This window comes from Magnolia sinica, chromosome 5, assembly GCF_029962835.1.
Source record: "Magnolia sinica isolate HGM2019 chromosome 5, MsV1, whole genome shotgun sequence".
Lineage (NCBI taxonomy): Eukaryota > Viridiplantae > Streptophyta > Magnoliopsida > Magnoliales > Magnoliaceae > Magnolia > Magnolia sinica.
Genome location: NC_080577.1, coordinates 81,828,176 through 81,972,354, shown reverse-complemented (window position 1 = coordinate 81,972,354; position 144,179 = coordinate 81,828,176). Strand labels below are relative to the sequence as shown.

The window sequence follows — 144,179 nt, the reverse complement described above, 5'->3', positions numbered from 1 at the left end:
TGAATGCACCCGAGCCTGCTGAAAGCGATTGGGCTGAGGTGCCATAGGCCGTTGAGGCAGCCTAAATCGAGATGCAGGGGGCCTAAAAGAAGGATGTGCAGGTGCTGTCTATAGGGGTGGAGCTGATAGAGCCTGAGGGCGAGGACGGTCGATTCTCTGTGGCATCGAGAACCCACTATCTCTCATGCGTGCAAAACAGCTCTCTGCAGCATGACCTGGTCTGCCACAATACGTACACGCCACTCCAGGTCACCTCATCGCAACTAGTGGTGCTGTGACCCTAGGAGGAGAGTCGGTACGAGATCTCTTACCAAGGAATGATCTGCTCAGAAAATTTGGTCGTGGCCTAGGGACCATAGTCCCACGAGATCGTGACAATCAATCCCCATCCTGCTCTACCTGCATAGACATGTGTACTAGTTCAGCATAGGAGGGTATGCTAGTATAACACATCTTCAAGCGAATATCAGGTCGTAAGCCCTCTGAAAAATGTCACATCCGCAAGCGCTGGAATCGCTCGAGAAGGCCACTCATACCCAAATTCCCCGTAGGGTATATAGCAGGTGCAGGTGAGGGCACACCCTCATCCTGAGCAGAAGGCCCTACAGCCTCAGCGGGGCGTACAGATGGTGAAGGTGGAGTCGCACTTCTACCCTGAGCTAGGACTCCTGCAATCGTGGTCAAGAGTTGCTGGTGCTGCTGGTGCATCATCATCATCAACTGCTCCAACCTATCAGTAGGTGGGGCCGATTGAGGCTCATGCTGCGTCGAAGAAGATGCACGGTTTTGATCACGAATCGGTGGTGTGTAAGGTGGCGGCCCAACTGTAGGACCAGTAGAAGGCCGAGGCTCAAGAATAGCCTCACGAACTGGGCCCAAACCAGGGTCCGTATGACCATCACTCTGGGGAGGGGCCTGGTCCATCGAATCGATAAGTGTAAGGCGTACCATGCTCCGTGTGACCTTAGGTGGCATTCCCTATATAAAAATAGGGTTCACTTACGTAAGAGGTAGCATAGCAATACACAATCCTTTAAGCATTCCACATAACTTCTTAGCAAAAGATACTGCATGCATTTCATTTTCCAAAATTGTCACAATACATGAAAGACACATTACATGAATCATGACAAAAAATGCATGAAAGCTATTACAAAGCTACTAACATAAAGCAACAGCCTAACACAAACACACTATCTACCCATGATGCTACTAAGCTCCTAATCATAAAAACACAAACATTCTACGACAGTAACGAAGCAACTACGGGGCAACGACTTGGATGACTAGGCATCCGAGTCTGGCGACGGAGGAGGTGCACCCTTATCCTGTAGGCAGCACATGATTGACTTCAGAGTGTTAGTCACCTTCTTGAACTTATGTTTCACGAGGCCTCGAAGGTCCATTATATCCTTCGTAGGATAGCTTGACCTTCTTCAAGTTGAGCTAAGTGAGCCTGAACAGTGCCATGCTCCGGTTCCATAGGAGGGGAGTCCTCATCCGTATCCTGGGCTTCCTCTTCTTCCTCGCTCTGCTCTTCTTCTATTTCAGCTCCCTCTTCTTCCTCACTCTCTTCCTCTTCACTCTCTGTCTCAGCCTCACTCTCTTCAAGTAGGGCTTGTTATTACCCTGGCCCGATTCCCATCTGATTGAGAGTCGCTTCGTTGATATAGTGGATCGGCACCGGCTTTTTCTCCCTAAGTCTGTAGCCAAACTCATGTGCAATCTTGCATATGAGTCGGCTGAATGGGAGCAAATCCATCCTTCTGTTAGAGCATGCGGTGAGAACTATCTGTCGTAGAACATAAGTGGACACACATAGCTTCTCTCCCTGCCCCCTTTGGTATAAGAAATCTATCATCAGGCGCGTGCACTCGTTGCGGTTGCTCCACCTGGGGTAGAAGTTGAACGTAAAGATATGGTGAAGCAGATGGAAGTCACCAGACATATGGGTCGCTAGAAGGCTATTGTTGGATTGCCACTGAACCAGTTGGCCACAAAGGGCCCGTGTACGGTGATCTCTTTCACGTACACTCCTCAGATTCTTCTCAGTTGCATGTACCTCGCCAAGAGGCACATTCATAAGCCGAGATACTAATCCAACGTCAATGGTGGCTTCCCGGTCCCTTCCACAAGGGATCTTGAACTGCAAGGGATCCAGCGTAGGCTCTCGAATGTGGGCATAGAAAGCTCGGACAGTGCTCACATTAGCGCGGTACGCGCCCTCAAATAGCGGACCCCAACCGGCCTCTTCCAGGTGCTCGAATAGGAGGTATTCTCCAAATAGCCTTACATCCACATGAGCTTCAAAAAGGACCCTACGGCCCTCATAAACTCCATGCGACAGCTCCGCCAAAAGCATCCTTCCAATGGGAGCGTGGGGATCAAGATCCCGTTTCATCTGAAACTCCCGAGTGACGCTCGTACTCGCGGCGGCACCTCTCGGTTTCCTCGAACGAGTAGGGCGACTAGGCCCAGCTTCTTCCACATGAGCTCTTTTCTTTCCCATGAGAGAAAGAAGAGCGAAAAGTGAGAAAACGGTTGCCACAAGCTCAAAAAGAGCCATTGAACTAGAAGGAAAAGTGGGTACAAGATGGATTATAGGCTCACAAGAGTGTTGAAGCACACAATGGTATTTGTGTGTTTCAACAAAGAGAAGGAATGAAGAAAGTTGGAGGAATAGGGAAGATGAGAAGAGGGATTGTTGGGTTTTGGAGTCTTGCTCTACAAAAGGGGGATGTGTAGGCTCAAATGAAAGGGAATTAAAGAGGGAAAATAATGGAATCAAGGAGGTTAGTGAGCTCACACAAATTTGAGACTCAAATGGAAGGTTTAAGAGCTCAAATGAGACAATGGAAAGGGGTAGGCAGCGGTGGTAGAGGGTTGTTGAGAGGATGGTGTAAGGGTTGCACGAAAATGAGAAAGGGAGTGTTTGAAGGAGGGATTTGAGTGAAAAATATGTAATTTTTGGAAGAAAAGAAAGCTTGGAGTGGTGTTTTGTGAAGGAGAGGTGGTGTAGGAGGGTTTATAATGGGCCCCCCTGCGTACGTGGGTCCCACAGCGCCCAAAACTGATCGGCCCAGGCCGGCCCGCCAGGCCGGGCCCATTTGGCGGCGCCAGGCGAGGCCCTCGCCGACCACTGGAAATTTTGGCGAGGGCTCGCCCTTTGGGTGAGGTCCTCCTGCCCCCTGGGTCCCAAAAAGATGTGGGTCCCACCCTAGGTCCCCCTGGAAGTGTGTCGTTTGGCCCCTCTCTCTGTTTCAACTCGTTTCGGGTCATTTTATGTAAGTTCTGGTGTAACTACGCATTTTTTACCTGTTGAAGGCTGGGATTAGGTAAATCATGGTCTAAACTCATCGATTGACGGTCTAGGGATGATATGGGGTCGACTCATGCGATCACGGATGTGTACATACCCAATCTCGGCGATCATTTTCAATGAACTTTGCCAATTGGCGAAATCGGGGAAACCTAAGCTTGTTTCTACATTTCTCTCACACCCAAATATGTCTAAATGAGTCAGCGTAAGTCATGTGATCATAACCCAGGTCCGGTTTAATCCAAATCATGCTTTGATACCAACTTGTAACACCCTAAAAATTGGGGGTCGAGCATAAGTCCAACTCCCGAGTTCCAACGCATCACTTATGCAACATAAATAATGATGATTAAATGTTGTCAGTGTTAGTGCATTAATCATGAGTGGGATTATACCAAAATAGTAATTCATACTCCAGATCAATTCATATATCACAAGCGGAAGACTGGAAAATGTATATAAACGTAAATGAACCAAACGATTACGATCGGTCTCCATAGTATAAATACATCACTAAGTCATCATATACATGTAATAGTTCAAAAGAGTTCAACTACAAAAATAAACCCTGTGTCCCCGTCAATCCGGATGGCCTAAGCGAAACCCCCGGAGAACTACATATAAGAGAACTCGTCCTGATCATCATAGAAATCAGGCTCCGCCTCCTGAGTCGCATCATCATCTGCAACTAAGACAGAGTCTGGTGGGTGTTCAGAACACCGTCCCAGAACGTGGGAGTGAGTGATCAACTCAGTGGAACAATAAAGCAAAGGTTAACATGTTATCAATTCAGTCAAGTAGTAATGATAACGCAATACAAACAAACATCCCTAAGTACTGTGATTAATGCAAGAATGATATGAATAATGATGCATGCCCTCGCCTACGCTCCCTCAGCGACTTCATCTTACGTTCGCGCATGCAACACTGCCACAGTGCTTGACCTGCTACGCCAAACGCACACATAATATGGTGCATGAGAATGATTACCAAGTTCTTATTAGTCCTTTTCATATAGTAGGATTGGGAAGCTAAGGTACCTCCTTTGTATCAATTCCCAAACAATGATCCATTCTAAGGTCGTCAATCCTAGTAAATCTCATACGATGATACGGTTCTAGGTCACTGCAAAGGGCTCGTCACCTTATCAGTACATGCCTAGTGTACTCTTGTTGCTACGTAAGTGCTCGTCGCCTCTACGCAGTCTTAGTGTACACTCGAGGTCACTACAAAGGGCTCGTCACCTTATCAGTGTAGGCCGACAGCTCGAATATAGTGTCCCATACCACCGTATTCGGCTTACGAGTCTGGGTTGCTCACTGGTCACTACGGGGAGGCTCATCACCCCAGCGTAGGCCGACAGCTCGACCACGGTGTCCCATACCACCATGCCCGGCTCATGAGTCTTAGCGGATCGAGGTACCAAGGTTCAGAAGGGTTTCACTAGTGAGTTTGGTACCTTAGATTCAAGCAGTAGCATCCATACATGGTGAACATATATCAGGTCAATCGGGTTACTTGACGAGCTCGATTAGTACAAGCGCACGTTGAGTTAATCGACATGAAATGCGTAAGCACTCCGTGTGGCCTAACCCTTGCCGACATCCCAAGTACGGCTCGGATTCATCGATCACGTCCTATGTGGCGAGACAACCTCAGCCACCAATCCAAACCTGTTACCGATTGCCTGGACTATTTCATAGTCGCAAACACATTCAATGATAACAGATAATCATACCAGTAAATCAGAACAGTAATGGATCAACAATTCCAATCATTCAAGCATGTGAGCATTGATGGATTTCAACTTAAGCATGAATTCACACTTAAGCAGTGTCTAAGTAAAACAGATAAAGAATGTAAGTTGCATGGAGGAAATCATACACATTGTTAAGGTAGTTGAGAATCTCTTCTCAACGTCCATAAAAAGTACAATATATTACACACTTGTTCATTCAGACATTTCTACAAACACTTAGACTACATATTCCAACATACATGACGTATGTTGGTGATAGCACATATTAGGACAGATCCTTTCGCCAAGGAGTTGTTATACATACAACTAGCACACACACTACAATTAATCATGGCAAACACATGTTCATATTTCATACATATACGATACTTTCTACTTATACATGGAGTACACAAATTTCAATATAGTTCATATATATCAGAAATGCAATACAAACATCGCATTTTGCATGTGAAATTGCACCCACATCAGTACTAAACCATTAACCGACATTGAAAGCCTTGAAAATCATAACCTATACGTTTATAGTCCGCACCTTTCGCTGGTAGACTTGTAACGAACTTAGTTTTAAAGCTAAGTCTTTGTCTACGATAGATTTGGCAACCTATAGGATAAATTAGGTTAGCTATTTGATAACCTACACTATCAGAAATCCTAAAATGGATTAGGGTTAGGTTTCCTTACCCAATAATGGAATGAAATTCGCTAGAATAGAGATGTAGATGCGCTAGCTAGGGCCGAGGAGCAATGGGATCGAATCCCAGGAAGATCTTCCAACTCTCACTCTTACTTTCTCTCTTTTCCTTTCTCTTTTCTCTTCTCTCTCTCTTAGGGTTTCTCAAATTCGTATGGGATATGAGAGAGGGGGTTTAAGGTCCTTATATAGGCCCAGGTTTGATGGAAATGGCCCCAGGGCCAAGGTATACTTAGGTTATATCCAAATATGGGCCATTCCGGTCCAACGGAGCACTTCTGGTGGCCCCGTTTCCACGTGCGATCGGACTTAAGCTCCTCGACTATGGATCTAGGTCAGGCTGAGTTTTCGTACTGATCGGATTAACAGATCAGCCGTGGCGGACCAGTTTCAGTTCAGCGGTCACGGTCACTTAATCAAGGCCACAAGTACATCGACACATGTGGGACATTTCTCCTAATCCGAGGGTGTACTTGGGTCAGCTTCTGACGGTCTAAATCCTTATATTTGACCTGCAAGTGACACGACTCAGATTACTTAAATTCAGATTTTATTTCTAAATATTTTCACATTTCTCACACTCTTCGCTCCGGGCTCAAGTTGTGCATTTCTAAACATAGTTAGGACTTGATTTCTGAGGAGATTGTCAAGTCCAGTAATGCGGTCATAAATGTATAGTTCGGGATAATCGGACTTTTGACGTGCGGTCCAGGTCCGATACGGAGTTTCAGTGTGCTCCCGAATGCAACCGGGTTTAAGGATGGATTTTAGATTTCAGGGTAATGTAGCGTCAATGATTTCGCACGTTTTGGGTCTTGCAGATCATATTTAAAGTGATTAGTGCTAATTTCATAAGCACTCTAGTTTAGCACTTGCTAATACTAACCTAATCTCTAAAGGATTTGGTTCTGTGTGATTTCTGCCTGAGGTGGTACTCGGGTCCTTGTACGGATTTTTTCGAGATGTTACTGGGACTAATCTCGTGTGTATTCTGAGAGCAACTAGAAGTAGAACTAGAAGTTGTAAATCTAAATTTGAAAGTAAAGAGAGTAATTGTGATGTATGGAATTAGAAACTTAAGAAATTAAAGGTGGGAATTAGGGTTTTTAAGAATCCACTTGTAAATTCTCAGGTTGCTACCTCACTTTATTCAAGGACACAACTGGAATCAGAGTCCTATCTTATCCAATTGGTAAAAAGAGATTTGTCAGGTCTCTGAACTTTTCACAGATCTAATCATCAATGGATGAGAGTTGTGAGCATTTGGAAGTGATTTCATCACCTAACCATGCTTAGAAGACAAGGAAAACAATAGGATTAACCAATCCCACAAACAATCATAAGAGAATAGTGAAGGTTAGGAAGGATTCCATCATCCTACCATGCCCAAGAGATGATGGTAAACAACGGAACTTGCTAATTCACAATCTCGATTTAAGAAAAGAAGATATTCAAGGCAATTGTAGATCTATTGTAATTTGTCACAATAAACCATTAACAACTAAAAATATTCCTTATAATCAAACTAAAATCCAAGAGAGTTCAACAAAACATGAATTAAAACAAAGCTAACATCCCGATCACGCTACAAGCTTCACCTCTTAGCCCTAGCTAAGAGGTTTAGCCAACCATAGACATGATTGGATCTAAAACCCTAGAAGAAAACATGAAAAACTAAGGAAGAAAGAAGAAAAAAATGCTTGGCGACAACTCTCTGCCCTTGTGCTTCACTCCTCCCAAACCCTAGATAGATGCCCAGGAATGCCATGGGGACTCCTATTTATAGTTGTGTAACACCTCCTTTCGCACATCTTTGGAAAAATTCAGAAACTGCCTCAAATTTACGCACTTTGCGTTACTTTGCATAACTTCACGCAATTCGTTCAATGACATCGAACAGGCTTCGATGTCATCGAAGGTATCTTTTATACATGCTTTTTCTATGCTTTTGTAGCTTCGTCCGAACTCTGCGACCTTCTATGTCATCGAACCTACCTTCGATATCATCGAGCATTGTTCGAGGAATCGCTAATGTGTCTAAAACAGTCCAAAGAGTTATTCTAATTTCTTCAATAAATTCAATGTCATCGAAGAGAACTTTGATGTCATTAAGCAGATCTTCGATGTCATCGAGGAGTGCTTCGAGTAATCGAAAATGGTGCCCAATATGTCCAGCGAGTTTTGTCAAAATTTCAAAGAAAATTCGATGTCATCGAGTAACGCTTCGAGTCATCGAACAAGTTCTCGAGTCATCGAAAAATGTCTTCAATTTGTCGAATGTGTCCTCGATATTATCGAATGGTGTTCAATGACATAGTCAATGTGTATTCCATGCTTGTTCTTTCCGCTTCATTCCTTATCCACTTGGTTTTCTTGAATCTTAGGAACTGAAAATCTTCAATGTTTGTCTCCTAAGATCCGTTCTTTTCCTTAGTGATCTTTGAGCGTCAAATTCATGCTTTTAGCACCTTTTCCAATTTAAGCTCTTAAATTCACCTTGCAACGTAAACATGAGTAAAATGGGACATTAAGCAGTATCATATTCGTAAAACCAAGATATAAATGGGGTGCAATATACAATATTTGATCCTCAACACAATTCCCGACTAGCATTGTGCTAGTCCTGAGCAAAGTATGGGTAAAATAAATCTCAATGCTTAATGTTAGAAATCCTTTTCAGAAAAACAATCTTTTGCGCACTCAAGTATGAATGGGTAGAAATAAGATATGAAAGTAAGATTTTGAAAACCTAGAATCAAATCACATAAGCAACCAATCAATAAGTTCTTTGTCCATTAAATCGAAGCATAATTTGTGTATCAAGTTTTTCATTATGCTTAGTGAAAATCAATTTACTTCCCATACGAATACTATCAATTCATCATGTTAGCCATGCTCATCACTTCAAGATTAGTTTGAAACTCAAGTACTGATTCTGAAATTATCCCCTTTTCCTTCTTTTTCCAATTTTTTATTTTTTATCAACGGTCATTCATTCTTTTTATTTTTGCATTCTTTTCCACATTTTTCATTCTTTTCATTTTTATTCATGACCACTTTGTCGTTCTCCTATTTTTTAACTCGTTCTTTTCTTCTTTCAAGGTGGATAGACTTCTCCAGACTTGATTCTCACCATCTATCGATGATTCACATACTAACAATTAGAAATTCTAGTATGTCTTATAGAAGACAAATTGAATGTGTTTTGTGATTTAGATTAACATGATATTCAAACTACCCCTTAATCAATTAAGCACAAGAATTTAGGTGATAAATTACTTAGATGATTAGACTCCAGCAATTCAAAATCCAATCTCTATCTTATCATACCCAAAGCACTCTTAAGTACACTATTCATTGCTTCCCAAACAGATTTCAACTTAAAACATTGATTATTTTTTTTTTAAAAAAAGTTTACTCAAAACTGAGAAAATACTGATTAGGTTACCCAATCCCTCATCCCCAACCAAAAAATCTACATTGTCTTCAATGTAAAAGAATTAAGCATATAATGTAAAAGTGGTAATGAAAAGAAAAGGGAAGTGATGAAAAGGTAATACCTGAAGAAGGAATTCTTAGGCTTTTCCAATAATCTTAGTGTGAAGATAGGTTAGCATAAAACAAAACTCAACAGAGTATAAGAAAACTATCCTAAACACCGGAAGCAAACTACCCTTGTCCTATAAAAGTGATAAACCTACCTATACCTCCATCTGACTAGGAGATCAATCTTGGTAAACAGGATTACTCAGAGGTATGGACATGTCCTCTGAATCAAATTTTTCAACAAATGGCTTTAAGTGATGTCCATTTACTTTGAATTCATTGCCCTTGTTTGGATTTCAAATCTCGACAGCCCCATGAGGATAGACATTAGTAATAGTGAAAGGGCCGGTCAAACGAGATCAGAGTTTGCCCAAAAAGAGATGTAACCGAGAATTGTACAAGATGACCTTTTAACCTCGTGTGAATGATTTCTAAAGAATGTATTAGTCATGAAACACCTTCATCCTATCCTTGTAAATTCTCAAGTTCTTATACACATCATTTCGAATTTTTTCAAGTTCATTTAACTGAAGTTTGCGTACGGAGCCAGCGTTGTTCAGTTGAAATTCAGATTTTTAATAGCCCAGTACGCCCTATGTTCCAACTCCACATGTAAGTGGCAAGCCTTCCCATAGACAAGTCTAAAGGGAGACATTCCAATAGGGGTCTTAAATGCGATACAATAAGCCCATAAGGCATTGGTCAATCAGATTGACCAATCCTTACGGTCAGGGCTAACCATATTTTCAAGATGTGTTTAATTTTTCTATTATAAATCTCAGCTTGCCCACTTGTTTGTGGGTGGTATAGAGTGCTCACTTTGTGGGAGATGCCATATTTTTTCATTAAGTTCTCAAATGGCTTATTACAAAAATGTAATCCTCCATCACTAATGATGGCTCGAGGCATTCCAAATTAGGAAATGATGTTCTCTTTTAAGAATTTAATAACCATTTGATGATCATTGTTCCGACATGGAATTGCTTCGACCCATTTAGTGACATAATCTACGACAAGCAAAATATATAAATTCCCAAAAGATTGGGGGAATGGTACCATGAAATCGATACCCTAGTAATTAAATGCTTCAATGATCAAAATGGGGCTCAAGGCATTATGTTTAGACAGGACAATACTCATAATTTCTGACAATGCTCACAAGCTTTGTAAAACTCATGAGTGTCCTTGAACATAGTGGGCCAGTAAAAGCCGCACTATAAAATTTTGGCTGTGGTCTTTTTAGCAGAAAAGTGATCACCACAAGCTTAAGAATGATAGAAGGAGATGACCCTCTAGTGCTCATTGTCTAGCACACATCTCCTTAAGATTTGGTCTAGGGCAATACTTAAACATATATGGATCATCTCAGAAGAATTTGCATACCTCGGTGAAGAATTTTTTCTTATCTTGCACAGTCCAATGTGTTGGCATGAAACCTGTAGTAAGATAATTAGTAATATCCGCAAACTAAGGTAAGTGGGAGACTTTAAAAATTGTTCGTTAGGTAACATGTCATTTATATGTGTCGTCTTAAGGGAATCAGAGAGATCAAGGTAGGAAAGATGGTCAGCCACTACGTTCTTTACTCCCTTTTCATCTTTTATTTTTAAATCAAATTTTTAGAGTAAGAGGATCCATCTTATTAGACGGGGCTTAGCATCATTCTTAAAAAGAAGATACTCGAGCGCCGCATGATCCGTGTAAATGACGATCTTGGATCCGATCAAGTATAAATTTGTCCAAAGCGAACACCATGACTAAGAGTTCCTTTTCCATAGTAGAGTAGTTCACTTGAGCATGATTTAGAGTTCTACTTGCGTAATGAATAACATAGGGCCTCTTTTCTTTTCGCTAGACCAAAACTGCCCCAAGAGCATAGTGAAATGCATCGCACATAAGTTCACATGCCCTTGAGCTTAGTAAAAGCTTCATGACATTGCCCAGTCCACTCATATGGCACATCCTTTTGAAGTAAATTACATAAAGGACGAGAGACGTGACTAAAGTCCTTTATGAATCTTCTGTAAAATCCAGCGTGTCCTAAAAAGGATTGCACGTCTCGTATGTTCTTGGGTGGAGGTAAGTTAGAGATAAGATCAATCTTATCCTTATCTGCCTCAATTCCCTTGGACAAGATGATATGTCCAAGGACAATTCCCTTACGAACCATGAAATGACACTTCTCCCAATTCAGTACTAAATTCTTTTCCTCACATCACTTCAGCACATATTTAAGATTCTCCAAACAATCGCTGAAGGATGGACCAAAGACAGAGAAATCGTCCATGAAGACCTTTAAAATTTACCCCACCATGTCAGAAAAAATACTCATCATGCATCGTTGAAACGTGGCAAGGGCATTACACACTCTGAATGACACCCTTTGGTAAGTAAAGGTGTCAAAAGGACATGTGAATGTGGTCTTTTCTAGGTCTTCAAGGGCTATCTCGATCTGATTGTAGCCCGAATATCCGTCAAGAAAATAATAATAGGAATGACCAGCTAGCCTTTCCAAAATTTGATCGATGAAGGGCAAGGTAGTTAATACATATTCTCCAACTTCCTGTAGTCAATACATATTCTCCAACTAGTAGTAACTCTAATTGGCACGAATTCATTGTTAGCATTGGCTACAATGGTGATTCCGGACTTCTTAGGAACTACCTGAGTTGGACTCACCCATTAACTATCGAATATAGGGTATATGATACCCACATCCAATAGCTTAAGAACCTCGGCCTTAACCACTTCCTTCATGTTTAGATTTAATATACGTTGTGGTTGCCGAGAGGTCTTCGCATTATCCTCTAGATAAATGTGGTGAGTACAAATCAATGAATCAATTTCCTTGAGATTTGCAATCGACCATCCAAGGGCTTCTTTGTGCTTAATGAGAGTAGAGATAAGCATACTCTCCTGTTCTTGCTCAAGGTGGGAAGAATTCACCACCGGGTATGTCTCATGTTGACCTAAATAAACATATTTCAAATCAGAGGGAAAAAGGTTTTAGGTCAAGCTTCAGTGCCTTGAGGTTAGACAGTAGAGGCACTACATCAATTTGGGGTAATTCTTCAAATTATGGCTTCCACCGGTTAACTTCAAGTACCGGCACAGTATCCAGCATGGTCCCCATCTCCCTAATCATATCATCATCAAAATTATGGGAGTGGGCCAGTCATGTCTCTAGAGGGTTAGAGGATAAGGTCAAAAGTGTTCTATCTTCCACGAAAGAGTCAATCATATTAATGTCATGGGAATCGTCATCATCCTCTAACTGTTTGCCCATATCAAAAAAGATATTCAATTCCAATGTCATATTTTCAAAAGACAAACTCATGACTCTATTCCTGCAATTAATGATTGCATTTAATGTTGCAAGGAATGAGTGACCAAGAATGACAAGAATTTGAGTGCTCATGTCCATAATGGGTTGAGTATCCAGGACGATAAAATCTACCGATTAATAGAATTTGTTAACCTGGACCAACACATCCTCAATTATCCTCCTTAGTACTCAAACTGAGTAATTAACAAGTTATAATGTAGTCTGGGTGGGTTTTAGTTTACCTAGACCTAGTTGTTCGTAGACCGAGTATGGGATCAGACTTACGCTTGCTCCTAAATCAAGAACTGCGTGCTCAATGCGGTAATTCCCAATTACGTAAGCAATGGTTGGGATACCAGGATCTTTGAATTTCTGTGGCACATATTTCTTTAGGATGACACTCACTTTTTCAGTTAAAAAGATTTTCTTTTGAATATTTTTCCGTCTTTTGGTCGTACACAAGTCTTTCAAAAATTTGGTGTATGAAGGTATTTATTTAACTGCATCCAATAAAGGAATATTGACCTTCACTTGTTTCAACACCTCTAGAATGTCCTGAGAGTTAGAGAGAGGTTTTGGTGTAATTAACCGTTGGGGGAATGGTGTAATCAGCTTACTTTGGAGTTTCGGTTCTAACTCCTGTGGAGTGTTGGTAGGTCTATCAGTTTCATCTACTTCCGGGTCTTTAGACTTTTCAACCCTTACCGGAATAGATTTGTCAATTATCTTCCCACTTCTAAGAGTGGTAATAGATTTAGCTTGCTCTATTTGATTTGAAGAGCTTAGATCACTTGTTTTGTATTGCGGTTTAGGATTGGGGAAAGGTTGGACTGGAAGAATCCCTTTTTTCCCAATTGAATTTTTAGTCTCACGCCCTTGTATGGTCTTTGAAAGGACTTAAAGGGTTTGCAATATACTCTAACTGATAAGCTCTCGGTTTGGAATATGTTTCCAGACTAGATCCTCTTGAGGTTTCCCTTGATTCAAGAATTGGTTAGGGATTCCTTGAGGAGTAGCGGTTTGTCCATTCCTCCAGCTAAAGTTCAAATAATTTCTCCAACTAGAATTGTATGTGTTAAAGATGGGTCCATTGAAAGGTCTTTAGTAGTTGTTCATGGCATTCGATTACTCATTCAGTGCCTCATGAAAAGTAGGTATCATTGGGCAATTTTCAGTTGTATGTATGTTGCGAGCACAATACTGCAAACAACTTCCTTAAATTTATCCTTCTTAAGTTCCATTACCTCAACATTCCCTGTGAGACTGGCCACTTTAGCATTTATATCATCATCCTTTTTTAGCAAGTATATCCCACCCCTCTCCCTTGCTTGAGTAAGCTTAGATGTGGTGCTAGATTTTGGAAAGATGTCCCATTATTGTGCGGTTTCAGCGAGTTTGTTAATGTAATCCCACACCTCATCGACATTTTTGTTCACGAACTCCCCATTGCACAATGTCTCAACGAATTAGTGCATGAAAGATGTTAGTCCATCATGGAAGAAAGTTGTTATGTGCCACATTTCAAAACCGTGTTGTGGGCATGAGCAGACGAGATCCTTGAAGCACTCTCAACATTGGAAGAATGTTTCATCTTCCTTTTGGGCGAAGTTCATGATCGACTTCCTGATGATGTTCATCTTATGCTATCGAAAGAATTTTTTTTATGAACTCCATCATGTCATTCCATGTGCCAATAGATCGCAGATGTAGTGAGTACGACCATGTCTTAGCTTTTTCTTTCAAGGAGAAAGGAAAGAGTTTCAGCCTGACCATGTCCTCAGACATGTTAGGAAAGTATAAAGTGACTATAACCTTGTCAAACTCTTGCAAGTGCAGGTATGGATTTTAGATTTAAGTCCAAGGAACTTTGGAAGAAGTTGGATCACTCCAGGCTTGATATCCATGTTTCTTGTGTTTCCTAGAAAAATCATATAAGAAGGGGTGCTCAACCCCGCTGATTGTAAGTAATCTCATAAAGTACGAGACGGGGGGTGCATGGTACACCTCATTCTCATCCTAGACTTACGCAACTCGAGGTTACGGTTGATTCACAGGTTAATTTACAGGTTGATTTGTACCTATAATCTCAATTAACTCTGAGGATCTCAACTAGTGTCTAACACTGTGATGGATAGATAACCCCTAAACCAATCCTCTTTCACTCAAAAGACGTTGAATGTTGTCACGGACCCACTTGGGCATGAAACACTCTCAACACTCAATTTTAGAATCTAACCTAAACCTAAAAGTAAGAAGGGAAATAGAAATTTAGAAATAGAAAGAGAGGGAATTAAAAAGAAGTTACCAAATTAGAAGGTTCTATGTTAGGATCCTGCAAAAGAAAAAGGAAAGTGAATTAGTTTTTAAAAAAGAAATAAGAAAACAACCTAGTTTTTAAAATCGAAAAAGGAAAGTTTCTAAAAATAGAAAATAGAAAGTTTCTAAAAATTAAAAAGTTAGTTTCTAAAAACAAATTAAGAAAGTTTCTATTATAGAATTAGAAAGTAGAAAAAGGAAAGTTTCTAAAAACAGAAAAGGAAAGTTTCTAAACCTAGAATTAGAAGCAGAGTTAGTTTATAAAATAATTCAGAAAAACCCAAATCCGAAAAGTAGAAAATAGGAAAAACCTAATCTTAACCTAATTTCAAAACTAGTAAATCTCAGAAAAACGCAATCGTTAGTCCCTGGCAACGGTGTTAAAAACTTGTTCACAACCCCAAGTGTAGGGTCGTGATGCAGTAATAGTCTCGGTGAGACTAATGTCGAATCCACAAGGACTAATCTCGTGTGTATTCTAAGAGAAATTAGAAGTAGAACTAGAAGAAGATGTAAATCTAAATCTGAAAGTAAAGAGAGTAATTGTGATGTATAGAATTAGAAACTCAAGAAATTAAAGGTGGGAATTAGGGTTTCCGAGGATCCACTTGTAGATTCTCAAAATGCTACCTCAATTGATTCAAGGACACAACTGAAATCAAAGTCCTGTCTTATCCAATTAGTAAAAAGAGATTTGTCAGGTCTCTGAACTTCTCATAGATCTAATCATCACTGGATGAGAGTTGTGAGGATTTGGAAGTGATTCCATCACCTAACCATGCCCAGTTGACAAGGAAAACAACAGGATTTACGAATCCCACAAGTAATCATAAGAGAATTGTGAAGGTTAGGAAGGATTCCATCATCCTACCATGCCCAAGGGACGATGGTGAACAACGAAACTTGCTAATTTCACCATCTCAATTCAGGAAAAGAAGATATTTAAAGTAATTGCAGATTTATTGTAATTTGTCACAATAAACCATTAACAACAAAAAATATTCCTTATAATCAAACTAGAATCCGAGAGAGTTCAATAAAACATGAATCAAAAGCTAACATCCCAATCACGCTACAAGCTTCACCTCTTAACCCTAGATAAGAGGTTTAGCCAACCATAGACATGATTGGATTTAAAACCCTAGAAGAAAACATGAAAAACTAAGGAAGAAAGAAGAAAAAAAGTGCTTGGCGACGGCTCTCCGCCCTTGTGCTTCGCTCCTCCCAAACCCTGGTTCGATTAGATAAATGCCCATGGATGCCTTGGGGACTCCTATTTATAGTTGTGCAACACCTCATTTTACACCTCTTTGGAAAAATCTAAAAACTGACTCAAATTTACGCACTTTGCATAACTCTGCATAACTTCACGCAATTCATTCGATGACATCAAACAAGCTTCGATGTCGTCGAAGGTGTCTTTTATATGTGATTTTTTAGCACTTTTGTAGCTTCATCCGGACTCTGCGACCTTCTATGTCATCAAACCGACCTTTGATATCATCGAAGAGGCCTTCGATGTCATCGAGCATTGTTCGAGGAATCGATAATGTGTCCAAAATAGTCCAGATAGTTATTCCAATTTCTTTAATAAATTCGATGCCATTGAAGAGACCTATAATGTCATCGAGTAGTGCTTCGAGTAATAGAAAATGATGCCCAATATGTCCAGCGAGTTTTGCCAAAATTCCATAGAAAATTCGATGTCATCGAGCAGGTCTTCGATGTCATCGAGCAAAGCTTCGAGTCATTGAACAAGTTCTTGAGTCATCGAAATTCGTCTTCAATTTGTCCAGCGACCAACTCAATTTTCGTTCATAAATTCAATGTCATTGACCTGTGTTCAATGTCATCAAATGCGTCCTCGATGTCATCGAATGGTGCTCGATGACACAGTCAATGTGTATTCCGCGCTTGTTCTTTCGGCTTCGTTCCTTCTCCACTTAGTTTTCTTGAATCTTGAGAACTTGAAATCTTCAATCTTTGTCTCCTAAGATCCATTCTTTATGTTGGTGATCCTTGAGTATCAAATTCATGCTTTTAGCACCTTTTCCAATTCAAGCTCTTAAATTCACATTGCAACACAAACATGAGTAAAATAGGACATTAAGCAGTATCATGTTCATAAAACCAAGTTGTAAATCGGGTTCAATATGCAATATTTGACCCTCAACACTGATTGATACAGATTTATTCTCATCCAACCTTGAAGGCAATGTGGTCACAACTAATTTGAGAAATCAGGCATTGTTAAGGGTTGATCTCAGCCTAAACAATCAAGGAGATGTATCTTGACGACCAGTAGGGGGGCTGTCATGCCCCAAACTCGAAAACCGGGCTCACAGAATTCTCGATCGCCGAATTCAATGCCGACAGCCTCCGTAGTACCCCATTTTCGGCTCACAACACCCATACGCTAGATTCCGGTCCTGGGATCCCACAAGGCGGATTTTCCAACGTACATTTATCTCATAAGAAGCATAACCACAAGTGTACTCAAATCACAAAGGCAATATCATCATCACATATCCACTAATTTAAACAACTGAATATAGTACTAAAAGGGAAAATACATATATATCAAAAATCAAAGCTCCAAAAGACAGCTACATGCACCAAGCTCAACACTACTGCAACCTAACGCCACCTGCATGCATCTATCGTGCTTAAGCTTATAGAAAGCTTAAAGGGTGGTGTAAGTGTGTGCACAAGATAAGTGCTAAGTATACAATATCAGAGTAATGTGGAAACATACTGGTAAGTCTAGAAATACCATCAGCCTTATCTAGATTATGCGATATAAAAACCTAATAAGCCAATATCATATACTGAGTAAGCAATGTAAATCAGCTATGTAATCAGGAGACATAGTAAGCCAAATATCATATATTGAGGATGCAATATAATATGCAAATCTTGACGAGTCCACGAATACCGTCAACCTCATCTAAGCCATATAAATGCAGAAACATAGCAACCCAAAATGTCATATGCTATAAATATAATGTAATATATAGTGCGAATGAAATGACCGAGCTGGAGTGTGAAGTCGAGATGATAATACGTAGTATCACAGGCTATGGGGTCCATCACAAGGGACTTCTATCCAAACTAGTCTCATACCTAAATTTGGATAGCCAGACTCAATGTGGTGAACTACACATCTCATGTTAGTCGCGCGCCCCAACCAAAATCCTTACCATTGCGATAGTACACATAAACATTAGTTATGCACCACCAGCCCGAGTGGATAGTGAATGAATGAGTAAAATGATGAGTATACAACTCTTACTCAATAAGTCCACATATCAGTACCATACATCTCTGGAATCATCATCGAAGTCTAGTACACTCTACGCCAACTTACCGTCCCTATCTAAGCACACAACTGGGTAAGTGGAAGAGACCTCAATATCTGCCTGCCAATATTGAACCTGGCTCATCGATAGAAGGACCCATTCCTCAAACTAGTCAAACTCAACCTAGATATTGCCCCCTCACTCAGGTGGGTAAGGTCACCCCCCCTTCTAACTGACCACGACACAGCGGGAGACGCGACCTAATAGTATACAGCCCTTATGCGCTCATGATATCCACTCGGTCTAGACATTGGAGCATCCTCTGGTACCAAGAGGGTTTAGGGACTTTCACCCAGGGACATCTATGGCATCCCATGTAGAAAAAGATTTTCGGTGTCCCGTCTGGCCATCCACGATATGCCTATAGAGGCTATGAACCTAATATTGTTAAGGCGTACAGTGGTCATATCACAAAATACGAGATGCATGTGTCATACCATCCAGTTATACATCAAACCTGTGCATACCGTGCGCTTATGTGGGGCAACTCCATCTCTCAGGGAGTCCCATAAATAAATTGCTAGAGGGCATATGCAATGATCAACCTCATCTCATCACAAGCATGCAGATGATGTGTATGAGCATGTATCATAATGCTGAAAGTGCTGGTTTGTCAATTAGCATGAGCATTAAGTCAGTTAGACAGATGAGCCCCATAGGAAGATTGATCAAGCATCTGCCTTAACTGGATGTGTGCTCGAACTCACCACAGGTAAATCTTAGCCTCACCTCCCATGTCCCAAAACACTAGGAATTAAAACCACTAAAATTGAATAGAACACCCTAAGGTTTTTGGCTAGAAAACTTTTTTCAAAAAATAAAAAAATCTTTAAGTTGTCTACCTTTATCAATTTATCGACAAATGGTTCGATGAAATCGAACCCTATTGTTGATGTCCTTAAAGTTCACTCAATATTATCGAAATGAGGACACAAGATGTCTAGCAACCACAAAGATCTCTAGACGGAATTATCGATGTATCGATAGACGGTTCGATATCATCGAAATTTTAATCTCGAGTCCATCGAAGTAGACTCGATAAAATTAACATCAGGCCTGTTGTGTCTAAAGTTTTGCTAAGGCAAATCATGTAATCCTCGATATATCGAAGAGCTCCTCGATATCCTTAGAATTCAAATCTCGATGATATCAGAAACCCTTCGATGATATCAGTCTGGGACGCAAATCTATCCAGCAAGTTTTTCAGATTGTTTTTCTCGAATTGAGGGTCACTCGATAAAATTGATATTCAAATATTAATCATATCGAGGCATGGTCGATGTCATCGAATGTGGATAAAAACTGTCCGGCAAGCTTATAGGAAAATTCCTCAGAATTATCAATGAATCGACACTTCCCTCGATATCATCTATTTTCAAATTCTGATGATATCGAGTGGTGCTCGATCATATCATATACCTGAAATATTTCAAAGACAAGTGCTCTCACAGTTTCAAATGTCGAGGAATCGAACCTCATGTCGATGAAATTAGAGTTTGAAATTCGATGACATCGACGCCTATTCGATTTTCTCAACCAGTTGGCAAAAGTTTTTTAAAAGCGTTTGACAGTTGAGTTCGTGTCATCGAGTGGCCAGTTGATGCTATCGAGAGTATATGCTCGATGATATCGACCCTACTCGATGATATCAAACTCTGTAAAAAATGTGACCGTTTTATATCTGCTGGAACCTTTTGCCTATTTAATGAGAGCTTGCCCTTGGTTGTTGGTAGAGAAAATAGAGAGTATTTTTGTGTGTTTAACCCTAGATCATATACCCTAAACCTTTTCTCTCATGAGATTCATCCTCCAATCCACCCTCATCATTGACATTCAATAGAGTGGATTGGGGAATGAACTTCTGCATTCAAGGATCCTGTAGCTACCACCTTAATGGCAGATCATTAAGATGGGATGCCTTGAATGCATATGATTGGAATCGTTCTATCTCTCTTATAGAAAAATATTTAATAGAGTAGGATTCCATCATAACCTTGACCCATCCCGTCACCATGTATTGGAACATCTTCTGAGTTACGGTTCAAGGGAGCTGAAGATTCTTCGTCATCAAAGGAGGACATCTTCATCAATGCATTAAATGGGGCTCATCTACTTATATGTAAGTCATTAGAGTCCAAAGGACCCTTGTGATCATTCCTTGTGTAGGATTGGGTCTAAGGTGTTTCTTACCCCTTGCAAGTCCTCATAGGATGCCTCTAGCGGGAGTGTACATGGGGGTACTTTGTGTTAACCCTTGCGCTGTGGAGAGCATAAACTCTTAGGTCCTTGTGTAGGTCCTTGACCTGTGTAGTCTAAAACTTAGATGCTTTGTGTTGACCCTTGCTGATGGGAGCATAAACTGGTGAGCTTCTTTAAGTAGATCCTTAGCCTGTGTGGCCTAAAAGTCAGGTGCTATGTGTTGACCCTTGCTCATAGGAGCATAAAGTGTGTCGTGTAGACATGTTGTGTCAGCCTAAGAGTAGGTTGTACTAGTTAGAGGTGAACCTGATTTAAAATCTCTGTTTCAAGGTGAACCTGTTGTGAAACCTCCTTTAGTGAGATACGGTACACTCAAGGGTTGAGTGCGTCCACCGGAAGTGAAGTAGACAAGTAGTCGAACCACTATAAAAATGACTATGTTCGAGATTGCTATTGTCTTCTATTGTTTGTGTGATTTCCTTAAATGCTTTCATACTTGATTATCTGAGATCACACCTCACACACACAGTCACATCCATAATAAAGTAATTTGCATCTTGTTTTTCTCTCAAATAGTTTTATGATTGGATCCTCTATTAGGCTTGGAAGCCATTAGAGTTACTCTGAAAACATCCTGATGCATGCATATTTTCTTAGGATAAGAATGATAAGATTTTAAATTATTATAAAATATTAAAAAGTCCTACTCACCCCCCTCTAGGACATATTGGCATATTCCTACTTCAACTAAAGCGATCATTACTGCAATTTCAAATGTTATGTTGAGCATGTTATATGATGATGATGCAATCTTTCCATATCAAGGATGGGCCTAAACGGTTTACTCATATCAAGAATGGGCCTAACGAAGCCTAAGGGAAGGTCACAATATGGACATTTAACCATCATTGCCCATTAATGTGGACATTCAACCAACATTGCTCCCAAGGAGTGGCCCTCATAGGGCCAAACATATAGTGGGCCCATGGCCTCACACAAGGGCCTCATACACAATATAATGGGCCACATACAATCTCAATGGGCCTCATACAATCATAATGGGCCTTATACAATCACGATGGACCTTACACAAGGGTCTTATACATCACAATAGGCCTCATCACATGGGCCTCACATACATCACACCAGGCCTCATCATATGGGCCTCACATATCACAATGGGCCACATCACATGGGCCTCATACACATTATAATGGGCCGCATCACATGGGCCTTACACATCGCAATGGGCTACATCTCATGGGCCTAATATACATCACATGGGCCTATATACAACACAATAGGCCGCATCATGGTGGGCCACATACATCATAATGGGTCGCATCACGGTGGGCCATATACAATCTCAATGGGCCACATCCCATGGGCCTCAAATATATCACAATGGACTGCATTACATGGGCTTCAAATACATCATAATGGGTCACACATATGGGCCACACAAACTTCATATTGGGCCTCACCAAATGGGCTATATATACATCGCAATGGGCCTCATTCAAAGGCCATATATACATCACATTAGGCCTCACTCATGGGCCTAATGGGGCAGCCCATGGTTCAAGAAAAATGGATAGGCAGCCTAGACATGCAACACATTCATCAGGGTGGGCCACTACCCTGGACATCGTGGGTTAGAACACATACATCAGGACCCCATGGATGCACGATGTGGATATACATCAAGATAGGGTCCACATCCAGCTGGACTAGACAGGACAGAGGAAATAAGTACGGCATGGTGGGCCCATGTCTAGCCCATCAGGATGGTGTGGATGAAACACTACATCATCTGGGCTCGGCACTGTCCCACGCTGGACGGTGTGGACCGTACACACATCACAGCAGGCCCCACCATCTAATGGCCAGCATGGATGGGACACATACATCTGGTCAGCCCCACACAGCACCGTTCAGAGATGGACAGTGCAAATACAGAGTACATACATCAAGGTGGGTCCCACCCACTGCCAAACAGATGAACGACATGTATAAAGACACATACATCATGGTAATGGGTCCATGTCCCTAAATGGACAGACAATTTGGATACAACCTCAGATTAGGCCCACCGTCCTGGACAGATGGATGATCGGGATAGAATAAATACATTAAGGTGGGTCCCACATAGATGGACGGTGTGGATATCACCCATACCTCGTGTGGGACCTAGAACTTTCTAATGTCATATGCAGCAGCTATGTGAGGTACTCCAGCCACTCAGCTTACAACAGGTGGGTCCCATGTGGGGCCCACCATAATATAATATAATATAATTATTTATATTTTATTTTATTATTATCATTATTATTATTTATTATTTTTTTTTTTAAATGATCCAGCATCCATATGTGCTGGGCAGACGGCCTAGATGTACAATACATCATGGTGCGCTCCCACCAATCACCGTTTAGGAATGGACGATGTGATATACAATGCATACATCTATAGGTCCCACCTCCACACATGTAACACATGTGGGGTGGGCCCCACAACGAATGGTGTGTATAAAACACATACATCATAGCAGCCCACAGAGCTTGCTGACGCAATACAGCAGCTATATAGCTGGTTAAGGTATACTAGCCAATCTGCTTCCATCCCACCGTCCATCTGATAAAATACAAATATCACCACGTCGCGTGGCCCACCAAAGTTCTGAATTAAGGTGGTATTTATGGTCTCCTTCATACAGGCCCATCTAGGATGGACGACCAGGATCAAACACACACACATATCAAGGTGGATCCCCACTATCCATTGTTGGACGGTGGAGTCCACACAATCATCAGGTGGGGTCCACATCAGCATGGCCCACCAGCCTTAAAGCAGGCTAATATTTATGTTTTTCCTTCAATCAGGTCCATCCAAACAAACATGTTAGGTGGGCCCACTCGATGGACGTCATGGATAAAATACATTCATCATAGTAGACCATAAAATATGAGAGACAGTGAGAGAGAGAGAACGTGAGATGGGGGAGCTCCACCACTATGAACTCCCCTAGGTGGGCCATATACAACACATACAACAAGATGGGTCCTAAATGGGATCCATACCATCATTCGGTAGGCCCCACTTGGTTCATCACAAAAATTACAATCTAACCCTATAAAATACCCACCGATTTCCACTTCTTTTAGGCTTCATGGACTCCTTAGCTCCTAGGTTTTCCCTTTGATGGTGGAAGATGGAGATTGAAGGGTGGAGATGGGAGATAGGGTGGTAGGGAGTGGGCCACACTTGGCTCTTCTCATGGAAAGCTTGGATGTTCGCTCTCTCTTGGTGCTTGGGAGAATGGGTGGAGAATGAGAGAGAGAGAGAGAGAGAGAGAGGATGTAAGGAGAGAGGGATGGGTGTGATGGGTGAGTGATGGGTGTGAGTGGTGGCTGTACTTGAGAGGTATGGTTGTGTTGACTTTTAGCTGAGAGAGATATGGGTGTTGTACTTGATTTATTGATGGGATTGATTTGATAGATTGTAGAGATTCTCTTCTCAGGATTTGTGAATGTGCGGCATTTTTTTGAGATAAACGTAGGCTCACAACTCCTATCCTGGGTATCGCATTGGTGCGCGAGACATGGCATTGGAACCACGGTGACGACGTGGTCACAAGGGTACAAGTCTCGGATCGAGCCAACTCAGATCTATGGGATACGACTGGGGGTCGCGCGCAAACTCCTATTACAGGTCACGGGTTATCAAAATTCGACGGGGAGGGTCGTGAGAGTATATAGAATGGTACAGACTAGGATACAGGCCTGACAGGGGCAACATTGGTCCTTTCGTTTAAATGACAATCGGTCGAATACCGTTCAATGAATTAGTTAAGGCTCACAACTATGTGACTAATGTGCTCAAAGAACTGTTCCTGGATGAGGGATCCTCCTGAATTGAGGTGGCAGGGTCGTTACATGGCCTTAGGCCAATCAAAAGGAACGACCATCATCGACCACAACGGATGGCTCTTGACTGCCATAAGCGACTTGAACTACCAAGCCAAAGAATGGTTAAATCGCCAGCAACCCGAGAAGGAATATAAAGTGGGTTATGCATCCAAAATTTCTAGTGGCACCCGAGGCATTGACCCAAACTCAAAAGCGTTGATGGCAAAGGCATCAAGTCGCAATAAGAAGAGACTTAAAAGAAGTCACAAGACCGTCTCGGCCAAAGGTAACTCAACCTAAACCCTTCTAGAGGATTCCTGTGTTTGAAGGATAGGTGGCTGTAAACATAGTAGGAGCAGTGCTATCTCCTGTGTTATAAAAACTAGGATTTTGATGTTCTCAACTGACCTTATCAGTCAACAAATCCTAAGGAGGAGGACGGTTGCAGTAACTTATCAAACTACCTTAGCGATGAGTGCTTCCCAACGAATGAATGGTTGGCTAATGAACTGACGTCAACTGTTGAAGCACTGAAATTTGTCTCACTGGCAGACGCCTCGATTGGCCTTGTGACAGATGAAAGCGTTGGTCAAATGAAAGATCGTGGAACGAAAGCAGACCAAGAGATACTAGGTGGGCAATGTCCATATGAGGGAATTGTGTTTGGGACATTGCCACCATTCATGTTTCATTGCAACATGGTTTTCGCGTTGCCTTCGAATTTTCAGGCCAGGCCAACCCAACCAAATAGAATGACAGACAATGTAGAAGAATGTACCCCCCCCCCCCCCCCCCAAATAATAGTGCAGCATGCTTATTTTCTGTTTGAAGAAGATGCTGGAAATGAACCCAAGGCAGATGAAGCATCTCATGTCAACACCATCACAATAGATGCGGGGGTTGCATCTGAAAGGGTGGTCATAGAGAGACCTACCCACAGCATGATGTAACATTTTAAGCCATTATACATATCGGGTCACCTCAAAGGATGCCCAGTCACCAGAATCTTGGTTGATAATGGGGTTGTCATCAACCTTCTGCCATTAAGGATGATGTCTAAATTGGGAAAGATAGTGGTTGACTTGATTCCATCAATAAATTTGTCGATCATGTTACAAATACTTATGGCGTCATACCGGTCGATCTGACTGTTGGGATGAAGACAGTATTGGCGCTATTTTTCATTGTTGATACTTCATCAAGCTATAATGCTTTGCTGGGTAGGAACTCGAGTCATTCATTTATGTGTATCTCGTCCTCCCTACATCAATTCATGATTTTTTGGAACCAAGATAAGGTTGAACTGGTCCTGGCCGTAAGAAACCTTTTGTGTCCACCTCGAATGCCAATGAGGCTTATTATTATGGGGAAAAAGTACGACTAATTCGGTTCACTAGGAGAAATAAGTTTGGCCGACCAACTAGAATATCGGTAAAGAAGAATCCAGAAAGTATTATGTAGGTTATCACCGAAGTAATGCGATCAAGTGACACCCTGTCAAGAACATCTTTCCTTATCGGTCAGTCTCGCGTTGTATTATCAAAGAAATTTCATGATAATTACACCAAGAAATAGGCAATACCAAGATGATTTCACAGCCATAATAAGAAGGCTCGAAGACAACCTAAAAGAGCTGGATAATGGTTGCCTTATAAACTTGGCCGAAGTGGATGTATTGACTGAAGACGAGGGCATTGAGCTTGAAGAGGCTCTCGATAAGATGGAAGATGCTAGGCCCCAAGTTCAAGATCCTTTAGTCAAAGTTAACTTAGGGACCGAGTAAGATCCAAAGCCTACATTCATTAGGGACTTATTAAAGCCTCATGAGAAGAGGTAATTGATGAGTTTGCTAAATGAATTTGATGATTGTTTTACATGAGACTATCGTGATATACCGGGGCTCGATCGGGGTTTAGTTGAGAACTAGTTGCTTATAAAAGAAGGATATTGGCTATACAAGCAACCGTGTAGGTGAATGACAGCAGAAGTAACTCATAAGATAAATGAAGAAATTGAATGGCTTTTGAAGGTTGGTTTCATTAGGCCTATCAAATACGTCGAATAAATGTCAAATGTTATTCCAGTAATAGAAAAGAATGGCAATTTGGGGATTTACATTGATGTAAGAAATTTAAATTTAACTATACCAAAAGATGAATACCCGATGCCGATGGATGAACAGCTAAATGATCAGGCTGCCGGGTATGGAATTGTGTCCTTCATGGATGGACATTGCAGCTACAATCAGATTTACATCGCAACGAATGACGTGTTGGAAACAACATTTAGATGTCTGGGTCCGTTAGGAACTTATTGTTGGGTAGTTATGCCTTTTGGACTTAAAAATGTAGGAGCCACATATAAGAGGTCAATGAATGCAATATTTCATGATATGATCAGTTGATTTATGGAAGTCTATGTGGACGATGTATTCATTAAGTTGGTCGACATAGAAAGCCATATGACCCAACTGGGAAAATCATTTGAGTAGATGAGGCTCCATAAGCTAAAAATGAACCCTTGAAGTGTGCTTTTGAAGTCTCGGCTGATAATTTCCTTGGATTTCTAATGTATCAGCGAGGGATTGAGGTCAATCAAAATAAGGCTCGAGCAATCATCAACAATCATCCACAAAGAAATAAATCAAAGCTGCGAAAGTTCTTGGTGCAAGTCAATTTCACACGAAGATTCATATTTAATTACGCATGGAAGACTAATATTTTCACTCCATTAATAAAGCTAAAGAAGGGGTCCAAGTTCGTCTGGGAGGCAGAGTGAAAAGGCCGAGCTCTAAGTCCTAAGGCGGGGGGGAGGTGAATAGGACTATGCCAAATAAAAAATAAATGTGGAATACAAAGATAAATAGCACAATTAAATAATAAGATAGCACAAGTAAATAGCAACCTCAAATGTACTAGTCTTGAGAGGTTGATACAAACTGAGTTTTAAGGACAACTTAACACCAAAAACCAAAGGCTTATGCGAAGACAACCTTACTAGAACGTTTATAAGTGTCAAAAACCCAAAATAATAAAAAGGCAAAGAAAATAAACTAAGTTATTACAACATTCACCACAAGTGTATAAAGTAAATTACACCATTCACCACAAGTGCATAAAGTAAATTACACCATTCACCACAAGTGAATAAAGTAAATTACAATATTCACACACCTAAACAAATACAATCATCCACCATAACTCCAGGAATTATAGTGGTTCGTGAGTGTACATCAACTGTTCGCAAACAGCCACATAACTACTCCACTCTCAATATCCACACCCACGGGATATTGGCTTTGTTATGCCCCAAACTTGAAAGTCGGGCTCACAAAATTTTTGATCGCCGAATCTAGCGCCGACAGCCTCCGTAGTACCCCATTCTCGGCTCCTGGCACCCATACACTAGGTTCCGATCCTGGAATTCTACAAGGAGGATTTCAAACATGATTTTGTTTCAGTATAAGCATAACCATAAGCATAACCCACAAACAATAACCACAAGAACACCATCACAAAATCCACTATGATAAAAAACTCTGAGTACAATGCATATGAAGGGAAATACAAGGTAATGATAATAACAGAAACTCCTGAAGCTCAACTGCACACTCCTACTGCGGTAAAGCTACAGCTGCGTCTGGGCGTCACCGGCACACATCAATCATGCATAAGCTTATAGAAAGCTTAGAGGGTGGTGTAAGTGTGTGCGTAGTATGAATGTGCTCAGAATGCAATGACAGGGTAATGCAGAATCATGTTGATGGGTACATGAATGCAAATCAGCCATACCAAGGCTATGCGGTATAAGATATGAATACTATCGACCATATCAAGACCATGCGATGCGAGATGCAACTCAAGCATGCCAATCCTCATCTAAATCCACATATCAATACAGCTCATCAAATATCAGCACAGTTCTCATTCTGGATAATCACCGGGGTTTAGTGCACTCCAAATGGTACTGCCCCTTTCCCAGGCGCACAATCCAAGTGAGTGTAAGAAACCTCACTATCTGCCTGGCCAATAGTCTGTCAATATCTATCTGGCACATCGATAATAGACCCATTCACGAGCTGGTCAAACTCAGCCTAGTAATGGCCCCTACCCTCGGGCGAGAAAGGCCACACCCCTTTCTAACAGACCACAACACAATGAGAGATGCGGCTTCCTAGTATTCGGCCCTCGTGCACTCATATATCCACTCAGTCTCAACGTTGGAGTCATCCTCTAATACCATCGGGTTTAGGGATTTTCACCCATGGACATCTATGGCGCCCCGATGCTTAGTAATAATATTTTTGGTATTCGATCCTGGCATCCACGATGTGTCTGTGGAGGTCATAGCCCTAATGTCACTAGGGCGTATAGAAATCATGTCATACAAATGTGAAGTACATGAATCACACTACCAGTCATGTAACAATCTTGTGCGTACCGCGCGCTCATGAAGGGTAACTTCACCTATTAGGGAGCCCGTAAACAATCTGCTCGAAGGCATATCCTATGATCAATCACTCCTCATATCAAGCATACTTATGATGCGTATGAGCATGAATCATGAAATTATAATAAACATGTTATGTGGTGATGGATTCTGTTCATAACGAAGAGAGGCTTAGACGGCCTACATAGTATAAGTATGGGCTTATCAATGAGCCTAGGGAGAGTTACAATGTGGACATTTAACCATCATTACTCCTACAATGTGGACGCCAAACCATCATTGCTCCTAAGGCATGGCTGCCAAAACATCATTACATACATTGTGGGGGAATCTCACATCGCAATGGGCCTCACATACATCACAATCTGCCCACACAAAGGCCTCACATAAGTCTCATATACCTTAAGTGGGCCGCATCATGTGGGATGCTCCAATGGGTCAATCATGCATCAAATGGGCTACATCAAATGGGCTGAATCAAAGGGGCCGATTCAGGTCGAATCAAAGGGGCCCAATTAAATAGGCCGATCGAATGGACCAAGTTGAATAAGTTGAGTTGAGTCGAATGGCCGAGTCGGATGGGCCGAGTCCAATACACCATTCATCCATTGTTAGAGATCATTATAGAGCAAACAAAAATGAATCATATCCAAAGGATCATCGCGACTATACTACAAATGACAGTGGTGGTAATGATTTCCACAGATAAATTTCTAGTGGGCCCACCATAGTATTTATTTTCCATCCATACTATTCATAAGGTCACAAGGACCTGAACAAGGAAGGAAAACAAATATTATATTGAATCAAAACTTCTGTAACCTAAAGGGGTTTCAAGGGTGGGCATTCAACACCACTGTTTTTATGTAGGGTGGTCCACTTGATATTAGATCTGCCTTATTTTTAGTCTCAACTCGTGAGACGAAGTGGCCCAAATAGGTGGATGGTTTGGATGGATCACATCCATCAAAGTGGGGCCATGAAACTGGTCAGATGGATGGACGGTATAGATAAGGAACATACCTCATGGTGGGCTCCACGCTGATGAAAAGTGTGAAATGCAATACATACATCAGTGGGTCCCATGTGAGGCCCACCATAACGTTCCATCCAATCTGTTGGTAAGGTCACACTGACCAAAATAACTAACTAAATAAATATAATATTTATCTAAAACTCCTAGACTCCAAGGGAGTTCAATGGCAGACATTAATTCTCACTATTTCCTATGACGTGGGCCACTTGAGTTCCACTTACGACTGATTTTCTTGGGGTGGCCCACAACTGGAAGGGCCCTAACAATGCACGATGTTGATGTTCTACACACACTACGGTGGGGCCTATGGTTGTGGGTCCCAGCCCACCTCTAACGCATACAGGACACTGCTACAGCGTCCTTTGGATGCCAGCAGCAGCAGTGTTGTTGCTTATATATATATATATATATATATATATATATATATATATATATATATATATATATATATATATATATATTGTTTTCTTGGGGTTTTTCATAGGTGGGGCTCGCATCCAAAAGATCTAACCCACTGGTTGGGTTCTATGGCTCATGACAGACCAAACGAGCCTAATATATAGTATATTTTGGTGTATAGAAACATCAATGTGGGTCCTAATAGCCTTTAACAGTCAAATCATAGTTTTCTATGGCATGGCCCGCTTTATTATCGGATTAACTTCATTTTTTAGCCCAACACCTAAAATGGGCTGAGAAATAGGATGAACGGTGTGGATTAAATCTATACATCAAGGTGGAGCCTACATAAGCAGTCCACCAAAGCTTGTTGAATCAAGCTAATATTTATTATATATATATATATATTTATTATTGTTGCCCGACAGCACACAACACTGTCAGTTCACACATTACTGTGGGGCCACGTCCAGCTTCCTTTGACGTTGGACGGTGTGGAAACAACATGAGCATCATGGTGGGTCCCACATGGACATGGTCCACCATGCATGTATATATATATATTAATATAATATAAATGTATTATATATATTTCAGTCCAGCGGGTGAGACTTCCCTCCATCCCAACAGTGGATGACAGATCTCCCTGAAATGTGTTGGGCCACACCGTCTGATGGATGGAGTAGATTTAACACAATTTGGTGGGGCCCACTTCATTTTAGGGGGAGGAATAAGAGAGAGAGAGAGAGAGAGAGAGAGAGAGAGAGAGAGAGAGAAGATGACACGTGAAGGGGAGGGACCCCGCCACTATTGGGCCCTCCCAAATACAATGCATATATAAGTGGGTCCCACAATAAGTGGGCCCTTAGGAATCGAAATTGATGATGGATCACCCACCTGTCGGCCTCTTTCTTTAGCTCCTTGGACTTGTATGCTCCTTGCCTTCAACTTTGATGGAGGTTAATGGTGATTGGAAGGTTGAGATGGGAGATGAGAAGGTGGGAAAGTAGGTCACACTTGTTGTTTTAGAAGAGAGCTTGGGGAGGCTTATACGTTGGATATTTTGTTGCTTGGGAGTGAAGAGAGGAATGAGAGAGAGAGGGAAGTGATGGGTGAAAAGGGATGGGATGATGTGTGATGGGTGATGGGTGGAGTGATAGGGTTATAAGAAAGGGATGGGTGGAGAGAGAGAGAGTTGACTTTAGGAATGGGAAGGGATAGGTTGCTTGTACTTATAGTATGGTATGTACTTGACTTAATTGATTGATTGATTGATGGGATGGGTCATAGAGATTCTTTCAGAATTCACACACGCGGCGTTTCTTTGGAATGAATATGGGCCCACATTTCTTAGCCCGAGTATCGGATTGGTACGCGAGTCACGGCGTTGGAATCACAGCGACGGCACGGTCGCAGGGGTATAAGTTTCGAGTTGAGTCGACTCTAATATGCGGGACTCAACTTAGGATCCCACGCAAACGTCGGATACGGGTCGAAGGTTGCCGAAATTCGACCGAAAGGACCGTGAAAACCAACGGAATAATACGGCCTATGATACGCGCCTTACAACTGTCCCCTCCAAATATAAATTTTATCCTCAAATTTTATATAATCATCGCAACTAAACATAACTTGTAATAGAAGAGAAAACAAAGCATCATCATATAAAATCGGAGATAGTATATAAGATACAACATATCATCAATCATCGAGGAGATGGGGATAACACTCTCGAATCTCAGCCTCGCTCTCCTAAGACGCCTCATCAACAGAATAGTGACCCCATTCAACCTTCACCAAGGGAATGACCATGGTTCGGAGGACCTGCTCCTTCCGATCAAGGATACGAACTGGCTACTCAATGTAAGAAGCGTCCTCACGAACCTCTAACGACTGCCAATTAATAATAGGAACAATGTTTAACCCACACCTCCTCAATATAGAGACATGAAAAATGTTGTGGACGTCAGATAACTGAGATGGTAAGGCAAGCCTATAGGCCACGGCGCCAATGTGCTCAGTGATCTTGAAAGGTCCAATAAATCTCGAGGCAATCTTGCCCTTCGCTCCAAATCGAATTATGCCCTTCATGGGCGAAACCTTGAGATTCACATGGTCCCCTACATCAAACTCCAAGGGGTGATGCCGACGATCAGTAAAACTCTTCTTCTGGCTCTGAGCTGTGCACATCCTCTGCCTGATGATATCGATAGCCTTTGACGTCTGTTGCACAAGCTCGAGACTTAGGAGTACCATTCTCCGACCTCGGTCCAACAACTCAGAGATCTGCACGGTCTGCCATATAATGCCTCAAAAGGAGACATGCCAATGGTCGCCTAATATCTGTTGTTGTATACGAACTCAACCAATCACAAATGCTCATCCCAACTACCCCCGAAATCAATCGCGCAGGCCCGAAGCATATCCTCGAGGATCTGGTTAACCCTCTTGGTTTGGCCATCGGTCTGTGGATGGTACGCGGTGCTGAGCTACAAAACAGACCCCATCACTCTCTGAAAGCTCTTCCAGAACTAAGAGGTGAACCTCGGGTCTCGGTCAGAAACAATGGAGACTGGAATGCCATGCAGCCTCATAATCTCCTCGACGAATAACCTCGCAAGCCGGTCCAAAGGCCAAGTCAAAGGAATCATAAGAAAATGAGCCGACTTCGTCAGACGATCCACAACAACCTGACATCGTGACTGTGCTGAGTCCTCGGTAAGCCCATGATAACATTTATCGGCACATACTCCCACTTCCATGTCGGGACGCTCAACGGCTGCAATGGACCAGGGGGTCTTTGATGGTTGGCCTTGACACGCTGGCATGTGTCACACTCGGCCACAAAACTGGTGATTTGGCGCATCATCCCCATCCAAAAATACTGTCTCCTCATATCACGATACATTTTTATCGAAGCAGGATGGATAGAAAACCGCGATCGGTGTGCCTAAGTCATAAGATCTCTGCGCAACTCAGGAATATCCGGGACACACAATCGGCCTCTAAAGCAAAGTCCACCATCAGAACCGATCTGCCAATCTGTCTGACTCTCAGAAGTTGCCTCTACTCGGTAATCCTATAATGACTCGTCTGTCTGCTAAGCCTGATCACCCTTGCGATAAGAGAGGGTTGAATTGACAAGCTCGATAGCTGAACGATAGAAGACTGCAGACCAAAATTGATGCCATACTCTACTATATCCTCGAGCATCCTCCACTCCTGAATCATCATGGGTGCCACCAAGCCTCATGGCTGATGGCTGAGGGCATCCGCCACCACATTCACCTTGCCTAGGTGGTACTGGAGATTAAAATCATAGTCCTTCAGGAGCTCCATCCAACGTCTCTGCCTCATATTCATCTCGGACTGAGAGAATAGATACTTCAAGTTCTTGTGGTCGGAGAAGAGCTCGAACCTGACCCCATAAAGATAGTGCCTCCACACCTTCAATACAAAGACCACTGCTGCCCGCTCCAAATCATGTGTGGGGTAGTTCAGCTCATGGACCTTGAGCTGGCAAGATGCATAAGCCACTGGTCTCCCATGCTGCATTAGGGCAGCACCCAAGCCAATACGCGAAGCATCGATAAATACAACAAATCCATCACTCCCAGAGGGAAGAGTGAGGACTGCAGTAGACGTCAGATGATCCTTCAGCTCCACGAATGCCTACTCACAAGTGTCAGTCCAAATAAAATCTGCGCCCTTCCGAGTCAACCTGGTCAACGAGGCTACAATATGGGAGAAGCCCTCAATGAAACGCTGATAGTATCCCGCTAAACTAAGGAAACTGCAGATCTTGGACGCAGTTGTGGGCTGGCTCCATTAATGCACTGCCTCGACCTTCAAGAGGTCCACTATGACAACCTCCCTCATCACCACGTAACCGAGGAACTTCACCTCCTCCTGCCAAAACTCACACTTCTCCAGTTTCGCATACAGCTGGTGGGTACGGAGGGTCTGCAAGGCAATCTCCAAATGCTGCATATGATCCTCACGAGTCCTTAAATATATCAGAATGTCGTCGATGAAGACCACAACAAACCGATTAAGATATGGACGGAAGACCTCATTCATTAACTGCATGAAGACCACGAGTGCATTGGTCAGTCCGAAGGACATGACCTGAAACTCAAAATGACCATACGTGTCCTGAAAGCCGTCTTCGGGATGTCCTCCTCTCGGACCTGAATCTGATGAAAATCGGAACGCAGGTCAATCTTTGAAAAGAACTGTGCACCCTGCAGCTGATCAAACAATCATCTATCCTCGAGAGCAGGTACTTATTCTTTATCGTGACCCGGTTGAGCTCACGATAATCCACGCAGAGCCTCAACGAGCCATCCTTCTTCCTGACCAAAAATACGGGTACTCCCCACGGAGAACTGCTCGAACGAATGAATCCCAACTCACACAACTCGTCCAACTATCGCTGCACCTCACACAACTCCATCGGTGTCATACGGTATGGGGCCTTCGAGATAGACACGATACAGGGCACAAGATCGATCTGGAACTCAATATGACGATGCGACGGCAATCCCAAAATCTCTTGAAACACGTCGGGAAAATCACAGATAATCGGTAACTAGTCAATATAAGCGGCAACAGGCTCCTTAATGGCACAGGACATCAAGCATGATAATGGCTCTCCTCTGGGCTCAACAACGAACTAAAACTGCAGAACGTGACTGTCCTCGCAGAATAGTCCAAGATGGCGTGGTACTCGACAAGCCAATCCATGCCCAAGATAATGTCGAAATCTGTCATCGGCAGCATGTATAAGTCAGTAGGTAAGAAAATCTCTCCCACTAACACAGGGCAAGATAAACAGAAGCAGCCTAATACTGTAGTCTTCCCCAAGGGCGTCGATACGGTCAACCCCTCTCGAGCAGACTCTGTCGACAATCCAGTCAAACGGCAGAATCCCTCAAACATAAATGAGTGCGAAGCACCGGAATCAAATAAAACTTGAACGATGTATGCAGAGACTAGAAGTTTACCCTCAACGACTCCTCCGGAGGTCTGCAGGTCCTACTGAGCCGTGTAGAACCTAGCCTGAGCTGGCTAGGGAGGTGCTTAACCCCTTTGAGGTCCCTGGTGCTGCTTCTGCCTATGCGGCGGCCTGAACTGTTATCTCTGCTACTGCTGGGGCCTCGGTTGCTGAGGTGGCTGTGGTCGCGCTATGCTGAAGACTATTATGTCCCTCTCGATTGCTGAAGATGAGGGCGGGGGCACTCATACACGCGATGCCCTGTCCCACCACATCCATAACAGGTCCATGTAAACAGCTGCTGGGGTGGTACTGGAGGTACCTCTGGTATTGCTGGTGCTCTAGCAGATGGGTGGATCATGTACCTTTGTGGCAATCGATGCTTCTGAGAGCTACTGGAGGAGGCCTACCTCTTCCAACCTCTCCTCTGATCTCGATCGCTTTACCTGCCAGCCCACTTAGTCTCATAAATCTGAGCCCTCCATACTACCGCCTGAAAAGTCGGGAGCTCATGCCCAATAACATGGCCTCTAAGACCGTAACGCAAGCCATTCTCAAAACGGCGGGCCTTTCGCCCCTCATCATCAACCAAATATGGCGCGAACCTCGATAGCGCCACAAAATGGGCCGCATACTGCACCACAGACATGTCCCCCTGCACCAGAGTCTCGAACTCTAAAGCTCTCTTACGATGAATGTGGTCAGGGAAGTACTACTAGTCGAATCGGTCCACAAAATCCTCCCATGTCCAGACGAAATCTGGTCCTACAACACAAATAACTAAGGTACACCAGTGCTCGGTCTCACCCTAGAGAAGAAATACGACCAACCGGACTCACTGTTGGGTCGTACATGCCATAGTATAAAAAATATTCTCCACATCGGAGCGCCACCTCTCGACTGCAGTCAAATCTGGCTCGCCCTGGAAACGCGGGGAATCGAGCTGTCGAAACTCTCGAAGTAGGGCACTTGCGTGCTCCCACTCTGCTTGTACTGGTGAAATAACTGGGTGGCTGCCCTGTCCCTGAAGTGCAGCCGTCATAGCCTACAACATCTGTTGTAACTGGGAGGCACTCACGGGTACAGTCAGATCCGCACCGGTCTCTGTTGGAGGAATGACATCCTCAGGCTGAGGAGCAAGGATCTCTGGGGGGTGGAATAGGAGTCATAGGTGGTAAAGCGGGAGCCTCAGGTGGTGGAGCCGGATTCGTTCGGGTCGCTTTCTTGAGCGGCATGTCCTATAGGAAAGAATAAGGACGTCAATCAACCTTGAGAATCTCTCGAATACACGCACGTTGGGGAACAAAATTGGAAGGTTACGCACTCGGAACCTAATCGTCCTAAACTCATAGTAAACATGTGATGTCGTTCTTGGTTATTCCCAAGTTATGCTCTAACACCAACTTCTGTCATACCCCAGACTCGAAAGCCAGGCTCACAAAATTCTCAATCACCGAATCTAGTGCCGACAGCCTCCATAGTACCCCATTCTTGGCTCCCGGCACTCATAAACTAGGTTTCGATCCTGGGATTCTACAAGGAAGATTTCAAACATGATTTTGATTTAGTATACGCATAACTATAAGCATAACCCATGAACAATAACCACAAGAACACCATCACAAAATTCATTATAATAAAAAACTTTGAGTACAATGAGTATAAAGGGAAATACAAGGTAACGATAATAACAGAAACTCCAGAAGCTCGATTGTACACTCCTACTGCGGTGAAGCTACGGCTATATCTAGGCGTTACCTGCATGCATCAATCATGTGTAAGCTTATAGAAAGCTTAAAGGGTGGTGTAAGTGTGTGCGTAGTATGAACATGCTTAGAATGCAATGCTAGGGTAATGCAGAATCATGTTGATGGGTACATGAATGCAAATCAGTCGTACCAAAGCTATACGGTGTAAGATATGAATACTATCGGCCATATTAAGACCATACGATGAGCAATGCAACTCAAGCATGCCAATCCTCACCCAAATTCACATATCAATACAGCTCATTAAATATCAGTACAGTTCTTATTCTGGATAATCAACAAGGTTTAGTGCACTCCAAATGGCACTGCCCCTTTCCAAGGCGCGCAGTCTAAGTGAGCAAAAGAAACCTCACTATCCACCTAGCCAATAGTTTGCCAATATCTATTTGGCACATTAATAGTGAACCCATTTACGAGCTAGTCAAATTCAGCTTAGTAATGCCCCCTATCCTTGGGTGAGTAAGGCCACACCCCTTTCCAATAGACCATGACAAAGTGAGAGACGCAGCCTCCTGGTATTCAGCCCTCGTGTGCTCATATATCCACTCGGTCTCTATGTTGGAGTCATCCTCCGGTATCATCGAGTTTAAAAATTTTCACCCATGGACATCTATGAAGCCCGGATGCTTAGTAACAATATTTTCGGTGTCCGATCCTGCCATCCACGATGTGTCCATGGAGGACATAACCTTGATGTCACAGGGCGTATAGAAATCAAGTCATACGAATGTGAAGTGCATGAATCACACTACCAGTCATACAACATTCCTGCGAGTACCGCGCACTCATGAAGGGCAAATTCGCCTATTAGGGAGCCTGTAAACAATCTGCTCGAAGGTATATGTTATGATCAATCACTCCTCATATCAAGCATACGTATGATGCATGAGCATGAATCATGAAACTATACTAAACATGTTATGTGGTGATGAATTCTATTCATAATGAAGAGAGACTTAGACGGCCTACACACTACAAGTATGGGCTTATCAATGGGCCCTAGGGAGAGTTACAATGCGGACATTTAACCATCATTGCTCCCAAGGCATGGCCGCCAAAACATCATTATATACATTGTGGTGGAATCTCACATCATAATGGGCCTCACATACATCACAGTTGGCCCACACAAAGACCTCACATACGTCTCATTGGGTCTCATATACCTTAAGTGGGCCGCATCATGTGGGCCGCTCCAATGGGTCAATTATGCATCAAATGGGCTACATCAAATGGGCTGAATCAAAGGGGCCGATTCAAATGGGTCAAATCAAAGGGGCCAAATCAAAGGGGCCGAATCAAATGGGCCGATCGAATGGACCAAGTTGAATAAGCCGAGTCGAATAGGCCGAGTCGAATGGGCCGAGTCAGATGGCTGAGTCGAATAGGCCGAATCAAATGGACGAGTCAGATGGGCCGGGTCAGATGGTCGAGTCGAATAGGCCAAGTCGAATGGCCGAGTCGGATAGGCCGAGTCCAATACACCATTCATCCATTGTTAGAGATCATTATAGAGCATACAAAAATGAATCATATCCAAAGGATCATCTGGACCATACTATAAATGACAGTGGTGGTAATGATTTCCATAGTTAAATTTCTAGTGGGCCCACCATAGTATTTATTTTCCATCCATATTGTTCATAAGGTCACAAGGACCTGAACCGGGAAGGAAAATAAATATTATATTGAATCAAAACTTCTGTAACCTAAAGGGGTTTCAAGGGTGGGCATTCAACACCATTGTTTTTCTGTAGGGTGGTCCACTTGATATTAGATCTACCTTATTTTTAGTCTCAAGTCGTGAGACGAGGTGGCCCAAATAGGTGGATGGTTTGGAAGGATCACATCCATCAAAGCGGGGCCATGAAACTGATCTGATGGATGGATGGTATACATAAGGCACATACCTCATGGTGGGGTCCACACTAATGAAAAGTGTGGAATATAATACATACATCAGTGGGTCCCACGTGGGGCCCACCATAACGTTCCATCCAATCTGTTGGTAAGGTCACACTGACCAAAATAACTAAATAAATAAATATAATATTTATCCAAAACTCCTGGACTCCAAGGGAGTTCAATGGCAGACGTTAATTCCCACTGTTTCCTATGGCGTGGGCCACCTGAGTTCCACTTACGGCTGATTTTCTTGGGGTAGCCCACAAATGGAAGGGCCCCAACAATGCACGGTGTTAATGTTCTACACACACCACGATGGGGCCTATGGCTATGGGTCCCAGCCCACCTCTAACGCAGCAGGACATTGCTACAGCGTCCTCTGGATGCCAGCAGCAGCGATGTTGCTGCTTATATTTTTTTTTTTTTTGTTTTCTTATTTTCTTGGAGTTTTTCATAGGTGGGGCCCACATCCGGAAGTTATAACCCACTGGTTGGGTTTTATGGCTCATGACAAACCAAACGAGCCTAATATGCAGTATGTTTTGGTGTATAGAAACATCAATGTGGGTCCTAACAGTCTTTAATAGCCAAATCACTGTTTTCTATGGCATGGCCTGCTTAATTATTGGATTAACTTCATTCTTTAGCCCAACGCCTAAAATGGGCTGAGAAATAGGATGAACGATGTGGATTAAATCTATACATCAAGGTGGGGCCTACATAAGTAGTTCACCAAAGCTTGTTGAATCAAGCTAATATTTATATTATATATATATATATATTGTTGTTGCCCAACGCACACAACACTGTCAATTCACACATTACTGTGGGGCCACGTTCAGCGTCCCTGGACGCTGGACGGTGAGGAAACAACACAAGCATCATGGTGGGTCCCACATGGACGTGGCCCACCATGCATGTATATATATATATTAATATAATATAAATGTATTATATATATTTCAGTCCAACGGGTGGGACTTCCCTCCGTCCCAATAGTGGATGGCAGATCTCCCTGCAATGTGGTGGGTCACACCGTCTGATGGATGGAGTAGATTTAACACAATTTGGTGAGGCCCACTTCATTCTAGGGGGAGGAGAGAGAGAGAGAGAGAGAGAGAGAGAGAGAGAGAGAGAGACACGTGAAGGGGAGGGACCCTGCCACTATTGGGCCCTCCTAAATACAATGCATATATTAAGTGCGTCCGACAATCAGTGGGCCCTTAGGAATCGAAATCGATGATGGATCACCCACCTGTCGGCCTCTTTCTTTAGTTCCTTGGACTTGTATGCTCCTTACCTTCAACTTTGATGGAGGTTGATGGTGATTGGAAGGTTGAGATGGGCGATGAGAAGGTGGGAAAGTAGGTCACACTTGTTGTTTTGGAAGAGAGCTTGGGGAGGCTTGGACGTGGGATATTTTGTTGTTTGGGAGTGAAGAGAGGGAATGAGAGAGAGAGGGAAGTGATGGGTGAAAAAGGATGAGATGATGTGTGATGGGTGATGGGTGGAGTGATGGGGTTGTAAGAATGGGATGGGTGGAGAGAGAGGGAGAGAGTTAACTTTGGGAATGGGAAGGGATGGGTTGCTTGTACTTGTGGTATGGTGTGTACTTGACTTGATTGATTAATTGATCGATGGGATGAGTCGTAGAGATTCTCTCGAAATTCACACGCGTGACATTTCTTCGGAATGAACGTGGGCCCACATTTTCCTGCCCTGGTATCGGATCGGTGCACGAGTCGTGGCAATGGCGCAGTCGTAGGGGTATAAGTTTCAAGTCGAGTTGACTCTAATATGTGGGACTCGGCTTAAGATTGCCCGCAAACATCGGATACGGGTCGAGGGTTACCGAAATTCGACCGGAAGGACAACAAAACCCTACGGAACGCTACGGTCTATGATAGGGGCCTTACAGGCTTTCACTATGAAATAAGGTTTTCTAAGGTTCACCTTAAAACCTTCACAACTGTGTCTTTCAAATGGGCTTACACAATCACAAAAACCCCACAATGAGTTTTCCTAGCTAAATCTCACAAACCAAAAATGTAAAAAATTGAATACTTATCTGAAGATTCCGATGTAGCTGGTAGAACCAATTCGATGTAGACGTTGATATTTAATGTCCAATCTCACAAATGAAAGGGTTCTAGGTCTAAATGACTTTTAAATTAAATCAACCTGGGGCTAGCTTGATTTGATTTTGATCTCAAAAGGGTAAATCACAATTCTCCTTTTTAATACAATAGAGTTGAATAGAGATCATAAAATCAAATACAAAAAGCTATATATAGAATATAAAATGAAAAAGTAATAGCTTCACAATTCCAAGAACTTATCTCTCAGAGTGATGGCTTGATTAGTCTTGGAATGAATGAATACCTCTGAGATTCGTCCTCTATTTATAAGTAAAAATTTTGTTCCCTCTATTGGTCTAAGGGTCGGTTCGACTGGTCGAAGCACTAGCCAATTTTTAAAATTTCTACTGCGATAAGATAAACCCGTTGCTCAACTGGTCGAGTAGGACTAAAAAAGCTTGCTGGACTTTGAGTCAAGCACTGTATGACTGATCGAGACTGTTCACTCGACTAGTCGAGTAGTGTCCATGACTAGTCAAGCCACAACAAAAAATTCCTAAAAATTCTTAACAAATCTTGGACTGGTCGAGCCAATGCTTTGACTAGTCGAACAAAGGCTAGGACTAGTCAAAGAAAAGCCTATAAACTTATACATTGACCCAAATCATATTTTATGCAAAAAAAATGCAAAGAAACCACTAGAAATCTTGAAATAAACCTTAGAATCAAGCAAATAGAAGTGCAAAGAAGAAAAATCCGAAAGGAAAATGGAAAAGACACACTAACCAAGTTGCAATCGAAGGTGGATTAGACCGGTCGCGAAAGGGGTTGTTGGAGAAGATGAAGAGAGTGAACAAAAAGTGGTTTTACTCATCTTAAAAGCACCCTACACACTATTCTACTGGTCGTGTACATACTCGACCGGTCGTGCTACGACTAGTCGAGTGTGTACTCGACTGGTCGTGTGGACCAAAAAATGTGCAATTTTTATTAATTTTTGAAATCCAATAACTTTGCAAAAATATAACAATATACAATATGATACAAGAAGACACAATAATCTCAAATCACATTACACATACCAATATCCATTTTCAATTTAGCGAACCTGTTTTTGTCAAGTGGCTTTGTGAAAATATCTGCAAGTTGATTTTCAGTTTAAACATAATCCAATGAAATAATTTTATCTTCCACTAATTCACAAATATAATGATATCTAATGTCAATTTGCTTAGTTCATGAATGTTGGATGGGATTTTTGGAGATGTTGATAGTGGTAGAGTTATTGCAATAAAGAACCATAGTATCTTGGGCAAATCTATAGTCATTTAGCATCCTTTTCATCCACACAAGCTGAGTTCATGCATTTCCGGCTCTAATATATTATGCCTCAGTTGTGTATAGTGAAATAGAACTTTGTTTCTTGCTATGCCATGGAACTAAACAGTTCCCAACATAAAAACATCTGGCGCTGGTAAACTTTTGATCATCTATATTCCTAGCCCAGTTAGCATTCGTATAACCAGCTAACTGAACATTAATATCATATGAATACCAAAAGCTAAGATTGGCTGAACTTGCGGCATATCTCATAATTCGCTTGACAGCAATTAGGTAAGATTCTTTAGGATCTGATTGATATGTAGCATAGATACCTATGTTGAATGCTATTACGTCGGCTTGTAATTAAATATAATAAGCTAGCAATCATACTACGATATAACCTAGGATATACACTTTTACCTGTTGCATCCTTAGAGAGCTTAAGAGTCATACTCATAAGAGTATCAAAGTTTTTCCATTCTCAAATCCAAACTTCTTAACCAAGTTTAGAGCATACTTGGTTTGAGAGATAAAAATCCCATCTTCACGTTGTTTCACTTGTAGACCTAAAAAGTAGTTCAGTTCTCCAACCATGCTCATTTCAAATTTGGACTTCATCAACTCTACAAACTTAGTTGACAAGTTAGAACAAGTAGAGCTATAGATAATGTCATTAACATATATCTGTACTATAAGTATGTGATCATTGTGTTTCTTTACAAAGTGTCTTATCAACACTCCCCATTACAAAGTTATGACTTAGTAAAAACTTAGTCAGCTTCTCATACCATGCCCTGGGAGCTTGTTTTAAACCATAGAGTGCCTTTTTCAAGCAATAAACATGATCAATGTGTTTGGGTCTTCAAAACCCTTAGGTTGTTTTACATATACTTCCTCATGTAAATCACCATTCAAGAAAACACTCTTGACATCCATTTGATAGATTTTGAACTTTTTGAAACAAGCAATGGATATGAATAATCTGATAGATTCAGAACAAGCTACTGGGGCAAACGTTTCATCATAATCGATGCCTTCTATCTCAGTATACCCTTGTACAACCAGTCTTGCCTTGTTTCTTATAATATTTCTTAATTCATTAGATTTATTTTTAAAGATCCATTTAGTTCCAATTATATGTTTATCATTAGGTCTAGGAACCAAATACCATATATCATTTCTTACGAATTGATCTAGTTCATCTTGCATGACTACTATCCAGTTTTCATCAGTAAGTGCTTCTTTTACATTGGTCAGCTCATTCTGGGAAGTGAAGCACACATAATTACATATGTTTGTTTTCTAATTATCTTCAAGTGTGCACACCAGTGAGAGGGTTCTGCAAGAATTTGATTTGTTGGATGGTCTGTAACTGACTGCAGTTCAGTGGCAATTTGACTGGATGAAGAGTCTGGTTTATCAACTATAAAGACTTCATCATCTTCTGAACTAGAGACAGGTGTATTCAAGTGATCATCTATAACCACATTAATGGACTCTCGAATAACACTGGTTCTCTTATTGAGAACTCGATACACTCGACAGTTTAGAGCATACCCTCAAAAAATCCCTTCCTCACTTTTAATATCAAACTTCCCTAAATTTTCACGGTCATGCAAAATATAGCACTTGCTGCCAAAAACTCGAAAGTATTTGACTATGGGCGTCTTATTGAACCACAGTTCATATGCAGTCTTATCATTTAATTTTCTAGTATAAACACGGTTTATTATATAGGATGCAGTGTTCACAACTTCAGCCCATATATTTTTAAGTAATTTCATGCTATTTAACATAACATTAGCCGTTTCTTGAAGCACACAGTTTTTCCATTCAACAACCCCATTTTGTTGAGGTGTCTTAGGTGCAAAAAATTTATGCGATATCCCGTGATCGCTACAGAACTTCTCAAAATTGCTATTATCAAATTCCTATCCATGGTCACTTTGGATTTTTGAAACATTTGATTCCTTCTCAGTTTGAATATGCTTGAGTATCCTTTTCACTTCATCTAGAGTTTTAGACTTCTCTCTCATGAAAGCTACCCATGTATACCTGGTAAAGTCATCCACTATTATGAAAAATGTATTTCTTACTGCCTCTACTCTCCATTCTAATAGGTCCAATGAGATCCATGTGGATGAGTCTAAGGGGTTTGGATGTGGCACTGGAGTTTACTTTCTTGTGAGTACTCCTAGTTTGTTTTCCAATCTGAAATTCGCCACAAATTTTATCCATTTTCTTTAACTTAGTCCTCTTATTAATTCACCTTTGTTCAGCCTATAAAGATTATGGTAGCGTACATGTCCAAGGCGTTTATGTCATAATTCGGTCTCATTGGTTTGGACCATTTAACACGATAATTTAGACGAGCTAGAGTCACTAACTATAGAGTAATTCTTAGATGTTCTGCGACCAGTCAATATCACAGAACCTTTCTCATTAGAAATTTCACACCCTTAATTAGTGAATTTGATGCTACGTTTATTATCGCAAATTTGAGAAATGCTTAAAAGATTATGCTTAAGGCCTTCTACAGACAAAGCATTCTCAAAAGGAGGAAGATTGAAGAGTTGAACCATACCTTGGCCAATTATTCTGCAGTTGCTACCATCATTAAATATGACTGAACCATCGGTCATATCTTTGAAGTTGGTGAACAAATCTTTGACACATATCATGTGTCTAGAGCAACCACTGTCTAGGTACCACTTTGATGACTTGAAGCCTTGAAAGTAGTAAAGACAACCAGACAAGTAATTTTAAGGACCCATTTCATTATCGTTTTGGATTTTGGAGCACTGTTGGTTTTTCTACACTTGTAGTTGTTATAAGTTCTACCATTCGAGTTATATTTCAAAAGCTCCTTGAGTAGATCCACAATTTTCTCAACGAAGTGGTTATGATTCTGATATATAAAGTTAATATGGTTCTTTTTAGGTTTCGTAGCTTGAAAAGTTTTAGGATTTTTAAAACCATTTTGATTCAGACTTTTTTCTTTTGGGTTGGAGGACTCTCCTTTAACAAACTTAGGAGGAGGAGACTTACATTTTAGAGGTGTATTCTTATCATAGCCCAGAGCAGATCTATCTCCACATTTTCTTGATCCGGTTAGAAAATTTTCTAGTTTAGGATCACCCTGGGCATACCTCCAAATATCCTTCAAACTCAAGAGAGAAGAGATTTCTAGTTTTAGTTTTTCATTTTCTGATTTTAGATTTTTAACTTGGGATGTTTTGAAATCCAAATCACATTTAGTATTTTCAAAACAATCAGAAAGATTTGATTTTTCTAAAACTAGATTTTCAAAATCTTCTTTTAACTTTAAAAACCTTTCTTTTTGAAGTTTAAGTTTTACAACTATCATACAACTTTCCCTATTTAGGGCATTATAGGTATCTTGTAAATCTTCATCATTTTCAGGGTCACTCCTCAGATTTTAATCATAAGTTGAATCACAACTCTCTGAGGAAGTGACTCTGGCTAGAGTCATTAAGGCCTTAACCTCATTAGAAGATTCGGGATTAGAATCATCTAACTCAGAAGAAGCTTCAGAGCAAGACGATTCATCCCATGTGGTCAACATACCTTTCTTCTTTGATTTGTCCCTCTTTAGACACTTGTTTGCTAAATGCCCATATTCACGGTAGTTGAAACATTAGCTGTCTTTAAGTGATTTCCAATTTTTAGATCTACTCTTTCCTTCTCAGAGGGTTTTTGAAAATCAACTCTCTCTTTAATTTTAAAATTTTTATAAAACTTCTTGGCTAATAGTGTCATATCATCCTCTGAATTTTTACAATTAGAATTACTAGAATTATTTTGAGAAATACATTTAGATGACTTAAGGGCTATGGACTTACCTTTAGGAGCCTTGAAATTTAACTCATAGGTTTGTAAAGAACCAACAAGCTCTTTAACCCTCATATTATCCGTATCACGAAGTTCTTGAATGGCAGTGACCTTAGAATTGAACCTTCCAGGCAATGAGCGCAGTATCTTTGCACAAATTTTACTTTCTGGGATGTTATCTCCAAGACCCCATATTGAGTTGACTATATCATTCAATTTAGTATAGAAGTCCATGAAAGTTTCACTTTCTTCTATACGTATTTCCTCAAATCTAGTGGTGAGGATTTAAAGTTTAGATTTCTTGACTATAGTCGTACCCTCGTGTGTCATTAATACGATATCCCAGGCTTGCTTTGCAGTATCACAAGATATAATTCTTTTGAATTCATCTGGTGATAGCATGGAAGTGATTGCATTTAAAGCTTTGGCATTGGCACTACTCTCATTTTTTTGAAGACTGGCCCATGAATAATAAGGTGTAACTTTAACAGATTTAGTTCCATCAGTGCCTAAAACTTCAGACATGGGTGGGTTCCATCTAGTCACTGTGGATTTCCACACGCTCTCATCGATGAACCTCAAAAAGATCCTCATCCTGGCTTTCCAATAAGCATAATTGGAGCCATCAAAAGGTGGAGGCCTAGTAATAGGAGGCTATCAAAATTTAACATATTATAAGCTCGAGATCGCTTAGTTCAGGAGATGAATCCAAATAAAAAATGAGCTATTAAGCTTTAATTGCACTTGAAAAGGCCGAGCTCTAAGTCCTAGAGCAGGGAGGGGCGAATAGGACTATGCCAAATAAAAAATAAATGAGGAATATAAAGATAGATAACACAATTAAATAATAAGATAACATAAGTAAATAGCAACCTCAAATGCACTAGTCTTGAGAGGTTGATACAAACTGAGTTCTAAGGACAACTTAACACCAAAAACCAAAGGCTTAGGGCAGGACAACCTTACTAGAATGTTTGTAAGTATTAGAAACCCAAACTAATAAAGAGACAAAGGAAATAAACTAAGTTATTACAACATTCACCACAAATGCATAAAGTAAATTACACCATTCACCACAAGTGCATAAAGTAAATTACAACATTCACACACATAAACAAATACAATCATCCACCACAACTCCAAGAATTATGGTGGTTGGTGTGTGTACACCAACTGTTCGCAAACAACCACACAACTACTCCACTCCCAATATCCACACCCATGGGATATTGGCTTTCACTGTGAAATAAGGTTTTCCAAGGTTCACCCTAAAACCTTCACAATTATGCCTTTCAAATGGGCTTACACAATAACAAAAACCCGACAATGAGTTTTTCCTTGCTAAATCTCACAAACCAAAAATGCAGAAATTTGAAATACTTATCTGAAGATTCCGATGTAGCCCAGTAGAACCAATTCGATGTAGACGTAGATATTCAATGTCTAATCTCACAAATGAAAGGGTACTAGGTCTAAATAATTTTAAATTAAATCAACCTAGGTCTAGCTTTATTTGATTTTGATCTCAAAAGGGTAAATCACAATTTCCCTTTTTAATATAATAAAGTTGGATAGAGATCACAAAATCAAATACAAAAAGCTATATATATATATATATAATCTAAAAGGGTAATAGCTTCACAATTGCAAGAACTTATCTCTCAGAGTGATGGCTTGATTAGACTTGGAATGAATGAATACTCTGAGATTCATCCTCTATTTATAGGTAAAAATTCCATTCACTCGACTGGTCTAAGGGTCGGTTCGACTAGTCGAAGCACCAACCAATTTTCAAAATTTTTGGTGTGATAAGATAAACCCATTAGTCGACTGGTCGAGTGGCTTGCTCGACTGGTCAAGCAATGCACTCGACTGGTTGAGTGGGACCAGAAAAGCTTGCTGGACTTTGAGTCGAGCACTACATGACTGGTCGAGACTGTTCACTCAACTGGTCGAGCTGTGTCCACGACTGGTCGAGCCACAATAAAAAATTCCTGAAAACACTTAACAAATCTTAGACTGGTCGAGAAACACTTTGGCTGGTTGAGCTAGTGCTTAGACTAGTTGAACAAAGGCTAGGACTAGTCGAAGAAAGCCTATAAACTTATACATTGACCCAAATTCAATATGCAATCAATATGACCTATCCTATGGTCAATCTAGGGTCATTCATACCTTGTTTGTGAATTTGAAACATCAAAACATCAATTGCTTTCGATCACTTGAAGTACATGAAGCTTGTCCTTGAAGTCTTGAACTTGAGCTAGACTTAAGGTAGTGATCTTAAACTTTAGTTTGAGATTCGAACTTCTGTTCTTGTACTTGAGCTTGTAGTCTTGAACTTTGTCAACGTTCTTCAACTTGAATATGCAGAAAAGTTCGATGATGACGTGGACAACTTAAAATGCATGAAGATAATCTTTCCAACTTATTAATACATGATACAGGTTCTAAATGGTTTGGCACAACAAAATTTGACAAATTCGGGTGTTAGATTTCTAATATAGCACTTACATGGAGCACTAGCTGGCCTTTGATAGAATCAAAGAATATCTAATGAGGCCACCAGTCGAGGGTCGACTGCTCATGTGAGACCCTATCCTAGCCCATACCGTTCCATAGGCTTCCACGGTCCTCCCAGTCGAATTTTGGTGACCCGTGATGCGTAGATAGCAGTTACGTTTGACCCTGAGTTGTATCTTTTATTCCTAAGTTAGCTCGACCCAAGACTTGTATCCTTGCGACCGCATCGTCGCCACGGTTCCGATGCCACGTCTCGCGCGACGATGCGATACCCAGGCCAGGAGATGTGGGCCTGCATTCAGTTCAAGGAAAATGCCGCACTTTGCAAAACTCAAGAGAAATATCCCATCAATCACTTCACATGTCAAGTACAAGAGCAACCCCAAAGTCAACTCTCCCTCTCTCTCTAGCCATACCTAGTCAAGTACACCCATCCCTCACTCACCCATCACTCCACTCACCCATCCCTCTCTCTCCTTACAACCCCCTCTCTCTCTCTCAAACCATTCTCCCAAGCAACTCCCATGGGAGAAACCGTCCAAGCTCCCCAAGAGAAAAGCTAGGAGTGGCCCACTTCCTACCACCCAATTGAACCCTTCAAAGCCGATCTTAACTATTCAATCGACCCCCTTGGAGCTCTAAAGCATATTGGCGGAAGGTTGAAGGAAGGAATTTGAGGTGGGCAATTTTATTATTTGATTTGTGATTTGAGGGCCCATATATCTGGGACCCATCTTGATGTATGCGTTGTATCAAAGAGGGATCCATAGTGGCGGGGTCCCTCCACCAACCAATTCTCTCTCTCTCTCTCTCTCTCTCTCTCTCTCTCTCTCTCTCTCTCTCTCTCTCTCTCCCTCCCTCCCTCCCTCTCTCTCTCTCCTGTTGTAAGCCCCACCATGATAGTGCGTTCCATTTGGACCATCCTAACTGCCTGGATCATCCAGATCATCCAGACCGTCCAGATGGTTCAGGCTGTCCAGACCGCCCAGACAGTGCTGATCCACCATAATATATGTGTTGCTTTCATGCTGTAGGCCCCACATGATGTATGTGTGGGATCCACTGTGATATACGTGTGGATGGGACCCACCAAGGTGTATTTATTCTATATCCATCGTCCGTCCATCTGGACGGTGGACCTTACTTGGATGTAAGTGTTTTATGCAGATCGTCCATCTGTGTGGGTCCCACTTTGATGTGTTTGCTGCACACGTGGACTCCACGTGAGGTATATATATTTTATATCCCCACCATCCACTGTCTGGACAGTGGAGACCCACCTTGATTTGTTGTATATCCACTGTCCATGTGCATGGGACGGTGGGCCCTGATGCATGTAGGGCTACCTTATTGTATTTGTTGTACCCTCATCGTCCATCAGGGATGGTGGGATCCACCATGATTTATGGGTTTTATTTGTACTGTCCCTGCAGTGGACCCCACTTGATATGAGCGTTTTATCCCAGCCATCCAACAGGTCTAGATGGTGGATACACACCAGTGATGTATGTATTTTACCTCCACGCCATCCATCTATGGCCCCACCAGCAGTAGTCAGCTGCTAGTCTTGACGTTAGTAAGTTCTGTGGGTCCCTCTAGTGTATGTACCATCCACCTGGACGATGGGTCCCATGTTGCTTGATGTCAACAAGTTATGAGTGTCTGATCAGAGATATGTGTTATATCCAATCATCCATCCAATTAGCAAGCTCGTCTTTAGGCTTGCGATAAAAAAATGAGGCAGATCTATTAGGTGGACCACACTACAGAAATCAATGGAGATTGAACGTCCACCACTAAAACCCTTTTCAGGTCACAAAAGTTTTGGATATAAATGATATTTATTTTTTCTCTTCAACCAGGTCCTTGTGACCGTATGGACAGATTGGATGGGAAATAAATGTTATGGTGGGACCCACCGTGCCGTATGTATTCTATATCCTACCGTGATATATGTGTTTATTTGTGCCCTCCAAACGTGACCCACCTTGATGTAAGTATTTTAGCCACGTGGTTCAGCTGGATGTGGGACCCTTAATGCATGTATTCTATCCACACACACTGTCTATTTATTTTTGGGTCGTAGGCCTCATTACCCTGAGAGGCCCACTTGATATATATAAGGCCCATTAGTGCGGCCTGTTGATACAGCCCACTTGATATATATGAGGCCCATTAGTGCGGCCCGTTGATGCGGCCCACTTGTATATATGAGGCCCATTGGTGTGACTCATTGATGTGGCCCATTTGATGTATATGAGGCCCATTGGTGCAGCCCGTTGATGCGGCCCATTTGATGTATATGAGGCTCGTTGATGCGGCCCACTTGATATATATGAGGCCCATTGGTGCGGCTCGTTGATGTGGCCCATTTGATGTATATGAGGCCCATTGATGCGACCCACTTAATGTATATAAAGCCCGTTGGTGCGACCCATTGATGCAGTCCAAGTGATGATATGAGGCTCATTTGTGCGGCCCATGTCATGCAGCCCATTGTGATGTGTATTAAGCCCATGGGACGTGGCTCATTGTGATATATTTTCAGCCGATATGATGAAGTCCGACTTGGTGTATATTAGGCCCGTGTGAGCGGCCCATTGCAATGTATATTAGACCGTGAGATGCGACCCACTTGATGTATATGTGGCTCGTGTGATGCGGCCCATCGTGATGTGTATTTGGCCCATGTAATGAGGCCCGTCATGATGTATATGTAGCCCTTGTATGAGGCCCAAGTGATGTATATGAGGCCCTTATGTGAGGCAAGTGATGTATATAAGGCCCTTATGTGAGGCTATGGGCCCACTATATGTTTGGCCCTATGAGGGTCACTCCTTGGGAGTAATGTTGGTTAAATGTCCACATTGGTGGGCAATGATGGATTGTCGAGGCCTATTCTAATACCGATTATGATTATGTGACAACATAGCATCATGATACATGCCCATATGCATCATATGCATGTTTGTTATGAGATGTGGTTGACCATTGCATATGTCATTGGGCAGGTAGTTATGAGACTCCCTGATAGGCGGAGATTGTCTCACATGAGCGCACGGTATGCGCAGGATTGATGCATGACTGGATTGTATGACTCATGCATCTTGCATTGTGTGTATGCCCTAGCGACATCAGGGCCGTAGCCTCCACAGGCATGTCGTGGATGGCCAAATGGGACACCAAAAATCTATTACTAACATCGAGCCACTATAGATGGCTCTAGGTGAAAATTCCTAAACCTCTGAGGCCAAGAGATGCACCAACATCGAGACCGAGTGGATACATGAGCGCCTGAGTGTAGAATACTAGCAGGCCGTGTCTCCCACTGTGACGTGGTCTGTTGGGAAGGGGTGGTGGCCTCACCCGCCCAAGGGTAGTTAGCATATCTAGGCTGAGTTTGACCAAGTCGTGATTGGGTCCGCTATCGACGTGCCAAGTAGATATTGGCTGACTACTAGCCAGGCGGATAGTGAGGTCTCTTCCACTTGCATGGTTGCACGTTCAGTGGGCGATGATTGCATGTAGAGTGTACTAGACCTTGGTGATGATCCCAGAGATGTACAATACAAATACGTGGACTTATTGAGTAGGAGTTTCATACTCATTCATTCACTATCCACTCAGGTTGGTGGTGTGCAACTAATTGTTGTGTACCTTCGCAATAGCAAGGATTTCGATTGGGGCGCACGACTAACCTGAGATCAGGAGCCTACCACATTAAGTCTGGTTATCCAAATTTATGTATGGGACTGGTTTAAATAGAAGTCTCTTATGATGGACCCCATAGCCTGCGATACTACGTACTATCATCCCGACTTCACACTCCAGCTTGGTCATTTCATTCGCATCACATATTGTATTACATCCGCGGAATATGACATTTTGGGTTGCTACGTTTCTACACTTATATGACCTAGACGAATTTAAAAGGATCTGCATATTGCATTGCATCCGTAGTATATGATATTTGGCTCATTATGATCTGCATTGCGTACTCTGATATTATATGACTCGTGGACTTACCAGTATGTTTTCGCTTACTCTGATATCTTATGATTCATGATCTTGCCAGTATTTCTGACATTATATGATTATGATGTTGTATTTGTGTGCTTGGCACTTATCTTGCGCACACACTTTCACCACCCTTTAAGCTTTCTATAAGCTTATGCACGATAGATGCGTGCAGGTGGCGTTAGGTTGCAGCAACATTGAGCTTGGGGCTCGCAACTGTCTTCTGGAGCTTTGATTTTGACTTATGTATTTTCCTTTCAACATTGTATTCAAAGTTTATATTGGTGGATATGTGATTGTCACGCACCAAACTCGAAAACCGGGCTCACAAAATTCTCAATCGCCGAATCCGGTGCCGACAACCTCAGTAGTACCCCATTCTCGGCACCCAGCGTCCATACGCCAGATTCCGATCTTGGAATCCTACAAGGAGGATTTTCTAATGTACATTTAACTCGTAATAAGCATAACCACAAGTATACCCAAATCACAAAGGTAACATCATCATCATATATCCACTAATATAAACATTTGAATACAATGTTGAAAGGGAAATACATATATCGAAGTCAAAGCTCCAGAAGACCACTGCACACTCCATGCTCGACGCTACTGCAACCTAACGCCACCTGCACGCATCTATCGTGCATAAGCTTATAGAAAGCTTAGTGGGTGGTGAAAGTGTGTGAGCAGTATATATGTGCTCAAAATGTAATATCATAGTAAACAGAAATACTGATGAGTTCATAAATCATACGATATCAGAGTAATGCAAAAACATACTGATAAGCCCATAAATACCATCAACCTTATACAGGCTATGCGATACAGAAATATAATAAAAATAATATCATATACTGATGAAGCAATGTAGATCAATTGTGCAATATGGAGACAGCAAGCCAAATATCAGATGCCGATGATGCAATACAATATGCAAATCCTGATGAGTCCACGAATACCGTCAACCATATCTAGGCATATAAATGCAGAAACATAGCAACCCAAAATACTAAATGCCGCGGATGCAATGCACTATGCGGTGCGAATGAAATGACTAAGCTAGAGTGAAGTCGGGATGATAGTACGTAGTATTACAGGCTATGAGGTCCATCACAAGGGAATTCTATCCAAACCAGTCCCATACCTAAATTTGGATAGTCAGACTCAATGTGGTAAACTCCTGATCTTAGGTTAGTCATGCGCCCCAACCGAAATCCTGGCCATTGCAAAGGTACACGTAATAAATAGTTACGCACCATCAGCCCGAGTGGATAGTGAATGAATAAATGAGTATGCAACTCCTGCTCGATAAGTCCACATATCAGTACGGTTCCTCTCTAGGGTCATCACCAGGGTCTAGTACACTCCAAACTGGATACCGCCCCTGCAGGCCGCACAGCCCAGCGAGTGGAAAAGACCTCATCACCCACCTGCCAGCAGTATACCAATGCCTATCTAGCTTGTTAATAGCGGACCCATTTAGGAGCTAGTCAGACTCAGCCTAGCTATGCCTACTCCCTCAGGCGGGTAAGGCCACACCCCCTCCCAACCGACCATAACATAGTGAGAGACTCGGCCTCCTAGTATTCGGCACTCAGGCGCTCATATATCCACTCGGTCTCGACGTTGGGGCGTCCTCTGGTACTAAGAGGGTTTAGGGATTTTCACCCAGGGTCATCTATGGCAACCCGATGCTAGTAACAGATTTTCAGTGTCCCATCTAGCTATCCACAACATGACTGTGGAGGCTACGGCCCTGATATCACTAGGGCGTATAGTAATCACAACACACAATGAAAGATGCATGAGTCATACAATCCAGTCATGCATCAATCCTGTGCATACCGTGTGCTCATATGGGATAACTCTGCCTATCAGGGAGTCCTATAAATCACCTGCACTATGGCCTATGTAATGGTTAATCATATCTTATAACAAACATGCAGATGATGCGTATAGACATGTATCATGATGCTATGCTGTCACATACTTATAATCGGTATCAATAACCGGCCTCGATAATCGACCTCGACAACGTGGATATTTAACCAATATTGCCCCCAAGGAATGGCCCACATAGAGCCTAACATATAGTAGACCCATGGCCTCACACGAGGGCCAAAAATACAGTACCATGGGCCTCAATCAAGAGCTTAATACACATCACAATGGGCCTTTCACATGGGCCTAACATACATCACAATGGGCTCCATAGCCTGGCCCTCAAATGCACCACAATGGGCCTCATACTATCATAATGGGCCACGTCACATGGGCCTAATACACATCACATGGGCTGCATCACATGGGCCTATATACATTGGATGGGCCACGTCCCATGGGCCCCGAATACATCACAATGGGCCATAACCCATGGGCCCCAAGCACATCGCAATGGGCCTCTCACACGGGTCCATTATGCATCACATCAAGGTGGGCCTCAATGGATGGCAATAAATACATCACATTGGGCCTCATATACATCAAGTGGACCACATCACATGGGCCACATATACATCACAATGGGCCTCTAACACAGGCTAAATATACATCACAAAGGGCCACATCCCATAAGCCTTATATACATTACATTAGGCCTCGACAATCAGAATCGACCTCGATAATCGACCTCAATGATCGGCCTCAACAATTGGAATCGACCTCGATAATCAGAATCGGCCTCGATAAACAGAATTGGCCTCATCAAACGGAATTGGCCTCGACCATCAGAATCAGCCTCAACAATGGAATCGGCCTCGACAAACGGAATCAGCCTCGACCAAATGGAATCGGCCTCGATAATCAAAATCGACCTTGACAATCGAAATCGGCCTCGACCAAACGGAATCAGCCTTGATAATCAGAATCGGCCTCGACAACGGAATCGGCTTCGACAAACAGAATCAGCCTCATCAAATGGAATCAGCCTCAACAATGAAATCGGCCTTGACAAACGGAATCAGCCTCATCAAATAGAATCGGCCTCAACAATGGAATTAGCCTCGATAAATGGAATCGAACTCATCAAACGAAATCGGCCTCAATAATGGAATCGGCCTCGATAAACAGAATTGGCCTCAAACAAATGGAATCGGCCTCAAACAAACGGAATTGGCCTCATTAAACAGAATTGGCCACAACAATGAAATCGACCTCTACAAACAGAATCGGCCTCATCAAATGGAATCGGCCTTAAAAAATGGAATCGACCTCAACAAACGGAATCGGCCTCAACAATGGAATTGGCCTCAACAAACGGAATTGGCCTCGACTAAACGAAATCGACCTCGATAAACAAAATCGGCCTCATCAAACTGAATCGGCCTCAACAATGGAATCAACCTCGACAAATGGAATCAGCCTCATCAAACGAAATTAGCCTCAACAATGGAATCGACCTCGACAAACGGAATCGGCCTCAACCAAACAGAATTGGCCTCGACAAACGAAATTGGCCTCATCAAACGAAATCGGCCTTAACAATGGAATCGGCCTCGACAAACAGAATCAGCCTCATCAAATGGAATTGGCCTCATCAATTGGACTTGGCCTCAATAATTGGAATTGGCCTATATAATCAGCCTCGACAAATCGAAATCGGCCTATACAATTGACCTCGACAAATCAAAATCCACCTCAATAATCGAAATATCAGAATTAGAATCGGCCTAATAAAGGGCCTAAGGGAAGGTCACAATGTGGACATTTAACCATTATTACCCATCAATGTGGTCACTTAACCAACATTGCTCCCAAGGAGTAGCACAAATAGAGTCATTACCCATGGCCTCACACAAGGACCTAATGCACATCACTATGGGCCTCACTCATGGGCTGCATGTACATCACAATGGGCTGCATACATGGACTGAAAAAATACATCACATTTAGCCTTACCAAATGGGCTGAAAATACCTCATAATGGGCCTCAACGTATGGACCTTATACATCACATTGGGCCTTGCCCATGGGCCTCGAATACATCACAATGGACCTCGAATACATCACAATGGGCCTCACCCATGGGCTGTAAATGCACCTCAATGGGCCGCGCCCATGGGCCTCAGATATATCACAATGGGCCACGTCCCATGGGCCTCTAAGCTATCGCAATGGGCCTCATCAAATGGGCCGTAAATGCATCACCATGGGCCACATATCTGGGCCCTGAATACATCATATGGGCTATGTTACACGGGCTCAACAATACAACAGGTGGGCCCCGAACATGGGCCAAAATACGTCATGATGGGCCTCATGGATGGGCGGCACCAATGGGCTTTATGTATATCAAATAGGGCCCACCCTTGTGTATTTTTGAGATCTAACCTATTCATAAGTTAACATGGAGATAAATGAAGTGAAAACAAATATCAGCTTAATTGTAAACTACTGTAGCCCTTAGAAGTTTGAATGGTGGATGACACTGTCCACTATTTAAATGGTGGGTCCACTTGAACTTTGGATTTGACTCACTCATTTTCCCATGCCATAAAATGATCTCACAAGTTGTTGGATGGTATGGATACAGCGTGTGCATCATAGTGGGCCCCACCGTCCAAATAATGGACGGTGTAGAAATGCATACATCAATGTGGGGCCTGCGGCTTGCTGCCGTCAAGTGGAGCAGCAATATAGCTGTTGTACATGCAGCTGGCTGCACTTAAAAAGGCAGAGGTCGGTCCCACGTAGGGCCCATCATCATATCTATATTATATAATATAATATATAATATATATGATATAATATATACTATATATAATATAATATAATATAATATATATGTATACATCAACGTGTATCCACACGTGGGGTGGGTCCCACCCTCATGTATATATTTAATATATATAATATAATATAATATAATATAATATATATATTATATATCTAATGTCCAGGCCGTCCAGGGCCTGGACAGATACATGCTTCAGGGGGTATCCCCACACGTGGGATGGGTCCCACCATCCTTGGATAGTGGATGCACCACATGCGTGAGGTGTGGCCCATCTAATGGATGAATGGTGTGAATGGGTCCCACGGACCCTGCTGACATTCAATAACAGGGCAGTTGCCTAGCTATGCTGCACATTGCAGCTCCAAATGAAACAGAGTTGGGTCCCACGTGATGGGCTACCCCCTCATATATATTATTATCATATTATTATTTTATTTGATGCAGCATGCGAGTACACCTCACTGTCAGTTTACACTTCACCGTTAGCCACCTCCACTGCCAGTTCATACTTCACTGATAGCCACACCCTCCGTCAGTTACGTTCAGCGTCCCTGGATGGACGGTGTGGATGTACACCTCATCAAGGTGGGTCCCACATGGCCCACCTGTTTTGGATTAGCCTGATATTTATGTTTCTCCATAGCCAGGCCGACCCAAAAATCAGGCAGCGTGCCTGTTGGATGGTGGGCAGCAAGGTGGGCCAATCCCACTAGATGGACGGTCTGGATATTACATGCATCATCAGGTGGGCCACTCATCATAAAAGAAAAGGAAAGAGAGAGAGAAAAGCACCCACTTCAAGATCTTCCCCTTCAACTTCTACCCTTATGCTCTAATGCCCTTATGAAGCTTCCTCAATGGTGGAGATGATGCTATAAAGGTTGGATTGGTGAGGATCCAAGGTGGAAGAGGGGTAAATTTTTGGGATGGGTTGAACTTCCATAGCTCTTGCAATGGGGAATGAGGAAGAAAGAGAGAGGGAGAGAGAAATAAGAGAGAGAGAGAGAGAAGTTATGGCTTGACATGATAATGTAAGGCCATCATAAATGTCTAGGTAAGGAGAGGTGTTGACTTAAGAAGAGAAGCCATTATTACTTGTGTAAGGACATGACATCACCCTCCTAGGGAATGGTGCCATATGGGTAGGTAGGCCCTGCAATGTGCGGTCCACAGCCATTATAATGTGTGGGCCACAACTTATGATCTAAGTGTCACATTGACGCAAGAAATGCGACATTCAAACCAAGGCAACGATGCGGTTGTAACGGTATAAGATTTGAGTCAAGCTAACTCAGATTTACGGGATGCAACTCAGGGTCATGCGCAAATACCGATTATAGGTCGAGGGTTGTCGAAATTCGACCGAGAGGACCGCGAAAGCCTATGAAACAGTATGAGCTAGAATATGGGCCTCACAGTGATGCTGATGTTGCCTTTGTGATTTGGGTAAACTTGTGGTTATGCTTCTTATAAGATAAATGTACATTAAAAAATCCTCCTTGTAGGATCCCAGGATCGAAATCTGGCATATGCATGCTAGGAGCCGAGAATGGGGTACTACGGAGGCTGTCACACTGGATTCGGTGATCGGGAATTTTGTGAACCCGGTTTTCAAGTTTAGGGCGTGACAACTCAAGCTATACATCGCAGCCTCTATGGAATTAGTGGGAGCTCTCCTAGCCGAGGATGATGATATGCAGAAATAGCACACGGTCTATTATTTAAGCCAGATGTTACTTGATGCCGAGAGATGATACTCCATTATAGAAAAGTTGTACTTATCATTGTATTTTGCAGCCACTAAATTAAGACTTTGTTTATTGTCCAAAAGAGTTAATGTAATAGTGGTGACTGATTTAGTGAATTAAATGTTGAATCGGCCTATTTCGAATGGCCGAATTAGCAAATGAGTGCTAGCTTTGTCTGAATTTGATCTTTATTACATTCCACAAAAAGCAATAAAGGGTCGGGGCATAACTAATTTTTTAGCTGACTACCCCTCTGATATGTAAGAGCAAATTCCTCCTCAGATCTTGAATCTATATTATGTGCAATTGACACTATAGAAGTTGATCTCCGATGGGTCAAGAACGCATAATGCATTAAGAGCTGGTATAATTCTGATTACCCCAAATGGAAATAAGCGGGAATTTGCATTTTAATTGGAATTTGACTGCACCAATAACCATGCTAAATATGAAGCCATGATAATCAGCCTAAAATTATTAGTAGAATTGGGACTGTGACGGTAATAGGTAATTCATAGTTAGTGATCAATCAAATGGCATGGTTGTTTAAATGCACCAGTGCAGCCTTGTTGCCGTATTGTGCCTTAGCGACCCAAATGTTAGACCATTTTGAAGAAGTGGAGTTGGTACATGTGACTAGGGAACGTAACATGGATGCCAATGAAATGACGTATCTAGCCACGGGGCTTGATGCCCTAGGAGGGTCGACAGAGCAAATGATTTCCGTCCAAAGAAGATCCCTACCATCTGTCTTTGAAAGAGGAGCTATTATAAAGATATGCTAGATAGAGTTAAAGGAAGAAGATTAGAGGGCTCCTCTCATGGGTTATTTGTACAGCCCACATACTAAGGTTGACAGGAATGTGGAAAGATTGATGGCCAATTATGTCATGATCGACAACGAATTGTATTGCAAAGGGGCTAATGAGGTCTTACTCAGATGCCTATCCAAAAAAGAGGATTTACTAGTAATGGGGTGAAGTCCATGAAGGAATGTGCGAGGCTCACCAGGTAGGGAGGAAAATGAGACTCATGCTCAGATGTTATGGGTATTTCTGGCTAACAATGATGACCGATTGTATTCGGTATGCCAAGGGTTATGAGGCTTGTCAGAGAAATGGGATGATCCAGCATGTACCCACCAAAGAGATACATTCTATTATAAAGCCTTGACCCTTCTAAGGTTGGGCAATCAACTTGATAGGTCAAATCCACTAACGTTCATCGCAAATGGATTCATTTATAATTATTGAAACCGATTACTTCACTAAGTGGGTATAGACAAAGCCTATGAAAGGAGTCAATAACCGAGAAATTATTGAATTCATTGAGAATAATATTATCAATTGATTTAGAATTTGAAAATCCATTACTATGGATAGAGATGCAACGTTTTCGACAAAGGAAGTGTGGGCGATGATCGAAAAATATGAGATAAAAATTTTACATTCGACCTCATATTACATGCAGGCTAATGGCCAGGTTGAAGCTAGTAATAAGGTAATCAAGAACATTTTAAGGAAAATGATCAAAGAGAATTTTCAAGAATGGCACACGAAGTTATCGAAACACTTTGGTCCTATAGAAATTCACCTCATACGAGTACTGGGATGAGTCCATTCGCGCTGACATATGGGCACGATGCAATAGTGCCCTTAGAGGTCACTATGTCATATCTGCAGACCGCTTATCTGGCCAAATTAATCGCTCCTAAGTTTACTGAAGTAATGTTGGTCGAGTTAGAAGGTCTAGATGAGATTTGCATGAGGGCCCTTGATTTGATCATCACCAATAAAGCAGTCATTATTCATCCTTGTAATAAGAGGGGGAAAGAAAAATCTTTTGGGGAAGGAGATATGGTTTAAAAGGTTATATTGTCGATCGGTCAGAAAGATCATGCTCTTGGCAAGAAATGGTCTTCCACATGGGATGAACCATACATTCTCATCCAAGTCCTCAAAGGAGGAGTGTATGTCTTGAAGGATATGAATGGGAAGGTCGCGAAGGCTCCGATCAATGGTCAATTCCTGAAGCCGCACTTTTCTTTGTTGTGAAATGTTGTTCAGAAACAGGTTAAGAAAAGTTGAGGGACAGAATGATAAGCAAGAAAAAAAAAAGAAGAATTTATATTGCAATAAAAAGGCCTTGAAATCAGAGGCCATTCAATTATTAAAAAAAAGAAGAAGGTATATATACAATCCTCGGCCAATTGGCCAAATTATGGATGGGTTGCCTTAAGTTCTTCAAATTTTTTGGTGGTCGATTCCTTGGCCTCCATATCTTGTTTGCACCTACTTCACAATGACTACTGGTCCATGAGTTTGTGGAGAAGGTTGATGACTTCATTGAGACAATGGTCAAGAATTACAAACTCTTGCTCAGCCCTTGACTCTTTAGACTTCCTGGACTCTTCGAGAGTCTGATAACATTTTACCTGTGTTGAGACTCAAATAATGCATAATTTTCCCCATTTATATCTTAGTTTTATGAACATCAATCAGCTTAATGTTCTATTTTACTTGTGTATGTGTTGCAAGGTGAATTTAAGAGCTTGGATTGAAAAAGGGTGCTAAAAGGCATGAATTTGATGCTCAAGAATCACCAAGGCAAGGGATGGATCTTAGGAGACCAAGATTGAAGAATTCACATGCCAATGATCTAAGAAAACCAAGTGAGGAATGAAAAGAATCGAAGATTTGAAGTGAAGAATCCTGAAATCGTTCTGAAAAGTGTATTCCAAAGCTCTAAAGTCTATTTTGGAAAACTGTGCAGCGTAAAGACTATTTTAACAAAACTGTGAAGCAAGAAGTCTATTTTGAAAAATTACGTAAATTTGAGGCAGTTTCTAGAGTTTTCAAACTCTGTACAAAAATTGGAGTTCCCTACTTATAAATAGGGCTTCCTAGGGCATTCCTAAGCATCATTAAAAGCATTTAAGAGCAATATAAAGGGTTTTTAAAGGGTTTTCAATTTTATAAGTTGTTTTTTCTTTTAGATCTTTTCTATTTGCATTTATTCTTTCTTGTTGCTTTCTATCTCTATTCTAGTTATGTTTTTCTAAGTTCCTTCTAACCTAAGCTAGAAAGAAAGCACATGGGTTTAATAATTCTTTAAATTATGATGATTGATTATTTTTTATGATGAGAAGAATGGTATATGCATGTTATCTACTGTTTAGGTTTTATTTTTTATTCTCTTGTGAGATCCATATGTTTCTATCATATGAGATCCACATTGATGGATAGGCTTACCCTGATCAATCAGATTTCCTAGATAGGAGAAGTTCTCAACCTGCTATATTTCTTTAATTTTCATTATCTCATTGATATTGAATTCTTAAAATCACTGACGCTTGAGAATATATATCAATGGTGCAAATCCATGATTTTCTAATCTTTTATATCATTTATTAAAATATTTAAACTGTTATATTTTTCGATTAGGCTGACCATAGTGCTCAGATCCTAGTTGTCTTATCCAAGTCATCATGATTTTGGAACATTAACCTATGTGTGGAACTTTGAAGCTTGGGTGTTATTTTAATTTAGTTAAATTACATCCATTCAAAAATTTCAAAATCAAATCATCAGTTTAGTTTTTATTACTTAGTTTGTTTTACATTTAATTTTCTCCTTCTCGTGATTCATCTCCCTGTGGGATTGACCCTGTATTCATAAGATATTACTTACGAACCTCTGCACTTAGAGGCAAGCAATCAAGTTTTTGGTGTCGTTGCCGAGGAGAGACTGAGATAGATCAGATCTGTGCAAGATAGCTAAGGTAGGTTTTTTTCTAAGGTAAGTTCTCTTCTAAACCCTCCAAATTTTCTGTAGATTTTTTTCTTTGAAAGTAAATTCAGTTAGGTCTTTCAAGCACTAATTATGACATAAGGTTGCCCTGCTTGGGATTTTATCACCCAAGTACTATGGTTGTCCTACAGTTGCTATTTGATCACAAAGATCATCTGTTGAATCTATTTTCTAAATTAGCATAGTTTAATTTCTGCATTAGTTTTACTTTTGTTGATTTTTTTTGTGGATTGAACCCTCATGGTCGGCCATGCCGCTTGGGTTCTTGATTTATTTTTGCTTTGTGGACTGAACCCTCATGATCGGCCCTACCACCTAGGTTGTTAATTTATTTTACTTTGTGGACTGAACCCTCATGGTCGGCCCTACCACCTGGGTTGTTGATTTATTTTTGTTTTGTGGACTGAACCCTCATAGTCGATCCTGCCACGTGGGTTGTTGGTTAAGTTTTTTTTTTAAAAAAATTTAAGTATCATACTTGTTATTTGAATTAGTGGTATTTGTTGTATGGTGTGGATGGTTTATGTCCCGTTGGAGTAGGGATCAAAACAATTGACTCTCCTCCGAAGGTGCACTAGTTCCAAGCCTTGATCATTCACTTAGAAGAGGCACTCAACATCACTTGGATTCTATGACAGACCCTGTTAATAATCCAAATCCAAATCTGCTAGATCCAACTACAAATCAAAACAGAGAAAATCAACCTAATCCTCCTCTTATGGACGAAAATGAAGTTCATAAGAATGTGTTAAACTAACCACAGACTTTACGTGAACATTTACACCCTGAGAGATCAACTTTACTATCTTGCATAGTGTTCCTTGCTCACACAGGGAACATTGATTTTAAACTAGGTGTGATTCAATTAATTCCTAAATTTCATGGCTTAGATTCTAAAAGCCCCTACTTGCACCTCAAGGACTTTGAGGAAGTAATTGCAACATTATAAGTAAACAATGGCAATAGGGATATACTTAAGCTTAGGTTATTCTCATTTTCTCTAAAGGATCGGGCCAAAGCATGGCTCGACTCTCTAAGACCTAATACTATCACTACATGGCAAGCCTTAAGTAGAGAGTTTTTGAAAAAGTTCTTTCCCGAGCACAAAACAAATGCACTAAAATAAGAAATTATGTCGTTCTCCCAAAAGGGGAATGAAGTTTAGATCACTAATAGCAATATGAATCATATGATGCATTTGGATCGCTGAATGGATCGAATCATATAAAAAGTTCAAATCCATTGAAATGGTCTAAAAACGTCAATGGTTTTTATCCATTGAAATGACCCATGCATGCCAAAGGTTTGAGCACTAGAAATGGGCCAACTCATATGAATAGTTTGGATCATTTGTAAAGCTGAAAAGGATCCTATAGAATTTAGGGAATTGATCAACTTAGCATATCCATTGCCATGGATCATAAATAGCAACTTCAATCATATGATGAGTTTGGATCATGAAAAGCAGCTTCAATTGTATGATGAGTTTGGATTGCCAAGTGAGCCGAATCATATGAACAATTTGGATCCAATAGATGGCCCAAGCATGTTAGTGTTTTTTATCCATCGAAATGGCCCATGTCAAAGGTTTGGATCACTAGAAATGGGCCAAATCATATGAATTTGGATCCATGTAAAAAGAAACCTGATTGTTTGAATTGTGAATAGAATTGAAGATGGTCCTATAAAATGAACGATGTGGATCACTGAGAACCAACCTCAAATATTAGGAATAGATGGATCAACTTAACATATCCATTGGGATGGGTCATGGAAAGAGGCTTCAATCATATGATGAGTTTACATCACTAACAACAGCATGAATTAGATGATGTATTTGGATCGCTAAACGGGCCGAATCATATAAGAAGTTCAAATTTGCTGCAATGGCCAAAGCAAGTTAAAGGTTTTGATCCATTGAAATGGCCAAAGCATGTCAAAGGTTTGGATCACTAGAAATGGGCCAAATCATATGAACTGTTTAAATCATTTGTAAAGCTGAAGATGGTCCTACAAAATTTAGGGCATGGATCAACTTAGCATATCCTTTAGCATGGTTCATGAATAGCAACTTCAATCATATGATGAGTTTGGATCATGAAAAGTAGCTTCAATCGTATGATGAGTTTGGATCGCCAAATTAACTGAATCATATGAACAATTTGGATCCAGTAGATGGCCCAAGCATGTCAATGTTTTTTATCCATCGAAATGGCCCATGTCAAAGGTTTGGGTCACTAGAAATGGGCCAAATCATATGAATTTGGATCCTTGTAGAAAAAAACCTGACTGTTTGAATTGTGTTTAGAATTGAAGATGGTCCTACAAAATTAACGATATGGATCACTGAGAATCAACCTCAAATATTATGAATAGATGGATCAACTTAACATATCCATTTGGATGGGTCATGGAAAGAGGCTTCAATCATATGATGAGTTTAGATCAGTAACGACAGCACGAATCATATGATGTATTTGAATCGCTAAACAGGCCGATTCATATAAGAAGTTCAAATTTACTAAAATGGCCAAAGCACGTTAAAGGTTTTGATCCATTGAAACGGCCCAAGCAGGTCAAAGGTTTGGATCATTAGAAATGGGCCAAATCATATGAACAGTTTGGATCATTTGTAGAGATGACGAGGGTCCTACAAAATTTAAGGCATGGATCAACTTAGCATATCCATAGCCATGGATCCTGAAAAGCAGCTTTAATCATATGATGAGTTTGGATCACTAAATGAGCCGAATCATATGAATAATTTGGATCCACTAAATGGCACAAGCATGTCAATGTTTTCATCCATCAAAATGGCCCATGTCAAATGTTTGGATCACAAGAAATGGGCCAAATCATATGAATTTGGATGCTTATAAAAAGAAACCTAGCTTTTTGAATTGTGTCTAGTACTAAAGAGGGTCCTAAAAATTAACTATGTGGATCACTGAAAACCAATCTCAAATATTATGAATAGATGGATCACCTTAACATATCCATTAGGATGGGTCATGGAAAGAGGCTTCAATCATATGATGAGTTTAGATCACTAACAACAGCACGAATCATATGATGTATTTGGATCGCTAAACTGAAATGGCCAAAGCATGTTAAAGGTTTTGATCCATTGAAATGGCCCAAGAATGTCAAATGTTTAGATCACTAGAAATGGGATCATTTGTAAGATGACGAGGGTCCTACAAAATTTGGGGCATGGATCAACTTAGCATATCCATTGCCATGGATCATGAAAAGCAGCTTCATTCATATGATGAATTTAGATCGTGAAAAGCAGCTTCAATCGTATGATGAGTTTAGATCGGCGAATGAGCCAAATCATATGAACAATTTGAATCCACTAAATGGCCCAATCATGTAAATGTTTTTTATCGATCGAAATGGCTCATGTCAAAGGTTTGGATTACTAGAAATGGGCCAAATCATATGAATTTGGATCCTTATAAAAAGAAACCTGACTATTTGAATTATTTATAGAATTGAAGATGGTCCTACAAAATTAACGATGTGGATCACTAAGAACCAACTTCAAATATCATGAATAGATGGATCGACTTAACATACCCATTGGGATGGGTCATGGAAAGAGGGTACAATCATATGATGAGTTTAGATCACTAACAGCAGCACGAATAATAAGATGCATTTGTATCGTTGAATGGGCTGAATCATTTAAGAAGTTCAAATCCACTGAAATGGCCCAAGCACGTCAAAGGTTTTGATTCATTGAAATGGCCCAGGCATGTGAAATGATTGGATTGGATCATTAGAAACATGCTAAATCATATGAACAGTTTAGATCATTTGTAAAGCTTAAGAGGATCCTAAAAATTTTAGGGCATCGATCAACTTAACATATCCATTGTTATGGATCACGAAAAATGACTTCAATCATATGATGAGTTTGGAACATGAACAGCAGCTTCAATTGTATGATGAGTTTGTATCACCGAATGATCCGAATAATATGAACAATTTGGATCCATTGAATGGCCCAAGCATGTCAATATTCTTTATCCATCGAAATGGCCCATGTCAAAGTTTAGATAAATAGAAATGGGCCAAATCATATAAATTTATATCATTGTACAAAGAAACCTGACTGTTTGAATTGTGGATTGAACGAAAGAGGGTCCTATTAAAATTAACGATATGGATCACTAAGAACCAACCTCCAATATTATGAATAGATGGATCAACTTAACATATCCATTGGGATGGGTCAGGGAAAGAGGCTTCAATCATATGGCGAGTTTAGATCACTAACAGTAGCATGAATCATATGATGTATTTGGATCGCCGAATGTGTCGAATTGTATAAGAAGTTCAAATCCGCTGAAATGGCCAAAGCACATCAAAGGTTTTGATCCATTGAAATGGCCTAAGCATGTCAAAGGTTTGGATCACTAGAAATGGGCCAAATCATATGAATAATTCGAATCATTTGTTAAGTTGAAAATGGTCCTACAAAATTTAGGGCATGGATCAACTTAGCATATATCCATTGTCATGGATCATGAATAGCAACTTCAATCATATGATGAGTTTGAATCATGAAAAGCAACTTCAATCGTATAATGAGTTTGGATCGCCAAATAAACCAAATCATATGAACAATTTGAATCCACTAAATAGCCCAAGCATGTCAATGTTTTTTATCCATCCAAATGGCTCATATCAAAGGTTTGGATCACTATAAATAGTCCAAATCATATGAATTTGGATCCTTATAAAAAGAAACATGACTGATTGAATTGTGTATAGAACTGAAGAGGGCTCAACAAAATTAACGATGTGGATAACTTAGAACCAACGATGAGTTTAGATCATTAACAGCAACACGAATCAGAAGATGCATTTGTATCGTTGAATAGGCTGAATCATATAAGAAGTTCAAATCCGCTAGAATGGCCCAAGCATGTTAAAGGTTTTGATCCATTGAAATAGCCCAAGCATGTGAAATGTTTGGATCACTAGAAATGGGCCAAATCATATGAACAATTTGGATCATTTGTAAAGCTTAAGAGGGTCCTACAAAATTTAGGGCATGGATCAACTTAGCATATCCATTGCCATGGATCACGAAAAACAACTTCAATCATACGATGAGTTTGGATCATGAACAGCAACTTCAATCGTATGATGAGTTTGTATCACAGAATGATTGAATAATATGAGCAATTTGGATCCATTAAATGGCGCAAGCATGTCAATGTTTTTTATCCATCAAAATGGCCCATGTCAAAGGTTTAAATCAATAGAAATGGGCCAAATCATATAAATTTGTATCATTGTAAAAAGCAACCTAACTGTTTGAATTGTGGATAGAATAAAAGGTGTTATTAAAATTAACGATGTGGATCACTAAGAACTAACCTCAAATATTATGTATAGATGGATCACCTTAACATATCCATTGGGATGGGTCATGAAAAGAGGCCTTAATCATATGATGAGTTTAGATCACTAACAGCAGCACCAATCATATTATGTATTTCGATCACTGAATGTGCCAAATTGTATAAGAAGTTCAAATCCGCTGAAATGGCCAAAGCACGTCAAAGTTTTGATCCATTGAAATGGCCTAAGCATGTCAAAGGTTTGGATCACTAGAAATGGGCCAAATCATATGAACAGTTCGAATCATTTGTAAAGCTGATGATGGTCCTACAAAATTTAGGGCATTGATCAACTTAGCATATCCATTGCCATGGATCATGAATAGCAACTTCAATCATATGATCAGTCTGGATCATGAAAAGAGGCTTCAATCATTTGATGAGTTTGGATCACTAACAGCAGCACAAATCATATGATGTATTTGGATCAATAAATGTACCGAATCGTATAAGAAGTTCAAATCCGTTGAAATGACCAAAGCACGCCAAAGGTTTTGATCCATTGAAATGGCCCAAGCATGTCAAAGGTTTAGATCACTAGAAATGGGCCAAATCATATGAACCGTTTAAATCATTTGTAAAGCTGAAGATGGTCCTACAAAATTTAGGGCATGGATCAACTTAGCATATCCATAGCCATGGTTCATGAATTGCAACTTCAATCATATGATGAGTTTGGATCATGAAAAGCAGCTTTAATCGTATGATTAGTTTGGATCGCCAAATGAACTAAATCATATGAACAATTTGGATCTAGTAGATGGCCTAAGCATGTCAATGTTTTTTAATCCATCGAAATGGCCCATGTCAAATGTTTAGATCACTATAAATGGGCCAAATCATATAAATTTGTATCGTTGTAAAAAGAAACCTGACTGTTTGAATTGTGTATAGAATTGAAGATGGTCCTACAAAATTAACGATGTGGATCACTAAGAACCAACTTCAAGTATTATGAATAGATGGATCGACTTAACATATCCATTGGGATGGGTCATGGAAAGAGGCTACAATCATATGATGAGTTTAGATCACTAACAGCAGCATGAATCATATGATGCATTTGTATCATTGAATGGGCCAAATCATTTAGGAAGTTCAAATCCGCTGAAATGAACCAAGCACGTCAAAGGTTTTGATCCATTGAAATGGCCCAAGCATGTGAAATGATTGGATCACTAGAAATTGGCCAAATCATATGAACAATTTGGATCATTTGTAAAGCTTAAGAGGGTCCTAAAAAATTTAGGGCATGGATCAACTGAACATATCCATTGCCATGGATCACAAAAAACAACTTCAATCATATGATGAGTTTGGATCATGAATAGCAGCTTCAATCGTATGATGAGTTTGTATCACCGAATGATCCGAATAATATGAACAATTTGGATCCAATGAATGGTGCAAGCATGTTAATGTTTTTTATCCATCGAAATGGCCCATGTCAAAGGTTTAGATCACTAGAAATGGGCCAAAACCATATAAATTTCTATCGTTGTAAAAAGAAACCTGACTTTTTAAATTGTGGATAGAATAGAAGAGGGTCCTATTAAAATTAATGATGCGGATCACTAAGAACCAATCTCAAATATTGCGAATAGATGGATTAGCTTAACATATCCATTGGGATGGGTCATGAAAAGAGGCTTCAATCATATGATGAGTTTAGATCACTAACAGCAGTATGAATCATATGATGTATTTGGATCGCTGAATGTGCCGAATCATATAAGAAGTTCAAATCCGCTGAAATGGCCAAAGCACGTCAAAGGTTTTGAGCCATTGAAATGGCCCAAGCATGTCAAGGTTTGGATCACTAGAAATGGGCCAAATCATATGAATAGTGCCATTTGTAAAGATGAAGAGGGTCCTAAAAAATCATATGAGTGGTTCGTATTATTGAAAACAAACTCTAACATATTGATAATTTGAATCACGAAATACTGATCAATCATGTAACCAGTTTGGATTATTGAAAATGAGCATAATTCTGAGACGAGATACCTCCTCTCCTAATATTTTTCTACGCTTGTGCAATCCAACAAGGAGTATATAGCATTGAGTGATAAGATAGGTAAACAAAGGCCTAATTACATCAAACCAATCTAGATCCAATCAAATGAAGGGTTTAGATCACTAAAAACAACTCCAAAAAATTAAGTGTTGTATTTATGAATAGAGGCCTAAGTATCAAAAGATGAACTTAATGGATTGGTGAAAAGAGGCATAAGTATACCAACTGGTTTGGATCACTAAAAAAGGCCTCAACTAATGAAGGGTTTACATCACCGAAACAACTCTAATCAAATGAAGGGTATGGATCACAGAAAACAAGACTAACCATATGAATGGTTGATATCACTTGAAATGGTTCAAGCACATCAAAGGTTTGTGCCACTGAAAATGAGCCCAATCATTAGCAAAATTTGAATCACTAGTAACTTTTGGTTCATGTGACATTCACTGATTGATTTGTTAAGTGTATGCCTTAATACAAATGGTGTGGATCACTAAAATAGCTTGAATTCTAAAAAGGATCAACTATAGCCGACTCTTAAACCAAAGTCTCTGAAAATGGAAAATTCATGATTGTACATCCCCCAATAGTTGAATCACCTCAACTAACTAAATTGGATCCAAAAAAATGAAGGATTGACAAAATCAGGCCCGATCATTTAAAATTGTTTGTAAAGTTAAAGAGGGCTCTGCGACATTAACGGTATGGATTAATGAGAACTGATCTCTATAATATGTATAATATAGATCAGCTTTACATATATATTGGCATGGGTCATTGAAAATAGCCTTAATCATATGATGAGTTTGGATCACTAATGAAGCAAAAATATGATGAATGACCAAATCACCTCAATTAACTAAACTAGAAGCAATAATGAAGGATCAGCAACAATAGGCCCGATCATTAAAATTGTTTGTAAAGTTAAAGAGGGCTCTACAAAATTAGTAGTGTGGATCACTGAGAATTGATCTCAATAATATTAATAATATAGATCAACATAACATATCATATGATGAGTTTAGATCACTTAAAAAGCACAAATCATGCATTTGGATCACCAAATGAGCCAAATCATATGAACGGTTCAGATCCACAGAAATGGCCCAATCATGTCAAAGGTTTCTATCCATTGAAATGATCCCAATCAATATGTAATCACTGTAAAAATTTTGAATCCAAACAGCAACATCAGTCTATTTTTATGACAATTTGACATTCAGGTAATGTAAAAATGCATCATTACAATTTACCACAGCAATCAGTGGTCAAATGCAGATGTAGTCAGAAAGCAGGTAAAGCAATTTGTAATTATTGCACACTTTCTTTACATTACCATGGTAATTGGTGAAGAAAACAGGCCCTTAAGTGTTCAGAAATCAGCACTCGTAGTTCTTAGTCTACGTGTCTAACTATGCCTGTCAAAGAATGCCAAAAGAACACAAATGCATAACTTCCATAGCAAAATGAGTGAATCATATTGATAGAATCAACACCTGAAATTATGACAATCCAATAAACATACCGTGCTTGTAGAAATATCCCCCTTAGATACCAAGGAACCAACTATAAAGTCTAGAGCTTCTAGATCACCAATACTAGATTCTATAGCAAGGTTCAATAGATTTGCAGAAGTTTCTGTACAGTTTCTCGTCAAATAAATTGTGATGAATGCATCCTCAATAGCTGCATAAATAGACTTGTCCTGGGAAAATACCTACAGAAATCCAATGCAAACACACCCTTAAATGCTTGCCAAGATTCCTTTGGAAGTCTAGAAGAATGGTAACACAAATCAAAGAGGATGCTTACAAGTGGCAACATTTTCCAGAGACAAGCCTCAGAACCATCAATTTGGAATTGTTTGCACCTCATCAGCAAAAGAATCGTTTTCTCAACATTAGTGGTAGAAGATGAAGACAATAGTTGGACTAGAGTCGGCACTGTGGAGGATATGCACTTTGAGAACCTTGAACTTGTCTCAAGTGATGCAACCAAGGCCATAGTCTACTCCAGGTTCTCAAAATCCAGCATCGAAGAATCCTTGTTCACCCCATCTTCCACACTAGGCAAACAATTATCAGTAACACTGTCTTGCTACTCTGACTTGACTTCAGCCTGATAAACCTTCCCATCTGCTTCACACGTCTCATTGCCTGAAGGTATCCCATCCAAAACACTCTCAGAAGGTGCATTGGGTTCCATCTCTTTCAGTAACCTCTTGTATTTTTCCAAGGGCACTTCAAATGATGCAATGCGAAGTTGTGGACCAAACGAGTTATGCTGCAACATCGTGATGAGTAAATTCAATGCTGCTTTCCTCATGAAAGCGCTCTTATCCTCCAATCTCCAAGAAGTAACTGAAGCAACCTTGTTCCACAGACCAATTGAAACAGCATGTTCTTCACATAGTTCTACCCACACTTGAAGAACCTTACTTACTCCTTGAATAGGCTAAAACATCTCGACACCACTCGAGCAAGATGTCCAGCATAGCTTGCTTGCTGCATAAGCAAATGATCAGCAAGCTCAACGAGAAACCTCCCAAGATTCTCAACCCCAATAGTGTCCCTCACATAATCTTTTGGATTTGTCTGACCAATCTCTCTAATGAGAGAGACTGCCAAGCTGCAATCTGCACACTTCTTCTCCGCTCACGCCATAATGTCAGCAACATGAGTTGAAACAAAATGGAATTTGTGGATTAGGTGCAAGATCGAGGCACAAGTCTGTGCCGTGTAGTGGTATTTGGTAGCACATGTGCCAATTATGCGACATAGAGCATCTTTCGTGTTAGCATCCTTCAACAAGGCTTGATTCTCAAACATAGAGAAAGCATGTCTACAAAATCACAAATTGACATCAAAATCATAGAAAAAAGAATTGAAGAAAAAGGGAAAAGAAGGCTAACGGCTTTTTTATTGCTTACTTGACAACAAATGATAGATAATTCTCATCCGGAGCCGATGATCCGAAAAGTAATGCGAGGTTGATCTCTAGAGAACTAGCAATCAAATTGAGAATCCGACACCTCTGTGATTCCAAATTCTGTGAATTTGAGGATTGTTTCTTGCGAATATGTGACGTTGCCTAAACCAACATAAGAAAAATATGTGTGAATTATGTTAGGGTGCCCATCAACATGGATTGTTAGAGTTAAAGAATCCCAATATGCATGTGGAGCAGCCTCATATATAAGTAGGCCCCATCACATGCCCATGGGTGATCCAAACTATTTATTATGTGGGCCCCACTATGGTGTGCATTGCAGCTTAAAAGAAAAACTCTACAATGCAGCATTACCAGTCATCCAATTGATGGACTTTTCCCATGGCATATGGGACATTGTTGGATTTTTTTTATATCTATATGCAGGCCAATAATCAGTGGCAAGGATTGTCTCATGAGGGAGTTCCTTTGGTAGCATCAACCCTGTGAGGTCCACCATACTAACAGTCAGGTCAACAAAACGAGGACCCCATCTGCCCACTAGTTCAGGCATTTCCTCAAAAACAAAAGAACCACCTTCTGGTTGCTGTTGGCATGCTGGTTGGACCCCTTTGACCTCACGATTGTAAGCAGAAAGAACGTGTAGATCTTGAATGCATTGCAGTAGGATGCAAGCCGGTCCAAGAACAAATCGCCATCATGTTGAAAATCAGTAGTTTTTCAAAATAAAAAGAAATTTTAGAATTTTTCAAAATTTCAAGAATTTCCCGCCAAAACGCATTTTAAAAATTTTGAATTAAAAAGTGCGGTGTGTATGCTTTGTCCCACATCGGAAACACAAAGTATGATTGTGTGGTTTCTATGAGATGTTGTGAAGAGTATTCTTACTTGGAGTTTTTGGAGGAGGTGATACTCAGGTTGCTTGTTCCAGTGCATAGCACTGGAACACACGCACGCACGCTCGCGTGTGCTCGGGCACGGGCACGGGCACGGGTGTGGATGAGGGCATGGGCAGTGAGGCTGTGAGGCTGTAGTGGCACAAGATGGCGCACTTTGCATGGTGCGATCACGGTGCGATAGGTCTGGTCTATGCCTGTGTGCAGTGAGGTCTGAAATGGTCTGAGTTTTATAGAAGACTGAGAACAGTCAGATCATAAATCCGAAACGTTCAGCAGTTTCTGAAAATGACTCTCTACCTTGAAAGCCAAATAGTCTGAAAATGAACGAACCATGATGATCCAACAGTCAAATCCTTTGATCTGACAACCAGAAACATCTGGGATTAATTGACAACGGCCAGAAACATTTTCAAACGTTCTGGACCATTGAATACCACACAACAACATTGCTATACCTGATGCCTATATAAACTGGACCATTCCAGTCTGATTTCATCATCTCAACACACCATCCCTCCCATCAAATCAGATACAATCCAAATATCTCTTATAGAATACTCTGCAAAATCTCTACCGTCTGAGTCTGCCAGAAGAAATCTGCTGCATTAAAATTGTTCCATAGTGGACCTATCGTGATTGCTATTATATTATATCATATATATATATATATATATATATATACATACATGTATGTGGTGGGCCCCATGTGGGACCCACCTACTGGACGGATGGGCAGAGATACCTCACTAGCTATGAAGCTGTGAAATGGCATCAGTAGGTAATGTGGGTCCCACATTGATGTATTCATTTCATCCTCACCATCCATTTCAAGGATGCAGAAGCCCACCATGCTATATGGGTTTTATCTACACCGTCCACTACGTGGACCCCATCATGATGTATGTATTTTATCCCATGCGTCCATCATCAGGACGTGGACCATCGTGATGTGTGTGACACATCCCCACCGTCCACTGTTAGGGACGGTGGGACTCACCAGACGCTGGACGTACCACCCCACCCCCCTCTATTATATAATATATATGTATGTATATTATATTTTATTATATAATATTATATTATATTATGTGGGCCCCATGTGGGACCCACCTCACCTAGATTGAGGTTGATTCAAATCTCCGGTAGGGCCACCTTAATGATTTATTGTATATCCCAGCCGTCCAGCAGGCCTGGACGATGGGTACCCACCTATGATGTATGCATTTTAATATCCACACCGTCCATGTATGGACAGTGCAGACCACCGTGATATGTGTTATAGCACACCGTCCACCCATCTGGAGGACGTGGCCCACCCCTGCATGTGTGGGGTGGGGTCCACCTTGTTATATGTATTATGTATCCACACCGTCCAGGACTGGATAGTGCTGTATGGAGCCCACCTTCATTTTAATCAGGCCATCCATCTGCTGGTGTGGCGCGCACCATGATATATGGGTTTTAATCCACCCCGTCTATACATGGGTGTGGGTCCCACCTGACGTAAGTGTTTTATCCACGTCATCCGTGGACCACACCATGATGTAAGTGTTGTATCCTCACCGTCCAGTGCAAGGACGGTGGGATTCCACCATGATGTATGCATTTCTCCACCTTGTCCATTCATTGGACGTGGCCCCACCTTGGCAGCGTGTGGGGCGCACCTTGATTTAATGTATTGCATCCACACTGTCCAATCCATGGATGGTGGATGCAGATTGACTGGAGTACCTCACACCAGCTTGATAGCTAAGGTACTGATGCCAGCAAGTTCCGTGGGGCCCACTTGACTGATGTGGTGTATTCCACGCCACTCAGCTGTTTTACATCCATGACCGTCCTTTTGTGCGGACCGCCGTGATGAATGTATTGTATATCTATGCCGTCCATTGATGCGGCCCGCTTGATGTACCTGAGGCCCATTGGCGTGGCCCATTTGATGCATATGAGATTCATGTGCAAGGCCCACCTGTTGTGTATTTATGGCCCAGCCCATTGTAATGTAATTTCGGCCCATATGCCGTGCCCATTGTGACATGTTTCCAGCCCATACGACTAGGCCTATTATGATGTACTGAGGCCCATGGGTCATGGCCCATTGAGATGTGTTAATGACCCATGTGTAGGGCTCACCTGTTATGTATTTAAAGTCCGTGCGATAAGGCCCATTGTGATGTATTCCAGGTCCATAAGATGCAGCCCATTGTGATATATATAGGCCTAGGTATGTGGCCCGTTGTAATGTATTTGTGGTTAATTTGGCGAGGCCCGATGTGATGTACATGTGGCCCTTAAATGAGGCCTATTGCGATGTATATTAGGCCCCTGTGTGAGGCCATGGGCCCACGATATGTTTGACCATATGTGGGCCATCCTTGGGAGCTAGATGTCCACATTGATAGGCAATGATGGTTAGATGTCCTTATTGTGACCTTCTCTTAGGCCTCGTTAAGCCCATTCTTACCGATTCCGATTGACATGACCGATTTACTGATTTTGATTATCGATCGATTCTGATTGTCATGACCGATTGCCGATTCTAGTTGACGTGACCGATTTGTCGATTCTGATTATCGATCGATTCCGATTGTCATGACCGATTGTCAATTCTGGTTGACATGACCGATTTGTCGATTCTGATTATCAATCGATTCTGATTGTCATGACTGATTGCCGATTCCGATTGACATGACCGATTTACCAATTCTGATTATCGATTGATTCCTATTGTCATGACCGATTGCCAATTTTGATTGACGTGACCAATTTGCCGATTCTGACTATTGATTGATTCCTATTATTGTGACCGAGGCCGATTCCGATTTGCCGAGGCTGATTGTATAGGCTGATTCTGATTGTCGAGGCCAAGTATCAAGGCCAATTCCAATAATCGACGCCGATTCTGATTGTCGAGGCCGATTCTGAGTGTCGATTCCTATTGCCGAGGCCGATTGTCGAGGCCTACGTGATGAGGCCCATTGTGATGCATTTGAGGGCTAGGTGATGGAGCCCATTGTGATGTATGTTAGGCCCATCGTGATGTGTATTAAGCTCTTGAGTGAGGCCCATGGTGTTATATATCAGGCCCTTTGTGAGGCCATGGGTCCACTATATGTTAGGCTCTATGTGGGTCACTCCTTGGGGGTAATGTTGGTTAAATGTCCACATTGTCGAGGACGATTGTCGATGCTAATTGTCGATGTCGATTGTCGGTGCCAGTTATTGATACCGATTATGAGTATGTGACAGCATAGCATCACGATACATGCCCATACGCATCATCTGCATGTTTGTTATGAGATGTGGTTGACCATTACATATGACATTGGGCATGTTGTTATGAGACTCACTGATAGGCGGAGATTGTCTCACATAAGTACACGGTATGTGCAGGATTAATGCATGACTGGATTGTATGACTCATGCATCTTGCATTATGTGTTGTGATTATTATACGCCCTAACGACATTAGGGTCGTAGCCTCCATAGGTATTTCGTGGATGGGCAAATAGGATACTTAAAATCTGATCTATATAGGGTGCTATAGATATCCCTGGGTGAAAGTCCCTAAACCCTCTTGGTTCCAGAGGTTGCTCCAACGTCTAGACCGAGTGGATGCATGAGCGCATAAGGGCCATATACCATTAGGATGTGTCTCCCACTGTGTCGTGGTCGGTTGGAAGGGGGTACGGCCTTACCTGCCTGAGAGGAGGGGGCAATGATAGGCTGAGTCTGACCAGCTGGAGGAATGGGTCTGTTATCGACGAGCTGGGCCCGATATTGGCAGACGGATAGTGAGGTCTCTTCCACTCACCTTATTGCGCGCGATGGGGCGACAACTTGGTTTAGAGTGTAATAGACCCTGGTGATTTTTCAGAGAGGAACTATGCTGATATGTGGACTTATTGAGTAGGAGTTGCATACTCATGCATTCATTTCATTCATTATTCGCTCGGGCTGGTGGTGCGCAACTAATTGTTGTGTACCTTCGCATAGCGAGGATTTCGGTTGGGCGTGCGACTAACCTGAGATCAGGAGTTTACCACATTGAGTCTGACTATCCAAATTTAGGTATGGGACTAGTTTGGATAGAAGTCCCTTGTGATGGACCCCGTAGCCTGCGATACTATTTACTATCATCTCGACTTCACACTCCAGCTTGGTCATTTCATTCGCATCATATATTGCATTACATCCTCAACACATAGTATTTGGCTTACTGTCTTCGTATTGTATAACTGATCCACATTGCTTCATCAGTATATGATATTGGTTTATATTTTTGTATCGCATAGCCTGGATAAGGCTGATGGTATTTATGGGCATATCAGTATGTTTTCGCATTATTCTGATATTGTATGATTCATGGACCTGTCAGTATTTCCGCTTACTCCGATATTGCTTACTTAGCATTTACGTTGTGCACACACTTTCACCACCCACTAAGGTTTCTATAAGCTTATGCACGATAGATGCGTGCAGGTGGCGTTAGGTTGTAGCAGCGTTGAGCTTGGAGGATGCAGTGGACATCTGGAGCTTTGATTTTGACATATGTATTTCCCTTTCAACATTGTATTTAAATGTTTATATTAGTGGATATGTGATGATGATGTTGCCTTTGTGGTTTGGGTAAACTTGTGGTTATGCTTCTTACGAGATAAATAAACATTGGAAAATCCTCCTTGTAGGATCCCAAAATCGAAATCTGGCGTATGAGCGGTAGGAGCCAAGAATGGGGTACTACGAAGGCTGTCGGCACCAGATTCGGCGATCGGGATTCTTATGAGTCCGATCTCCGGGTTTGGGGAGTGACAATTGCTGCACGCTAGATCCAGATAAGGCTTATCTTATTCTGGAAGCAAGTTGCCTGTAACCCATCAGTAGTTGATAAGGGGGCGAATCACGCTTTAAGGACAACGTATTTTATACGTGATTCAGCCTAGTGAAATATTTTTTCGATTTATTTTTTATATTTTCGGTGTATCCAAATGTAAATTCCCAACAATCTTAAAGCATGATTTATAGACACCAAAAGTGTTGCATCAGTCAAACTGATGAACCAGGATCTGATTCAATTGAACCGATTCGATGGTTCAAATTTCACTAGATGGCAGGACAAACTGAAATTCCTGCTGACCGCTTTGAAGATCTTCTACATATTTGACCCAATTCTCCAGCCTCTACCTGAAGCAAAAGACACTGACACTCCAGAACAGGTTGCTACTAGAATCAGGCGACAAGAAGACGAACTGTTGTGTTGTGGCCACATCTTTAATGCTCTCTTTGATCGATTGTACGATTTATACACGGGGACCACATCAACGAAAGAAATTTGGAGCGCACTGGAATACAAATACAAGGCTGAAGAGGAAGGTACACAGAAATTTGTAATTGTCAGGTATTTCAACTTCACGATGGTAGACAATCTATTGATGCTTGGCCAAATTCAAGAACTGTAGCTTATTGTAAACAAAATAAAAGCCATAAAAATTGATCTTCCTGAATCCTTTCAAGTCGGAGCTATAATCGCAAAATTGCCTCCGAGCTGGAAAGACTACAAGAAGAAATTACTGCATAAATCCAAAAAATTCACCCTAGAACAAATCCAAAAGCATCTTCATATTGAAGAAATCCCATAACCGAGACAAAAAGGATGACACTAATGGTGCATCCTCATCTAAGGTGAACGCGGTAGAAAGGTCATCCCAAAATAATACCTATGAGAAAGCTGATTCCCTTAAACCTAACAAAGATCAAGGGAAATTCAAGAAAACCCAAAAGAAGAAAAACACCAAACCTAAGGAAGCTTGCTATGTCTGTGGCAAGACTGGGCATTTTGCCCGAGTCTGTACGGACCAAAAAAAGCCTAAGAAAGAAGCTAATGCAGTAGACGATGAAATTGTAGCCATGGTCAAAGAAGTGAACCTAGTTCACGAGAAAATTCCTTGATGGTATTATGATACAGGTGCCATAGTCCATGTATGCAACGATCGATCTACCTTCAAAACCTATGAAGACGAGACCAATGGTCAAGAGGTTCAAATAGGAAATGAAGGACGGTCAAAAGTTGAAAGAAAAGGAACCATGGAATTACTCTTTACCTCTGGAAAGAAGGTAATCCTAACCAACGTACTGCACGTCCCAGACATAAGGAGGAATCTTGTCTCAGGGGATCTCTTAAGCAAACCCGAGATTAGGGTTGTATTTGAATCAGGCAAGCTGATCTTGTCTAAGAATGGAAACTTTATGGGTAAGGGTTATGCTTGTAATGGGATGATCAAACTTTCTTTAAATGAAAAGAATTCTTCTGCTTATATGATTGAATTTATAATGCTATGGCATGAAAGACTAGCCATATTGGCTACAGTACCATAAAACTTATGGCTAAGAACGGCCTAATATCATACAATGATAGTAACAAAGATAAATGTGAAGTATGCATACGGTCTAAAATAATCAAGAAACCATTCCCTAGCGTTGAGAGATCATCTCAAATATTAGACTTAGTACATACTGACATATGTTAACTAAATGGCGTTCTTACCTATGGAGGTAAAAGGTACTTTATAACATTTATAGATGATTGTTTAAGATATGTATATGTATATCTATTAAAATCGAAAGATGAAGCATTTAATGCATTCAAGATCTATAAATCTAAAGTAGAAAATCAATTAGACAAAAATATTAAAATCCTTCGTAGTGACCGAGGAGGAGAATATTTCTCTAATGACTTTTCTAACTATTGTGAAGAACATGGCATAATACATCAATGCACAGAACCTTATACACCACAATAAAATGGTGTAGCAGAGAGAAAAAATAGGACATTAGTAGAAATGGTCAACTCAATGCTAATACAAGCACAGTTGCCATTAAACCTATGAGGAGAAGCACTGTTAGCTGCATGTCATGTTTTAAACCGAATTCCATCTAAGAAATTCATGACTTATGAAAAGGAAGAAAACCAAACATAGGGTATCTTAAAGTGTGGGGGTGTCTTACATACTGCAAAACTCCAAAACCTAAAAGAACTACGTTAGGACCAAGAGCTATCAAGTGCGTTCTTATAGGATATGCACAACATAGTAAGGCCTATAGACTTCTAGACTTAGACTCCAATGTAATCATAGATTCTAGAGATGTAGAGCTCTTTGAGAATTCTGTATTCACAGAGAAAAAGAATGCTGAGATTCAATCTTCTAATAAAACTATAAAAGAAACACAAATAGAAGAGAAAACTCCTAGTGAACCTCGTAGGAGTTAAAGAGCAAGAGTAGAAAAGAGTCTTGATCCTGATTAAATAGACTCTCAGCGACTCTCTTTTCATCTAGTTGAGGGTGATAGAGAGAAGGTGATTAAGAAAATACCTATGGTTTTAACCATATAAGATGAACGTAAAACCTTCAGTGAAGTTATGTCTTCAAGAGACTCCGCCTTTTGGAAAGAGACCATTAATGATGAAATGGATTCCATAATATATAACCAAACATGGGAATTGGTAAATCTACCTCCAGGTTCTAAACCAATAGGTTGTAAGTGAGTATTTAAGAAAAAATATCACACAGATGGTACAATTCAAACCTTAAGGCAAGATTAGTTGCTAAGGGTTTCCGACAGAAAGAATGAATCGATTATTTTGACACTTATTCACCAGTAGCTCGAATAACATCGATTAGGATCTTATTCGCCCTAGCATCCATACATCATCTTCATATCCATCAAATGGACGTGAAGACAGCATTCCTGAATGGTGATCTCGATGAGGAGGTTTATATGGAGCAACCAGAAGGGTTTGTTCTACCAGGAAATGAAAGAAAAGTATGTAAACTTGTTAAGTCTTTATATGGATTAAAGTAAGCACCAAAACAGTGGCATGATAAATATGATTCTAAAGTTCTGTCTTAGGGTTTTGAACATAATATTGCTGATAAATGCATATATTCAAAAGTATGTAATAATTATGTTGTAATTATATGCTTGTATGTAGATGATATGTTAATAATCAGTAATAAAATGGAAGGTGTAACTGAAACCAAAAAGTTTCTCTCTTCAGTTTTCAGAATGAAGGATTTTAGACAAGTAGATGCCATATTATGTATCAAAGTTTAAAAAACATAGTGGGGGTTTTGCATTATGCCAGTCTCATTATATTGAGAAAATAATAAACAAGTTTAATCACTTGAAAATTAAAGAGGCAAAGACCCCATTTGATCCAAGTATCAAGTTAAAAGAAAACAATGGAAGAGCAGTTGCACAAATAGAGTATGTTAGTGCTATAGGCAGTCTTATGTATACAATGCAATGCACGAGACCAGATATAGCATATGTTGTGAGTAAACTAAGCAGGTTTACGAGTAATCTAAGTGTTGAACATTGGAAAGCAGTAAGTAGAGTTCTAGGTTATCTTAAAGAAACTAAAGAACTAGGGTTATTTTACTTAGAATTTCTAATAGTATTGGAAGGATATACCGATGCAAGTTGGATATTGAGTGCAGGGGACAATAAATCTACTATAGGGTGGATATTTACCTTAAGAAGTACAGCTGTATCTTGGGGATCCAAGAAACAAACTTGCATAACGCACTCGACTATGGAATCTGAGTTCATAACTTTGGCTGCTACAGGCAAAGAGGCTGAGTGGTTAATGGATCTTCTATTAAAAATCTCATTCTATGTAAAGACTATACCGGCTATTTCACTTCATTGTGATAGTGAAGTCACTCTAGCGAGAGCCTATAGCGGTACCTATAATGGGAAGTCTAGACACATAAGTTTACGACATGACTATGTATGGTAATTGATTCAAGATGGAATCATTGCGATCTCATATGTAAAGTCAAGTAATAACTTAGCTGATCCTTTTACTAAACCTCTAACGAGAGAGATAGTAAGGACAACATCTAGAAGGATGGGGTTGAAATTCTTTACTCAAAGTTTCACTAGTGAAACAAACCCAAACCTAAATTAGAAAATCTCTAAATATTAGGTTTAATGGGTAACAACAATTCATTGATAAGTGAAAAGTTTCAGCACTAAATAAATTAATAATCTCATCCAAGATGATAGTGCTAGCCGTTATAAAAGAGGGATGAGTATTAAACCCTTAATGAAGTCTAGTCAAACAAGACAAGTGTTTTAAAGGAAACACTGGAAGGATTTCACCTATGTGAACGTAGAAGTGGTGCCACTTCTCATGAGAGTCAGAGTTATCTCGAGATCGTTCATGAAAATAGGATAAGCACATGGCCATTAAAAGTTTTAAGCGAGATTATAAAGGAACACGTAACGTAGGAGCTATTATGTATGTGGTATTTTTGGTTATATTATATAGGAATAACTGGTTCAAGGCTGTGGCAACCAGAAATTTTGAAATAACTTTAAAATACTTACACTAAGGAAAGATTCAAATCGTAAGATATCTTTCTTTATGCATAATAACTGTTATTATTCTGGCAGATTTTTTCTTTGTTTTAAAAAACCAGTGAGGGATTGTTGGAAATCAGTGGTTTTTCAAAATAAAAAGAAATTTTTGAAGTTTCAAAATTTTGGGAATTTCCCACCAAAACGCATTTTGAAAATTTTAAATTAAAAAGTGCGGTGTGTGTGCATTGTCCCACATCGAAAACGCAAAGTATGATTATGTGGTTTATATGAGATGTTGTGAAGGGCATTCTTACTTGGAGTTTTTGGAGGAGGTGATACTCGGGTACGCACTGGAACACACGAACCCACACTCGCGCGCTCGCGCTCGGGCTCGGGCACGGGCACGGGCGTGGGCATGGGCGAGGGCGTGGACAGTGAGGTAGTGTGGCTGTAGTGGCGCTAGATGGCGCACTTTGCACGGTGAGATAGGTCTGGTTTGTGCCTGTGTGCAGTGGGGTCTGAAATGGTCTGAGTTTTATAGAAGACTGAGAATAGTCGGATCATAAATCTGAAACATTTAGCAATTTTTGAAAATGGCTCTTTATCTTGAAAGCCAAACAGTCCGAAAACGGACGGACCATGATGATCCAACAGTCAAATCCTTTGATCCGACAACCAAAAACGTCTAGGATTAATTGACAACAGCTAGAAACATTTTCAAACGTTCTGGATCATTGAATACTACACAGCAATGGTGCTATACCCAATGCTTATATAAACTGGACCATTCCAGTCCGATTTCATCATCTCAACACACCATCACTCCCATCAAATCAGATACAATCCAAATATCTCTTGTAGAATACTCTGCAAAATCTCTACCATATGAGTCTGCCAGAAGAAATCTGCTGCATTAAAATTGTTCCATAGTGGACCTATCGTGATTGCTGCACGCTAGATCCATATAAGGCTTGTCTTATCCTGGAAACAATTCGCCTGTAACCCATCAGCAGTTGATAAGGGGGCAAATCACGCTTTAAGGACAGCGTATTTTATACCTGATTCAGCCTAGTGAAATATTTTTTTGATTTATTTTTTATATTTTCGGTGTATCCAAACGTAAATTCCCAACACATCAGAATGGGCCAGATAAGTGGCCCGAAAGAGTTAATCGAAATTGGGGAGGAGAACACTGAGGTTGGATAGGAGACTCTCGACGAGATTGAACTTGAAATTAGGGCTGAGATGTGAGAAATCCTTGACGAGAGAATAGATGCGATCGAAGATGTCTTGTTCCTCGATGCAGAATAGGTCCTTGTCGGAGAGATTGAAGACAACACCTTTTTACAACAAATTAAAAAATAAGAGACAGAGAGAGGTCAATGAAATTGGAGTGTGGAGAGCAATAAGAGAGATAGAGAGCCGACCTTTGATGAATTCATCGAGTTGGGAAGGGGAGAAGGAGGAGATGGAAATTGGGGGTTTGATAGAGAGGCAGATGATGTCGTCACATCTGTCGGATTCGAGGTCGTGGAGGTTAGATGGGAAGATGAGCAGTGGGCCATCGACCGATATCGATGGAGATAGAGAGCTCTGAAACCGTAGAAAAAGCAGAGAGAGGAGAGGAGAGGAGAGGAGAGAGACGCTTCTTGGGACGACTCGGAGTTGAGGTGTTTAAACGGGAGAAGTAAAAAAGAAAGAAGGTAAGCGGGTGGGATCGACAACCCTTCATCCAATACCCGTGTGACACGTGGAGTAAAAATGGAGAAACGACCATTACAGGCCTATTTCTTGCGTATTAAGTAAGATTACTTAATAAGCAAGATTAGGTAGGCAAGCCAACCGATGATTTTTGTGAGAAATCCTTCGGACGCGGATTCCTTGCGAAGACCTTTTGCGGGACCCAGAATGCTGGGTGGGGCCACCGTCATGTCTATGAGAAATCTATCTGTTCATCCACTTTGCCAGCTCGTTTTAGGATATTATACCAAAAATGAGGTGGATCCAAAACGAAAGTGGGCCGCAGAGATGAAATAGTGGGGATTCAGTGAGAACTGTTGAAACATTCTAATGGCCATCAAAGCTTTGCGTCATAGTAATTTTTTTTTTTTTTTTAGTATTTTCACTTCATCCCAACGGTAATGGACGTCGATTGCGTCCTACCTCACCCAGAGCTCCATGGGGCCCACCATGATCTAAGTGTTTTATCCACGACGTACAACACTTTTATCATATCATTTTAAGATAAGAACCAGAAAATGAGACAGGTACAAGGTTTAAGTGGACCACAAAGTGGGGATTGAACTTCCACCATTAAAAGCTTCTTGGGAGCTGGAGAAGTTTTGAATCAAGCTAATATTTATGTTTTCACTTCATCCACGTATACCTAACCTTATTAATAGGTTGGATGGTAAAAAAACATCACATTTGTCCTTAGAAAGGTTTCGATGGTCAGTGTCATTATCTGTGCAACTTCCTTTGATGTGGTCCACTGGAGATGTGGACCTGACTCATACTTAGGATAATATCTTAAAATGATCTGATAAAAGCGTTGAACAACGTGGATAAAACACTTACATCATGGTGGGCCCCACAGACGGGGCTAGAATCCACCTCCAATGATAATGACCTTATAAATGGTTTGTATGGCATATAAACATCAAGGCAGAGCCCAAGAAGGTTTCAACGGCAGATATTTCTTTCCCCCACTTTCCCTCTCTCGTGGCCCCCTTCAATTTTGGATCCACCTCATTTTTGCTCTCTTGTCCTAAAATGAGCTCGCCAAACGGATTAAAGGGATAAATTTCACACAAAACATGGATGGATAAAAAGGGTAAGTTTCACACAAAACATAGCGGTGGGCCCCACCCAACATTCTTACGCAGGAACTTCCTGCGAAAGGCTCCGCGTCCAAATCCTTTCCCTTTTCAAGGGCGCTGCTGCTTAAAAAGCCCATAGAGGGTGGACCCCACTCATGCAACCCACCATGATTTATATGTTAAATCCACACCATCCATCTGTTTTTCCAGCTTACTTTAGGTTGTGGGCCTAAAAATGTGCCCGATATAGATATTAGGTGGACCACACCACAAAAAACAATGAGGACATGATGTCCACCATTGAAACCTTCATGAGACCCACCTTCATGTTTATTTGCTGTCTGACCTACCGACAAGGTCTCACAGACCTCGAGGAAGGGTGAACAAAAAATCCAAAAACCTGTGGAGGCCACACGAATGGGCCACACTGCATGGAAGTGCCTTGACACACTGCCCAAGCAAGAGCCCACCCTGATGTATGTGTTTAATCCATACAATCTACTCCTCTTCACCAGATGATTTTAGTCATAGGCCCAAAGATGAGACAGGTCTGGACCTGTGGTGATCCACACCATAGGAATCTGTGGGACAATGGTGTCCACCGTTGAAACCTTCTCAGGGCCCATCCATAATGTGTATTTTCCATCTAACCTGTTCATAAGTCACACAGGCATGGCTGAAGGGAAAACGCATATATTAACTTGGTCCCCAACAACTGGGGCCATAAGAACGCCCATCTTAATGTTTGTATTTCATCCAGCTGCCCATCCGATGACAGAACCCACCGTGATGTTTGTATTCTATCCACACTACCCCATCTGACAGCAGGACCCACCATGACGTATCTGTTTCATCCATACCGTCCATCTATGTTTCCATATCATTTTAGGTCATGATCCCATAGGTAAGGCTGATCAAACCCCTAAAATGGGCTGCACCAAAGTACATAGTGAGGATTAAGTACCTACCGTTGAAAACTTCCACAAATCCATTGTAATGTTTGGTGCAGAAACGGATTGGCTACTCCCCCTGCGACCATCCCCGTGGCTGGTGGTCAGTGCTCTTTGGGCCCCACCATGATATATGTGTTTCATTCATTCCGTTCATCCATTTTTTAAGATCATTTCAGATCTTGATCCCAAAAATGAGAGGGATATAAATCTCAGGTCGATCACACCACAGGAAAACAATAGTGATTGGATATCCATCATTAAAATCCTCCTAAGGCCCACTGTACTGTTTATTTGACATCCAATCTGTTGATTAGGTCATACAGGCCCAGATGAAGGGAAAAAAACAAAGATCAGCTTGATTTAAAACTTTTATGGCCCCCAAAAGATTTTTAATGGTCGACACTCATTGAACATTGTTTCCTTTAATGTGGTCCACTTGATATTGGGATATATCTGATTTTTGGTCTCTTAATATAAAATGATATGGAAAAATAGATGGACGGAATGGATGAAACACATACATCATGGTGGGGCCCACAGATCACCGACCACCAGCCATTGGCTAGAGGCAGGGGGAGTAGCCAATTCGTTCCCATTTGTTGCCACCCAACTTGTCTGTAGGGATTAATATGGACCCCACATGGCACATGTGTTTGTTTAAGCCATCCCAAGTAAGATCCACCTTGATGTATATATTATATCCTTACCGATTATCCGTTTTATTATATTATGTTATATGCAAAAGGCCCAAGTGTATGGCCGATTATAGTCTCAGGTGGGCCATGCCATGTAAACCCTTACATTGCTAGAGGGGCCCACTGAATGGTTCCCACTCTCCATATATCAGGCCATTTAAAATCGATTATTATATGATATGTTTGATAATATGATAGTGTACTTATCCTGATAGGTCGATATGTTTGATAATATGATAGTGTACTTATCCTGATAGGTCGACACTGACTATATGCTTGGTGCAACGAATATCATGCTCATTCATGTGCTCTCGACACTGACTATATGCTTAGTGCAACGAATATCATGCTCATTCATGTGCTCATACGCATAATCTTTATACGTGTTGTGAGTGACCATTAATTATAACATATGCCTTTTTGGCTTGAGATATTCAGGGGACCTGTACAGGATAGGGTTACCCTGCATGATTGGGATTGGTCCATATTCATAGCATGTGTAGCAATCAAAAAGGGATATGTTGACAGTCTAGATCCAATTTGAGCCCCACACGTTGCCACCCCAACACTAAGGGCCCTTTGTGAGCCCACAAGTTCATTAATTATGGCATAGCTTATGTTATGCCCATGCCAGGCTTGGGCTTTGGACCCTGTAATGTTAGCCAAGTCTAAAGCTTAGGTCCTTACTTTTGCCCCGATGGTAGACTCACAAGAGTTTCAACCCCAGGTCAAGGGTTGGAGTACCCACAGGTAGTGAAAACCCACTACCGTGTGAGTGTGTGGGTGTGTATGGGTGTGATAAAAAAATGTTAGGCCAAGTTAGGCTTAGTCTAGCCAAATTTAAATTAAGCCCCCACATGTATAGATGATGCTATCTCACACACAATTACCATTTAGGACACAATGTGCGAGATACAAAGCTCTCCATTTGGTGAAATGGGTTTAAAAAATCAAGACATGTTTCATTTCTTACAATGCCATATAAAAATAAAAAATAAAAATAAAATAAAAAAGGTAACATTTGGGTCTTTGTTCAAGAAAAAATCAAGGGCTTAGAATTTTTATTAGGTACAAAAGTTTTGAATCAAGCTAATACTTGTATTTTTCCGGCATCTAACTATAAAAATAGATAGCAAGTAAATATTGCATTGGGCCCTAGAAATATTTAATGGTGGGCGTTCAATCAGCACTTTTTTCCTGTGATTACAAAAAAAAAGAAAAAAAAAAAAGAAGCCTTTTAGCCTTAAGTCCAAAACTGTGGCTAAAAAGGTTAAAAACTGAGGATAAATTCTTTACCCTCGGTTACCCAAATTGAGGCTACAACCCCATGGCTAAAGACTTTTGCCTTGGTTTTGGCAAGGAGGTAAAAGGGTTGTTATTGCCTCAGTTCTTCGAAATTAGGCTAAAGCAAGTTTTTAGCATCCATTGTTTCCAAATGATACTAAATCCAAATTTTAGCCTCGGTTGCCTCCAACTAAAGCTAAATCTATTTTCAACCTTGTTAATCTGAGGCTAAAGATGGATTTAGCCCATGTTGGCATCAACTAAGGCTAAATTCAGTTTTTAACCTTAGTTCTCAACAACCGGGGCTAAATCCGGTTTTATATCTCATTTGATGTCAATGGAGACTAAATTTAGCTTTGGTTTTTGCCAACCGAAGCTAACAATATCTTTTAACCTTATTTACAAACCATGGCTAAAATTGTTTAATTTTTTAAATATTTGTTTAAATAAAATTGTGCATGTTTCACCTATTTAACATGTATATATAATCATTCATTTCTAGGAGCGGATTAGGTGTTACCTTATCGTGTGTGGGCTGCATTGATAGATTTTCTGTATATCCATGTTGTCCATCCATTTTCTCATATTATTTTAGGACGTGATCCCAAGCCTTAAGCAAATAAAAATATCAAGTGGGCCACACCACTAGGAAACAGTGGTGAATAAACATTAAAAGCTTATTGCGGGACATAAAAAGGTCAGATATAGTGAATAGGCATTGCAATTGGACTTATTTTGATAGGAAGATTCAATCTCACATGTGTGCCACGTCTTCCATAAGGGGTGTTTTAATTGGGTGATTTTTTTTTTCATCATGCAAAAGTTGTGTGTACCCAAAAGTCCTGCAAGGCCAACTCACACCTCCATGTGAATCCAAATCCTGTTTACCAACATGGCACATGTAAGCTGGATCCAAGCCAACTATAAGTTTGGAACAGACAATTATAAGTCATTCATTTATTTCAATGTGGTGTGTTCCACTTGAGGTATAAAATGGCCGACCTATTGGAAATTTAGATCTGCCAAGCGTTTAGACAAGGATAACACACGTAAGGAACCAACCAGACTTTAGGGTTCTCATGGATTTAAATGTTTGCACGAGGTTTGCTTGGGGCATTACAACGAGCTCAGTTGGAACTTTAGCCATTAGAGAAACCTACTAATTGATGGGGTTGTCCATGGGATGCAGAATGACATATTTCAATCCCTTAATTATCAAAAGGTTATAAATGGAACGTGAGGAAAAAGGCCATTTATCATGTAGCATCTTCCCTAGACATGCATAATTATTATTTTCGAAATATAGTACACCTACAAAAGGCCCCTAAGGTGAATGATTCCAAGTCCCGGGGTTTCATGTCCCAATTACTCACTTCACTCACAAACACTCTGAGTTTCTCAAATACTTGCACCTCTCAAATACTTGCACTCAACCCCAATTACTCACTTCACTCACAAACACTCTGAGTTTCTTAAATACTTGCACCACCCAACAAACATTGTAGGTTTAGTATTAAAAATTACATCAATGGCACATTCATAACTACTTGGGATAAGTATTAGAATTACATCAATGGAAAAATCACAATCATCTTGGGATTTAAATTACGTAAGTGGTAAAATTTTAGCTAAATCCAATCCTTTGCTTAGGTAGTCAATTTGAGCTGGCAAAACAGATGGATGGAGTGGATAAAATACATACATCACAGTGGGCCTCTGAGAACTTGGGCCACGTTGCGCTTTAGAGATAGTCTTACAGGCAATCTACATCCTATTGCATTGGACAAAATCACCATATTTTGAGGGGTTATAAGATACTCAGGTAGTGTATGACGCTTGATGCACAGTACTAGGAAATAATAGACATAACATACGATTGAATCAAATTAAACCGGTTGAATTGTGGAACCAACTTTGGGTAAGGGAAATACATTGTATTAAGTGAAGCCTGCGTTTAATGGATCATGCAATTGTAATCAACACATGCAACTTGAATATCACATGTGAAGGGAGCATATGGATGGATGGCCTGGATAAAACATGCATCAACATGGGGCCTACAGATGTAGTAGATTTTAAAATCCACCAGAAATCCTGCAATATCTACTATTGGCTCTGAATGATATGATACTTTGATTAATCCAACCCTCCCCATTGTTTACAAACACTGAATGGAATTTGCTTGGAACCAAATGCAATTTCATACCACCCAATACTGCACACCAAACAAGCTCCTAGAATTCATTGCGCTTTGAAAGCATTGTCAAACTCTAGATACTTGATTTCATTCCTCTAGGTTTTTATTGCTTTTATTTTTTTGTATCGTGGCCCACTTCATCATGGATAGATTGGGAACATTCACGTGGATAGAACCACTCCATAGATGAATATGCTTGACAAATAAGAGTGGTTTTTTGATACACAAACAATCCTTGACAGGCCTACATATGGATGGACCTGATTTCCACATAACCCTCCACATGTCCTATGGAGAGATGGTTCTACGGTATTAACCATGGGCATGGAGTTAGCTGAGGCCAGATCCAGATCTTAAACTGGTTGGGCTACGACCCATTCAAAACGTTAATATTGCCAGCATAGGCTGGGCACATTGCCAGCCCTACTGCAAATATTTTTCTAATACTCTGATAGTGTGATAGATTAGACGCTGGCACTTGGAAATTACATACGTGAACAAAAACAATTTAAATAAAACCGTCCAAAATTATGGTTGCTGGTAGAGATGTATGATCGACTAAAATTCATGTTTATTTGATTATATGACTACAGGGTTATTGGACAATTCAAATGAAAAGTATCCAATGGTCTTATTTTAACAATTGATGCCAATCACCTATACACATGCAACTTGAATAACAGGGAACATGTGGATGAATGGTGTGGATAAAACAAATGTATCAACATGGGGCTTACAGATGTAATGGATTCCAAAATTCACTAGAAATCATGCAGTATCTACTATTAGCTATGGATGATATGATACTAGGATTAATCCAATCCTTCTTGTTGTAACCAAACACCGGATAGAATTTGCATGGGACCAAATGCAATTCCACACCACTTAATACCACACATCAAAAGCCCCTAGAATTCATTGTGCTTTGAAAGCATTGGCATATAACCCACACATGGGGCACCAATTAAAAGGAAATTTGGCACCAACACCATTAATTTGGTTGGACACCATGTGGATAGAGTATATGCCAAAATTTTCAAAGGTTGGACAACATTAAAAGAACACTGATTGGCACATGATCCCTGTACATGTGGGTCGCAACAAGATTCAGCTAGTGGGCCCTTGCATTGAGCTGCTCTCATAAAATCACACTAGTTGGGTGGTGATGGGTAAATGATCCACCATCCAACTACCCCTTAGATGTATAAATATTTGAGACCCAACATACAAGGGGTGACAATGTGCTAGATAGACTTTCTTTGCCCTTTTAACAGCCCATTTTTAATTGGACGCAAAATTCAAGGGAATGTGCCAACAAGTAGTGGCTTTATGTGCATAAGAGTAACCTCATTCACCAGGTTTATCACCTCTTCCCTAACCATAACCACAAAAATAAGGCCGACCCAACAATCACGGGGGCCCTATATTGTGATTTATTTCAAAATAATGTCATATACATTTTCTTGGTTGATACACAAGGATATCGAACACAGACAATTATCATGTGAAATCTAAGGGCACCTTGTCAGTTATGTGAAAGCTCTATCATCTTGATAGTAAAAAAAAGAAAAAAGAAGAGAGAAACGTGAGTACCCAATATACAAATCTTTCCAACGGTCATGTAAATCTTCTTGAAGAAATAAAGCAATGCAAATGTAATCGCATGATAGTCATCATCCATGATATGAGAAGCTAAGCTAATAGGACATATCACATCGGCCATGCCCAATTTCTGCTCATTTGAACAACCTATTCCTCTAACAAAATGGCAATTAATTGGACCCTATTTGGTGGTTAGGATAGTCCGATGTGGACATTTCTTGGTTCTGATCCCTCTTTCATGGTCCCCACTATATGACCAATTTTAGTCATCCACCTCAAGAAGTGGCCACAAGGTAGCCCCTGCACCCTCGGTTTGACTCTTTTTTTTTTTTTTTGTTGGCTTGAGCCCGGACGCTAAGAAATCAAGGGTGGGCGTTTGTCTTGTAGTGGTTTACGCTAATATATTTAAAAAAGAGAATGTCTTGAGTCCAATTGGTTGGACCATAGTTTAAGGTCCACCCAGTGGACAACTATTTATTAAGTGCTTGCGAAATCTAAATCCTCCGTAAGTTGCCCTATCATGAGGCAACCTATCCACTAAAGTGACCATCACTATAGAAAACAGCATATAGCCATTGATGAGTGAATATGTATGATTTTCATACATAAAAAAACTTACGGGCGGTTCAACATTCAAGGAGATCCATTCACTTAATAAATTATAAGTTATCCATTGGGTGGACCATAACCCTTAAAAAGGAGTTTTACCTATGCCAACCTTCATTGTGAGCACCACTTGGCTGCAACCCTGGGAACAACCATGTGGGTGTGACCCTAATTATAGGCCCACCTTGATGTATATCCATGTTGTCCATTGGTTTAGCCATTTTATTTTAGGGCATGGTCCCAAAAAATGAAGTCAATACAAATTTGAAGACCACACCACAGGAAATAGTGGTCATTGAACGGTCATAATTAAAAATTTCCTAGAGTTATAGACCTGGATGAAAGGGAAAAACAAATATCAGCTTGATCCAAAACTGATATGAATCAAGCTCTTCAGAATTGGAGTAGGAGAGTGCCTTTAAGAAGATGGGGGGAGGACGGTCAAGGGTGGTAGTCCAGCGAGGTGTCAGAGAGTTAGTGGTGCGCATACAACAAAGAAATCCTAGCTTTCCTTTTGGGCCAACAAATGATTTTAATGATCAATAACTATTGTTTCCTGCAGTGCCATCCACTTGAAATTTATATCTTCTTGATTTTGGGACCATGCCCTAAAATAAGCTGCCAAACTGATGGATGACTTGGATATAGTATTGAATACATCTAGGAGGGCACTAGAGACAGGGTCGCACCCATATTGCTGGTTTGGGTCACTGCCAAAACGTAATCCTTGATATTTTATGGAGCCTAATGTGATATATGTGAAAACTATTAGATATGTAATCTCATGTTTAAGCATAGAGCTAAAAAAGTAGGTTGGCTTGTAATTAAGGTGGGGCACACACAGAAAGAGGTGGGAGAGACATCCACCCTTGATTTTTATAGGGCTACCATGATTATATAAAATCCATTCTAGCCATTTAGATGCTACACCAAAACTTAGACCTTTGACCCAAATTTAGGCCCATATGTCATTTAGGTGGGGCCGCACCAAGAGAAACAGTTGGTAGGGTGAAAGTTGCCCTATATATTGCTTCTCTAATTGTGTGGTTTACCTTAACAATGAATGGAGCTGATTTTTGGTTCCTAAACCTAAAATAGGATGACAAATTTGGTGGTTAGGGTGGACTTAACGTAAACAACTTGGTGGGCCCTCTCAGGTATGAGTTTCGTTTGTATTATAGGATCTCTCCTTACAATTGTCATAGGCAGGCCGGGCCACATTCGGGCTAGGTTGTATAGTACACATTCCACGCCCTGACCAATTGTGAAACGGGCTTGCATTTTAAGCCTAAGCACGTCCCATATCATACCACTCTAGCTTCAATTAAAAAAGGAAAGGAAATTTTACAAAATAATTATTAATACAGTATTTATAGATACCTCTTTCAAAAAGCATGGGCTCCACTGCAATGTTTATGTGAAATACAATGGTCAACTCATTTGAAGCCCGAGGCTCAAAATTCAGCCCCATCTATGATTCAGCTAGACCACATGATTGAAAATAATGTCCAGACCAACCCCACCCTCCAAATCATTTCCCTTGGTGTGTCCCATTTGAATCACATATAGGTTTGACTTTTGGGCCTTTGACCTAAATATTGGTACGAAATCTAATGATTGGAGCAAACATCATTTAATAATGACCGTAGGCCTAACATGTACAACTGATATTTTTTCCCTAGGCCCTCACCAGCAAAAAAGAGTTAGGGCCAAACTCAGGCTAGATTATTTTCACCTGTCACAGCCCCAGTCCAATCTTCGTTTAACAATGAGAGCTGGGCTTGGACAAACTTAGCCCGCCCAACACCCCTACACACACCACCCCAAAGCGTGGTGTGGTGATTTGTTAGGCATTGTAGGGCCCACCTTGATGTATGTTGTATATCCATGCCATCCAGCAGTTTTTCCAGGTCCTTTTAGGGCATGGTCCCAAAAATGAAGTAAATCCAAATCTCAAGTGGACCACACAACAGGGATTGAATGTCCACCATTAAAAACTTCATGGGGGTCACAAGTTTTGGATCATGCTGATATTTGTGTTTTCCCATCATCCAGGTGTGACCTTATCAACAGGTTGGATGGCAAATAAACATTACGCTGCTAGGAAGGTTTTAATGGTCAATGTCATTATCCCATTGTTTCCTATGGTGTGGTCCACTTGACCTTCAGATCTGCTTCATTTTCTGGGTTCATGCCCTAAAATGAGCTAGCATAACAGATGGACGGCGTGGACATAAAACACATACATCACGGGAAGCCCCACAATACCCCACGCATCACCAGACCACCACTTGGGTGGATGGAAATGGGCTTGACTCGGTTGAGACCTAGAACCAACGAGGTGGTCGGTACCCTGAAAATGGGGTCCACCTCAATTCTGTATGCATTGCCAACTAATTTTATGGTATGATCCCAAAAATGAAGCAGACACAATATCTAGATCACACCACAGGAAACAAGGGTCATTGAACGCCCAGGATTAAAAGCTTCCTAGGGTCCACTATAATGATTATTTGACATCCTATTGCTATGGTCACATAGACCTAGATGAAGGGAAGACACAAATATCAGCATAGCCAAAACTTTCGTGGCCCACAAAATTTTTAATAGAATCAGTTCATCCAAATCATTCATAAGCTATTTAGGCAGCCCACTTGAGTTTTGGATTTACCTCATTTTTTGTTCATGTCCTTAGAATGATTTGGAAAAATGGATGGTCAAGTGGATTTCTAACAAACATCAAAGTGGGTCCAACCTACAACAGGGTGGGGCCCAATATGATGTTTGTGAGTACAAGGAACTTCTTGTAACAGGGTGTCGCAAGCAATCGGTGTCCTGGGCGGTGTGGGCAACACCAACTAATTGCGTCAGCCTTCTTTGGGCTTTTATCATTGGGGTCCATGGTAGTTTGAAGATAGAAAGTAACATTGTCAACCCGCTAGGCCCAAGAGATTGTACAATAATCCATGGGATTTCAGTTTCTACAAAGTGGGGCCTATTGCTCCCTGATCTGAAGCGTTCATATTGTGGTGGACCTCAAAGTTTCTACACTGGGTATATCCTCAACTTATAGTTTGTGCGAGTGGAGCCCACTGATCACTAACACTAGAAGGGCCCAACATGCATATGAGATTCCCAAAAAATCTCCTTGGTTGGGAGATAATGGCCATCCAATCTTTGGTACTTTTTGTTGAATATGGGTCACCACAAATAGTGTATTTTCAAGACACTGATCAAGGGTGAAGAATGTTCTCATTAAAGGGTGTTTTAAGAAGATTCCTCATCCATGTAATCCATTTTTACAAACTCAAGGCTCAAAGCATACGGTGCATATGTGCTTGCTCGAGGATCCTATAATTCCTCAATTTTTCATACAAAATAAAGAAATCAATGGATCATTTACCTCTTTTCCATGCCCTAATCTTACCCCATAGCGTATTATGTATTGGACAATGTAGTTGAAACTATATTACCCATTCTTGTAAGGACCACATGCTACGACAAATTTCAAAATTGTCTTCACAATTCAAATTTTAGATGATTAAGAAAAGACGGACTTAAAATATGACCATCAGATGAATACAATGTCAAGAAAGCGTAACGGTGGTCCTAGATGAGCATATTCCTGATACCTTAGTGTCGGAGTTAACAACATTATCCAGGTTGTGAGCAATTCCAATAGTGTGCGGTCTATCTGCCAATGAGCACAACTACATGTCGTATAATAGAATTACCCATGTTAAATCTTCATAAAGATTTACGTGCTGGGAACATGTTGATAATAAATGCAAAGTAATTGTATTTTCAATAAAAAGAAAGGGATAAGAAATTAAAACAGGAATTGCTATCGCTACTTACATGAGTAGAATTTCGAATCATATTAAGGAAGATGATTTGAGTACAAAATCCTTTAGCCATATAACCTTGCATATTTCAGACAACAAAACTGGAATTTTGGTGATAAAACATCAAAATATAGGCAAAATAGTCATCATCAAATGTGATAATGCCACATCGTATTAAATCACAGTCTTGTTCCAGCTATTTGGAGTCGGCTTCTTCAAGTATTAAATCATAATTATTGTCATCAGTAGCAGCACGGTCTTGTCCTAGCTAATTGGGGTTGGATTTAAGAAACCGCCAGCAAAACTTAATTGAGTTTGAGACGAACGTTGATACTCCGGATGAGTGTAATACACAGGCACTCGAAATTAGAAATTGCACACATGGCATACTAGTCAAATTAAACCATAAAAATTTTGCTACCCAGTGTAGATGTATCATGGACCAAAAATCAAGCTTATTTGATTATCTGACTATTGGGTTGGTGGACATTTATTGGATAGTTAAAATGAAAAATATCCAACAGTCTTATTTCCACAAGCAAATGTCCACAAATCAGAGGTTTGGAATTTTCAACCAATCTGATCTTGGGATTGCAACTTCGCGACAGTGGTTGCACAATTTAGAAGGTTTTATTTGAGTTTCTGCATGCATGCTTATCAAGCGTCATACACAACCTGAGTATCATATACTTCATTGAGTTATGTTTCTCTCTGGGTGAAAAGAGTACACATCGACTTCAGGACACCCTTCCATGTGAAGCAATAAAATACATTTCAACATGGAGTTGTAGGCAGTAGAAACCATAAGCAGAGTTTTACATTACATCCTTTACTTCAAAACCCTACCTGAGTTTTTCCAGAATAAAGCAGTTTAACCATGAGCCTCACATGTAGAAACTGAGAGATAAAGCATATTATACATTTTATGGTCTCAGATAAGGACCATTACATTCCTCTGAAAATAACAATACCTGTGTTTTCATGGGTGAAGAACAAAGTTCAGGAGAGCAAGCTCTTTATGTCCATTTAAACATCTCACTATCGAAAATATCTGCAGCTTTGGATTTACTACTAGCTTCCCCCTTCACAAAGTAAATAAAAGACGTAAGTACCCTGCATCTAGGTGGGCGTGGACTTAACAAACTTGTTATTGATGAGATAAGTTTGGTCATGGCCAAACTCAACCCAACATAGATCTAAGTCAATCATAGTTCTTTTAACTATTGATCTAGGACTAGAAACAACAAAAATTAACAAAATGTGTCTGCAGCATATGTCCGCAGGTAAAAAACATGGCTAAAGGCCCATTTTCTTGTAGTGGCAGTATGTGTCTGAAGGTAACATTCATTCAATTCCCACCAACTCTATATTAATGAAAGCTGATAAAAGGAGTCACCACACAACATGTCAGTTCCTCATGACAATGATCTGCTACTATAGCTGTGGTCCGCAAATGGAAAATTAGTCCCTCGCATTCAATACATTACTCATATTCCTACAATGCAGCAGAAATGGGTAATTCCAAGGTTCAGACACCACCAAACAACATGAAACTAAGTGGAAGATAAAAGTGATAATGGCACAAATTAGAGGCTGCTAATAAGGCACCTAGATCTAGAAAATCAAATACAAACATGAATACCATTGTGAAGAGAATGCAAATTACACAAATGTGTGCTAGAGAAGGTATAAGCATGGGTCATTTGCAGCCACAACCTATGCTTATACACCTTTGAGTACCATGTTACCAAACTATGGCTTTTTTATTTATTTCTCTTCCTGACCATCTATTGTAAACTACAAATGGAAGGATGAAGATTGTCCTATCCAAGATATTGTCAAGGCATAAACCTTCCATGATCACATGCAATAGACTAATGGTCTGACCCACCGGACCACTGGCCCAACTTGTCAGAACTGAAAGCCAAAGTATAAATGTGCAAAGCCCAGGGGTCGAACGATCCTATAAATCCTCCGAGAAAAAAAAAATCACAGAGAAACAAAAGAAAACAGCCATCAAATGCATGTACATGTATAGAAATGGCTCAAGAAAGTAAAAAGTCATAGGTTTTTCCCAAGGCTACAACACTATACAAGGACAAGTGATTTCCATGAATTGGCCCCGCAACAGAGAAAAGCAGAATTCACGTTGAATGTTGAATAAATCATATCATAGATCATCTTGCCACAAATCTATAGCATAGCCTTCTTATTTGATACTTCTCCCTTTTCTTATGTATGTTGTTCTAGTCCTTGTATTAATAATTAGAAATCAGAAATCTATATTCTTGTATCAGAGAGAAGAATACAAACTCTGTTGATGTTCTTGGTGGTTTTGGCTATTTCATTTTACTTCATTATCAATTGTGAGATGAAGTTTCAAATGGTCTAAATACATAATTCGCCGGCAATTCTACTTGCATATAGTTTCCATAGTATGCCTAACATTGATGACATGTTCATCATAATTTGTCTAGCTATAATTGCATGCTTGATTGATAGCATGCTCACTTATGATAACATGCTTATGGTTGTTTTCGATGTCTTTATGGGAGCACCTTAATAAGCTATATTTTATTCCCTGCATGCCGTAGACTCACGAGTTGTGGTTTGCTCATACAAATAATTTATACTTTTTCAGGATGCGTTTAGTAGCAGGGTGCATGCAGGAGTTGTTGGAGTTTGCTATTCCTTCATTGTTGTTAAGATGATTGTGCTTCTATATATATAATATGGAATATTGTATATGATTATTATAATGGCTGGAGCGAAAGTGCTCTTTAAAAATCAAGGGTGAAATTCTCTTCCATCTCCTTAAAAAAATAAATAAATAAATAAAGGTTGGCATCGATAAAATTCCTTTCAAAGGTTTAAGTCCACTATTTGGACCACGGGTTTCTACCTAATGGATAAGTTCTAATGGCCACATGGTTTTCTATTACTCATCATGTGACCACACATTGTTTTTTATAACTCATCAAATGGCCACACTGCTATTTTGTTATTTATCAATGGCTATACATTATTTTCTATAGTGGGGTCAGTTAATGAGTGAATAGGATGATGTTTGCACTAGGTGATCCTCATGGTGGGGCCAACAATTTCACAAACACATAACAAGTTAGAAGTTATCCACTGGGTGGACCTTAAACTGGTCCAACCTTGGACTTATGACATTCTTTTTTTAAACAGGAGCTATGGCAACCATACCCACTCTTTTTTCTTTGGGCCCTAAAATCTACTTAGACCATTCAATGTGTAATCATAATTTATGAAGATTGAAAAATCTACTTGTGATTGAAGTGCGCCACAACAAAGGAAAAAAGTTGAGAGAGAGACCACCCTTGATTTTTACAAGGCCCACCATGATGATTATATGACTATATGAGACACTAAAAATAGGCCTGATGACAAAAACAGCAGGCCAATATGTGATTCAGAAGGGCAACACCAATTGAAGCAGTTTGGTGGGTGAGTGTTGCCCTGTCTCCAAGTACATGGTCCACCTGATGGGGCTGATTTTTTAGGACATATACGGTTGGGTTGGATTTCACTTAAGCATATCATGGCAGCTAGGATGCTCACACCAGTGTAAAGGAGAGCTTCCCATAAGAAAACTATATGATAGTCAAAGATACAGAGAGCTTCCCACGAGAAAATTGGATGATATGAATGATTATTTAAAATAGTAATATGTCAAGATTTTTATGATTTTCTTTTCCTATCCAACAGTGATGTTGCTGCCCTTAGTGCCTGCCCAATGCCTATCTTGTAATTGTTTTTTCATTTTACTTCCATGGCTTCATTTAAGAATATGGCAGCTCTACAAAGAAGGGAGATTGAGTTGGTGGACCCATAGAGGAAGTCCTTATATTCATGAAAATAGCCTTCTTTTGCACTAGCCTTCAATGACTCAAAAGTCTCATGCTTATGAAACAGTAGATTTCACAGAAAGATGTTGACACCACCACACATCATACGGGACTTGGTGGGGATTGGTTGAGTCTCAAGAACCACAAATTCCAGAGTATCAAATAATTACTTCATCTCCGATAGAAACTTAGTGTAACATCCTGGATTTTCACTGTTTTGGATTTCCAAAATTCCGTTAAATTTTTTTTTTTTAATTAACTTATAATGTTACTTATTAACCTTTAACACTCAATGTTAGTGTATACAGGGGTGGTACCAGTAAAGAACCGCACCAGTCCGATTAATCAGCCGTAGGAAGCTAATGAATCCGCCCGATCACTTGAACATCAGGTGTAGTGTAACGTCCCACCCAACCAGAACAGTGTCCTGGGGCGTTCCACGTAGGATTTGCCACAAGACCGTTTGTTTAAGCTACTCATAGTGAGGTATCACAAATAAATTAGACCAAGATTTGTCCAATTGATTAGGCCAGACGGATCCTGATAGAACCTAGTGTGGGCCTCCAAGCCAGATGGCCGTTTACACCTAACGACAGCCCATGCGGGCTGTACCGCGACGTGGGAAGGTCAGAAAAATCTAAAAATTTAGGGAACCATAGAGTTCACTGGGCTTGTGGACCATCGCGGACCATGGACCCAGTGGACACCCAAAAGTGGGATCTGGCACTGACTAAATGCACCCCACTTATGCAAGGACCGGAACCTGGCGCTCGCAAATGAAGCTGAGATGCAAGGCTATCCAGCCGTCGGATCTCTTCTATATTTTCAGGGGAGGTCTAATGAATTTTCCTACACCCGTCCACTAACTCTGGGACCCGAATGTGGAATGGTGACTGTTGATCGCAAATCGGGCCCGTGCGACCAAACTCCAGATCCGATCATCCCCAAATTTTACGTGACCCTTTATCGGGCCATGGAACAACTATCCTATGAATTTCATAACCAGAGGGCCACCAGAACCACTCCAATCACCAAAATGGACCCCACAGGGTCATTTGAAGATCGGAACCGTTTACTCAAACCCCATAACCGTTCATCTGTTTGTTCTCAAATTTTATATGGCCCCTCATTGGGCCATAAGGCACCCACACACCAAATTTGGTGGCTAAGGGGGTGTTGGGTCCGCTCCAAAGCCAATGAGGAATCCTAGAGGGCCATTGTGGGGATTCATTAAAACTAAAGGCCAGAGGGCCTAAATCTAACCGACCCTTCGCTAACTAATTAAGGCAAGCATGACTAAATTAAAGATCTAACCGGGGCAGAGTCAGATAAGGCCAGGATCTTAAATAATAGACCAAATCAACTCCATTACTCTTTTAGTCTAAAACCAACGGTTTAGAGTGATCATGACCAAATATCCACTTCCACTAGTTATAAATAGGTCACCTTATAAATATAGTTAATCCAAACCCTGATCATTACCCATGAGAAATCTCAATACCTAATTCATTTCAAAAATGCCCCAATTTTTCGAACAAGCTCTAGACCGCTCGTTGGTGGGCCATTAGTTTCAAAATAATAGAGTAATATTCATCTTACTGGGCTTGACGTCCATCGCGGGAGTCGGATCTGGGTAGTGTCCAGAACCGCTCAACTTAAGCCGAAGGACGAGTCCATGAGAAGCGCAAATACCCTAAAGAAAGGAATTGGAACTTAAGTGAATTGAGTCATCCACTCTTATGCAAAGTTGAGGATTTTGGACCGTCGGTTTGCAACCAAACTTCACACGTGGAGTAAGGATATTTCCCTGCTCATATCCGTATAGTCGTGGCCCTGATCGACCACCGGTGACCGTTGAACAGATTTCTAATCATATTTGTCGATTGGCGCATCCAAATGGCGGGCCGATCATGTTCATATGTAGATCATCATTAGGGCTAACTATCCTACGGTGTATATCAATATGTATACCCTATAGTGGGCCCTAAATCTTGAAAAGACCCTCCCATAGGTCTAGTATAGTAAAAACCCAACACTTGGGGCCATTTCCACCAAATCTGGCATTATAAAAGGGCCTCATTTGGGCTCTCTCTCTCCCCATGCGATTTTGCCCTAGAGAAGGAAAGAGAGAAGAGAGAAAGGAGAAGAGAAAGAGGAGAAAGGAGGAGAAAGAGAGAGGAAGAAGAGAGTGAAGGAGGGTGTTGTTGATGGTGGGGCCCAAGGAAGCTCAACCTTGCAACTCTCTACCCTTTCTTCAAGGAAATCCCTCCACCACAACCACACATTCGCTCCGTTAATCGTTTAGGTAAAATCCCTCACCCTTTTTTCTTGAAATCCATGTATTGAGGAGAGATTAGCATGGATTCTAACATACAAATGCTTGCTTTAGGGATTCCGGCCGTTCAACCCCAAAAAATCCCCGCTCCTAGGTCGTTCCCAAGCCTCCAACGAATTCGAAGGTGCGGACTATTGTTCTTAGGTGGCCTAGCACCAATTTTAATACGAGATTAATGATTTTGATTGCTTGGATGTTAATTTTGAAAGCCTAGGAAATCCTAGGAATTGTATGTTGGATTTATATGTTTGATTCCCTCTCTCATGATGTCGTTTATGTTTCTCACATAATTTGATGTATGGATGATCATATGCTCATGCCGTATTGATTTTTATATGTTGTTGCCTCATATTACGTATGATTTCATTACTCTTGTGTGCATGATTTCTCAACATGGAGGAAGTGTTAACTTCCTCACTAACCCACACCACACACATACACTTTATTTATAATATTAATGGTTTGCTTGTAGGAAAATTTGAATTGTATGTTGAGCAACATGAGATCAAGGTGTTGAATATGCTTGATGCGGCATTGGTTGTTGGCGTGCTATGAGTCACTATCCCTACCCTTGGGTTGGTCAGGAACTTGAGGAGAGACGGTAGTCCCATCGGTAGGACTACGCTATGGTTGGACTTGTAGGCTTGGGAGGGTGTGATCGGGTGGCTGTAGTTCGACTACATGGGACCCTCGTGCCTGATGTCACACGCCTCACGCTCGCCTGACTCGCGAGGTCTAGCCTACTACCTAACCAACCTTGATTGTTAACCCTGCTTGTTCACACTTGTATGGAACATGGGACACCCCACAACCGTTGTAGCTCATTAATAACCCACTTGAAATTGGTCCACAGCCTCGTGAGCCGGGCATGGTGGAATGGGACACTGTGTTCGAGCTGTCGGCCTATGCTGGGGTCCCACGCCTCCCCGTAGTGACCGCGAGCGATCCCTTTCTCATGGCACTCCTCATGTACTTGAAGTCGGGGATGAGGAACCCGACGAGATCACGGACCGCGGGATCTCGGCCTCACGCATTAGGGGGTCTTGGCCTCGCAACCCGTTTAGGGCATTGATACATGGGGTATACCAGATTTCCAAATCTGCTGGGTGAATGGACCTAACTAATCACACGGTTAACACGATCATTGCATCGCACTAGTTAGGGTGGTGACTCGGCAGTCGAGGTCGCACTGAGGGAGTATTGGCATTGGCGATCGTTAGATGGTGTCGCACGAGGGAGCGTTGTAGTGAGGGCATGCATCATGTCATGTTGCATATATGCGCATTAATAAGATTACTTAGACATATGTGATTGTCTGCTTTTCATTAAGATTATATTATAATTGATGTCTGTGATAACTTAAGACTAATAACACCCACTGAGTTGATCACTCACTCCCACTCTGGGACGGTGTTTTAAAACACCAACCAGACTCATTCATAGATGCAGGTGACTCGGGACTGGAGGAGCCTGGTGAGGCGAGCTTCAAGGAGGAGGACGAGCCGTCCTACTTCCAGTGATGGATGGTTCTCCGCCAGCTTGAGAGGCAGGATTGGATCGCTGGGCAGGGGCTCAGTTTTACTCTTTTTGGTCATATTATTCTTTTGTGATTTTGTTGGGTAACATCTTATGTGACCCATGTATTCCCTTGGACATGTGTATATATATATATATATATATATATATATATATATATATATATATATATATATTTATATTCAGTCTCTTTCATTTCAGTGGACTTGTGTGGATGTACTTCATGTTCCAGGAGATTCCAGGCTGCGCATTTAGACTGGATCGCATATTAATGAAAATTGGCTATAAGTGACCCCGGGAACTCGGGAGTCGAGTATATGCACGACCCCCGATTTCCAGGGCGTTACACTTATATAGCATAATGGGCAGCTATTTGATGCTTTGGTAGACAATGATGCTTGATACACAGGCACTTCAACATTGCACTTAGGTAATTCATTGTTTTTAAGTCACTGAAAAAATCAGATTAAGTGAACAATACTAACATTTGACTCGTGAACACTTTCTTTCTTGAAATACCATTGGGTTATATTAAATTGACAGTTAGAATTACATTTTATTTGTTTTGAGATTATGTAGCTCTTAACCTAATTTTGGGTGAAACGCTCAAATCAGACATGAGTCTCACATTGTGATTAATGAATGTGCTCGCCCAATCGATGCATGAGGAATTAAAAGAAAATTTTAGATTTCATGAGGTAAGCATTGAATGGAGAAATAAAGATAATAATAATAATAATAATAATAATAATAATAATAATAATAATAAAGCTAGCTCACTCATCAAGTATGCCAAACATTCAGGTCGAATATGGGAGAATAAGCTCCTAGTACTTAGCAGCCTTTCATTTTTTAACAAATAAATATTTCTAGATAGTACCCCTATTTTTGTTATTTATTTTCAAATAACACCTATATTTGGTATAATTATATCCTTATTTTTATTTGTTTCCAAATAACACACTACTTTTAAATATTTCCAAATAGGGCTAATTTTTTCAATACTTCCAAATAAGCTCTACCTTTAAAATTTTATAATATTTCTAAATAGTTTCCTATCTTTTGCTTATTTCAAAATAGTACCCCTATTTTTTTATTATTTAAAGATAGACCATAGCTTTTGAATATTTCAAATTAGCACTTTATCTTTCATTTATTTCATATTTTTTATATAATTAAAAAGTATCTTATCTTTTAGATTAATTCTAAATATCCATCTTTTAAACATTTCCATACAATATCCTATCTTTGAATATTTCTAAATAACTCCCAATCTTTTGAATATTTCAAAATAATACTTTTGATTATTCCTAACTAAGCTCTACCTTTTGATTTATTTCTAAATAATACCAATCTTTTGAGTATTTGTAAATAGTACCCCTATTTTTGATATTTTTTATTTTTTTATTTACACACGCACACACACCCTCACACACTCATGCCGTAGTAGGATTTCACTACTTATGGATACTCGAGCCTTTTTTTTGATTTATTTCCAAATAACACTTATATTTCCTTATATTTAAACTATATCTTAACATTTTTTATTTGTTTCCCTATTTTTAAATATTTTCAAATTGGCTCAATATTTTCAATACTTCTAAATAAGCTCTACCTTTATAATATTTTTAAATATTTCACTATATTTTGCTTAATTCTAAATACACCCCCTATCTTTTAATTATTTCTAGATAGGTCCCTATCTTTTTAAATATTTCAAATTAGCACCTTACTTTCATTTATTTTCTATTTTTTTATATTACTAAAAAGTATCTTGATAATTCTAAATATCTAACTTTTAAATATTTCCAAACAATATCCTATTTGAATATTTCTAAATAACGCTCAATCTTTTGATTATTTGCAAATAAACCCTATCTTTTGATTAGTTCCAAATAACGCCCTATCTTTTAAATATTTCTAACTAACGCTCTGCTTTTTTATTCATTTCTAAATAATGCCAATTTTTTGAATATTTCAAAATAGGCACTATCTTTTGATTTATTTCTAAATAGTACCTAATCTTTTTTAATATTTCTAAATTATGCCCAATTTTTTTATTATTTCCAAATAATCTCAATCTTTTAATTATTTCCAAATAACGCCCTATCTTTTGATTATTTTCAAATAATGTCCTATCTTTTGATTTATTTTCAAATAAACTTCTGAATATTTTATCTTTTGATTATTTCCAAATAACACCCTAATTACTAAAAAGTATGACAAGTCTAAATATTTATTTTTTAAATATTTCCAAACAATACCCTATTCTTAAAATATTTCTAAATAATGTTACATTATTTACAAAGCTCTATCTTTTGATTATTTTCAAATAACGTCCTATCTTTTAATTTCAAAATAAAACGCCCCATCTTTTGATTATTTCTAACTAAACTCTACCTTTTGATTTATATCTAAATAATGCCAATCTTTTGAATATTTCTAAATAGTACCCCTATCTTTTGATTTATTTTCAAATAACATCTATATTTCCCTATATTTAAATTATACCTCAACTTTTTTTAAATTCATTGGGATTTATTTTCAAATAATACCCTATTTTTAAATATTTCTAAAATAATGCCCAACGACGCTCTATCTTTTGATTATTTCTAAATATAGCACAAATTTCAATTAGAAAAGGAAAGAATTTTACAAAATACCTCATCAACAGGTACTTGAAAAAAAAAAAAAAGGTTTTTTAATAAGCTACTCATTAATTAATGTAATTATCACTAGAAGTTAGGCCAAGGCCCAAAAATCAGCCCCATCCATGATTCATGTGGACTACATGATTGGAAACAATATTTAGGACAATGCCCACCCTCCAAATCATTTCCTTTGGTGTGGCCCATTTGAATCATATAAATTTGACTTTTGGGCCCTAGGTTTAAATTTTGGTGTAAATTCTAATGATTGGAGTGGACATCATATAATCATCATAGTGAGTCCTCTAAAAATCAAGGGTGGATGTCTCTCCCAATGGTTGCCTACCTGAATCACATGTCAAATTGCTATTTTTTTTCCTGCGCTTACACGTCTAGATAGACTGAGTAGTGTGGGCCTTCAAGGTAGGCTTGGTGAAAAATCAAGGTGATTGTTTTTTTTTTTTGATAAACCACCTTGATTACACATTGAATGGTCAGAGCAGATTCCACATACACATCATGGTGGGACCCTAAGAAATCAAGGGTGGGCATTCCCTTCAAGGTACACATTAAAAAAGAGTATGTTGCAAGTCCAACTGGCTAGACCACAGTTTAAGGTACACCCAGTAGATAACTTCCTACCTGTCAAGTGCTTGTGAAATCCAATCTTCCTATTAGATTGCCCCACCATGAGGATCACCTAGTGCGAACATCATCTTATCACCTCATCAAGTGACCCATACTAATAAAACAGTTTATAACCATTGATAAATAACAAAATAAAAGTGTGGCCACTTGATGAGTGGATAGGGATGATTTTCATGAAAATTGTTGCTTACCATGGGAACAGCTTGGAGGTCCAATTGGCTAATAATTTACAAGTTACCCATTAGGTAGACCATAACTTGTGGTCCAAACTAGTTAAACTCATACCTTTTATATATATATATAAATCAAGGGCCCATCATGATGTATATGTAAGATCCACTCCCACCGTTAGATGTGTGATCTCATGTTAAACATAGAGCCAAAAAAGGCCGACTTCTAATGAAGGTGGGAAACACCAATGGAAAGACTTGGGAGAGATTTCCAACCATGAGAGGCCCACCAACACCTTGCACAACGAACACCAACTACCATTGACAAATCATTATTGAAAACCTTTCTGAAACGATGTAAATAAGGTAGTATTTTGTAAATTTTTCTAAAGGAAACTGTGCCTTTTTTGGATGCAAATTAGATGGCCCACGCCACCCCAACAATGGTGGTGATGTGTGGGCATTGTGTGACCCATTTTGATGTATATGTTGTATATCCATGTCGTCCATCAGTTTTTCCAGCTTCTTTCAGGGCATGGTCCCAAAAATGAAGAACACATCACCACACCGTTGTAGGGGTGGGAGGGCAACACCACCTAACCATCACAAGGCCTTCTTTGGGATTTTCTCTTGTGAGGTCCACTAGTACATTGATGATCGAACTTAGCACTGTCAACGGGCTGGGCCAGTTGGGCTTATTCAAATTTTAAATGTGACTGGCCCAAGCCTAGCCCATTGACAGCCCTAATTGAAGGCAGACACATGCCTTGTAAAATCCAAGTAAGGTACAATCCTTGTAAAATCCAAGTAAGGTACAATCATATGGATGGGCCAAGAGATTGTACAGTAGTGCTTAGGATTTCGGTTTGTACAAAGTGGGGTGCATTGTTCACAAATCTAAAGTGGTGGTAATGTGGACCCCGCTATGAGTGGTGGATGCAAAACTCCAAAAACTATATATATATATATATATAAGGAAAAGGTACTATGCGCTCGACCTCACGAGTCCGTCCCATGAGGTCGAGCTATGTGGGCCCCACCGTGATGTGTTTCGAACATCTTACCCATCAGTCAGATGCACCATTCCATTGTGGGCCTAGGTCTCAAAAATCAAGTCAATCCGTGACTTGTGTGGGCCACACCACATACAAAAGTGGAGAGGGGCCGTGCACCATTAAAACATTCATAATCATTTTTTGGGCCCACCGAGATGTGGTTTGAAAATCTAGCCCATCCATTATGTGTGTCCCACTTGGATGAGGGTTCAGACCAAGTTTCAGACGCATTTATACGACTGATTTTTGGGATATCCCATAATTTAAAGGGGACCCATCAAATGCACGGTGTTGATGGTCAGCACGCATCACGGTGGGGCCCACATAGCTCGACCTCACGGGAGCTTATCGTGAGGTCGAGCGCATAGTACCTTTTCCTATATATATATATATATATATATATATATATATATATATATATATATATATATATATATATATGGGAAAAGGTTCCGTGCGGTCGAGCTCATGGGAACTTCCCATGAGGTTGAGTTGTGTGGGCCCACCATCATGCGTGTCGAACATCTACCTCATCAGTTAGATGCACCATTCCATTGGGGTTGAAAGTTGGGCGGGTTCAACCTGATCGACCCGACATTGGGTTGGGTTTGGGTAGGATATATTAGGTTTAGTCTCAGGCTTGGGCCATACAAACACTAACCCGATAAAACTTGGGTTGGGCTCGGGTTGAGGTCTCGGGTTGCCTGACCCAACTCGAACCCAATCAATATATAAGTTCCTTATAAATTAATTATAATTGAATGTGGATCATTTGTGTTGAAGTTACGGGAAATTCCAATGCCATCGAATTTCATTGGTCCACGTCATTCCCGATGATACAAGCTAACAAGATATGCCAGATTTCTCTCTCCCAAATAGATTGCATGGTATACAATACGACTTTAAAGGAGTAGTTGTCCTATATTTTACTTGTTTGTTTAAAAAAATTGAACTTCTTTACAATAAATAATTGCATATATAATTAATAAAATCATAGGTACAAAAAATAATACGTGTATTGAAAATATAATAGACTAATGTAATGACAAAAATATTAACATATATCTACCCGACCAACCCGGCCAACCCGACCGAGCCCGCTTGGGTTGGGCTTGGGTTGAGAATTCCCAACCCGAGGTTGGGTTGGGTTAGGTTAGGGTTGAGGTATAGGAATCTTGGGTTGGGCTAGGGTTGAGCACCAACTCGACCCAACCCGCCCAACTTTCAGCCCTACATTCCATGGTGGGCCTGGGGCTTAAAAATTAAGTCAATCCATGACTTGTGTGGGCCACACCACATACAAAGTTAAGAGGGGTTACCCTCCATTAAAACATTCATAATCATTTGTTGGGCCCACCGACAAGTTTCAGATGCTTCCAAATTTCAAGTGCGCCCCACCAAGTGCTTTTATATGTTTTTAGCATGTCTTCACATGATTTTAGATGGTATGGCCCACTTGAGTTCCGTATATGGCTGATTTTTGGGATATCTCATAATTTAAAGGCGACCCATCAAATGCATGGTGTTGATGGTCGACACGCATCACGGTGGGGCCCACACAGCTCGACCTCATGGGAAGTTCCCATGAGCTTGACTGCATTCCTATATATATATATATATATATATATATATGTAGGGAAAAAGTATTATGCGCTCGACCTCACGATAAGCTCCCGTGAGGTCGAGCTGTGTGGGCCACACCGTGATGCGTGTCGACCATCAACACCGTGCATTTGATGGGTCCCCTTTAAATTATGGGATACCCCAAAAATCAGCCGTATACGGAACTCAGGTGGGCCATACCATCTAAAATCATGTGAAGACACCGTTAAAACATATAAAAGCACTTGGTGGGGCCCACCTAAAATTTGCATGCATCTGAAACTTGGATGGGCTGGATTTGCAAACCACATCTTGGTGGGCTCAAAAAATGATTATGAATGTTTTAATGGTGCACGGCCCCTCTCCACTTCTGTATGTGGTGTGGCCCACACAAGTAACGGATTGACTTGATTTGTGAGACATAGGCCCACGATGGAATGGTGCATCTGACTGATGGGGTAGATGGTCGAAACGCATCACGGTGGGGCCCACACAACTCGACCTCATGGGACGGACTCGTGAGGTCGAGCGCATAGTACCTTTTCCAAAACGAAAGAAAGAAAGAAAACCAGAGAAAAGAGAAAATTTAGAAAGCTCACAGTTGCTTGCTATTCAAGCACTCTCTTAGACTAAACATTGAATTCGCTATTCGAATTCCTCCTTAAAACAAGAAAGCTAAACTCTTTAAATAGAGTACTGAAAGGAACTATTACAAAGTGGATTTACAAAACAGGGGGAGAGAAACTGTGGGTGCACAGTAACTGAATTTGGTACTATATGGTTTTACTATTTTGAAAAGTGAATATTAAAAGTGCTACAGTAATTTGGCGTGCTTCTATAGTAGATTCGCTACAGAGACTTTTTGGCACTTTTTTGATGTCGTGTCTTTTGGCACGTAGCGGAGACAGCTTGGCTTCGGCTTCAACTGTCGGTGCTTGCATTTGCCTTCAATTATATATTTGGCTTCATTTGACTTGAATTTGAAAGAAATCCCATCTTAAATTTCTAAAGATTTCAGAAGAACACTTCTTGGTCATCTGGATGAAGATCAATATCAGGAGCAGCTGTTGACGATTCTTCAGATTCCACATAAGTTGAACCTTGATGGCTGGATACTTGATCTTGGAAAGCAATGAATGCAGCTTTTAGTGCAATTAGCTCTTGCTTTAATTTGGCTGTTTCATCAGGAGGAGAGGCTATGATAGCTTCTTTGAAAGATTTTGGCAGTTTTTTGGAAGATAGCTGCTTCTTTGTTGCTTCGAGAACAATAGAGCAATCAAATTTATTCCACCACTTGATGTACGTGGGTTGGAATAAAACTTTAGTATTTTGATATTCAGAGGGTAAAACCTCATATTTCCATTGAAGAATCCATGGAATCCCGTGTTTGGCATAGTATTGCATCAGAAAATACTCTGGGTATTCAGGTTTTTCAGCTTTCTCAAGATTTTGAGAAATGAGAAAACAAATTATCTGGCAGGATGTTTGAATGACCACCAAATAAAATCCACCATTGAGTATAAAACCATGATGGAATGGATTTGGTATATGGTCTTGAAAAATTTAAAAACCATGAATGGCTATTTTCAGAATTTTGGAAAAGAAGAGCATATTTCCATGCTACTATATAATCCCAATATGAAAAGGAATCAGATTTTCCGTCAAGACTATGGATATTTTGGTATTATGAAAGAGAATTTCCCCATTCTTTTTGGAGAATGATGTTGATGATTTTCATTTTGGAAAATGAAATTTCTTTTTGGTTTTGGTTAGTGCGATGCTCAAAAATTACACTTTTGGTTTGGATCAGAATAGCTTCATAGAAGTTTCTCGAGAAATTTGGTTGTCTTGGGTGAAAGTGATTATTTGGGAGGAAGAGTTTTGGAATGAGAAGTTCTTCTGAAAGTTTAGAGAATTCGGGGTCTAGGGTTAATACCCTATGTTTTCCTTTTGGTTTGTATTCTTCAGGATTTTTTGTATTTGGAACGAAAGCTGTTTTTGGAGGAGTTTGGATTGGTTGGAATGGATCTTTGGGGACAATTTGGATTGAGGATTTTTTCTGTTCTCCGATCTGGAGAGGAGTTTGGAGAAGAGGAAAGAAGAAATTCTTGATTTCTAGTTCCATTATTTCTTTTTCCTTGTTTTTGGATTTTTGTGGCATTTTTGGATGTATGGGGTAGATCTCGATTCAATTTTCCTTGTAAAAATTCGCGAGATAAAAAATCAGGCAAAGAATTCTTTTTTCCCGGGATAAACTCGATATCAAAATCAAAAATTGATAAAATAGCTTGCCATCTTGCAAATATTTGTTTTTAAGCTAGGTTTTTCACATCCTTTTTCAAAACTTCTTTGGCAGCTTGGCAATCTACGCGAAGAATAAATTTTTGGTTTAAAATGTTGCTTTGGAATTTTTGGATACAAGAAACCATTGACAAAATTTCCTTTTTAATAGTAGAATAATTTTGTTGAGTTGGATTCCAAGTACTAGAAGTAAAACAAACAAGTTGTTCTTTATCTTTTGGATCTTTTTGTAAAAGAATACCACCATAACCAATGTCTGAAGCATCAGTTTGGATGATTTTTGGGAAATCAGGGTTTGAAAGATTGAGGCAAGGAAGATGTCGGACTTTCAATTTGATATTTTTGAGAGCATTTGTATGGTCTTCAGACCAAATAGCTTTTGGTTTTTTGGTTAAAAGATTTTGTAAAAAAGCTCTGTCTTTGGCTAAATCTTTATAAAAGTCAGATATATAATTTACACATCCAAGAAATCTTTGGAGTTGTTTTTTGTCAGTAATTTTGTTAGGAAATTTATCTGCAAAATCAATGACTCTTTAGATTGGCTTGATCGTATTTTTAGAGATTTTGAATCCTAGAAATTGAATCTCTGTTTGAAAGAGTTTAATCTTTCTTAAAGAAAGAACAAGACCATTTCTTTCAATAATAGATTTAAAGATTTCTAAGTGTTTCCAATGTTGATTTATATTTTGGGAATAGATGAGTAAGTCATCTATGTATGAGAGAATGAAATCTTTATAAGGATGAAAGATATCATTCATAATTTTTTGGAATTCAGAAGGAGCATTTTTTAGACCAAAAGGCATTACAGTCCATTCGAAATGTCCGAAGAGAACAGTAAATGTTGTTTTGTATCTATCTCTAGGATGAATTTGGATTTGCCAAAATCCTGACTTGAGATCAAATTTTGAAAACAGATTGGCTTTATGCAACCTATTTAATAAGTCTTTTTTATTTGGAATTGAATATCTGATTGTTTTCAAAACTTGATTCAAAGGTTTATAATTTATAACAAGCCTAAGAGCTCCTCTTTCAATTTCAGGAACTTTTTCAACATAAAAAGCGGCACAACTCCATTGGGATTTTGAGGGAGTTATGAGACCTTTATGAAGAAGAGAATTGATTTCTTCATCACAGAGTTTAAGAGGCCGTGCATCCATTTAGGAAGGGCGAGCTTTTGTAGGAATGTGAATTTCATTAAAGTTCTATATATATATATATATATATATATATATATATATATATATATATATATATATATATATATATATATATAAGCATGCTCACCTATGCACGTGCGCACCTTATCACACATGTCATGGGCATCTAATCCGAACGGTCCATAAGATGCAAAATCCCATGAAACCCTAGGTGACAAATTTGCACCCTGATCTAAGATTCTGGTGGGCCATATCAAAGAGAAATGCAAATCAAGGGAAGAAACTGTTTTCATTTTTCATGGCCCACCAAAGTTTTGGTTCAAAGTAAAAATTGGTACCAGTGGGTTTCATGAGGTTCAAAGTAAAAATTTTGTAATGATATATATATATATATATATATAACAAAATTTCCCTTCCTAATCCTAATTAGGGGGTAATAGTATTGAACATGGTCCAAATCATAACGAGCTTGAATTTTAAGCCTAAGCTCCCAAAAGCCCAATGGGTAGGGTAAATGGGATGGGTTGGGTTAGGTTGGGTCTAGGGGGCGCCTCATACCCGACCTATTTAAGAATCCACTTCGAATTTTGGACCTAGCCTTGACTGACTAAAATTCAAGCCCATTTAGGTTAGGTAGAAATCAAAAGGAGTCGACCCTCTAATTTTATGGGTCGATACTGGCGCCCTATCCAAATTTGACCTATTTATCACACGAGTCACATTAAAGTTGATAGGGATGCCAATGGGTACCCAAAGCCGTGGGTACCCGATGAACCCAACCCATGAACCCAAACCAATTTTAATGAGCTCAAGTTCAATCAATTGGACCCAATAAATCAAGTTGAGTTGGGTCCAGACAATAAATTTATCAATACTTTTCTTCTTATTTTGTTTTGGGTTTTAGGTGGAGTCAAGGCTCAACCCATTAATAACCTATGTGGGTAGGTAGGGTTCAACCCAAGCCTAACCCATTAGGAAAATTTTCTAAACCTGACCAATTAAAATTTGTGCCAATTTAGGTTAGGTCGAAATCTAAAGCAACCGTCCCACTAATTTAATGGGTCGATACTGGCCTCTTATCCAAATCCAACCCCATTTATCATAGGGGTCATTTTAAGGTCGATAGGGATGCCAATGGGTACCCGAAGCCGTGGCCTATGAACCCAACCCAATTTTAATGAGCTCAGGTTCAATCAATTGGACTAAAGAAATCATGTTGAGTTCAGGTCCAGGCAATAAATTTATCCATACTTCTTTTGTTCTTTATTTTGTTTTGGGTTTTGGCTCGAGTTAAACCAGCTCATCTGGCTCAACCCATTAGAAACCTATGTAGGGTCATCCGGCTTAACCCATTAGTAACCTATGTGGGGTCATCCGGCTCAACCCATTAGGTAGGTTCAACCCTAGCCTAACCCATTATTTAAATGGACAAATTTCTAGCACGAACCCAACCCACTACCCAATTAGTTTGGCTTGAACCCATCTCAAAAGCAGGTTGGGTCTGTTAACACATAGACTAACCTGACTTAGGCCTAAGGCCAACCCATTTTAAATTAGAGCTAGGCCTGTCAATGGGTCTATATTAGGCTCAACTCCAACCCAGGTTGGGACTCAAACCCAGACATGTTCCTTCCTCATGCAAGGTACAATTTCTACAAGGAAAATAAATAGCAACCAAAGTCCAAAAGTGAAGTGGTTTTCCTTACCATCGTTAATTATTTCATACCCCGTTGCCTCCATGATCTTGGGTAGCGCCACTGGAAAATAAAAAAGAAAAAGAAAAAAGAAAGTAAAAAACCAACAGGAACTGTAACTAATTGCTTTGACAAAGAGTTGATGACCTGAAAGTGGCTATGCTGCATCAAACCAGCATTCATTTTCAGGTATAAAAAATAAAATAAAATAAAATAATGAAAAAACCACAAACACACATGCACGTGCGCACGCGCACGCACACACACACACATATATATATAACGAATCTGGCTACAGGCAGCCACATGTTCATCTACCCCCTGTTACAACAATTTATAACAGCATGCATACCTTACAATCACGGGCCAGCCCAACAGGAGTTTTCCCATATGCAATAGAGAAGTTGAGCAATTTCGCTTTTCATCTCTCAAAAGCAAAGGCATCCTGAAATAAGCACGCATATATATAATTAAAAAAGAAAAGAAAAAAAATCATTACCAAGAAACACTTTTTAGTATTTCATGAGGCACTGTTCATGATTGTCTTATTCTTTCATAATATATTTCTATGTTCCTAGGTTCATTGTCTTCTTTTTTTCTTTTTCTTTTTTCCTTTTCATAAGATAAGTGAAATGAGAAGTTTTCTATATAATTACCTTTAATAGAGGAACTGGAGGTTTGTCTTCCCTAGGTTGAGGCTACCATTCAAGCAACACCCCTTTTCCCTCTACAGCCTTGCGAATATGTGGGTACATATTCATTGCCATCCTTGAATGGAAATCCCCACCAGCCTTGAAGGCATTCAACATGCTCTGACAGTTTGCAAGATGCATAAAGATCCGAAGCTCCAGCTACAAGATAAAGTTTGTTTCCATAATTAAATCTAATATGGCAATTTTAAAATATGCTAATCACCTCGCTGACTCAGCTAAGTCAGCCTGGTTTGGCTGAGCTCCAAGTACCAACCTGAACTCAAATCTTATATGAAAATGGCCCTGTGTATCAATTTTTATATAATTGGTATGCTTGCAACTGACTCGGCTAAATTGTACTCAGAAATCAGGAAACAAGCTCTGTAATGCCAACTATCACAAAGGATAATAAAGAGCGGAAGCAAATGCTACCAGGGGCTCTGTGTTATCAATAAAATATTTTCTTTGCTCCTCTGATATCTTGATTTTATGAAGGACTGAACCAAAATCTGACAAGAGAAGCATAGTAGTATGAGTAATATCGAGCTTCCATAGAAAAATATGAAGAAAGATACATACATGAGACTTGGAGAAAACAACCATCCCCACCATGTCTCCACCATTAAATATACATATAAATAGACACACAAACACTTAGCATATCCTTACATAAATATTGACTCATACATATAGAGCACATTATCATGGATTGTGGTGGTTGTGCACATTATCATGGATCATCACATTCTGCCTTCATATCAATAGCTTCTCTTATACACAAAAGTTCCACCTGTACAACCTCTTACAAGTTGGAACTAGTTGATACCCATGAGAGAGATTGAGAATAGGTTATGTTATTGAAGCAGGTTGACATTTTTTTTATTCCTAGGCCCTGGAATAGTTGTGGCATAGTGCGATAAATAGGCGCACATTTGAGTTTAGATCACTAGCAGTAGCACTAATCATATGATGCATTTGGATAGCTGAATGGGCCGAATCATATAACAAGTTCAAACCCGCTGAAATGGCCCAAGCACATAAAAGGTTTTACATCACCGAAACAACTCTAATCACATGAAGGGTATGGATCACATAAAACAAGACTAAGCATATGAACTGTTGAGATCACTTGAAATGGTTCAAGCACATCAAAGGTTTGTGCCACTGAAAATGAGCCCAATCATTAGCAAAATTTGAATCATTAATATCTTTTGGTTCAGGCGACATTCACTGATTGATTCGTTAAGTGCATGCCTTAATGAATCATAAATTACCATAGCACCATGCAGCTCGGCATTTGTCATCAACAACCTAGTGCTCAGCCCCTATGCTGTCTGGAAGAATCCATCGGTCTGCAACAAAGAAAAGGACACAACATGCATATCAGTTGAAGAAAGCATTTGATTCATGTAAGAAGTAGGCCCCACCATGAGTATCCTAGTGTAAAAAAACAGACCAACCCCACACTCATCACAAGGAATGAAATTTCAATTTGGTCAATTCTTGGCACACTGAAGATAAGACGTGACTTGATCCTTAGTCCAGCCCTGTTGGGAACCAAAAGGATTTTGAATCCTTTTCAGATACAATTGCAATTAGAAAAGGGAGAAAAAGGCAATGCCCTATAAAAAACAAAACAAAAGACCAATAAAAATAAGGCAAAGTCTTCTTGTCTGATGGCTTTTTGATGAATAATTTTCATTGGGATGTAGGAGTTCCTTGTCCGATTGGAAATAAAGAAACCAGATTTTCAGATGGTCGTCCATCGATGTTTCTTATTTAGACATGCAGATGGTTTTATCTTTTACATGGGTTGCATGCAAATACAGATATGCAATGATACCACTACAACAAAAAGTGGCATAAGTGGCATTTGCGCTGCACGTTTATCGGCGCTAACCAAGACTCAACCACGGATATCGTATCATATTAAAAAAAACAAAAACAAAACTCTCTCACATCTCTCTCTCTCTCGCTCTCGTACCATATTAAAAAAAAAAACTCTCTCACATCTCTCTCTCTCTCTCTCTCTCTCGCTCTCTCTGCAACTCCACGAATCTCATATTTCCTACCCGTCTCTCTCTCTCTCTCTCTCTCTCTCTGCAACTCCACGACTCTCTCCTTCTCTCTCTCCTCTTTCTCTCTCACGGCTGCTTTGGGATCTCTCCGTAGTATCTAGATCTGCCACTCTCTTGTTTCCTAGGGTTTTGGATCTGTTTTCTGCACTCTGCTGCAGTTTGGTCTTCTGCTGTTGGTGATTCTCAGATTCTTAGGTATGATCTATTTTAGAATACTTGATTAGGAATATGTTTTGTTAAATACAAATCCCTAATTAGGGATTTGCGTTGTAGATTCCATTTTTAGGGATTTGCATTGTCGAATCCATTTTTAGGGATTTGCATGGTCGAATCCCTAATTTAGAAGTGCTTATTACATCTGCAGATTCTCGAATCAGAGTTGTTGATGGTGTTGATCTGATTCACAAGTTCAAAGGTATTAGCTAAAACCTTCATATATATATATAGAGATAGGGTCTGCATTTTGGAAGATTAGAATGAGAAAATGATTTTTTTTTTTCATTTGAATTTGCATTCTCCATACGCACACAGCGCCCTACACATCTGCACGTGGGCACATGCATGAGAGGTCCAGATTCTGCATCCAGTGGACCACACTGATTAGATCGTATTCCAGGGCCCACAATTCTACCCTGAAAATTAGGTTGTTCTGCTCCTCAGGCGTGGAAATATAATCAGGGTACTTGATGTTTTCTGGATCTATGATTGTCTCTGTTTTTCCTTTTCATCCCTCTTTTTTATTACTTTTTTATTACGTTGGTTTCTCTGTTCGGACCAGGCAAAGGTAAATTGGCTTTGGGTTTTCTGATTTCTGTACCATTAAAAAGAAAAAAAAGATGCACACATTATGGGTATATTAATGTGTATTTTGTATTGGATTGTACTTGCCTGCAAACAGTACCTTTCAAAATGTAGCATATCACAATATGGTAGCTTGTATTCTATATATTTCATTCATATGCCTGTATCTCACTTTTGCTGTCACCTTTTCTAATTTGGGATCTACCTTAACTGTTGTTTGCAAATTCAAAATGCAAGAGGTACTTCCACAACCAGCTGAAGCTGTCAAAGCTTTCCTGGACCATGTATAGGAAGCAACACAAGGAGGTGATATTCAATTTATTTCTCTAATTTTGCTTGAGATGGGCCTTCTTGCTTTTTGTTGTGCAATTTTGTCAAGTGGTTTTGCCCATTGATTGGGTGGTGGAAATTAAACTTTGATGGTTCCTCAATGAGGCAACCTAGCACAATACTAGATTGGAGTCTTAGTACATGATAGAGGCCAAAATTGAATGTTCTTTTCTGGCCTCTGTTTTTTGGTGATGCTTTGGAAGCATTGTTGAAGTTTTCAGCTTCCAACTGCTTCTGTATTCCCATTGGAATTTCAAACTTTGATCATCAATGTGGGAATTCAAATGTGTCAACTTAGTGAGTTCTAGATTTATGCTCATGACAATCATGTTTATAATAGATTTTAGTCATTTTCACTTTCATGTTTGTGAAGATTCTCAATTTGAATCAGTCACATGCTGTTATAAATTCTTCAATCATTTAGGAACTGCTATAGGATGAGGGTGGCAAAAGACCAGTGCTCTCATTAACCTTGGAGCTTTCTACATTGTGGGAATTCCAACTGTTGTTCTCTTTGCTCGTCTTCCATTTTGGAGGAAAGGTTAGCTTTCATCTTTCATGGCTACACCCTTCTTTTTAAGGTTTGCTAATTCAATAGACAACAGACATTCTAACACATGAGAATGTGGCATACATGTGCTACATCTAGGCTGTGCATCAGGTAGACCACCCCAATATGATCAGCTAGAAGACTTAATAGTCAGGCTCTACAAATATTCAATTCAACTCAGAGACTCATTATAGATATACTCAACCTGAGTTATTCCAGGTAATTTTGTCACCACCCAATCTGAAATGTTCAAATAACTAAATTAGCCTTGTCGGGTAAGTGATAATGAAGAGTGAAAATATAAAGATATCAATCCTTAATGGAATATTAGATTTTCCAGAATACATACCCATAAATCCGTTGAATGTGGCCTGTGCATCTTCTAAGTTGCTGGAGCTTTCATGCGACAATTATCTTGTAAGTTAGCAATGCATTTTGTGTGTGATACGAATGAAGACTGTGTGTGGGAATATAGAAATCCAGTAATATTGTATTCACCTTATCATGACATTTGGATACTGCCAAGCCAATTCTTTTAGTGTAAAAACATCTATCATCTAAACATAATTCAGTTTACTCCAAACAGTTATTTTGCTGAGGTGATATTTGGAATATGAAGAACATAGATTCAAACAGTTTTAATCTAAAGAAGCTATAGTTGGATTTAGATTATTTATGCTAGAAGATGCCCTTGAGGAAGCTTTGGTCTTAAGTAAGAAATAGAGATTTGAAACTGTATGTTTTTAATGAAGAATAAAATCACCTAGACTGAACTTGATGAATTACATCAACTAATCTCAATAGAACCACAAAAATGTCAATTAAAGATGCAAAGTACATCACATAATAAGGGAAATGACATAGTTACATTGAAGTAGCGAAATGACACAATTACATTGAAACAGTAATTCTTTTGCTGAATCTGTATTCTTACAGAAAATGCATGAAGCAACAAATTTTTACAAGATTTGAAAAAATTGAAAGAGAATTTTCATTTAAAGATGCCGAGTACATCAAAGATACAGATAAATTTTAGTATCTTGTGAAAGAGAATTTCAGTTGTAGATTTTTTTCCTCTCTTTAGATGAAATTCAACATGATCTTCCAAATTTCATCTACAAGATTTGAAAAAATTGAAAGAGAATTTTCATTTCTACTATAGCCTGACAAAATTACTATGTTAGTATCTTCTAAAATTTCAGCTGTAGATTTTTTTCCTCTCTTTAGATGAAATTCAACATGATCTTCCAAATTGCATATCTTTGATTCTTAGAACCAATACAAGCAATCTCTTCCTATATAGCTCTACAAAGTAAGTCAGCGGGTTTCTCTCCATTTGTTTGCCAGGTATTATTCATCAATCTCTTCCATAAATAATTGATCTTGCTTAATTTATATTTTTATCGCTTCATTTATGTGTTTTCCTAGAGAGTAGAGGCCCAACTTGTAACTCCTCAGAACCCGCTTTGCCGTAAGATATTACGGTGTATGACGGTTCCCAGCAGGTTAAGTTGCAAGTTATTATATAGAGTTGGTTGAATGTCTTTTATTTTTGTAAATGTTGTTAATAGTTAGTTGGATGATGAATGATACTTGTGATTGTGAATGACAATAAACAACTTATTATATATGGAGCCCCAACATGCCCACAATTTTTGACCTTTACGCTGACTTGCAATTGAATTCGACGTCCCAGATGGATCGTTCATTGATTCCAACCGTGCAACCAGAATGATGAGTATCTTACCTTTATTTATGTATCACGTGATCTTCGTGTTGTACCTTTTATTAACTAGTTAAATGAACATCTCAGGGTGTGTTTGGGTTCTCAAGGTAGACAAAATGCAGTAGCATCAGGACATGGTTTGAATTCTCATTGCTCTTGTTTCTATTATTTCTATATTTTCTTTCTTTCTTGATTTTCGTAGGCATTTTTTTGGTTTTCTCATAAAGTTGCTTTCTATTATGCACAACTCCAGTAATAACTTTGTGCTCGAGCTGGACTTTTCTCCCTTCACTGATTCTCTTTTCCTCAGCCTACTCTGTCAAAATCCATTCACAATGGTGTAGAGTTCCTAAATCAGCACATTTCTTTGAAAATGTTTCATGACAAAGAGAGCTTCTGTTGTTTGTGTTGTTTTCTATGACATATATACAAGGAATAGATTATAAATTGGTAAAATGGGAGCCTTCATATCAAGATTGACACTCTTTATTCATTTGCTAGCCTTTTTTATTATGTTTTCATTTTTATTTTATTTTTTTTGTTTGTTGTTGTTGTCTTAACTCTCTCTTAGTATTGGAAAAAAAATGCATAGGAGTTGTTTGTTAAGACCTCAAAGAAATGTGATTTTGTGGAGAATGGTATGCTTTTAGTTTGGTTCTACTCTCTCTCTAACTTCTTGAAATGCAGAAAAAGCAATGGATGATGATCTGTCTTGGTTGAATGGTTTAAGCCATGAAACCAATGAATGATGTTCAGGAACCCATAAATAGTTGGTTATGGACATTGATTCTGTTTTTCATTGGGCAGGAATACTTGCTAATAATTCAGAGGCTTGAAAGCAAGATCTTGACTTTATGTGTCCCAACCATTGCAGTAATTTGGTGAATTTCTACATTGGAGATAAATTACAAATGTTATCTCTAGCTAACTCCAATTCTAACATGTTTCCAAGTTCAAGTGATTGCATTTATTTCATAATCTTGGAATTAGTTTCTAATACAAGGTGACTGTCCAAACAGAGGACATGCAGTTGGCACAGGCTGCATTTTTGCATTGGCACATGACTATCGGCTCATGGCCTCTAACTATGGTTATATTTTCATGAATGAGGTGATTAAAATCACCAAGGGTGCATTTGGATGTGTAATTGAATTGAATTGCAACAACTATTGAATATGTCCTTTCATGACCAAATTGTAATTACATTTCATGGCCATGCTGAAGTTTGGATTGAATTGCAATTGCTAGTATAATAATTTGTTACTAGTTTCCATTGAACAGATTGTCCCAAGGTTAATCTGTGTATGTTGATTGCTCTCTGGGGACCAAAATGTGTCCAGAAATGGATCCATCCACACATGAGTGAACCATTGTTCTGTCCATTGGATGGTTTACATGTCAAAAATCACTTGCTATATGCGTTCTCAGGTAAACATTTTTTCTCAATATCCCTTACTGAAAATATAAATCTTGAAATTGGATATTGTAATGCTATTTAGTGGCATTTTTGTATGGATGCAAACTTTTTTTCTTCAAAGGGCATAAAGACTTGATTTTGTAGGAAGCCAAATCCTTGGAGAAGGATTCTATTTGTCGCCTTTGGGCATGAGAAATGTGATTCTGTTGAATCCATAAAATTTCTTTAGATATTGGGAAAGAATTGAAAGGAATTCTATGGTGTAGGTACCTATTTATAAAAAAAATTCAAAGCAGTGACAGTTGGGAAGGAATCCATTTGCTTAGAATTTCCAATCGAACCAAGGATAATTTTTTTAGCTTTCATGTAATCTTTCTTATTTTTGACAAAATGATTAACAGATGACATTCTCTTCTATCTGCAACTCATATAGAGCTTTGGAATGATAGACACTAAAGAAACATTCTCTTACTCCCATCTTCCTTTGTAATGCAGGTTAACTCCATTACACAAGTATGCTACTAGGTTCCTTTCGCTAAATTTTTTTTCCTTGATGTTTGAGGGTATACTAAATGAGAAACTTCTTCCAAGCATAGCAAAGCAGCTGGAAACATCTGAACCCCTGTTCTCTATTTGATACTTATCTTCTTTATAAAGTAACTACCTTTTGGAGGCTTTACATCTCAGTCGGCTCTCTATTTGATAATCAACATCGATCAACTTGGTCTCCTCTACAAAATTGTTGTTTGGAGGCTTTACATCTCAGTTGTAATAACAAAGACTGAAGCAGCATTTCGTGCTTGGAGTGTGTTTCCACTCTACTATTTAAACATCTTTTTAGCTATATGTGAAATCTGTCTTATAAGGTTTAACAATCGGTTTTAGTGTATCATATCATTCACCACCAATACCTCATTCTAGCATTATCTTTCAGAGATCCTTCTTGTTCATCACATACTTATTACATTTCCCTATAAATTGAGTAGGCAGTCTGGTAGTTGCCGGGAGTCTTGGTACTTGAACATAAAAGGTTGTGCTTTCATAGCATACATCACTCAGAAAACTGCTCTATTTGATTACAGAGTGTGACGGTACTAGTGAACCCAACGTGGAACCACAGGTTAGATTGGGTTTTACTGCTTCAAATTATGCTTGTATTGATCACTTGTTGTGCTCTTTTCCATTTGTTTTTATTCCTAAACCTCATCTTGCAGTTTTGGAATGGGTTGATGAAGTAGCAAACTGTCCTTACTCTGAAGGCATGGGCTGAATGCATATGATGTAGGGGAACTGATAATAAATGTGAGTCACATTGGAGCTGAAATTCAACCAGCTTCTTAACAGACTGTGAATGGGACACTACGTTTTCTATTGCAATCAGTTGAAGCTATAGGTAGAATTTGTATGTCAGAATCCATGGAAATAGGGGAATTGTTAGGGTAAAATTCAAGTATAACTTACCACCCAAATCAATGGTACTTGTGTAATTTTTGCTTGTATATTTAATTCAAATTTTCACTTTTTCATTGGTTTGTCTAGAGATTCAGTTTTTGAACCTTGTTTCTTTGTCTATGCAGAGAAATAAGGCGTGGGTTTTCATTTACCCCAACAATATATGAGGTAATGCTTCGATCTTTTGGAATGGTTTTCTTTGATTTTTTTTTTTTTTTTTTTTTAAATATTAGAACACCATCAATGTAAGTGTCAGGCCTTGAGTTGTCCATGTCCAAAGAACACCATCAATGTAAGTTTCCCTCTCCTAATTCTGCATAGCCTTGATCTTTTCTACTATCATCAATTTATTGGCAGTTCGAAAGAGTTTGTCAAATGTTTAAATGGAATTGATGCCCTTGTATTGATGTCCTGATATAGTTCGTAACTTGTTAAAAGACATCAGCATATCAACTGACAAAAATGATAATAGTTGGATTTTCCATCAAATATCCTTTTTTCAGGAATCAAAATGCTGTTTTCTTTTTGCTGAATGATCTTTAACAATCCCCAGATATGACCAAACTCTCAAAATTTTTTTCAATTTTAAAATGTGCTGTAGGTCTTGTGTGCTTGCATCCTTTCTCTAGCAATGGGAAGGTGCTGATTTCACACAGCGACATTGACTTATTTAGGGTCCGTTTGGGCAGGGGATTCTGCATAACCAAGATTTAAGTCCGATCCCAATTGTGGCAGGCCCCATGCTCTCCACATAGGCTACAAATAAGATTTGCTGCACTTAAGAGGAGCTTTCCTCTGCAAAAAATATAATTAACGGCGTTTTTGGTTTTTGGAAACTTAATTGTGTTTATATGGGTGAAAGCGTCGATTTATTGCGTTGAAATCTTATGGGGATCCCCTACCCAATTAGAATAGCTTGTTAGAAGCGATGGTCTTTAAATTGGTTAGTGTTGAGAACTGTTGTTGGAATCAGGCCAAAGGGCACAAGTGGAGTAATTAGTCAATCTGGACTGTAGGCGTGACTTATCCATCCAAACAGCACATGAGTCTGTCAACTAGTATTTGTGTTCTGAATTGGTTGATCTGTCCTTTCAGCATTTTTACAGGTTGAGAAGTAGGTTGATCCAAAATTCTGTTGACAGTGTAATCTCTAATTGCTTTATGTTGAAATTTTCAGCATTTTCATATGTATGTTACCCATGTTAAAATCTGAAACTTTCAGATCATATGACTGAATTTTTGAAATTTTATGTTTCAGGGACGATCCTTCACAGAATTTGATAAGATATGTAAGTGCAAGTTTTCCTTCTTGATCCATGTATATCATCACTAACATTGCATCCAGCTGAGCCATATTTTTTTTATAATAACAGCCTGCTCTTTTTGTGAACAAAGAGAGATAATTCAGAATTAGCAGAGACAGATGGGCTGACAAGTTGTTCAATAGAAAATTTGAAAGGTTTGATATTCAAACAAGAAGTGTTGTAGTCCTGGCATGTTGCTGATTGGAAATTTGCAGCTGACCAACTTGTTAGAACAATTCCAGATAAATTAATAGTTCACTGTAAGGAGTAGTTTTCCAAGTTTTCTATCTTTTTTCTTTCTGTTATGTTTGGTATTCTTTTCTCACTGGGAACATTCAGCCTTTTGATGCCACTCGTCCTAGGAGTAGACCATATAGAGGATTTGTTTTAATTTATTTATTTACATTTAAGACCATTTATTGTAATATATATTTTTTTTATTGTGTGGTAATATAAATTTTATTTAATATTCAGTTTTATTTGTATTGCATCATTTTTATGTTTCAAATATTTAAAAAATACAGGTTTTGATTGAATTATATATAATAAAAAAAAAATTACTGGATGCTAGGGCATCTTAAATCCATACAAAGGTTTCTCCCGGCGCTTGTATAGAAATCTTATGGCGCTTTTTCGCAAGAAAAAGTGTCCACAAACCATTTTTAGCGGCGCTCTAAGTGATTTTTAGCGGCGCTTTTTTGCGTCGGAAAAACATACAATTATCGGCGCTCAGAAATGCGCCGACAGAAGTTCCCTAGCGCCGCCAATACTTTTAGCGACATACCCATTTATCGGCGCTTGACTAGCGCCAATAATAGAATCACCGGCGTTTTTGGGAATTATAGCGGCGCTTGTGAGCGCCGCTAAAAGTTGCATTTGTTGTAGTGTACCCATGTTTTTCTTTTGTTGTTTCATTGTGAATTATGGCAAATCGAAATAAGTGTGTGTGCATGTGAATGGCTTGACTAACCCATACAACTATCTTTTCTGTGCTGTCATACACCATAAGGAAATGGGTCAAGATTGTAAGGATGCAAATTAAAGGGGGCATGATCAGGTTGGTGGGACAGTCTCAAGTTCCTTTTACAACCCAACAAATTTAGACCATCCATGGTGTGCAATGGGCGATCACAAGATACAAGTACGGCAATCATGTAATTGTAATTCTGTTTCGGTGGCAGTCTCAACTTTCATGCTGAATGCACTATGACAATTAAAACTAGTTTGAATCAAGTATTGAACCAATTTTCAACAGAGCATATAAACTTCACAGGTACAGCATCTGTTGAGATTGTTAAAATATTGGCAGTTGAGAATCACAACAACAAATTCTAGGACCCTGCTGAAAGTTTTTCAAACTAATCCTATAGCACTGAATTTCTTCATAAAGTAAAAAACATCTATACTACAACCATAACATGAGCATATTTAATAAAAGAAAGAAATAGCAAATCCGTAGCAGTTAACTCACAACTTTAACTGTTTCCAATTGGGGTTCAGCCCATTCATAGGCTTGTGCTGATTTTTCTGATGCCTGAAACAACATTGTGAATTAAACTGATATTCCAATATTGGAACCAGCAGTTCGGAAAACCAACCAGAGAAATTATAACACTTGCCCCATATTCCGATATTGGAATTTCTTGTTGAGCACGTAGTAAATGTGCTTCCTCCATGTTAACCACTATGCGGTATATGGCAGAAATCAGGACTGCAGGGAAGAATATATTTGATATATGATGAAATAAAGAGAGAAACAACTATGAAGAGTAAATCCATACGAGGACAAATTCTTGATGAGAAAGAAAGGCTTTAAAACTAAGAACAAATTTGCACTCAATCATCCATGCCAAATAAATGATGGATAACTCTGTGGTCCATTGATCAAAGGTTAGGATCTTCCAATCATGAATATTTTTTTAGCACTCCCCCGTCAGCTATGGGTCTTATCAGATAAACAGATTGGATTAACAAACCATGGCCCCACATGTAGGGAATCCTGCCCCTCCACGATGTATGTTCACTAATGAGCAGTGTCCTATCATTCTTCCTAAAAATAGTAAATAGATTCTTGATATGGCACATCAATCCTTCTAATCCCCCTATAATTACATTTAAGCCAATTAATACTGTAAAAACTGAAAGTAGATCACCCACTAAAAGAGATCTAACATGCCATGAATATCAACATTCTTTCAAGAAAAATTCTGCATTGGACTATCTCTTAGTGCTGCACCAAGAATCAAACTCACTGGAAAAGGAACTGAAGCATGAAGACTCACTTTCCATGTTGTTCTTGCACAATCTGAGCAGCAGATTTCGTAATTGTGGAACATATTAAAAAAACACCTGTCTGAAAGTTTAGAGTCCATGGTAATCTTGTTTTTTTTTTTTAAGCCATGCTGCCAATCTTGTACTCCTTACTCAATGGAACACTTGCATCCCTGAGATCCAAATAAGAACCACTATGACAACATATTGGATGCATAGACCAGATGAGCAACATAACACATGCATAAAGAAAGAACATTCTTTGGAAAACCCCCTTCTCCAATAATGAGACAAATTGCCGCCTACTTTCCAAGTGCAAATCTTCCCAATTTCATATTCCTAGACAAGTCTGCATCACAGACACAGAGGACCTGAATACAACTTCTGCTTGTCTTATTTATTACTTGTATGCTATATGCATTTACAATAACTGCTTGTTTATCATATACATCATATAATCTGTTTTCCGTCATGTTTTATATTACATTCTCCTACTCCAGTTGTGTGCCATGCAATTTTGATTGGATTAACATGGAATTTAGTTGATTAGCTAAGAAAAAGGGAAAGAATCCTAAAATGGGTTTTATGAAAAATTAAAATCAGAGATTCACCAGCTAAAAATAAGTGAAAATAACTGAAAATTTTGTAAGAATCTTTGGTTTTCACTGGAGAAAAAAAGGTTCTTTCAGCAACCATACTTGATATCTTCTCTTCTTCTTCTTCTTTTTTTCGTGCTTGAATGTTCAAGTAGAGGAGTAGACGATTCTGAAGGAAATATATACAATATCAATCTACAGAAAACCGATTGTCATAGGCACAACCAACAGAATATTCAGATCGGATGTAAGACCATGGTGTCCCGTATCGGTATCGGTTGGCGTAACGGTGCCCTCCGAAACTGATACGAATATGGGAGCTTAACGGCAATACAAGGGCGTAACGGCGCAAAAAAAAAAAAATTTGCCAAAAAAATATGAAAAAATATGGATTAAATCTGGAATATTCTAAGCATTCCAAATATGCATTCATTTATAAATTGGAACATGTTTATGGTGGTGTAACGGTCCACTCTTTCGTGAGAAGTTGTATCAGACTGTCTGATGAAAACTTGAATTTGACTACAAAATTTATATATTTAATTTTCTAAATATCTAATTTATATACTTAATAACTTGATATCATTTCTCCCAATAGTTCTTTAAAAAAAATGAAATTAAATTCAGGTAAATGGTGTTGCCAATTTGAGGCTGACTTGGAGGACTAATCTATGCACTAAATCAACCTCAAATTCATGCAATTTATTGTCATTATCCCACTTATGAATTGGTGGACATTTATTGGATAATGAATCATGAAAAAAAATCAAAAGGCCCTATTTTAAAAAATAAAAGTCCACAAATTAACAATTAAAATTATTCAAACAATTTGATTTTGGCATTGTGAGTTAGCAATTGCAGTCCATAATTTAATTGCTAAATTTTTAGTTAATATATGTCTCGTGTACAATTTTTTAAGGGTCAAATTAGGCGGGACTCTAGCACATGTGTTCAAAAATTTTTGGGCCCCACCCGTGATGAATGTGTTATATCCACACCGTCCATTCATTTTGCCAAATAATTTTAGGGCATGAGCCCAAAAATGAGGCACATCTAAAGCTCTGGTGGACAGCACCATAAGAAACAACAATAATTAAATGTTCACCACTAAAAATTTATTGGGGGCTACAAAAGTTTTAGATCAACCTGAAATGTGTGTTTTCTCTTCATCCACGTCAGTGTGACCTAATTAATAGGTTAGATTGAAAATAAACATTACAGTGGACCTTAAGAAATTTTTAATGGTGACCATTTTATAACCACTGTTTCCTATTTCCTATGGTGTGGTCCACCTGAGAATTGGATATTATTAATTTTTTAGATCCTTACTTAAAATGACATGGCAAAATGGATGGACGACATGGATAAAATATATACATCATCGCCCACTCGGGTCTGATCAGATCAGATTGGATGGAAAATAAACGTTACCGTGGGCCCTACGAATTGTTTAACGGTGAAAATATTATCTCCGCTGCTATTTTTGGTGTGGTCCAGATGATCTTGGGATGTAATTCATTTTTTGGATAGTGCTCTAAAATGATCTCTGAAAATAGATGAACGGTGTAGATGTAATAAATACATTACTATGGAGCCCATATAACTTTGATCTCCTTTGAACTGTTCGTACAACTCGGAGCTCGAGGAGTGTCAGCGCTCATCTTAGCGTGACACGTACCTACAGCCAATGGCTAGCTGGTGCGTGGTACGCCTGAAAAAAAAGGGGGGGGGACCGAAAAGAAAAAAGAGGGAAAGAAGAGAAGAAAAAAGAGGGAAAGAGGGAAAGAAGAGAGAGAGAGAGAGAGAGAGAGAGAGAGAGAGAGAGAGAGAGAGAGAAGAAGAAGAAGAAGAAGAAGAAGAAAAGGAGGAAGAACGCAACCACAGTCACAGCTGAGAAGAAGAAGAAGAAGAAGAAAAGAGAGGAAAAGAGGTACTTCTTCTTTTTTCTCTTTTTTTTTTCAAGGCCTGTAACGGGCCTGTATTGGCCGATACGGGTACAAAAACTGGGAACGGCCGATACAGCCCCGTATCGCGTAATGGGTACCACCGTTACCGATACGTATCGGCCGTTACAGCCGATACGTATCCGATTTGGGATACCTTGCTGTAAGACAGATTTTCCCACACAAATTGTATTAAATTTGAGCAGCCAACCAAGCCCATGAAAAGAGTAGAATATGCACTGCCAATTATGCTTTCATGAAAACAGTATCTAATGATTGGCAAGATATTTTATGGCTTAGCAGTGTAAGTTGGGATTTGGCAAAATCCATGTCCTACATGGATTTCAAGAACCTGCTCTTAGGCTTAAAATCTGAATTTTGAAATTTAGATTTGGGTAATCTGAATAGGATTACATTGAAATCAGGTCCAATAAAATTTGAATTCTTCAAGATCCTACAGAAAATAGATTGGCAGAGACAGCCAACAGAATATTCAGATCGGGTGTAAGACAGATTTTTCCACACAAATTGTACTAAATTTGAGTAGCCAACCTATCCTGCGGAAAGAGTAGAACTTGCACTACCATTTATGCTTTTCATGAAACAGAGTCTATAAATGATTAACAAGATAATTTGTCATGAAAATGGAGTCTTTACTTCTAGTTTTGTCAAGTCACTTCTAATTTAAAACCTCCAGCATCAGAAAGAAGAGAAGCCATTGATAAAAGACGCGTGCCCTTTTTTTGAACAATGCCAGATGTCTTTGCGCCAAAGGAGATGGCCCACTTGTTTTCATAGGTTTACCATTCCAACTTTCTCTAGTGTTCGGTAGCATCCTCCGAAGACCCCGATGAATTCAGCCTACTGGGCTTCAACATAACATGTAATGATTTGAAAGAATAATCCTTCTAGGAGGTACATTGCATTCGCGAAGTCTAATTTGCCATAATGTGTGTGGTATCACTTAATGCACCCAGCCCAAGAACCAAGGCCATACACTCAATGACCCTAGATTGGAGGATTTCCAAAAACTCTACCAATTTTGTACCCACCATACATCAATTCAAAAGTCCCAAGTCATGGACCTCAATTTAAATGGAACATACCCCAAAATCAGATTGACTGGGGACATGTAAAACCTCATAGAACTGTTTGTTAAACTTGGACCGTGTTCAAACTCACTTTTGGATGAATAAGGCACACGTTTTGAATGGTCTAGATTGTGGTGGTTGTGCACATTATCATGGATCATCACACTCTGCCTTCATAAAAAATAGCTTCTCCTATACACAAAAGTTCCACCAATACAACCACTTACAAGTTGGAACTAGTTGATACCCATGAGAGAGATTGAGAATAGGTTATGTTATTGAAGCAGCTCGACATTTTTTTATTCTCAGGCCCTGGAATAGTTGTGGCATAGTGTGATAACCAGGCGCACATTAACTACTCGATTAATGGATATGCAGCGTATCGAATCACTCAAGTTTGTCCTTATAGAGAAGCATTTTCGTCATTTACCATTTAAAAAAAAAAGAAGCCATTTCAACTAGTATTCATTACAGAAACTTTTCATCAGAATTTTGAAAAACTGAAACGGTTATCCCATATTCTAATAATGAATTCATGACACTAAACTTAAAAAGATGCTACCAAAAAATGTATAAAGTAACTCGCAGCCAAAAAGTAAGCTGAATAGTTCCTCAAGAAAATGCATTTCTGACTTAGATAAGCCTCTCCTGTAAAAGAAGAGGTTCAACAAATGAAACTAAGGAAATACTGTCAAATACAAAGATGATAGGGGAATACAGCCAAACTGCATTGGATCTGCAGAATATTACCAAATGGCCATTTTCATTGTGTTAGAAACATCCACATTGGTTGTAAATATCAAAACAACTTATTAGATAAGATCTGAAAACATAATCCTCCACTAGTATTTGCTAGTTCAAGGTAGTCAACAAGACTTGTGGAAAAAAAAAAATCTATCCATGTCTACTTGACAAAGAACATCTTCACTGTCCTTGTGCATTTTGGACAAAAAAACTACTCAATGGGGCAGGATCATAAAAGTTGCATAAAATTCAACTACTTGGGTTAATCTTAAAAGTTTCAATTCGAGCAGACCGACCATAAACTGAAAATAAAATCAGTTTACCTAGAACAGAATATACATTAGTTACCATCATTGTGTGAGAACAGAATCAGCATATTAGATCACCACAATTCATACAGCTAAGAGCTTAAACAATTCATACTTCTATAATAAATTTCATTATGCAATTCCAATTGAGGCAAAACAAATTCCTAGTATCAGATACATCATCCTTATGAGATAAAACCTTTATGGCAATACAAAATGCCCCATATCGTATGAGCACCATATTTTTATGCACAGAGAAATAGAAGATTTATGGCAAGACTTGGAAGCATTTGGATTCAGGGATACAAACAAGCATAGTTTAAAAGCAGCACCCACACCAATTTCACCTTTTCCTCGAGAATCCCACCAACCGCCTTATTTTCCCACACCACCTCATCCTGAAAACCTTACAAAAAACTGTTAGAAAACCTCTCATGTTGCAGCATAGTTCAGAAATCTGAAAACTCAAATAACTCATTGTTCAGCCATTGTCCAATCCTGTACCCAACTCAATAACTAGATCCAAAGACCTAATGGGCACCAAAACTCGAATGGATCCAAGTCTTCAATGCTATAGCAGCTCCGGGAGAACCAAACCCGGTTAGCTAAGCCCAGGTATGGGCACTAGGAACCGACCCAAACCCAACCCATCTGCAGCTATATCAACAAACTTTTCCAAGAGGTTTGCTAAGGTCGAGCACGTGTAAGGCAATGTTGTCTACTAGGCATCGCATGTGTAGACCAATGGGATATAAAAGTTGTCCATCATTTATGTCCGATTGTCAAGATACTCTCACTAAAATTTAAATAGTATGTTCCCCCAGGGTATTTGGGTTTACCTAGTAAATCTGACCCGATTTTAATGGGTATAGGTCCCGTTTATTGTGCAGATTACTAAATCAGGTCAAGTTCACGTCTCACATTTTCGGAACATGGGATTCCTTTCAAATCCATTTAGGAATTGAAACATTACCAAAATGTGCTATTTTGAAAAAGGTTTAAACATTCCTGAGCCCTCCAGATCAGTACAGTGAGACAATCGCCTGTTAGTGAAATAAGGAGTGCATATGGTTAGGTTGGGTCAGGTTTAGGGGCGCCCATACCCGACCCATTTAAGAATCCAGTTGTGTGTGTGTGTGTGTGTGTGTGTGTGTGTGTGTGTGTGTATAATCATGTTTATCTTTATTCATTGTCAGCCAGTCACTTTGAGAATACAAGTTTAGATTGGAATTTAAGGAGCAAAGACTTTGATGTATTGATTTTATTTCAGAGTATATAGTCTTATGGTATTCTTCTTATCAATTTATTTCTTAGTTGTTCAAAATTTTCTAGTGTTTGATTCTAGCGCAGAATCCTTTTGTCGATGATGCATAAAATTTGTCTATTTTAAATGATGCCTCAATATTTTCAGCTAGAGAAACATTTTGTTATGAGTAACTTCCTAATCCAAGTACTATCCTTATCTAAGCCTAACTTCATCTTCGGATAAGAGTCTGACCGTTCTTATTTGTCTTAATCCTAATTAAGGATCAACCATTATTACTTTAATTCTATGGCTAATCAACCCTTGTGCAAAGTGGTTTGTGATTTTGCTTATTGAAGATAGTCCAATAAAAGGGAAGCCATGTGCACACTCATGGGAACTTACCCTAATCCTTTCGTCAATAAGGATAGATAATGAAATTGAGGGTTAAGATTTCAGGAGTCTCTAGATGTGAGGATACATATATATATATATATATATATATATATATATATATATATATATATATATATATATATATATATAAGAATAAAACTTTCTTTAAGGCAAGATTATTCCCTGCAGATGCACGCAATCACCCGCCAACTACGTGCATTGGGTAATCCACGGGGAGGGGAATCAAACTCGTGTCTGTGGGGAGCAAACCCATAACCAAAGTCGTTCACCCTGACAAGTAATCCACAAGGAGGGGAATCGAACTCGTATCTATGGAGAGCAAACCGATGATAGTTCGTCAAAACTCGTGACAGATAATCCACATGGAGGGGAATCAAACTCGTGTCTATGGAAAGAAAACCCACGACCAAAGTCATTCGCAAAAACTCATGATGGGTAATCCACGAGGAGGGGAATCAAACTTGTGTCTGTGGGGAGCAAACCCACGACCAAAGTTGTTCGCCCAAACTTGTGACAAGTAATCCATGGGAGGGGAATCAAATTCAAGTTTGTGGGGAGCAAACCCATAACCAAAGTCGTTTGCCCAAACTTGTGACAGGTAATCCACACAGGGAGGGGAATCGAACTAGTGTTTGTGGGGAGCAAACCCATGACCAAAGCCGTTTGCCCAAACTCATGATAGGTGATCCCCACAGGGAGGGAATCGAACTGGTGTATGTGGGGAGCAAACTTATGACCAAAGTCTTTTGCCCAAACTCGTGACAGGTAATCCACCGGGGGAGGAGAAATCGAACTCGTGTTTATGGGGAGCAAACCCACGACCAAAGTCATTCGTCCAAACTCATGACGGGTTTTGGGAAGTAAAACCTCACATCTTTTGTATCATTAGATCTAAGTAAAAGGTGAAAAAAAAAAAGGATTAGGATATGCTCATCCTCGAGTATGGATTTGACTATCCTTCTATTGGAGGTGAATGATATTGCATTTAGTGAAGTTATGTATTGTGTGTTTAGGGTATAATTAGCTATATGTGTAAACTGTCAAACCTTACTAAGATTAAGTGTCACGCCCCGAACTCGGAAACCGGGCTCACAAAATTCCCGATCGCCGAATCCGGCGCCGACAATCTCCTCCCGGCACCCATTCACCAGGTTCCGATCCCGGGATACTACAAGGAGGATTTCAAATCATCAGTCTGATTCATAATGAGCATAACAAAAGCATAACCCACAACTAATAACCACAAGAACACCACCACAAAATCCACTATGATCAAAAACTTTTTAGTACAATGCGATAGAAAAGGAAAATACAATGTAACAAAAGAAGCAAATGGAAGCCAACACGCTCCAACTACTGAGACTATGGACTCCTGCGTCACCACGCCATCAATCGTGCATGCATGGAAAGCTTAGAGGGTGGTGTAAGTGTGTGCATATAAACGTACTCAAAATGCAAGGTCGAGTGATGTGGAAACATGGTAATGAGCACATGAATGCAATCAGCCGTACCAAGGCTATGCGGTGCAAGATATGAATGCCATCGGCCAAAACACGGCCATGCGATATGAAATGCAATTCAAGCATGCCAATCCTCAACATGTATCAGTACAGTTCTCATTCTGGATAATCACCGGGGTTCAATACACTCCAAATGGCACTGTCGCTCTCCTAGCCGCACAGTCCAAATGAGCGTAAGAAACCTCACTATCCGCCTGACCAATAGTCTGCCAATACCTATCCGGCACGTCGATAGCGGACCCATTCGCGAGCTGGTCAAACTCAGCCTAGTATTGCCCCCTACCCTCGGGCGAGTAAGGCCACACTCCTTTCCAACCGACCACGACACAGTGGGAGACGCGGCCTCCTGGTATTCGGCCTTCGTGCGCTCGTATATCCACTCGGTCTCGACGTTGGAGTCATCCTCTGGTACCATCGGGTTTAGGGACTTTCACCCAGGGACATCTATAGCGCCCGTATGCTAGAACCAAACATTTTCCGGTATCCAACCCAGCCATCCACGATGTGTCTGTGGAGGCTATGGCCCTGATGTCGCTAGGGCATATAATAACTACAATCACACAAATGCAAGTGCATGAGTCACACTATCAGTCATGCAACAGTCCTGTATATACCATGCACTTATATGAGGCAACTCCGCCTATCAGGGAGCCCATAAACAGTCTATCCAAAGGTGTATGCTATGATCAGTCATCCTCACATCAGGCATACATATGATGCGAATGATCATGAATCATGGATCTATACTAAACATGTATAAAGAGATGAGCTCTAGGTATAATGGAGATGGCCCTATACGGCCTACTTACCATAATTATGGACCTATCAGTGGGCCTTAGGGAGAGTTATAATGCGGACATTTAACCAACATTATCGATTCAATGTGGACATCAAACCAACATTGCTCCCAAGGAATGGCCTTCCATAAATCACACATTGTAATGGGCCTTTTATACATCTAATTGGGCTTTGACCCAAGGACCCAAGTACATCAAATGGGCTACTTAACATGAGCCCCATATCTATATCAAGGTGGGCCTTAATGGGCCTCATAATGTGGGCCTAATACAATCAAGGTGGGCCTCGACAAGGACCACTAATGCATGAAAATGGGCCTCCATAATGGGCCTTAAATTAACTTCAAAACAGTTGGACAGTTGGATGGAACACATACATTATGATGGAGCCCACACTAATAGAGGGTGCGGTTTACAATACTTACCTAAGTGGGGCCCACCAAAATGCTCATTTTCTACCCAGCTTAAGGCCCAATATAACGTTTATTTTCCACCCAACTTAAGGTCCAACATAATATTTATTTTTCACCCAAATTAAGGCCCAACATAATGTTTATTTTTCATCCAATCTATTCATAAAGTCACGTGGGCCTGGATAGGGCCCACTGTATTGTTTATTTTCCACACACCCTGTTGATAGGGTGGTGTGGACCAAAGGCCCACCGATGATGTTTATTTCCATCCTAACCCGTGGATGGGTTCACGTAGGCAAGGAGCCCACCGTGGCGATATTTGGCATCCAACCTGTTATAAGGTCATTGGACCTTGGGGCGGATGTGGGGCCCACTGAAATGTGTTTCACAAATCCAGCCCAATCATTGTGTGAGTCCCACCTGACGGACGGTCCATACCAAGTTTCAGTGACATCCAAAACTCAGGTAGGCCCCACCAAGTGATTTCATATGTTTTAGGCATGTCTTCACATGATTTTAAATGATGTGGCCCACCGGAGTTCCATATACAGCTGAATTTTGGCATGGACGGATAAAATGTGGGGACCCATCAAATGTACGGTTAGGATGGAAGATATGCATCAAGGTGGGGCCCACAGCTGGGGCCGTGACCCCCAGCTAAACCGTCCGCTCGTCACTCAGCAGCAGCAGCGCTGCTGCCTTTTAAAAAAAATTTATTATTATATTTTTTTTTTTGTTTTGGGGCCCACCAAGATGTGATTCACAATCTAGCCCATTCATTGCGTGTGTCCCAAAATTTTAATGGTCCAAGTCAAGTTTCATTTGAATCCAAAACTCAGGTAGGCCCCACCAATGATTTTATATGTTTTAAGCATGTCTCCACATGATTTTAAATGGTATGGCCCGACTGAGTTTCGTTTATGGCTGATTTTTGGGGTGAACGGGCGGTACATGGGGACCCTTCAAATGCACGGTGTGGATCAACGAAACACATCAAAGTGGGGCCCACAGCTGGGGCCGTGAGCCCCAGCTCGTCGGTCCGTCAGCAGCCGTACGGCACGGCAGCAGCAGCGTCAGCGCTGCTGCCTCCCTTCTATTCCTTTTTTTTTTTTGTTGAAATGCGGGGTTTTTTGCAGATTTTCTGTGGTAGGGTCCACTTCAGTCCGATCCGTCCCAGCCACCGGATACGAAACGAGACCAATATGCAATGAGTTGTCGGCGGATGGACGGGTCAAAGTGGATTTCAATGGTAATACGTCTGTTTCTTACGGCATGGCCCGCTTGAGAACCGGATTGGTTCCAAAATTTAGCTCAACGTCTAAATTAATCCAAGGAAGAGGATAGATGGATTAGATCAAATACTTGAATCAAGGTGGGGCCTATGTGAATGGTCCACCCCAAAAGGGTACCTTCATCCCCCTTTTTTTTTTTTTTTTTTTTACATACCCATGCCACTTGCCAACGTCCAGCGTCCAGGGACGCTGGACGGCATACATAAGTGTATGATTGGGGTGGGTCCCACGTAGATGTGGCCCACCAACCTATATACATAATATATATATATTATATTATATATATAATACATAATATATTATATAAAATATAACATATATATATTTATATATAAAGCATTTAGCCCACCTAGATAGTGGATGGTGTGGATCATCACCTGTAATAGAGTGGACCACACCGTCTGGTGTAGATGGACGGGGGAGATGTAACACATATTGGTGGGATCCATACCATTACAAAGAAAGAAAGAAGGAGAGATAGAGAGAGAGATAGAGAGAGATACACGGTGAGATAGAGGAACCCCGCCACTATGGGCCCTCTTGATTAAATCACATACATCCAAATGGGTCCCACCAACAAGTGGGCCCTAAAATTTAAATTAATGGAAAAACACCCACCTTATCTTCCTTCTTCTTGGTCTCTTAGACTCCAATGCCCCTCAACTTCAACTTTGATGGAGGATGATGGACTCTTGATGGTGAGGATGAGAGATGGGAGGGTGTAGATGGATGATGGAAGGTGGACCACACTTGAGAGGGAGAGGAGGCTTGGACGTTTGGGGCTTGGGGTTGCTTGGAGAGATATGAGAAAATGAGAGAGAAAATGAGAGGATGGGAGTGATATGAGGTGATGGAGTGATGGGTGTAATTAATGGGGCATGGGTTTGTTTGAAAAGTGAGTAAAGGAGGGATGGGTGTAGAGAGAGAGAGTTGACTTTGTGAAGAAAGGGGTATGGGTTGTTGTACTTGAGATAAGGTTGCAATTAATGATGATTGATGGGACTTATTGTGTAGAGATTCCCTCGAAATCCGCAACGCGCGGTGTTTCTTCGGAATAAACGCTGATCGGCATCTTCTTACCTGAGTATCGGTTCGGTGCGCAAGTCACGGCGTTGGACGCGGTCGCTATGATACAACTTTCGGATCAAGCCGACGTCGGTGCGCGGGACCTGGCCTAGGATCGTGCGCAAACACCGAATACGGTGCGAAGGTTGCCGAAATTTGACCGGAAGGACCGCGGAAGCTAACAGAATGGTACGGATTAGGACACGGGTCTTACATTAAGAGTTTCCTAAAAGAAGAAAGACCCTTAGCATGAAGATTAGTTTGCCTCGAACAAAAATACCATTCCTAAGTGGTATTTTCAAATAATATATTTTTAAGAGATCATAAGTAAATCTATATATGGACTTTCATTGATTGATAAAAGGTCATTCCAACCAAAAATTTGAGGCATTATTTAGTTTTCACCTACTTGGAAATCTTGCTCGAGAACCATCTTTTGTTTAGATTCTCTTTTCTTTTTTACTTTTCTTCTTCTTCTTCTTCTTCTTCTTCTTCTTCTTCTTTTCTTTTTACTTTTCATCTTCTTCTTCTTCTTCTTCTTCTTCTTCTTCTTTTGTTCTTCTTCACCTAAGCTTGTATGGAGAGCATTAAAGTAGTTCCACACCTTTCAAGCAATCATGCAGTCAATGAAGAGGTGATCAATTGACTTCGCATCTCCCATACACATTATACATATGTTAGGAAGGATAATGGATCATATTTGCAAATTATTGATTGTCACACCCTCTTTCTTCTGAACGCTACCACCCTTTGTGGAGCTCTATATGACCATACGAAGAAGATATGGGTGACCAATGTACTGACCTATGTACTCAACTGTCATCAAGAAAAGCAGCTTCAATCGTATGATGAGTTTGGATCATGAAAAGCAGCTTCAATCAAAGGATAAGTTTGGATCATGAAAAGTAGCTTCAATCGTCTGATGAGTCTTGATCGCCGAATGAGCCAAATCGTATGAACGATTTGGATCCACTGAATGGCTTAAGCATGTGAATGTTTTTTAATCTATCGAAATGGCCCATGAAAAAGATTTGGATCATTAGAAATGGGACAAATCATATGAATTTGGATCATTGTAAAAAGAAACTTGATTGTTTAAATTGCGTATCGAACTCAAGAGGGTCCTACAAAATTAACAATGTGGATCACTAAGAACCAACCTCAAATATTATGACTAGATGGATCTAACTTAACATATCCATTGGGATAGGCCATGGAAAAAGGCTTCAATCATATGATGAGTTTACATCACTAACTGTAGCACGAATCATATAATGCATTTAAATTGTTGAATGGGCCGAATCATATAAGAAGTTCAAATCCGTTGAAATGCCCCAAGCATGTCAAAGGTTTTGATCCATTGAAATGGCCCAAGCATGTCGAAGGTTTCAATCACTAGAAATGGGCCAAATCATATAAACAGTTTGGATCATTTGTAAAGCTGAAGAGGGATCTACAAAATTTAGGGCATCTATCAACTTAGCATATCTATTGCCATGGATCATGAAAAGCGGCTTCAATCATATGGTGAGTTTGGAAAATGAAAAGCAGCTTTAATCATATGATGAGTTTGGATCATGAAAAGCAGCTTTAATCGTATGATGAGTGTCGATCGCTGAATAAGCCGAAACATATGAACGATTTGGATCCACCGAATAGCACAAGCATGTCAATGTTTTTAATCCATCAAAATGGTCCATGTCAAATATTTGGATCACTAGAAATGGGCCAAATCATATGAATTTGGATTGTTGTACAAAGAAACCTGATTGTTTGAATTGCGTATCGAATTGAAGAGGGTCCTACAAAATTAACGAGGTGGATAACAGAGAACCAACCTTAAATATTATGAATAGATGGATCTAACTTAACATATGCATTGGGATGGGTCATGGAAAGACGCGTCAATCATATAATGAGTTTAGATCACTAACAGCAGCACTAATCATATGATGCATTTGGATCGCTGAATGGGCTGAATCATATAAGAAGTTCAAATCCATTGAAATGGCCCAAGCATGTCAAAGGTTTTGATCCATTGAAATGGCCAAAGCATGTCAAAGGTTTGGATCACTAGAAATGGGCCAAATCATATGAACAGTTTGGATCATTTGTAAAGTTAAAGAGGACCCTACAAAATTTAGCGCATGGATCAACGTATCATATCCATTGCCATGTATCATTAAAAGCAGCTTTAATCATATGATAAGTTTGGATCATAAAAAAAGAGCTTTAATCATATGATGAGTTTGGATCATAAAGCAGGAGCTTAAATCATATGATGAGTTTGGATTGCCGAATGAGCCGAAACATGTGAACAATTTATATCCGCTAAACGGCCCAATCATGTCAATGTTTTTTATTCATCATAATGGCCCATGTCAAAGGTTTGGATCACTAGAAATGGGCCAAATCATATGAATTTGGATCGTTCTAAAAAGAAACATGATTGTTTGAATTGTGTGTAGAGCTGAAGAGGGTCCTACAAAATTAACAATGTGGATCACTGAGAACCAACATCAAATATTACGAATAGATGGATCTAACTTAATATATCCATTGGGATGGGTCATGGAAAGAGGCTTCAATCATATGATTAGTTTAGATCACTAATAGCAACACTAATCATATGATGCATTTGGATCGCTGAATGGCCCGAATGGGCCAAATCATGTGAGAAGTTCAAATCCATTGAAATGGCCCAAACACGTCAAAGGTTTTGATTTATTGAAATGGCCCAAGCATGTCAAAGGTTTGGATCACTAGGAATGGGCCAAATCATATGAATTTGAATCGTTGTAAAAAGAAACATGATTGTTTGGATTGTGTAGAGCTGAAGATGGTCCTACAAAATTCACAATGTGGAACACTGAGAACCAACATAAAATATTACGAATAGATGGATTTAACTTAACATATCCATTGGGATGGGTCATGGAAAGAGGCTTCAATTATACGATTAGTTTAGATCACTAACAACAGCACTAATCATATGATGCATTTGGATCGCTGAATGGGACGAATCATATAAGAAGTTCAAATCCGTTGAAATGGCCTAAGCACGTCAAAGGTTTTGATCCATTGAAATGGCCCAAGCATGTCAAAGGTTTGGATCACTAGAAATGGGCCAAATCATATTAACAGTTTGGATCATTTGTAAAGCAGAAGAGGGTCCTACAAAATTTAGGGCATGGATCAACTTAACATATTCATTGCCATGTCAAAGGTTTGGATCATTTGTAAAGCTGAAGAGGGATCTACAAAATTTAGGGCATGGATAAACTTTGCATATCCATTGCCATGGATCATGAAAAGCAGCTTCAATCATATGATGAGTTAGGATGATGAAAAGCAGCTTCAATCGTATGATGAGTTTGGATTGCCAAATGAGC

The 144,179-nt window shown here is 39.9% G+C and overlaps 3 long non-coding RNA genes, 1 other non-coding gene and 1 pseudogene across 5 annotated transcripts; 1 reads left to right on the top strand and 4 right to left on the bottom strand.

Annotated features, from left to right (window-relative positions):
* Positions 1 to 14,167: 14,167 nt before the first annotated feature.
* LOC131247711 (small nucleolar RNA R71) lies at positions 14,168 to 14,274 on the top strand. The gene has a single exon (XR_009171983.1). It is a non-coding gene; the product is annotated as a small nucleolar RNA R71 (small nucleolar RNA).
* Positions 14,275 to 70,114: 55,840 nt separating this feature from the next.
* LOC131247076 (condensin-1 complex subunit CAP-D2-like) lies at positions 70,115 to 74,173 on the bottom strand (annotated as a pseudogene).
* A 16,807-nt stretch (positions 74,174 to 90,980) lies between these two features.
* LOC131246200 (uncharacterized) lies at positions 90,981 to 134,475 on the bottom strand. 2 transcript variants are annotated; one of them, XR_009171243.1, is made up of 5 exons: positions 117,775 to 118,110; positions 117,394 to 117,588; positions 117,090 to 117,182; positions 116,750 to 116,800; positions 90,981 to 91,240 (listed from the first exon to the last, which is right to left on the bottom strand). It is a non-coding gene; the product is annotated as an uncharacterized LOC131246200 (long non-coding RNA). The 2 variants fall into 2 exon arrangements; XR_009171242.1 differs by lacking the exons at positions 90,981 to 91,240; positions 116,750 to 116,800 and adding an exon at positions 134,379 to 134,475 and having other exon boundaries at positions 117,028 to 117,182; positions 117,775 to 117,938.
* On the bottom strand, positions 97,952 to 99,981 carry LOC131246202 (uncharacterized). Its single transcript, XR_009171244.1, has 3 exons — positions 99,571 to 99,981; positions 99,116 to 99,214; positions 97,952 to 98,801 (listed from the first exon to the last, which is right to left on the bottom strand). It is a non-coding gene; the product is annotated as an uncharacterized LOC131246202 (long non-coding RNA).
* On the bottom strand, positions 128,513 to 129,718 carry LOC131246203 (uncharacterized). The gene is made up of 2 exons (XR_009171245.1): positions 129,340 to 129,718; positions 128,513 to 128,771 (listed from the first exon to the last, which is right to left on the bottom strand). It is a non-coding gene; the product is annotated as an uncharacterized LOC131246203 (long non-coding RNA).
* Positions 134,476 to 144,179: the final 9,704 nt, after the last annotated feature.